The sequence below is a fragment of the Dermacentor silvarum genome, chromosome 9 (assembly GCF_013339745.2).
Source record: "Dermacentor silvarum isolate Dsil-2018 chromosome 9, BIME_Dsil_1.4, whole genome shotgun sequence".
NCBI classification, from domain to species: domain Eukaryota; kingdom Metazoa; phylum Arthropoda; class Arachnida; order Ixodida; family Ixodidae; genus Dermacentor; species Dermacentor silvarum.
Genome location: NC_051162.1, coordinates 132,089,375 through 132,233,553, shown reverse-complemented (window position 1 = coordinate 132,233,553; position 144,179 = coordinate 132,089,375). Strand labels below are relative to the sequence as shown.

General features: G+C 45.5%; 5 protein-coding genes across 6 annotated transcripts in view; 3 read left to right on the top strand and 2 right to left on the bottom strand.

Moving 5' to 3' along the window:
* The window catches only part of LOC119465001 (uncharacterized), an 8,264-nt gene extending 3,319 nt beyond the window's left edge, over positions 1-4,945 (bottom strand). Inside the window, exons 1-2 of the mRNA XM_037725848.2 lie at positions 4,805-4,945; positions 4,401-4,433 (exon numbers count right to left, since the gene is read on the bottom strand). Of these exons, the coding sequence (XP_037581776.1) occupies positions 4,401-4,433; positions 4,805-4,900 (129 nt within the window). The 5' untranslated portion in view covers positions 4,901-4,945. The remainder of the gene's footprint in view (positions 1-4,400; positions 4,434-4,804) is intronic.
* Positions 4,946-16,203: 11,258 nt separating this feature from the next.
* Positions 16,204-43,023, top strand: LOC119464370 (coatomer subunit beta-like). The gene is given in 14 exon segments (XM_049656493.1): positions 16,204-16,275; positions 16,561-16,653; positions 17,019-17,293; positions 17,295-17,627; positions 19,694-19,831; positions 22,889-23,669; positions 26,426-26,553; positions 29,601-29,828; positions 31,738-31,827; positions 32,344-32,689; positions 34,552-34,697; positions 38,800-38,889; positions 40,555-40,707; positions 42,661-43,023. Coding segments are annotated over 13 exon segments (2,868 nt in total). The 5' UTR covers positions 16,204-16,275; positions 16,561-16,562; the 3' UTR covers positions 42,730-43,023.
* A 4,270-nt stretch (positions 43,024-47,293) lies between these two features.
* Positions 47,294-51,982, bottom strand: LOC119464373 (probable methyltransferase-like protein 25). Its single transcript, XM_037725312.2, has 2 exons — positions 51,507-51,982; positions 47,294-50,032 (listed from the first exon to the last, which is right to left on the bottom strand). The coding sequence occupies exons 1-2, from the start codon at positions 51,728-51,730 to the stop codon at positions 48,949-48,951; spliced, it is 1,308 nt and encodes a 435-aa protein (XP_037581240.1). The 5' UTR covers positions 51,731-51,982; the 3' UTR covers positions 47,294-48,948.
* A 251-nt stretch (positions 51,983-52,233) lies between these two features.
* On the top strand, positions 52,234-108,963 carry LOC119464371 (serine/threonine-protein kinase D3-like). Of its 2 annotated transcripts, XM_037725311.2 has the most exons (16): positions 52,428-52,566; positions 58,844-58,990; positions 64,655-64,793; positions 65,680-65,811; positions 66,943-67,106; positions 68,087-68,387; positions 70,461-70,608; positions 86,545-86,947; positions 88,412-88,484; positions 89,626-89,894; positions 91,297-91,395; positions 92,940-93,024; positions 95,020-95,095; positions 95,960-96,066; positions 98,207-98,292; positions 99,717-108,963. In XM_037725311.2, the coding sequence occupies exons 2-16, from the start codon at positions 58,847-58,849 to the stop codon at positions 99,987-99,989; spliced, it is 2,499 nt and encodes an 832-aa protein (XP_037581239.1). In that variant the 5' UTR covers positions 52,428-52,566; positions 58,844-58,846; the 3' UTR covers positions 99,990-108,963. The 2 variants fall into 2 exon arrangements, with proteins under 2 accessions (XP_037581237.1, XP_037581239.1); XM_037725309.2 differs by lacking the exon at positions 64,655-64,793 and having other exon boundaries at positions 52,234-52,566.
* An 8,576-nt stretch (positions 108,964-117,539) lies between these two features.
* Positions 117,540-144,179, top strand: part of LOC119464369 (zinc finger protein 263) — a 31,792-nt gene continuing 5,152 nt past the window's right edge. Inside the window, exons 1-12 of the mRNA XM_049655214.1 lie at positions 117,540-117,618; positions 124,379-124,580; positions 127,258-127,356; positions 128,409-128,649; positions 130,606-130,739; positions 131,819-131,875; positions 131,988-132,107; positions 134,254-134,456; positions 135,624-136,148; positions 138,412-138,505; positions 139,262-139,485; positions 141,331-141,578. Coding sequence (XP_049511171.1) covers positions 117,592-117,618; positions 124,379-124,580; positions 127,258-127,356; positions 128,409-128,649; positions 130,606-130,739; positions 131,819-131,875; positions 131,988-132,107; positions 134,254-134,456; positions 135,624-136,148; positions 138,412-138,505; positions 139,262-139,485; positions 141,331-141,578 — 2,174 coding nt within the window. The 5' untranslated portion in view covers positions 117,540-117,591. The remainder of the gene's footprint in view (positions 117,619-124,378; positions 124,581-127,257; positions 127,357-128,408; positions 128,650-130,605; positions 130,740-131,818; positions 131,876-131,987; positions 132,108-134,253; positions 134,457-135,623; positions 136,149-138,411; positions 138,506-139,261; positions 139,486-141,330; positions 141,579-144,179) is intronic.

Genomic DNA, 144,179 nt, shown 5'->3' with positions numbered 1-144,179 from the left:
GACGAAAAATGGTGGACGCCGCAAAGAGTAAAAACACGTCTAGAAATGCTCGGATTGACGTCACATTTCTCAGGGAGGTTCGCGTAAGCAAAGTAAATTAGCGGCTTTCAAATGAACATTTGGTACATTTCAGTCTGGGTGGGAATCGAACACGGGCCTCCGCGGCGCGAGACTCTTCCCTGAAGCCACGGTTGCTCCATGGCTAACTAAAGGTGTACCTAGTGCGTGCCTAATTGAACACGTCACGTGGTCACAGAAACGCCCTCGTGCGTTCGTCGCGCGTTCATCGTCGTATTCTTCCACAGCCGGCAGGCTTTCGCCTTCACGTTTTACAAACGTGTAACACTTGCTTATTATGTATGAACTTATACAGGGTGTTTCAGTCAACCTGGTCCAAACTTTAAAAATATGCAAATGGGTACGTAGCTGGTCAGAACCAAGTTAATTTTGTTTGCCGTTGCTAGGAGATACTCAGATAATTTTTTTTTTCATTCCGCCTAGTTAGATAATTAGTCTTCAATATCTACCTTCAATATCTAATATCGCTTTTACGCTCAAAAAAACACTTTTATGTATCCCGTACTGAGCAACAGAAAGCTGTATCGGTAGTTTTTCATGTTGCTCTACAATTTTCTCATTGACACAGTTAGTCTAATTATAATATTTGAGAAGTTGACTATTTATTAGGACTAATTATCTAATTAGGCGTAATTAAAGAAAATAATCTGAGTATCTCCAAGCGAGGACAAACAACATTACCTTGGTTCTGACCAGCTACGTACCAACTGCATATTTTTAAAGTTTGGCCCAAGTTAACTGAAACACCCTGTATATATGAACGAGAAGAAAGAAAACGAGGGGCCCGATTTTTATTATTTTTTTGGTCAGATCATCGGAAGCCAACAAACAGTGACACCAAGGACAGCATATGGAAAATTACTTGCAGTTCTTAACTTAATTAAAGCAATAATAAATAAATAAAAATGAAAGTAGGCTGAAAAAAACAACAGGACGCAGGTGAAATACGAACCCGGCGTCTTCGTATTGCGCGTGCGATGCTCAATTGGTGGGAGCATCGGACACGTAATGCGAAGACGAGGGTTCGTATCCCACCTGCGGCCAGTTGTTCTTTCATCCACTTTCATTTCCATGTATTATTGCGATAGCAATTATATGGAAACTCAAGGCGCATTTCTGCCATCGTCGTCGGCGTCGCCGTGATGTTCCAAATAAAGTCCAAGGGCGATAACATCGGCGCCGCGCCGTATGCTGCATGTACGAGTGAAAGCTTGCGAGGGCGAGCTGGCGATGGTGGCGCGGCCTCGCGCGCGCAAGGGAGGAAAACGTGGAGGAAGAGCGCCGTCTTCCGACGCAGCGGGTGTGTATGGCGCGGCCGCTGCCGTGTTTGCGACATGCTTTCTTTTGCATTTCAGTTCGAATGTTTAGTCCATTCGCTTTAAAAATGTGCTTCTGACAGTGATGCTGCCAGTTTCCCCACATATACGGATAACAGACAATGGAGCAATACGAAGTACACAGGCGTGCCCCACTCACAGGCACAGGATGTTGCCTCGCTTATGTACAACCAAATAACAAATGTTTTTCTGGGCTTAGAAGATATCCTATGTGGCGCTAAACAGTGGATTGCGTCGGCATTCAAAGGTTTGGTTCGCGCACAGCAAAAAAGCTTCGCAAACAAGTGAAATGGGTGTTTTCGAGGGCGGCCTACAATCATCGCGTATAAATTGGGGTCATAAAGGCACTATTTAAAATGTGGTAATTAATCACTTCTGTTAACTCAATAAGCGCTTCGGTATAATGAGAAAGACACCTAATCTGAAATACCAGTTGATTCATTTGACTGCGCCTTGGAACAACGTGTACAAAACATTTAATACATTTCCTATACCTCGTAAAACGGGCGTCATTCCCGGCTTTCCCCTGTGGCATTGACAACGAGGGTGTTCGCCATCTACTCATCGATTGCCCCAGACAGGCTACGTATAGACGGCAGTTAGAAAAAGAACTACACGCAAGTGATCCCCGCAAACCTTTCTCAATCGTAAAATTGTTCGGCCATTGGCCAGCCGAAACAGCACCGTGAAAAGCATTGAATGTACTCGAACACTTTTTTGAGAAAAGAAAGAAAAAAAACGTGTACTAAGTGCCGCAGTGGGTAGTTACGTAAGCGCAACCCAATTTCATCATTTGTATTTATGTGCACTTAATTGCTGTCTAATATGTGTGTCATATGCACTAATTGTACACTTCAGGTACAGAAGGTACCTTTGTCTCCTATTCCTTTCTTGAGATGTATCAAGAAAACTTAATAAATCAAATTAAATCAAATCCCTGTGCGTCTTGTGTGATGAAGCCCACTTTTGACTGTTGTGTACCTGTACGCGTAATATGTCATTTGTCTATATTCATCATCGGTGCACCTGTTAATCTTCAACCGCATAGGCTCGTGTGCATGTTCAGAATTCAGTACACGCGTATATGTCGACACTCAGTATACCGTGTGATGCAACTCGTCCTCGCCTTTTATCTCTCTATGCTGCAGGACTATAGGATATATGCCTGCTTCAGTTACGCTCTCTTTATCTAACTATGCTGTAGATTTCCCAAACCTGTGACGTTTCTTCTTATCTTAGAATATTCCATTATTATGTTATTAACCATTGTGTGAAAAGGAGTAGCTACCAAAATTATAGTCAAGTAAATATTCTTATTTTATTGTCATCTCCCAAAAACGTGATGGACGACATTTGGCGACAAATCCTCAATATTCTCGAAGTAGCCGCTTTTCATATCACATTTGACACAACTTGCTAGTTAGTAGCCTAATTATTCTAAAATAATTTTATTAATGTCGAAAATGAAAGATAAATTTTGTCTAGCAACATTCACTATACTTTGTCGCAAGACGGCCGCTAAATTTTTTCCGTCATGTAATGAACGTCATAATTGCTGCCATGGTTTGGCAAGTTCGGCCTTCAGTTGCGATTTTGTCCGCGTACAATTAATCTTTTCCCTCTGATCAAACACCACGGCTATAGAGAAGAGTGATTCTCACAACCGCAGCAATTTGAGCCTGTTGGTCTACCTGTGGTAAAATATTTGGAATTGCGCAAGCATGAGGGAAGAAAAACAACGAAAGACAGAGCGCTAACTGAAGAGTGATTCAAGTGTTTCGTTTAATTAAAACTCGGACTGGGCGAGTAGGTCGCACTTCTGGAACTTCGTTAGCGTGCGTTAGCCGGAAAAGAAAAATTAATTAGCAGAGAAACCCACCCACTGAACAACGTCAAACTTCCTTTTCCAAATTTCTCGCGGACGCAAACGACACCAGTAGCTCGGTCGTTGCTGTAACGTACCGCTCAAAACGCGGTACTCGGCCCATCAAAATGCAAGTGATTATCAGCACCGGTAGAGAACAAAAGAAACCGAAGGACCAGCGTTCACGAGGAGCTGTTGCATGAATGAAACGGTAGTGTCACTACCTGTTCTTTCTTATGTGCTGCCTCTAGATCTGACGAATGTAAGAGCGACGCATTTATCGTGTAGGATGGAATAACCGACAAAAATTACGGACACTCACTACGTCCCGTGACAGCGGCCCCTTCCCACTCTGTATATGCTTAACCGCATAGCGAGGGTGTACAAAGGCGAAGCTGACTTAAAAGAACCGGTCATTGTGCCTATTCATGGACCTTTGCCTCCCGCGCAATCCTCAAGAGGAGGCGCTGCCTCAACGCATGTCTTGATCTCAAGCGAACCGAGTTAGGCTAGCTAGGCCTACACACAAATCGCTTGGATTTAAATCTGACTTCGGCTAGCTACCTAGCGCATAACGGCGCAGTTACGATGCGGCTGTGTTGCATGACGCGTTTGTTTGTTTGTTTGTTTGTTTGTTTGTTTGTTTGTTTTTCGCTGGAGGGAAGAGGGACAGTTTTTCGAGAGATTTATGACCGTGTCCGTACAATCGTGAGGGTTGGTCGTAATTCGGTAGTCGGGAGAGTTGGCAGGTATGCCTATGTTATGCAACCCGTGTGCCTGTGACGCCATGTAAGACTACTCTAAAACATTAGGAACGAATAAGGCCAAGCAAATTGCGTTTGTGGATTCACTGTTGATGTCAGTCCACTGTGCGCCTTCAGCTGTGAAAAAAATCGAACGGCATCGCGACTTGGCAGCTTTGAAGTATGGCGACGCGGTAGAACCATCAAAGGCGATGCAAGTAAATGGACCGCCTGTCTATGATGAAGTCACAACTGAATAATGCGTTTAATAGGGCTGTTAGTTATGACGTCACTGTCGCCTCGCGCTTGCGTGACGTCCGCCGTGGCAGTATCCGGGGAGACCAAGATGGCGCGCGTGACAAGGAGAGCTTAACTCACCATCATGAGGCCGTACTGGAGCCTCTGCTTGTCCTGCGTGAGGAAATACAAAAACAAAGAAATAAGGTTCCTCGAATACGGTTCTAGATCTTGCACATTCCTCTTGAGATTGTCGTACATCGGGGATGGCTTTTCTAACAGTGACAGCGTGTACATCTAAGGCGTTACGGACAGTTTGACACTCGGCTCCTTGAGTGTAGAAGTTCGAAAGGTCAATGCAATAACTCCTCAGTGAGACTAACATCACTGTCCAAACGTCACCATGCAAATCGAGGCTTCTTGTCCCTCGATGACCTTGAGTACTCACTTCCTATACATGGCCTGATGACGATTGTAGTTTGCGACACAGTAGCAAAACCAGACATGGCACGTGCACATATGGCCACAAACGCGCACACACTTACCGCCATCTGCTCATTCCAGCAGCCCGGCGCTTGCGCCCGGCTGCCGAGCGCGGCAAAGGCCAGCAGGACAGCGACGACTACGACGACTGGTGCCATGGCGCGACTGGAGGCGTCCGGGCCCCGGGTCCTAGTCTATATACGAGGCGCCTTTCTTCGCGGCGTCGGGGAGGGGCCTTTTGAACCCCTCCTTTTTTTCGCGCAGTCCCGTGAAAGGGCCTTTGAGCGGGGCTGCAGCCAGCTGAGGCACCCATTCGCGGACGGTCACGACCGCGGCCCGCGGCCTCACAAAGACTCGAGGTGTCCACAGATCCGCGCTTTCACGGCCACTGCAGAAATCGCGAGCGGTTTGATCGCCGCCGGGGCCTGCTCGGCCCTGCCATTGGCTACTGTTTCCTCTTTCACGCGCGTCCCGACAAACGAGCGCGATGCGTGTAGAGAAAATGTTGCCCTCGGCACCCACGCTCGGCCGCGGCAGCTGCACGTCGTCCAAGGGCCAACGAGCGCTCGTTCGAAACACCCTTCCTCCGCAAATGGCTTAAGCATGGCCCACCAACCGAAATATCTATCGCGTCGTGAAAAGGGGCGCCGCTACTACTCGTTTGCGTCGGCGCCGCCAACGGTCGAGGTATTTGTCCAACCCCGCGGTAAAACGGCTGACCGATCCTCGGCGGTGTTTGCCTCGCCGCAGAGACACACAGCCAGGGGCTTGCTCTGTCCTTGTTTGCCCGCGGCAAACAGCGGTTTATTGCCCGCGCGCTTTTGCTGCATGGTCAATGTCGACCGAGGAGCTCCTGTGCGCATCTTAGTGGCCCACAGTCGCACGCGTGATTTCGTTCAGCGACGATGTCTGTCCGGCTCCGCGTTTAGGTCTAAAAGAGACGCAACATTCACCTGACTTTGTTCCCCGGCGCCTCCGGGGGCAGCGCGTCTCTCTTTAAAGAGGCTCAGTCCAGTTCAAATGAGGCGCATTGCTAAAGAGTGCATGCATAGCGAAAAATGCTGGTCTGTACCGGCCTTTAGAAAAGTCACCGACGAGTCATGTGCCGTCAAGGTATATATATAACCAGCACAGTAGGACGAGCCGGCAGGAAACAGGAGGAGGCCGAGATTTTAATGAAGATAAAGGAGGAGAACTCGGCTTGGAGAGCGTGTCTCTTGCCTGCTATACACTTCGCAGGGATAAGGGGCCGAAACAAGAAGGGGCAGATGGCAGCTGACTGTGGCTATAATACAATGAGCTACAATACACACGTTGTCCAATACGCGAATGTACACTGTAGGTGCACTACTCGCAGGAGTAATGTGTCCACACAAAACGTCCTCGCGCAAGCACATTTCACAAAGTCTTCCCACCCCACATGTTCTAGGGACGAGCGTCTATAAGCCCGTCTCACATATAGAAAGATCAGCGGAAAATTTATGACATGCACGTTGGGCGTAATCAAATCGCCTCAATGCGTTCGAAATCTTATCTTCTGAAAAGAGCCGGGAGTCCAGATGGTCAGCAGTAAATTTTAGTGCGTGCCCCGCAAAGTATCTGGTATATGGTCTGGAGTGCGACAGGCGCAACAGTCAGGGTGCCGTCCGTTACCGTTTGATCTTGAGAAGGTATCGGCGAGTGTACGCAATGCCGAGCCGTAATCGATGGAGTAGTGTTTCCTGGCCTCTCCGCAGTCGAAGTGGAAGGCGTAAGCGCAAACCCGCGTCAAGTAAGGTACTCATGCTGATGGTCGCGGGGTCATCCCATTGCCGCGCCATAGAGGCTTTTATGGTGTTAGAGAGCAAGGCGTTGATTTCATAGCGAGAATAGTCATCTGTTATATTGTCCCCGTCAGTCTGCGCAATTTTTGCATCTGCGTCAGCCTGTTCATTTCTAGGTATTCCAAAATGTCTAGGAATCCACTGTAGCCCGGTAATATGCCTATATTCCTCACTAAGCAGAGTCATAATGTTGTAAACCACTGCAAATGATGGTGCGCTATATTCGTTGCTTCACATAATTGCTTATCAGTTGCGGTGCCGGCTTGGAATAACAATATACTGTCCATGTTATGAGGACTTGCTTTAGTATGCAGCGAATTGCTTCTCGAACACCGGACAGCTCAGCACATGGGTACCATGGGGTGCACTTGGCCAACAAAAAATCGGGTATAGCCTGTATCAGGGACGCAACCGCAGTGGGAACGTGAATCATCTTGTAAGTGCTGCAGACGGTGTATGGGCGCTATATAGGGTACATAAATGGCGTAAGCAAATGCACAAGTTACGCGCCCACTAACTGTGACATGAGTTGAAATGTAAGCTTTATTAAGAAAGAACTCTTAATAAAGCCTACATTTCAACTCATGTCACAGTTAGTGGGCGCCTTACGGTCTAATCTTGCAATCGTGCTCGCTCCCTGTTCTTATAGTTGGTTCGCCGTGGTACAGGAGGATGGACGCGAATTGGTGTCCCTCTGTGTTGCTGCCTGAGTATCTTCACACGAATTCTGGATCCTGCATATCGAACGCAGGGGTGCCATTGCCGAGTAAGTGTGAAATTTCTGCAACAAACTGCGTACTTGTAGTCAATATAACTCCTAATGAGTATCAGTATGAGTTTGAAAAGTTATACCTACTATGGCATAGTGAGCTCTCTCAAACGCGATTACTCCCGTTCGGATCGACAACGGTACTGTCGAGATACAGTGGACTCTCACTTGAGTGAACTTCAAAGGACATAAGGAAATAGTTTACTTAACTGAAAGTCTGACCTGAAATAAAGTCTTTTCTCTCTCCTCTTCTGAACTTCTGACCATACAGCTACGTTCTACCGCCAGATATAGCCTTGGTACGCTGTAATCTTGCCATGACTACCACCTATCAGCCTTGACTGCTGAAACAACGTCGTCTCGAAATGACTCTTCCCCTTCTTCACCACTTGCCTTATCCGACTTCCCAAACATGATCTCTCCTGATCTTCGACTCAGCACGCCGACCAGTTACGTCATTTTCTCGCCTCGTTAAGCAGCATTTTTGACATGAACGGTCGCCCTTTAGGGCAGACCTCCGTTGCGAAACAGATAGGGCACAGCAGACATCGAGTCAAAGGTGGGAAATGCAATTTACGGAGTTATGGTTCATAGAGCGTAGCAGTTACGTTGCTGCCTATCTCATCGTTAAAAATATCTCATTTTCATTTACACTGGTGCTCTTAAAGCGCAAGAAGTAACAAAGTAGTCCAGAGAGTCTATGTATTCGTGCACTTCCTCTGGCACAGCTTGTTGTTGAGACACGAAGTCTTGCAACTTTCCAAGGCATTCTACAGCCTCAGCTAGAATTGCAAGATTTGAATCAGCCTCTGCCATTGCATCTTTCTCACCGCACTCTTCTTCGGGAAGAACACTGGAAACAATTTCCAGATCTGCTAGTTCAGAACGCGAAACTTCGTTAAACATATTTCAAAAATGAGCCCGAGTCCACTGATTAAGTTCGTTCAACTGAAATACTAGCTATTCACAAATTCGTTTAACTGAAAAATTTTTGCATAGAATGCATAGCAAAACCCCCGGAGATTTTGTAAAAGTTCGTTATTCTGAAATATTCGTTAAACTGATGTTCGTAGAACTGAGAGTTTACTGTATACACCTCTCTGAACGCCTCACGCATGGCTAAATCTACCTCCGATTAAGTCATGTCTGGCTCGACAATGGCACCATCTGTGCAAGTGATACATTCATGATCGAGTAATGGTTCCTGTAATTCCTCTACACAACGATACCAAAGTAAGGCACGTATGCAGTACGGTTGCAAATATTTGAGCGGTATTGCTGTAACATGTTTTCGTTACTTGCGGTTTTAGCAAGCGACACCCTCTGACTTTTTCGCGTCAAAATAATTCCCCTACTCATGTGGCAGCGGCTGAATAAGTTGACGTACTACATAAAAAAAAAAACATCCTGTTACCGAAAAACACCGTTCCTTGGTGTTTTTTTCTGATGCTTCTGTAAAAGTTTTGTTTGAATCATACTCTAAACGCTTTCAGCGTCGCACTGCGTAATGACTGCGTTTTATGGCTGCTTGTCTGCGTGGCGTTAACTTATAAACACTTTTTGAAATCGTTTAGCTTTCTTTGGGAACTATAACCGGCGACTTCTTCGTGTCTAACCGTTTTCTTAAGCCAATCCCGCAGATAGTGCAGTCTAACACAGAGGTGAAAACTGCACAGGGTGGTAAGGGGACCGTTCTCGCATTCTTTTCTCGTGACAGCTATAGCGTTTTGAGACTTGAAGATGGATACGATGTCGTTGTAGGCGACGCGCCCCTGGTTGCAGACGCAGAACGGGGGGGTAGAGCGCTCGCATCAGCTGCGGGAGGTTATCGTGAGATCTGTTTGTTCCCTGTGTGCGCGCGTGACACCATGCTTTTAACAGCGAAGCTGTTTAAGTCAGCCGTAATTTGTGGTTCGTATCAAGAAACTGCTGCGCCGTAGCCATGGCAACCAGGAGAGCGGAGGAGGGCGGCGCGGCGCACGCGGTCTCCTCCTCGCCAGATCCCTACCTTCCCGACCCCCACCTCTCTTCTCTCCGCGGCGCGCTAAGCCAGGAGAAAAAAAAAGGCGAAAGCTTGCACTAGGCCGCGCAAAGCTCAAGACACAGCGAAGCTGGCCGATGATATCGAGCGGCTAGTCTCCAGCGCGTTAGGCGTCGGCAAGCAACAGCGTTCTTGGAACTGTGCCAACCTTGGTTATCCTGCCTGCGTTTGCGGCATGCCAGGTACGCTGTCGCTCGTAGGCGCCGACGCGTTCAGCGCTATAGTCACGCGAAATGTCGCCAACGCGTTCGGCGTCGGCAAGCAACAGCGTTCTTGGCACTGTGCCAACCTTGGTTAGCCTGCCTGCGTTTTTGGCATGCCAGGAACGCTGTCACTCGTAGGTGCCGACGCATCCAGCGCTACTCACGCGAAATGTTGCGAAAGGAAAGGTACCTCTGAAAATGATCGCACGAGAATACCTTCCAACATGCGTAGCCAAGTTAAACCAAGTTAACAACTAGCAGCTACCAAGTTAATACCTAGCAGTAAGGGCCAGTAAGACTTGAGGATCGACAGTTTCGCTGTGCCTAAGCTTTGCACGACCGAGTGCAAACTTGCCCGTGTCACAAAAGAGCGCGTAATCCAAGCGCGCGCCGAGTGTCACGCAAGCCAGCGAAAGAACACGCCGGCCCCGCGGCAACTTCAGAGGGGGAGAGCGCATACGCCTCAAACAACAACGCTAACAACGGCGCCGAAACGTCTGGAAGAGACTCGAAGAAGCGACGTTAACCGGAGAGAGAGAGAGAGAGAGCACACGCGCGCGCCGAGACACCTTCTCACCCGGCGAGTCGACAGACATTACTACCACGTGAGCATACACCAACAGGATGAGTCATCATCCCCCCCCCCCCTCGAGAATGCTCCGACAGCGGCGGTCGAAGGTACGAGAAAAGACTCGAAGCTTTGGCCATGCTACGAGATCACGACACCGATAGGAAAGTTCGAGAACGCTTGTGGAAGCTATATAACCGCCGTGCGAGAATCAGAGGGTGAAATTCAGGGAGTTCAGGAGTTCAGTCCGCACCGGTGAAGTGATGTAACTTGAAGAGCGCGCGTCTGCGGAAGAAGGGGATTCCCCGGCAAGCTATAGTCGACGGGTTCATCAAGCGTCTGCATTTCCAGAAGAAGTTCTTTCTTCGAGATTTGCCCCGAGTTACGCCGAGCTAGATCGTCCGACTTCAAGACCAACACTGGTGAATACGATTGGACACTTAGTGTTCCTTTTTTATTTTGTGCTTTACGTGTTGGACTCTTAGTGTTTGTCGTTAATTATTTTGAATACCCATCTGATTTGTATTGTGTTGTGTCTAGCCTAAGTGTGCAAGTGTGTGTGTGTGTGTAACTGCCTTGTGTGAAGAATATTTTGTTGTGTTTTGACAACTCTGGGCTCTGACTTGGTCTTTGGACAGCAACCGGCGTTCGCTGGCGCACCAGAGGGCCCATTCTTAATTGTCCTTGCTTTCGTGGGATTATTTTCGGAAGCTGATAATTCGGCTTTGGAATTTGGTCCGGCGTCTGCACCTCGTTCACGGGGTCTGTGACAGCCCGTGTTTCTTAAATTTAATTATTAGCGAATGCCTACTGCAATATATATTTATACGGCCGATAAAACTACGAACCTTGCTTCGTCTTTCGGTCGGGACTGTGACATTTTATAGTATATTTACGAAATGGATCGGTGTCGATTATACCAACGACAGATTTCGCCAGACGATTCCAGTCGCGACAAGTCTGTGGGGAAAATGAGGTGCTATATGTATTCGTATTGTGGGAGGGAACGGGGTGCTTAATTTATGACGATGGTCCACTCAGGCAGTGCATATTAGGTACGTTTCCGGCGCTGGGCGGAATCGAACCTGCGTCGTATATATTCAGACAATGACCTCCGAAATTTGCAAGCGCTGGCAGGTCTTGCTCTGGCCATCCCATTCGCAAGGAGAGAGCATAAGTGCAGTGGTGGACGTGGTTGACTCCTGCGCACTGCCGCGCTGGCACCCAAGGGCTCATGGCACTCATTGGACAAAATAGGTAGGACAGTAGGCAAAATAATAACAAGAGATTGGTGGCGCCTCCCACAACCCCGTTTCAAAGGGGACGCTCATAGTATCCATCCATCCATCTTCTATCCATTTTATCGAGAAGGCTTTCCCGCGCTCCGGTACTGTTGCTGCGGCTTGGATGAGGCATGAAAAATATGGCTCTGCGCTTCATGATACCTTAATGATTAGAAAATTATGACTCAATGTGTACCAAGGGCAAAGCGCTTGTTGGCGTTCCTATTAATTCTCAAATGACGTTTATTTTTTAACAGCGGAGCTGTTTAAGCTGGAGGTTGGCCCGTATAGCGTAGACCAGAAACTGCGCCTGGCGATAACGTCACTGCGCGTTGCCTAGCAACCACTTGGCACAGATGCGCCTCGCTTCTCCGCCGCTCCGCACCGCCGCGCCAAGCTGCTACGACCGCGCACCTGCTCCGTCTAGCCATGACGTCACTTCGCGTCGCCTAGCAACCACATGTGCCTCGCTTCGCCTAGACATGTCAACGCTTCGCCAGGCCGCGTCTTGAAGCGCGTCGTGCGGACAAGAGAGAATCTGCGCGTCGGCGGCGAGCCGATCCGGAATACCGTGCCGAAGCTGCAGTCGAGAAGAGGCGTCGTCGAGTCGAAGATCCCGAGTTTCGATAAAGAGAACGCGAGAGTGCGTTTGAGTATCCAGCGCGTCGTCGGGATAGCGACCCTGGCTGTAGCTTGGTCGATCACAAGCTCCGCTGTTTGCTCCAGCCTTGCACCCCTAGTGCAAGCTGCGCTCATATGTTTCTGCACACATACTCACATTACATTCGCGTGGGTATGTAGAAGTGGTATATCTCTGCAAGAGTTCGTCATGAGACGGGTAGAAAGTATGATACAGCCATCAACTATGCCCTTTCATCGCCCTTCTGAAATATACGTATCTAGTGTTGGCTTTGTTAGCGAACGAGCAAGCCTAACTCGCAGGATTATGTGCGCCAGTCGATCCAAAGGCAAATAGTCAAGGTGAAGTGTTACTGAAAGTGCAAACACGCAAAGAATGCTTCAGCTAAGGTGCAGGAAGCTTTACGAAAGGTATCATCCGTGTGTTGTGCGTGCGTTTGCGTGCCAATGCCTGCTGTAGTTTCAAGGCTAAATGGAGCGAGAAATTGGGTGCGAAACGAGAAATGATAAATTATGCAATTATTTACTTATTTATGAGCATATTATAGTGGCCGCCCAAGGAGGTATTGTCATAATTATGAGCGGTATGACTCGAATGGTAATTACACCGAACCAGAAAGTCAATTTCACCCGGAAGACGAAGCATTGATTAGGTTAGTCGTTTTATCAGCTGCATAAACTGCTGTAAACATTCGCTTACTAACTAAAGTAACTACAAGCACGTTGTCACGCTTGCGCGGGGAATCTCACAGGGAATCTCACTCGATGACCGCGGACATTCGCTGTCGGAATGATAGCGCGGGGAAGGGCAGCAGCAGCAGCGAGCGAATTGCCCTTCCTGCTGCAACTCGCTTCAACGCGAACTAAAGCGGCGAGAACACGGCGCACACGAAGCCATCAGCCCTCGGCGCACCTATTAACCCTCTTCGCGGAGCAGTTTGTTCTCGAGAAACGAGATGGAGCTTTCGGCGGCGCGCCGCACGTTGCCTCAGCGGTAGCGCACGAATGCGAAGCCATTACTTCTTCTACCCTGTTTATGTGCGATCAGGTGTCAGAAATGCAACTGGGTTTTCGCGCACGCACCGTGCTTCATTCAGGCTTCAAAATGTGGAGTAGTGTATTGAAGACGTGGGCAGTAGTTGGCTGCAGAAATAATCACTGGTATATTAAGGAATGGAATGAATATGTGTGACCAAGTTCACGGACCCTCGCTACATACGGACAGCCTTTGTTGCCGGCCCTTCTCGATGCACGATTTTCCTCCTGGATTAAGCATTTCACTCATCCACCTGATTTGTGTCGCTAACCTCCAAAGAAAATACTTCAACCCTGGAACGTCGGAAAGAGTGAGTATACCGCTCGTTAAACAATAACAAAGTGAGTAGCGCCGCTTCCTGGCATAGTAAGTTTCGCGCACGTTATCTTCACACATTGCCCCAACTCGCACGCAAACTTACACCCACTATATTGCCAACGTATAAGAATGTGTGAATGGGTGCACACTTGAATCAATGAACCAAAGCATGTGGGACAGCCTCTACACCGACAGCACACGAATGGTCGAAGCTGAATGTTTCATGACGGTCCAAAGGGGTAAGCGAGTTACCATAGCGTTAATACATCTTTGCTACAAGCTATTACGAAGTACAGAACAGCTACGTTCCAAGACTTGTGTGCAGCAAGAACAAATCTATTGCAAATGAGCACACCCACGAGCGATTATACGGAAAATAATCAGATTGTGACCGCACCGACGAACTTCACAGAGTCAGAAACGTGACAAGCCGCTGCATCAAAGTATTTGCCAAATAAAGAACGAAGATCAAAACACACCGATCCTGATTCATTTCATAAGCGGAATGGTTGGATAGCTCTGAATAAATCTTTAGCCTCGATTTTAGAACAAGCACCATATACGCTGCTCGCGCCGTTTGCACAAAGCTTAATGAGCTCCGAAAGCGCTTTTACATGTCCTCTGAAGATGTGGCTTCGTGTCGTGCACCCAGTTAGCGTCTACGATATCTCCTGAAATAGAGTTTCCTGAGCCGCAACGGGTGTCATGTACATCCATTGTAAACACGGAGGCAACGGAGGCAGTTGAGGCAAGCAATAGACGCGTCACCACGTGATCAAACATGGCAGCGCCCACGGGATCGCCGCGAAAAGGGTCAATACGGCACATATGTAACCAGCGCAGATTGCTGTCAATATAGCGCCGGCGCGGCCGCGCTCAACCGCGCCTATGTAACCGCGGAATACAACCCCTCCCCTGCTGCCTTATGGAAGACGGCCGCTTCCTCCCCTCCTTCCTCTCTTGCGCGCTCGGCGAGATCGAGCCACCATCCCTCTCCGCTCACCCTCGCAAGCTTTCTCTCGCACCTACAGCATAGAGCACACAGACGCGATTTTATTGCACTTTACACGGAACATCACGGCGACGGCAGAAATTCGCCTGGAATGTCCATATAATTGATATCGCAATAAAATACTAGTCGCTCTTCCGCGACCGGGTCTGCTTAAGGCATGTTTATTTTATTGATTAAAAATATATGTTTATTTATTGATGTCTTACAGGCCATCAGGAAGGCATTGGGTAAGGGGAAAGCTACGTATACATACGGATACATCGATACAAGCGTTATTCAACAAGGCAAAAAAAAAAAGCATGAGTGTACTCCTTATTCGCACGACGTAATGGTGTGCAACATCAATACAGTTGATACAAAAAGTACAATTGAAATGAAAACTAAGAACAAGAAAAAAATACGCACTGTAAGATAATAGTGAATATTACGTACGCGAAGATCGCCACATCACAAAGTATACGGATTCCACTGACTTCTTTGCTGGGGAGCGTGTCGAACGGGACGGCCGTAGCAAAACCTGCCAGCGCGTGCAATCTTCAAGGCCATGGCGTCATGCGCGAACTTCGTCGCTGAGCAGGCTGGCAGGGTGCAGCGTGCCCAGTAAGAAGCACATGAGAGGATCCACGGTACAGCTCACTGTATCCACGGTGGGTCGCTACACTGCTTTAATGATAATCGCATTAACGTCGACTTTTATCCTAAAATGAGTTCTGCCGTTTTTCTTTTGATGCAATGCATCAAAGGGACCATTGAGCGAAAAAGCCGGCGTCGTCTGTAGCAGCGAAGCGGCTCTGAATTACATCGGCTGCGACGCCACGTCACGAGCGCGCCTATTCGACGGAGCAGAGCGGGCGAATCGGAACACCTGCTGGACGATAGCGCGCCAGGTGTTGTGTGAGGGGAGAGGGCATCGCCGCGACGCCACGTCACCAGCGCGCCTCTTCGGAGCAGATACGGTGACGCGACGCAAAACGTCTTCGATATGCAGTGATGCGGCTCAGAACGCGAGCGCATGGTGGCTCGAAAACGCGAAACGGGGCGGCGTCGAATGCCGGCGATGAGCCCCGAGGAACGTAGTGAACATTTAGCCGCACAGGCCAGTGGAGCCCTGGACTAGGGGACCCGCCCATCCTTGCCCGACTACACCAAGGTAAAATAAAATTTCTACTGCTACTAGCACAGCAACGCGAAGTGCGGATGCGTCGATCCGATGCAGTGAGACAGGAGCGGATCTGCAAAGCTCGATAACATGCGCAGTAAAACTCGCAAACAATACTCGCAGCTCAAAACTCGAAGGACTGCTCAAGGGCGTTATTAATGATTTCGCATTCACAACTCATAAGTGCTTAGGTGTACTCAGATTTGTTCTTTTGTCGTTGCCTCCTGCCCATCTGCGCGTTGTCTGCTGTACCGTGCTGAAATGTGCTGTGGCTAGCAATGCCTAGCATAGAATAAAGACCCAACTTGGGGCTAGCTGGGGCGAAGCAGGCTGATCGTGGCGCGACGCGGCAAGGTGCGCCGGTGCGCCCTTTGTAGAACGGCGCCCGTTGTAGGCGGCCGCTGGTTTCGCTTACTGCACGAAACGCCCTTGGGGCACTATGGAGTAGCGGCCGAGTAAGTTGCTTATCTAAAAGAAACATCCCATTACGGAAATAAAGTAAAAATTTATGAAGAACCAAGCCAGGCTCATATCAATGGTGGCGACGCGGGTGACGCTCTGGATAGTGTTGGCTATTGCAAAAGCGCAGCGATCGTAGCGTGGCGTAGCCAGTAGCCAATCGTCGAGCCGGTGTCGTGTTGGCGTGTCGGGAGCTCATCGTTAGCCAGCCTAAATCATACGAGTAAGTTCATGTTTTCTGTGGTGGTTTCTAAAATAACGGGCAATGGTTCAGTATATTGCTGAGAATTAAAAACACAAAGACCGCTCATTTGTCTAATAAGGCACTTTGCGCTTTCAGTGTTCCATTACGAGCCTGATTCCGTGTTTCGACCCGACCTGCTGTCGCTGTTTAGCACTTTTGCTCATTTCTTCCCGAAACGACACTGTTCGTGGTGCCGCGTCTCAAGTCACGTTTGTTGTAGCGGATGGCCGACAGTACGGCTGTTTTCTGTTTCTGACATTTCAGCCATGGCGGTCGCTGACCAGCCCTGTTACACTCTGCTCAACATACCGACAGACTCGGAGCCTCCCAATGAGATGCAACTGCGAAACGACCTGGGTAAGACGACACATTCATTTCATTCGTTTATCTGTCACATGTAGAGAAGTCAGCGCATCAACAACAAAAGTTGTATATTCTGCGAACATAAATAAGTGATAACTTATTTTCTGTTTCCCACAAGAAGACTGGGAACGGCTGTCACTGACTGCAAGCTCGCATAAAGTTGCAGTTTGATTTTCTAACTACGCCAGCGCCAATAACATGCTGCGTCACGCTGGCAGAAAGCTTAGGTTCCTGACACACACCCAGCGGGGTCTCCTATGCCCTGTTGTCGCGTCATCTCCTTCCTGTCTCTATTTTTCTTTCCTTTAACACTGGCGATGCGGTATTCAGTTGGTGGCAATGTAATCGTGCACACGCAGAGAAGGGAGACATGAAGACCAAGGCGGAGGCTCTGCGCAAGACGATCCAGCTGATGCTGAACGGCGAGAAGTACCCGTCTTTACTGATGACCATCATCCGCTTCGTGCTGCCCTTACAAGACCACACCCTCAAGAAGCTGCTGCTCATCTTCTGGGAGATCGTCCCCAAGACGAGTCCCGACGGCAAGCTGCTGCAGGAGATGATTCTGGTTTGCGACGCCTACCGCAAGGACCTTCAGCACCCCAACGAGTTCATCCGCGGCTCCACGCTGCGCTTTCCTCTGCAAGCTGCGCGAGGCCGAGCTCCTCGAGCCGCTCATGCCGGCCATCCGCGCCTGCCTCGAGCACCGCCACTCCTATGTGCGGCGCAACGCGGTCCTCGCCGTGTTCACCATCTACAAGAGCTTCGACTTCCTCATCCCCGATGCGCCCGAACTGGTCGCCAACTTTCTGGAAGCCGAGCAGGACATGTCCTGCAAACGCAATGCGTTCATGATGCTCGTGCACGTGGACCAGGAGCGAGCTCTTGCCTACCTCGACTCCTGCCTTGATCAAGTGCAGTCCTTTGGTGATATCCTGCAGCTGGTCATCGTGGAGCTCATCTACAAGGTAATCGATTGTCTAATGCAACATGTAAATGCCTGTTAAAATGCCTTTCAGAGATGTCAAATCAAACGAACACTTGCTTTACATTTGGAGAATCCTTGGTTGGAGCCAGAGTTTGTCAATTGTAACATTTATTTAATTTGGCTCAATCCAATCACAGAGAAATGCATTACACCATTCATTTCAAAATGTGACACTTGCAGGTGTTCAATTTTTCTGTCATCTGTCAAATTGAGGAAATGGCTGCAATTGATACTATACTTTTGATACTATACTTTTGTATTTTGCATGAAGCCCCTCCTGCTCGAGCCTAATCATTGGCTTGCAGTATTTCAAATAAATAAATAAAGCGCTGACTAACAGTGTCGACGAGTTTGTGACAAGTGTGAAAGCAATGTTCTTTCAGTTCTACTAAGAAATGCTGCAAATTATGATGCCTGTGGCTTTTCATTGTTGTTTATAGCTTGTGTGATACAGTGTCATGTGTCATGTGTCGTGGCATATGGGCTGTTCTTGTTGGATGCTGTTTTGAATACTGTAATTATGATTCCATATTTGCTTGTTTTTTCACACATCCACACACACATACACACATATATGACGAAATATAATCAAGTTGTTCCATAATATATCTGTATTCAATTGCCTCTCCTGTATAAGCCTCAAAAAGGCTTACGGTAGGCTTAAATTTTAAAGATAAGCTGAAACTTTGCTTTCAATGTGTTCTCTATCGCCTGATAAAAATCACTCAATATGACAAGTCCGACTAGAACAAAGTATGTTGACTGGAAGTTCTGTTTATTCGGTTTTGCCGACAGTGTACTTGTATATTTACATTTTCTCTTGTTGTGTTCTGGAAAGTGGTGTTTTATACTTAGCTTTGTTGTCTTTAGGTGACATGACACTTAGGACAGAAACTTGAGCTAGTTGGTAGGGATCAGTGTATTGAAACAGCAGGTTATAGGGAGTTTCACAACTCGTGTATTTAAAGAACTCTGGGTCACAACCTTGTAAAAGCAAAGGCTGGCAAGGTTGCATGGGTTTACAACCTTGTGCACAAGGGTATGTGACATAACCATAAAGTTTGTTCAAAACTCTTATTAAAAAAATTGTGAATGAGTGTTCACCCGACCACAAAAGTTTATGGACTGGCATTTGAGAAAAGCTGAATACCTCTGCAGCCTCAGAATTTTGGATTTGCAGCCTGTACAAGTATATGCAAAGCACATAGTTTACGGTTTTAATGGCTACAATCAGAAACTGCTTGGAAATTCAATCTTTTCTCAGATCTAATGGTCATAAAGCTTTTGTGGTTGACTGCACCTTATCCCCTTCAGTCACAAATTATGTTCGACTCTTGATAAATGAATGAAATTTACATAATTTTATGCCAAGGTGCTGCATACTCCATTAAAAGCAAGTCAAGGTGGTAGAATAGCTCTTTCTGCATTTTAGGATGAGTCACCATAATTAGAGCGATTAAGTATCTAATTATTGTGCACTCTGTAATGATATGTTTCTTCATAAAAAGGACTGAATCACTAGTCTGAATTACCTGCACAAGTTAATTATTGGTTGCTTTACTAGAAAGAAAAACCTTATTTCGCAATTGCTACAGAAATGTTCCCTTCACACCTCCCATCAAACACTGTAGTGCCTTCTCCAAAGCGATCTGTGGTAGCGGTAGATTTCCCTCAGAAGTAAAATAGAGGTACTTGAGGTTAGCAAAATGTTTCATTTACCCTAAGATAAGTTTTTGGGGTCTATTCCTTTCCACAACTACACAGAAATGGCAAAAGTAAGTCGCGTATGCAAATGTGTACGCTGTGACAGAAGGGGTTATGGAAGCTTAATTATCTCCAACATGCATTTATTAACTTAGTCATGGACTATTGTTGACAAGATTGTGAGCAGGTGTCTTGCATAAAATGTGAAACTTGTTTATCTTGATTTGACGAGTGACCCATGTTTCAAAGATCACGGATAAGAATTCTATATGGAAGTTGAAATATTAAACATGTCGTCTTCGACACGATCAGTGACACAGTTTCTTGCTTATCATTGCAAAGGTATGTCATGCCAACCCGGCCGAAAGGTCACGCTTCATCCGCTGCATCTACAACCTGCTCAACTCCAGCAGCCCTGCTGTGCGGTACGAGGCTGCCGGAACCCTTGTCACTCTCTCGGCCGCACCCACCGCTATCAAGGTAAGCCAGTCCCTTTGAGCATATCAAGCAGGCACTAAAGTTGAGCTGTATCAGTAAATTGCCCTCCTACTACAGTGGAATCTCGTTGATACGATCTTCACGGGAACTGGAAAATAAAGCGTATCATCCAACTAAATCATATTATCGGGAAAAGAAAAAAAAATTATAATCCCGAAAAACGTATTATGCAGAATCGTATCAATGAAGTTCCGCTGTATACGAGAAAAGCATACATGTCTGCTAGAACCTATCACTGTTACAAAGTAGGCTTACCATCTCGTCGCACAAATTTGGGTGATGATTCTTTTGTCCCTAGAACAAGCGTCACATGGAACCACCTTCCCGCCACCATTGCTGCTATAACTGATGCTCAACAATTCAAGATCACCTTGCAAAAATGCCTTGTGATTTTTTATATTGCTATTGCTAGCTGCACGTCTTTTTTTTTTTTCTTTTGTACTTTCTGCACTCTTTTCTATAGTGCTTTTGGGCCCTGTCAGTATTTTTAATTAAAAAATAAATAGAAAATCACTCTTTCCTTTGAGAGGAGTCTTGTTAAGTTCCCGCACCAGCTCGCCGGGACATCATTTATTTTGAGGGCGTCTGCTCAGGCCTAGTTAATTAATGTAGTTAATGTAGTCTATCAGTAAAGACAGACAACATTTTTTTTAGAGCCACAGACTGTTCTCGGCAAGTTTTGAGAACTTCTACTGCAGCACAACGGCCCAGCCACAAGAAAATAAGTTTGGCGTTCATTTTGTCTAGTAGTTAGTATCATGCTGCGAAATTAGCAAAATATATTTTTCAATAATTTATCGGTCTGATGTAGTGTTTCTCTTTGGTGTCCTTTTAAGGTAGTCAACGAGGCACTGTATCTTTATTTTTTGACTTTCTTACCAAAATTTTCAAAAGGTAACCTCCCCCTGAGGCCAACTTAACCCCCCCTTTTGTTCAACCCCTTTTCTTTCCTTGCGCATTTGAGTACTGCAACTAAGATGTAAGATGCGCAGCCGTCTGCGCACTCGCAAAAAGCACATTTTTTGACAATTTTCCACGAAGAAATCAAAATTAGTGCTGTTTAGATGGTATTGGCAAACTGTCAACACCCCCCTGGCAGAGTTCCTGGGTGCGCTACTGTATGTAAGGTTGAGATGGGGCGTAAATGACAATCTTGAATTCTGATGCATTGGGAATAGCAGCAATGGATCCAGGAATGTGGTTCTAGTCTATGCACGTGCAGGGCAAAAAAACAAGAGGCCTTGTACATATTGGTAGTCTACAAGATGACATGGTAACTTTGTGCATGTATCAGTCCAGGGTTAAATGTAAGGAGGAGGCACAAATGTTTCTTGTTTTAGCACAAGCTTGTAGTTTTTCAAACCTTGTGAAGAAGGCAAGGATAACTCGACTTGCCCTGTTTGGCTTACTTGCGAGGAATTGTCTTGCTGTGTTCCATCGTTGTTAACATTCTCTTGCTATGAGTAGGCTGTTGGCAGTGGCAAATAAACTAAATTTATTGTTTCTTAGTGCGTGGTCACAACCACATTTTCAACAATGTCAAGAACATTTATATAATGATTTATTGGATATAATAAAGTATGTAAGAGGTTTGTTGCCAATGTGAGCATGTAATGGATGTACAAACCTGCCAACTCTCCCGAATTCATCGTAAAGTTTTAAAATTTGTGCTTGTTCTACGATTTTACTAATGTTGCATCAAGTTTTACAAGTAGTTTCTCTTCGCAAAAACGACTTCAAGGTGTTGAAGCGCGAGCAAGATTTAAGAAAAAAATGCACAAGAAATTGCGATGGTACCTGCCTCCCTTTTGTTGAATGCAAGATGCTAAACAGAGGGCTAATTTGCCTTGAGCAAATTTATTCAGACAACTTCCTGAAGCAGGGTAAATCAGCAAAAGCAATGTTCCTGAAATAGTGATTTATCTAAAAAGACTGCATTGCTTTTAAGTCTCTGCTGTGCCTAGCTTGCTGTTTCTTTTGTGCTGTGTCTAGATGTAAACAATCTTAAATAATGTGCATGCGTATCCCACAAAAGGTGTGTGCTCAGGGAAAACAAACAAAAGTGTGTGCTGCTCGCTTGCCCCCCTCCATTTGTCATTTCCATGAGTATTCTTATAAACTTTATAGTTCACAGGTTGGCAAGTATAAATATATGCTTACAACAAATATTGGATATAGGAAAGGATTTTCGTGGTGTTGGATTTATTATAATGAGGTTCTCTTGCATTATCTATATTCTGGTGAGTATAGCCGGCAAGTGTATGCCCAATTGAATGCCGCTGAGCGGTTCAAGTTATGAGCTCCTCGCAGGCAAGCGAGCGCGTTGAGACGCTCTTGAGCGTTTTGGTTTGGCTTTAACCGAGGCGCAGTTGAGAACTTGCGCGGACAACTAACGCGTGGATGACACAGGCTTCCGAGAGCAATCGTGACGTGGCATCACAGCAATGTACTCTACCGCGGTAGCAGGTGTTCCCGTTCGCCCGCTCTGCTTTGTCGAGGCACACTCGTTTCGTGGCGTCACAGCCAATTGAAATTTACGTGCCGTTTTGCTGTTGCAGACGACAGACGTCGGCTTTTTCGCTCATGGGCCATTTGACACTTTCGTATCAAAATCAGTTTCAAGGGCTATTTCTTTAAACAACCACTTGTCTTCACTGTAGTGAACATTATGGCTGCTGAACCCTTCCCTAGTTGCAGCTTTCCAGGGATAGAAGGCAGCTTAGTTATATATTGGCCATCTCTTTGATGATCCCTGTGATTGAAGCTATGCAAAATGGATGTAAAATGCAGCGCCCTTCTTTTTTCTCTTGAGCAGAAACCAATCCCGATGTGTTCTGCTGCTGAGAGTGATGCCTGGCTACAGTGGTCACATTTTAATTGGAGCAGATTGCAAGAAGTGCATTATAGGCAGCCTGATTTTGTCAAAATTGATCGGAATTCCCTCTGCTGTGATGTCCCGCGTAGCCTAGTGTGCAGCTGTAAGAGATATTAGACCTGATTGTGTAAGTGTGTGTTATATGTTGTTGGTGCTCTGTGCAGGCAGCAGCTACCTGCTACATTGAACTGATTGTCAAGGAGAGTGACAACAATGTCAAGCTGATTGTGCTGGACAGGCTGATAGCACTACGAGAGACGCAGGAGCGCATCCTGCAGGAGCTGGCCATGGACGTACTCAGAGTTCTCGCCGCCTCTGACCTGGAAGTTCGCCGCAAAACGCTCGCCTTGGCCCTGGACCTTGTGTCATCACGGAATGTTGAAGAGATGGTGCTGGTTCTGCGAAAGGAAGTTGCTAAGACGCACAATACAGCCGAGCACGAGGACACCGGTCGTTACCGGCAGCTCCTCGTTCGAACCCTGCACTCTTGCTGTGTCCGTTTCCCCGATGCTGCCCCCACTGTCATTCCTGTGCTCATGGAGTTCCTGTCAGATAACAATGAACAGGCAGCAGCCGACGTGCTTGCATTCGTGCGCGAAGCCGTGCAGCGCTTTGAGCAGCTGCGGCCCCTTGTGGTGGCGAGGCTGCTCGAGGTGTTTAGCTCCATCAAGTCGTCGCGTATCCACCGTGGCGCCCTCTGGCTCCTGGGCGAGTATTGTGCAAGTGTCGATGACATCCGCGCCTGCCTCGATGAGGTGCGGCAGGCATTGGGAGAGCTGCCGCTTGTCGAGTCGGAGCTCCGCAAGTCGACACCCGATGCCTCTGCTTCGGAACCGTCCCAGGCGGCTCCACCAACCACGGGCGGTTCGCAGCGGCTGGTGACAGCTGATGGCACCTACGCCACCCAGAGCGCCTTCAGCACTGCACCTACAACCGCCACCCAAGGTATGTGCACATGCTTGTCGTATTAAAGATGGTTTCAAGGATCACGTGGTATCTCTATGTATGTGTGCTTCTGCTTCTGCCAGTGCTACTGTTGTCGTGAAGGAGCCATAGCTTATAGTGCTTTCTTTATATGCATTCTTAATTCTTTATGTCCCTGTCCTTTTCACACTCTTTCTCGTTGCAACAATCCTTTGCAAAAGATCTTTGCAATTTCAGATCTGTCGGCCTTTAAACCTGTCTGCTGGCACATCTCCGTAGATCCGCAGAACTTGTCTTGGGGCTAGTTGGTTCGTACTTGAAGCAATAACAGTAGTGTTAACATGACGGCCTCGAGAAAGATGACAGAACGAACGCTACAATCGCGTCTGGTTTACTTCAGGGAGGAAGACAGCAATATAAGTGCATGTATGAAGGATAATGCGCCAATTTAATGGCAGTTTATCAATTCCACTTGCAATATAAGAATCGGTCATAATTTGCTGAAATGAATTTATTTGATAACAAATGACAGTGTTTGTCCAGTCACCTTTCTTGTGTCTATTGTGCTAATCCTACAGTTATTGCTGTGTTGTTGTCTGTGTGTCATGCGTGGAGTATTTTAAAGGAAGGGGGACGGGACAGAAATAGGAATGATGGACTGCCGCAAGTTAATTACGTTAAGTGGCTGTTGTTAAGCTAACATTACGCAATACAGCAACAGACTCATCCACTTGTCTGTGTAGCAGGCTTGCTTGGACAAATGTAGATGTATTGTGATAATCTGTCTTGTCAAAAAGCTGAGCTTAAAGACTAACTGCATCGAAATTTTACTTTGGCTAAATTTGTTATAAATGAGTAGTATATACTGTCAAAGCAACCTTGATAGAGCCATAGCCTCCAGTATTTTTTTCAGTTCCAGCCCAGTGATGCGAAAGCCGGGACTCACTGAGAGACCAGTTTCCCAGTAGTTGGTCGCAGTTTATGAGGGCATTGTTAGAGTCATGTCAACTATTCCATCACACGTGGTCGCACGTCATGCAGAAGGTAAGGAGCAGGCGCAAACTGGCATGGAGTGGCAGCAGCACCCCCTAAAGTTGTCGATGCTTCCTCAGTGGACCGCTGGTTCCTATGCATTGCGGAGTGACTGGGCTGGCATTGAAAAATATCGGGGGCTATGGTAGAGCTTAAAGGGACACTAAAGAGAAAAGTAATTTGCACGGTATTAGCAAACGGTCCTTCTACCAATACCAAGAAGGCCACGCTTACCATGAGAGCAGGCTTGATAAGCCAGAAAACATGCAAGAACAAAAGACAGGTCACGACACTGCCTTAAAATTCCCACAACAGCTTGCCATGATGGTTTTGACACCGTCTGATCGGGCCTAGTTAATGTTTATTATGAGTTAGCATTCTTAGAGTACTTCACACACTTTCGGGAGGCAATCTATGCATCTAAGTAAGTTTGTATCTAACCGTTTTCCTGCCTACCTGGGTCACTGGGTAGTCATGGGTGGAATGGGCACCACATAGGGCTGCTGTGCAGAAGCAACAAGGTTCAGAACCAACCATAGGACCAACTTGGGTCCCTGAGTATGTGGCAATGTGTTCATAAATGCTGCTCTTCAACAAACTTCTTTTATGCCGACATCGGTCACTGTAGATCGAGACTGGGTAGAGGCACCGCTGTTCGAATAAACTTGACGCCAACATGGAGTACTGAGTATGTGCCACTCGCTCTGTGCTGGTCTCCAATGAACCCCTTCGATGCCTTCTTGGGTCACTGGGTATGTGCCAGTAGGTGTGTGCCACTCTTCAATGAACGTCTTTGACACCAACTTGGGTAACTAGATATGCGCCACTGGAATGTGCCGCTCTACAATGACGTAAAAGATCCCTTAAATTTCTGCACTGCCAAGCGGAATCGAACCCCTTCACGCGGGTTCCTCAAGGACAGCAACCCGACGCATTAGCATGCGGCACCACAAATGCACTGGGTATGTGCCGCTCTTCAATGAACGTCTCGCCAACTTAGTGTGTGGCAACAAGAGAACATTTCTCAGTGTTTGCAGGCACCGGCGCGCCACCCTTTTCGTCTCGGAGGCCACGTGCGACCTTCTCGGCAGCGCCACTAGATGGTGCAGCTTGTCTAGAAAGAAGTGCCAGAGAACCCTGGTTGTCGTATGACGCGGTTCTCGGTGTTCACATGCGCCGGTGCGCCATGCATTTCAGATGCCACCCCAGGCATTGCAGTGGCAGCGCTAGATGGCACCGAGTGTTAATAAGGAAGGGCGACAGAGGAGTCCTGCTGCAGTACATGCCTTGCACATTTTCGTTTCGACTGTGGTAACACGTTCAGTGGCTATATCGATTCAATGCTATTATTCAATTCAATTTTACAGAACTGTGATAGCTGTTTTTGGTGGATAGTTGTGGATTTGGGAACTTCGTGCTTCAATTTTTTCGTAAATTTTCAGCAATTTTTGTAAAAAATATGTAATCCTCAGTCAAAGTTCTGCTTCCTATTGTTGCTATATAATTTAACTTTCTCTCAAATACAACAGATTCCATTGAAATTGATCTGATGGTTGTCTCATGAGAGCATTTATGCTTGTTAGGTGTACTTGAATAGGGAAATCGGGGTTGGCCCCGAGCTAAAGCTTCCCCTTAAATGCCATAAGTTCGTCATGCAGGCAATCTGTCGATCACTCACTCAGGCACACAGTCAATGTGTCGGGCAGTTAATCAAATTAATCAGGCGTCATGGTCCAACTGTGCAGCGTCATGCCCACCACTGCGAGGCTACCTCATGGAAGGTGAATTCTTTGTCGGGGCAGCCATGGCATCCGACCTGACCAAGCTTGCTGTCCGCTACCTCAGTCTTGTCAAGGAGCCACGCAAACAAAATGTGAGTGCAGACCCCATTGCCTTGAACTATACTTGGGTGTGCACTTATCTTGTGGGCATTGTTGCTGGAGTGCTCAGTCAGCATCAGATGTTAGCTCTCATTAGGAGTGGAAATGATAGTGTGAATTGCTGCAGGCGGTGGTAGCCATAGTGGCAAACAGTTCAGCGTACTCTAAACAGCATAGAAAGCTTTGCCAAACGTGTTTCTGTACAACTTAAGGTGCCCAATGCAGTTTAACATTGTTTGATGGAGGGCTCCTTTCAATCAAACAGCTGAGCGTTGTTGAGAATATGAAATCAGGGCATCACCATGGCATGGGCATACAAGGGCACTGGACATGACTGCGTGATAACCATTTAACCTGAGCCGTCATGGTTGTTTAGTGGCTATGGTGTTGGGCTGCTAAGCACGAGCTCGCGAGATCGAATCCCGGCCGCAGGCATGCAAGCTCATTACGTTGGATTACATGACAGCAAAAAGCATCTTTCCTCGTGAAGTAACTGTTTTAAAAAAGAAAAAAAAAAGTCCCTCAAAAGTCACGTGGCTCTTGTTGACAAATAGCTGAAAACTTTTATATGAAAATACTTGCAATATTAAGCTCGGTGGCACTTCTTTGTAAGTTTGATATAAACAACTTTGACTAATACATTTCTAAGTTGGCAGCCAATGCTAAAATGGCAGTGCGTGTACATGGCTGTTCTGCGAGCAAGAATGCTTTGACCTCTTCAGTGCTGAAAAAGTGATATTGGCTATATGGTACAGAAATTATATGATAGGAGAAGAGAGCTTATTTGGGCCAGTTGGTGACTCGCCGCAGTGGCTGATTCAGCTAAGGCATTGTTCTGCTGAGCACGAGATCGCAGGATCGAATCCTGCCCGCAGCAACCACATTTCGATGGAGGCGAAATGCAAAAACGCCCGTGTGCTTGCGTTGTAGTGCACATTAAAGAACACGATGTGGTCAAAATTAATCCGGAGCCCTCCACTGTGGCGTGCCTCATAATCAGAAATGGTTTTGGCACGTGAAATGCCAGAAAGAAAAAGAATGGGCCAGTTGGTGCATACCTGGGTAAATTAATGGTGCTTTAGAATGGGACAAGTATCGACGAGCAAGCCCATTGTTTATAAACATTGCTAGTCAGTGCAGGTGTCTATCATCGCTTGTCCCATTGTAAAACACTGTTTCTTCGCCTTCATTTCATAAGGCTTATGAGCTTTAAAAAATGGCCTTAAGCCAATCGGGGCTTGGAAATTTGTTATATAAGCAGCATCTGTATGCTAATCTGCAATGAATGTGCTGCTGCTAATGCAAGAACTTCCAAACACTGCATAATATCAGCTGCAGGCATTTAATGAACTTATACGCAGCCACTGTGGCTTCTAGATTACTCTCACTGTACTCCCTCACTGACATTTCCTCCTCCACACTGCAGTTGACCCATAGAGATACGGGGACACCACATCAGGAGCGTACATTGCTTTGGAGTGCTCTTGTTTCTAATCTCGGCTAAAACACATCTGCTTTCAGTTACTCTGGCTGTTTGCTCTTTGGTTGCTTTTGCCATGGCGCTACTGGCAAGTTGCTGCTGTGCTGCGTTTAGTGCCCATTTCAAGATGCTCACCAGGATAATGTACGCGTATGGCAACATGCTGTGCCGACGCAGTGCAGTAAGCACTGCGACGATATACAAGCTCGTGCAACTATATAGCAAATAAGCACTGGCAGATGTAGGGAAACTGATGTCACTGATAGACTAATCAACAACTGTCACCCTCCTAATGTTACGCCTGACCCTGATTGTGTGATTACATTTGGACAAAAGGATTGGAAGGACCATGGAGGCATGAGTAGGATTGAGTTTTTAATTAGTTGGTTCCCCATATTCAATAACACATTTATTTGTTAGGTGTGATCATTGCAGCATCCTGTACACAATGCATGTGTTTATATACGTATATATGTTTAAAAAGCCCGAGGTGGCTTGGGGCTCTTTTAAAGGTACCCTAAAATGATTTGGACGATTTTGTACAAACATAATAGTACAGTACGTCCTTCTAATCATTAATTGACGCATCTAAATGCTCCACATAAAGCATGTTATTTATTATAAGGTATTAAAGGGGTACATCGCTACCGATCGCAGCATGCCAATCGGCTGGTGATGCGATTTCACCATATGACGTCAGAGCTATCCGATTGGCTGCCCAGGGCGCGTCATTGATAATTTTTCCAACATTATGGTCAACAAATGTTCGTAATAGGTGAGATGATAGGTAATTTGTTTCTATAAAAAGAAAGTAAACAGAAAGAGAATGCACACGTACAATGTATCACTACACTAAAAGCACTTCCGGCACACAGCTATTGTCGTCTGCTTGTGTTACAACGTTATCCGTGTTGACGAGAGCTGCTCGGTCAGTATTGGTCTCGTTCTTTCTTTTCGCGAGCACCACCTTGTTGTTGCACTGCTGAGCACGAGATCGCGGTATCAAATCCCGGCGCGGTGGCCGCATTTCGATGGAGGGTAAATGCAAAAATGCCCATGTGCTTGCGTTTAGTGCACGTTAAAGAACCCCAGGTTGTCAAAATTATTCCGGAGCCCTCCACTACGGCGTGCCTCATAATCAAAACTGGTTTTGGCACTTAAAACCCTAGAAAGAAGATGACTAGTTGTGATTTCACTAGGGGTGCCCAGGTCAGGTGACAATGAGCTCCATGTACAAAGCTTGGTAACCTGCTGCAATAGCTTAGTGGCTATGGCGGTGCGTTGCTGAGCTTGAGGTCACAGGTTGAATCTCGGCGGCAGCAGCTGCATTTTGATTGGGGCAAAATTCGAAAACGCCTATGTACTCAAGTTCAAGTGCACATTTAAGAACTCCAGGCGGTCAAAATCAATTTGGAGTTGGCCACTGTAGTGAGGTCTCATAATCCGAGTGTGGTTCTGGCTTGTAATACACAAGAATTAAATTTAATAAAGCTTGATAGGTTGGGCTGTGTTTGTGTATCAATCTTGAGAATACTAATAGTGTGGGCTTCTTGTGGGCAGGCCTTTGTTGCAGAATGCATGCTGGTCATGACGTCGGTGCTGCACCTGGGCCGTTCAGGGCTACCCTCAAAGGCGATAAACGATGACGACGCAGACCGCATCTGCCTCTGCCTGAAGATGCTGTCTGACCGATCGCCCACACTGCGATCTGTCTTTGGCCACGAGTGTCGCCAGGCCCTGTCTGCTATGCTGGCCGCCAAGGCTGAGGAAGAAGCCGAGACCCAGAAGGTGACCAGTGGGGAGGGCGCTATTCCCTTGAGCAGTGGAGTAATTGGATGCAAACTTTACTTAAGGGCGAGTTGCAACAAAAAGTTTGCACTGCATAAGAATATGGTGTGGATATAGAGCAGCTGTTGCTCAAAATTTGTTTGAAATACAAGTGGATGTGGCACAACAAAGCTGGAAAAAGTAGACGTTCTTGTGAATCAGGACTGAAACAAATAACATTACTTGCTGGAAATGATCCAGAACCCAGAAGGTTGAAAACCGGCGTTGCTCCTCAACATAGGCCTCTGAGACTAGGGGCATTCATGATACGCGGGAAATCTCGGAGGCCATGAGAGGACTTCTGTGTTTCATTCACATGTATTTGAATAGGGAAAGCATAGTTGGCTTGGAGCTAAAGCTTCCTCTTGGGGTTAAGTAGCTACTTATGTCTGTGGGGGCTGCCAACATTGAGTAGTACAGTACACTTCTGTTAATTCGACTGTTAATTTGATATTTCGGTTAAGTCGATCCCAAATTAAGGTCCCGGGTAGCGCACATGCATTTCTGTGGGCCCAAACTTTTTTTTCGATCCTAAAATTACCTTCGTCAGATAAACCAAAGTTTACCTGTCAGCACGCACGTGCCTGACCTTTTGGTGACCCCAGTAGCAAATCCTTTAGCAGCAGTGTCTGTCTCGGCAGGAGCTTAGGCCGTCAGTGCATTGAACACACATCTCCTGTCAAAACCGCTTATTTTTCAGCCTGCCTTGGGAAGGTGTTCAAGAAAAAAAACCATAGCTCACAATGTCTGACTACGGTATTTATTCTATTCTAATGCATTCCTTTCTTTTTTTTTTTCCTTTGAAAAACGTTATGCCGAAAATTGCCTGGCGTGGTGCAGTCGGATTCAAAACCAAAATTGCCTTCACAGCGTTTGCATGCTTTACCGCATAACACAAACGTATTGTGGAGAAGCTGGCTTTAGGAAATTGGCCGCCTGATTTTCTGTGCCAATTTTTCTTGCTAAAAAATTGTGTGCGCATTACATTTCTACTTTGTTTAGAAGCTTTAATGTAATTTTTACATTAGTTTTCTACTTTAAACACATAGAAAGTTAGCGCGTGTGTTAGTCGGCAGTGTGTTAGCATCAGCCAAATACTGGAAAATGAATCAGCATTGTGTTTTGACGTTTGTTCTGCATCTTGTTTTATTCAACACGCCCGATAGTTCGATCACTTTGGTCAGTCTCGTCGTGGTTGAATTACCGAAAGTCGACTGTATACATGGGTTTTCTGTTTTGTCTTTGCACATCTTTATGATTGCTTGTTAACCTTGTTTAAGAAAATTTTCTATATCAAGTTTATTATACAGCAACATTAGCAACATTTAGATTAATTTCTCTACCATGTGCTTCAGTGCAATTGTTCTAGTTACTTGAGAATAGATACGCAAGTCACCCATGGTGATTGCTACTGCTCGATTGTTGAGCAGAGTTAGTGGCACATACACAATAAACAATTTTTTACCTAGTTAGCTTAAGCCACAAAGTAACTAAAGAAGCATTGAATGCAGGTGTATTGTACCATAACTTCTAAACACCAACATTAAAGAAAAATGGCTGAAGTTTTCTTGAAAAAAAAAATCAATGTTTCAGCCCACTTAGTGCAATTGCTGCCGTGATTTTATGAAACTTTCAATTTAAGAAGGCTACTTGACATTTCCACAGACATGGTAAATTTACATTTCAGCTTTACATATATTTTTCCATCTAATTTTGCAAAAAGAAAAGGAGGTCTATCTTGGGCTCTGATTAGTGGAGTACTTGCAGTCGACAAAAGTATAAAGATGTAAATCCAGGAAAGACCTGTTTTTCTTGTTAAAAGCCTTGAAATTGGAGCACTGACTTGTCCTTCTGTCCTACTCCCTCAAAGGCCAAGCAAACCAAGGGCATCACAGTCCACGCAGACGACCCAATTTGCTTCGGGCAGCTGGCTGCTAAAGGAAGTCTGGCTGGCACAGAGGTGGGTCTTACATTACGACTTTATTTCACACAGACACAAATATAAAAATAGCCTTGATGACAGTGTAATCGCTCATGTGCTGACATAATACTGTTACGTGTCATCGTTTCGGTTTTTGCTGGTGTTTGCTTTCACTGTTATCAAGTTGTCACTCAGTGCAAGGCATGTCACCTACAGTATCTGAAGCTTTTTGAAGGTTGTCGCAACTTCTGTAGGGAATATGGCATGTCTGATCTGATTGCATGCACATTGCAAATAGTATTGTACATTTCGAATGTATGTGTGCGAAATTTACCGTGACTAGTGCTGGATGGCATCAGCTTCCATGGATGACAGTAGTGATGGTTCTGTGATAAGATAGCACGCTTTGCACTATTATAAACCTCGTTGCATATTATACATCCTATGGCTATTGGATAGTATGCATTGTGGCACACCTGTGCATCTTGGATTGTGTATCGGTGCCGTGCCAGCTTCTTGTGTCTAAGCTGACCGCTGTAATTTCGTCTGCTGCAGAACATGTTTGAGGTCAGCCTGCATGCAGCAGTGGCCAGCAGCCGGAACGAAGACCTGCTTTCGGCCTCCAAGCTGTCCAAGGTGACCCAGCTGACGGGCTTCTCGGACCCAGTGTACGCCGAGGCATATGTGCACGTCAATCAGTACGACATTGCGCTCGACGTGCTTGTGGTCAACCAAACAGCCGACACCCTGCAGAGCTGCACTCTCGAGCTGGCCACATTGGGCGACCTGCGCCTCGTCGAGAAGCCAACACCTGTTGTGCTGGCACCCCATGACTTCTGCAACATCCGCGCCACTGTCAAGGTGGCCTCCACCGAAAATGGCATCATCTTCGGTAACATTGGTAAGTCCTTTCTGTGTAACCAAAATTTTTGCACCCGGCTGAGCTTGTGGCGTCAGCTTAACTTTGGGTCCGAAATCAAGTTTCCCGTCTAAATGCACAGAAAATGCATGCCTTTTTGAAGGTGACTACTGTATTTCAAGGTTGCTCAGGTTTACCAGTCCCTTGTCCCTTGCAGAGATAAACAAGGAATGTCATTATTTTCCTATTGGGCAACCACTGCACCTGTATGGCTGATTCTGCTGCATTTAAGAGGGCAATTACGTTAACTGGTGAATGTAGTCTTCCTTTTTTTTTTTTTTGATGATTGCCTGAGGCAAAATTTAAACATGCTAAATGTCTGCAACCTTGTAGCTCATAATGAAAACAGGTGTCCAGATTTGCCATTTCTGTAAGTTGCACAGCATTTGAAGCAGACAGAATTATTTGTGCCACTCACTAACTTAATCTGAGTCACTTATCAAACTTAACTTTTCCTTTCATGTACAAAAAAATGTTATCTAAGGCTACATAGTGGTCTTTCATTGGGAGTACAGTTAAACCTAATATATAACGAAATTGACAAATTCCCGAAAAACTTCGTTATAAAGAGGATTTCGTTATATGCAGGTTCGGCACGAAAATTCGAAAAAGAAATGCTTACCGTATTTACTCGATTGTAACACACACCTGTTTTTCGTGACCAAAAGACTCAAGAGTCAATATCTTGAGTTTCTTCGTCGAAGCATTCATCCTTGGAATGTCACACCAGGTACTGGATGCGTGGACGCGTGTCGTTTCGCACAAGTGCAAGGCGTCGGAAACGAAGAGCAAGTGACACGATGGCGTCGTAGCGTCGTATAGTGTCACCTAGTGTCAAGTTAGTGAAGTGAACCAAAGAGTGGCGCTGCCCGCGTGTTGAAAAAAAAAAAAACATTTTTTTTCCCTTCGGCAACATCAACTGGAAAAGGAGAGTGCCGGCTTGGCGGGCTAGGCCAGCTGCAGCAAGTGGCGGGATCAGGTTTGAATGAAGAGAGGGGGAAAGGTCACGCCCGCGGCGACAAGATCGCCGGGTCGAGGCATGCAGGCCTGCCTCTTGCACGTACGCACACATGCTCTCGCCTCGCAGTCGCGTTGAATTCGATCGCTCCAAGCGCGCCGCTTCGCATTCAGTAGTGGGGGAGAAGGTGCTTCCGGTTAATGCTCGTGCAAGAATGACAAAATTTGGGGCGAAATCTCTAGGTTGCTGGCGGGGAAAATTCGTTATTTGTAGGGTGTCTCCCGCGGCCACTTCATTACGTAGAGGTCTCAAATACATGTGCTTCTATGGAGCAATGGCGAGGAATAGAAAAACTTTATTATATCCAGGTTCATTGTAAGCAGGTTTAACTGTATTTCTCCACTCTCGCACTGGATTAGAGAAAATAAGTCCGGCTTGGTGCGATGTAAACATTCTCTTGCTACTTACAGTACAGAGCATTTCCAAGGCTCTAAGCAAAAATGTATTTTCTTTTTTCTGTCCAAGTTTTGTGTATGGGAAGATTGCTGCTGTCAAGTAGATTTTGTTTGTGGCTCTGGGTTTTCACATATGATTTATCTTCTATTGATTGGTCAGGTTTTAGTTTGGTTGCTTCATGGTTGAGTTGCCAAGCACCTTGTGAAAGTCAGGCCAGCGCTCTTTTTCTAACGTAGACCTTCTTTATGCCTAGATGATTGGGCTGGTACCTTTCGTGACAATTATTGGCCTTATCATGTTGCCTTATACATTTGCCACCAAGAAAGTGAAGTCCAGCATAGATTCCTTGACGCAGATGCGTTGGCAGCATATATGTGGTCTAGGCTGACCAGCAGTTCAGCGATTCTCATTCGTCTTTTGGCCTGTGCAGTGTACGACGTAAGTGGGTCCGCAAGCGACCGCAATGTTGTGGTCCTGAACGACATCCACATTGACATCATGGACTACATCGTGCCGGCCTCATGCACAGATACCGAGTTCCGCCAGATGTGGGCTGAGTTTGAGTGGGAGAACAAGGTGAGTGTTAAATGCGACGATGTCATAAAAAAAAAAAATACGGAAAATTTCTGGTAATTTTGCGCCTGCTAGTACTGGGCAGAAAGGTTGATGAATTGGCACAGTCATCAGTGATGTGGCTGAAATCTTGACCTCGCTATATTTTGGGAGGGGCTCTGGGGGGTTAAATTGTAATTGGTAACTTGAAAGAGCGTAAGATTGGGCGAGTTGGTATTCCATGTCTTATACTTAATAGCGCATGAAAAGGGACGAGGCACAGATGGACGACGCGGACACAGCGCTAGTGCTGTGTCCGCGCTGTTAGCGCTGTGTCCGCGTCGTCCATCTGTGCCTCGTCCCTTTTCATGCGCTATTAAGTATAAGACATGTAATTGGTAACTTCTTCCTTGAAAGAAGCTTTTGCATTGCCTCAATCTGAAAAGTTGTGTTGTGGCCTGTGTTTATTGATGACGCTTAGGCTGAGTAACTTCATTGCAGTTAGTGGTAGGTTCGACAGTAACACGAACAGTCTCTAGTAAAGTGGCTAACATGAGGACAACAATCCGTTGCCTTAAGAGGGTACCAACACAAAAATTCCAACTCTAAATTTGTAACTAATAAATTTTCTTGCTGCGAGCTCATAGGTATCATCTGTAAAGTATCAATAGAAAATGCAGCTTAGAAGACATTTTAATTTAATATTGAAGTTCGTGCAAGCGACGAATCAGAAAGTGCAGTACCTATCAATTTAGTCATCAGCATAAGTCCTATTCGTGAACAATGTTACGTCGCAAGTTTCGGTGATTGATTTCAGTGACGTGCAACGTCATTGACTTGTCTCGGTGTGCAGAAGACGTTTTAGCACTGTTTGCTTTGTCTTGCACTGGCCACACACAAAGCGTACATGCAAGCTTCTTACCGTTTACTGATTACCAGGTTTTACTCGAGCCATGGCCGGCAGTAGTGAAGCTGATGGCGATATCTTGTGGTGATTTGTTCAGCTACAATGTGCTCAAAAAATGTTTTTGTCACGTCGGTGTTGTTGTTGAAGGGAAATAGTAGAGGTATGGTATGTTAATGATTATGTTGCTACCAATGCTTTACACCAGCAGTTATGTAGAATGTGTAAGTTGTGGTATTACTTTTTCGTGCTCTCTGGTTAGACACTGCATCACCAGATGTCACTACTGGCGTTGTTGCTGCTGTGCACCTGTCCGGTTACCCAGTAACCCGCAAACAGTATGAAGTTTGCGGATGTGCTAAAACTCTCTAATGCCGTATCACACTGCGTAGTGGACTTCTTCCCAAATAAGCATTACGATAGTGTAGCAATGCACAGGTTTCCCACTGAACTAGCAGATAAAATAGGTGCAGGATGGCATGGTAGGTGGTGTGGCAGCATGCGCCATAGGTATGCGTGCTCATGTGATCATCACTGTTTCCAAGGATGCCTCTTATGTCATGGGGTGCCAAGTGCTCTTTGAAATCGAAACCACGAGTGGTTGTATATAACTAAACAATTGTCAAACGCTAGAGCAAATTAATTTCTTAACATTATTACTGGGTCAATAGCTACTAATTAAGCGCAAAGAACAGCCTCAAAAAATGTTTGGTCAGTACAAGGGAGATAGTAGGCATGTACGGTTACGTCAATGATTTTGGAGATTTTCTCAACTTTCTCTCAATAAAATGTTCTTAAAATTCACCTACTATTAGTAATGGCATTTTCTTAATTATTCATACCAAAGTTATTTTAAGATATTGAGAATTGTAAGCTTTTATAGCTGTCTTTGTACTTTAGTCAAGGAACATTTAAAGCAATTAGTCAACATCTGATTTTTCCGACTCTCTAGGGGTCGCGAAAACATCCGAAAGATGGAGCAATCCAAAAAAATTAATACATGCTTTTTATTGCCTCCAAGGGCTCAAATCGCCACAGGCATGTCTGAAATAGCGCTGAACGCCTGCCAGTGCACTTACTAGGCGTATCGGTGCTCATACTGTGACAGGAGATAGTGCGTGCATGCATGTATAATTAAGGAACCCATAGTGTCCCATGACAGTTGCCCCTTTCCACTCTTAGCATGCTTCACCGCGTAACACGCCTGCATTGCGGCGAAGTTGACTTTTGGGAACCGGAATTATGCAACGTTCGATTCTTTGCCATGCTTTCCACACTTTGAAGTCAGCGGCGAAGAGGACAAAAACGAAGTCGGCGGTGTCCCTGTCTCTTGTGTGTAGCATGACAATACTGTTCGTATTCAAAAATTTTGGGAACTTCAACTATATATGAACAAACTAGCTGATGTACAAACAAATGCACTGCTGCCAATAGTCAGCTATGCAATTTTTAGTGAGTATTCAAAATTTTGAAAAGATAAATTTACGTATGTAGCCATAACGTAAATTGTAAATGCAGAAAAAAAATTCTTTCATGTTTTTAGCTCTTTTGAAAAAGTTGTGTCAAAATTGATATGAAGCCAAGCCAGTTTTTATAGGTGGAAGGTAACTTTAAAGCCACTTTTTAAGCACTTATTGTGCTCATTTCTGCATGCCATTTGGGGGATCTACTGTGTAAACCGGATTATAGATCGAGTGGAAATATAGGTCGACCCCCTAAGTTTAGGTGAAAAAAAAAGAGGGGAAAAATAAAGAAAGCAACCAAAAAGCGCCGAAACGCATTTATTTTCAAAACAGCACCACTCACCCACCACCGGAGCTGTAGTCTCGTTCGTCAGAAGTAGCAGCACTGTCCTCTGAAGAAGGCCGTTTGTCGCAGCCTGCTTCGAGTCTAGCTTCTCGCACGAGATCCACGGCTTTGCAGCGCATTGTAGGCACAGTCACCGACAGTGAGCGCGCACGATGTTCCCGCACAAAGTCCGAGAGTGTGTCCTCAAGCTGCGGATGAACCGCACCACGCCGACGAAATGGCGTTTTGCACGGGTTGCACTTGAGCAACTTTCCTTTCTGCACTCTCTAATACAACACGCTTTTTTCCGAAATGCCAAACTGGCGCTGAGTAGCAATGTTGCCGCTTCGCTTTGGCAGGGTTGCTACAGGTTGCTAGACGACCGCTATATAAAACGAGGGGTGACTTTGGCTTGTGTTTCTCATGAAAAAATCTCGACTTATATTCCGGTTTATACGGTATGCACCGTAAGTGCAGTATTTATTGAACAAAATTGGAAAAACCACATTTTTTAAAGATGTTACCTACCATCCTAAAGGTATTACCTACTATTAGACCCGCCGCGGTGGCTCAGTCAGCAGTCAGCTAAGGCGTTGCGCTGCCGAGCACGAGATCGAATCCCGGCCGTGGCAGCCACATTTCGATAGGAGGCGAAATGCAAAAACGCCCATGTTCTTACGTTGTAGTGCACGTTAAAGAACCCCAGGTGGTCAAAATTAATCTGCAGCTCTCCACTACAGCATGCCTCATAATCAACTGGTTTTGGCACGTCAAACCCCAGGAAGATGAGCCTACTATTAGGATATTACGTACTATTACATACCTACCAAAGAATATTAGCTACCATGTCGCAAGAATCCTGCCTACTTGAGGGCTAGCTGTAGTGCCTTTAATGCGGATGCACCCGACACATAGAAGTACCTTGCAACAATATTGTGGCCAGCACATGTGGGAAATCATTAAGCCAGTGTCCTTTCACTAAAACAAGGAAGCTTGCGTCCGCGCACCCTTGGTTAGTATGCTGGACAGCAAAGGTTTCCGGTACGTCATTGTGGCTTAGTTCCCTTCTCTAAGCATTGCAGGTACTGTGAAACAAATGAATTGTGGCGCGAGAAGAAGAAGAAAACCAAGGGGAGACAGGATAGGGCGCCAAACTTTCAACTAGTTTTATTTCCAGCACATCAATAAAACTAGTTGAAAATATGGCGCACTATCTCGCCCAACGCACTACCTTGCTAAAGCAGGTAGTGTGCTTTTTTTTTAGGCATTGTTTTGTGCAAAAATAAGTTGCCTTCCAAAATAAAACTCCTTGTCATGTCCTGCGTGTGTTGTCCTCAAAAGCGCCCTTCCCCACATGGGTTACACTCCCTACCTGCACACGTTTTCATTTTCGGAGTCTGCATGAGCCCACAATGTGTGAATTTGCACCAACAGGTGTCCGTGAATACGACGCTGTGTGACCTGCCTGCCTATCTGCAGCACCTCATCCGGTCAACTAACATGAAGTGCCTGACGCCAGAGAAAGTGAGTATCTTTGAACCGTGGAGGTCTGAGGATCTAGGACTGTTGATTCCTGCCATTTTTAACAGCTCTTCGTTAAGGTATCTTGGTATTTGGTGGCAATGATGGAGAGCTGCAATTATGGCATTATGGAAATACGGGTGTATGTTGTGTTAGCTTTTAGGGCTTCTTAAATTAATACCCCATGTGACTCGAGAAGTGGGGCCCAGTAAGTCTCTCCAGGGTCACATGTGGCTATGTCAGCTTGCATTCCACGCTTCTTTTGGGATCCTTTATAGAAGTGCAGGTGTTACTTTTTTTTCTAAATGCTAACAGAGAAGTTGGGTCCTAGAACAACAAATTAAAAAAAAATCTTTATTCAAGCCATGGTGCTGAAAAACTTGTAGATATGTATAACTTTATGTGCTCATTTTGAATATGAGGCCCATGTTTGCTTATCTCATTTGGTTCTAATTTTATCTTAGTTTTCTCTACTTTCCTGTGGTTAAGATTGGGTAGATTGGTCTGCTTAGGGGTTATTTAAAGTCTGCTAATAAAAAACTAGGCAATTGCCAACCCTTCAGCTTTTCCAAGATTGTCTAAACAATATACTATACCACTCATTTGTAACCAATTTAGCTAAACTTAAATTTTGTTACAGTTGGCTCTTAAAGGGGCACTAAAGCAAATCACTTTAGACGATAATGTATTATTTGAAAACTCTGTTTTCGTTAATTTCAAAATAATACGTTGATTATATTAGAAGAAAAAATGAAGGTCAGAGTTTTAGTTTTTGAATTTTGCGCCAAATCCCCAACGCCGATAGGTCACTGTGCCATCACAGGTTCCAAAGTACTTTTTCGTATTTAGGCCACGTTTGGTTTGGACATGGCTGGTTTAATCTTTGGCTCCTTTAGAACACAATGTAGTGTATATTTACAGCTAAAGGATTAACTAGGTCCTAAAAGACACTGTCAAAATCCATGACGTCACAGCAAGCTGCTTCAAGAAGACGTCTCCACCCTCTTTCGTTATTACACTTTTTCTGGCTTACCAAGCCTCTTATTTTGATAGCAGTGGTATTTTTGATATTGTAGACAGGTAATTTACTGATAAGAAAGAAATCATTTTTCTCTTTAGTGTCCCGTTAAGCGCCTCATTGCTTCTCATGCAGAGGATGCTAGTCATGGTGGTCTCACTGTGCTAGCAAGAAGATATCCCTTTTCTCATTGACACACGACTTGCGTATTCCAAGAATGTATCAGGAGGAAACCATACACATCTGCCAGTATGTCTGAAAATATGCATGCACTAGTGAGAGAAAGTTCAGTGACAACTGGAGAGGTTATCCAAGTGAAAGGCTCAACATGTGACTACAAGTTTTATATAGAAGAGATGAAAGAGAGAAAAGAAAACCACATACTTGCACTGGCACACAAACCCGTAAATGTAGGCAAGTGTGAGCAGCATCAAATGAACAAAGTGGAAAGTGGAGCTACATAGCACTGGCAGTAAACAGTGTTTTCTATCTCTGCCCCCCTGGCAGTAACAATGCACTTCCTGTATGAGACTGCAAAAAGAAAGATGGCAATTAATAGCTTAGAAACATAGGTAAGAATTTCTTTCCAGGAAACCACAGTATTGTATTTTTTTTTTTTTTTCAACTTCTGTATATGCTCTTATGTGCAGGCATTGTCGGGTGAGTGTGGTTTCATGGCAGCCAACCTGTACGCACGGTCCATCTTTGGTGAGGATGCTCTGGCTAATGTGAGCATCGAAAAGAACCCAAACACCGCTGAGGCACCTGTCGTGGGACACATTCGCATCCGTGCAAAGAGCCAGGTATTCTGTTTTCTCTCTTTCGAAGTACAGTAGACTTCTGTAATTTGCATTTCTGTTGATAAAACTTTCTGTATGCATTAGATTTTCACTTTGTTTAGGAGCTTTAATGCCATTTTTACGTTAGTTTCTACTTGGAACCCATTAAAAGTGAATGTGCATTCAATTCGGGAGAGTGTTAGAATCGGAGCAAGTACTGCCAAATGAATTGTCAGTGTTATTTGGTGTTTTTTCAGCCTGTTGTTTAATTCGACCCGCCGGATAATTTGACCAATTTCGTCAGTCCCATCAGCGTCAAATTAACGAAGCTCGACTGTACTAGAGTAATTGTCGAGCTGTTGGCATTATGCTGGCTAAGTGGCTGTGGCATTGCGCTGCTGAATAGGAGGTCGCTGGATCGATTCCTGAACATGGCGGCCGCATTTTGATAGTGGTGGAATGCAAGAATGCTTGTGTATTGTAATTTGGGTGCATGTTAAAACCTCAGGTGGTTTAAATTATTCTGACACCTTCTACGGTGTCCCTCATAAACCACTGTGCAGTTTCAAGATGTTACCGTAAGCCCCGTAAATTAATTTTTAACAACTCATTAAATGGTGCTTTTGCTCCTTCGAGTATTTGTTACGCATCACATTCTGTCATAACCAGCGTGCATGTAGGCGTGCTTGTCCACAGTACCCTCAGCCAGCCTGATAATTTCGTAGAATGCTGCGTCGGGTAGCACAGAGCACTTGTCTCTGTTTGAGCTGTCCGTGAAAAAGGCCTGGTGGTTTAAGCAAGTGAATTTTATGTTCGAAAGAAAACCCAGACCGAATTTTCATTCTTTACTGCAGACATAACAGCTTGTGTCACATTGAAAAATCGTCCATTACACAATGGGTAATGTCAAGGGCTGGTTTGCTTCAGTCTGGGCTCTGTTCCTAAAGCTATCGACTATGGTGCAGTTTTACAGCAGAAGACATCTTTACACAAGTGCTGGAATGTTTAGGAACCAATGAAGAATGCACTCCTTGAATAACTAAGGCCAACTGGATGTACTGGTGCTGACCTCAGCCATGCTCATGTAGAGATAGTAACTTAGCAAGAAAGTTTCCAAGTTTAATGAGTTTTCAGTCACCTTAATGACAATTGCATTTTTGGAGACTTAGTGACCTTGTAATGGTTCAAATAGCCAGTAAATTGCCCTTGTAAAGCTCCTCAACAGACTTTGGCTAAAGTCTGTTGAGCTGTTGAGGGCAAAGGCCTTGCCCCCATTTTATCCCAGGGGGATTTATGCACCTCCATTTGTCGCTGCTTCTAGAGACATACTGAAGATATTATTAGTGAGCTCTCTGTGTGCATCAAGACTGCTTTTCTGGTGAAGCACCATCGTGAGGTGCGATATTGTTTTAGAAAACGCAATGCTGTGTTACCGTTTTACATCCTAACCATTAACTATCTAAAGGTTTAGTTTAAAATAATAAGGAAGATGTCTAGCAACAAATAAAACACAAAATTCTAAGCAAAGTACAGTCAGACCTCGATATAACGAAGTGTACTTGCATCGAAATCTTTGTTATATAGAAAATTTCATTATATTGAGGGTTCGTTAATTCAATAGAACTAAGATGGGGAAATAAAAATAGTTTGTTACATCGCGAATTTCAGTTAAATCGAGGTTCATTATATCGAGGTTTGACTATTATTATCATTCATACTTAGTGACATTTTTTTTTAAATGGAGTGTTCTTTTTATTGTACCCTCAAGATCATATGCATTACAGAGGGTATTCCATACAGAAAAATGCATGTGTAAAAACACAGCAGGAACAAAAAAAAAAAAAACTTAATTTCATGCTCATGCTAATGTGATGATATCTTGTACGGCGTTACAAAATTTGCCGTTCTGGTTGCAACCTGGCAAACTTATCCCCAAAAAATTTATCAAGATTGATTTGTTTATCTCTCTCCCTGCAGGGTATGGCACTAAGTCTGGGCGACAAGATCAACAGCACCCAGAAGTCGTCGCCCAAAGTTGGTGCCTGAACCAATTAAAACTGGCCTGCCAATCTCGTGGCCCGGTTGTCTTGTGGCACAGACGCGTGCCAGCCCTAGAGCCTGCTTGAAAAACCCAGAGCCAATCACTGCCTCCAGTCGACCGGAGGTGGACTGATCCATTTCAAGCATGTTTCAGGCATTGACTTCAGAGTCTAGCCGACTTTACACTTTACCGGTAACAGCCGTGCTTAGAGAAAGTCACCTGTACACACCGTTATCTCTCTGTGGGATGTAATTTTTTCAAGGAACCCAGGTGTATCATTAAAAAGCTTTGCTAGTGCATATTGGTTGCTCAGGAATGTCCTGCATCTCATACTTTCAAGTTCATCTTGCAGCAACAGTCATTATGAACTCAGCGCAGCACTTATAAATGTTGGCTTTGTTCATCTGTTGTCACAATTACAAGTTAAGAAAAAGAAAGAGATTCCTTGCTTATTAGTGTATATGAGACATAGTAGTAATAGCTGAAGGGAACTTGTGTTCTCCATTACAGTCGAACCCGGGTATATCGAACTCACCAAAAAACGTTTATTAGTTCGATATATGGCATAATTCGATATAGGCCCGCTATAGGATTTGATGACGCAAAGGCACATACCAATAAGAAAAGTACTTTATTAATATGGTGGCTTACTTGCGTGCCCTACTTTGGAACAAAATAGTCCTGGATTTTCTTCTGTTTCAACGACTTCGCTGCCTGCGACAGCACGCACGCCTCCACGTTGTCCAACGAGTCGGAGCAGCTGAGGCCGCAACCTTCTATATTCACGCAATAGCGCCAGACCAACGCAAGTGCACTAATCACTTCGGAGGATGTAGGCAACGGGCCATCGTCAATTTCCTTATTGCTGTCGCTTTGGCTCATGGTCGGCACGATGTCTGCAACGTAGTCCTCATCTTGTAGCTGGCCCATGATGGTGACATCATCGTCCGCACTGACGAACTCGTCGAATGTCGATCCGTCGATAGCACCCGGGAACTCTGCCAGCTCGCTCCAAACTTCGGCGGAAACACCTGCGGTGTCTTCAGTGCTGTCATCGGAATTGGGGTGTCATCACCAGGCATGCGGAAGCCGGCATGCCTAAAGCAGTTCTGGATTGTCTACTTCGTGACATCTGCTCACGCCAACAGGCAACACCACCAGCACGGACCATGCTGAATGAGGACTCAAGGAAAAGAGGCAGCAGCAGGCACACAAGCATAATGAAAGAAAAAATGGCGCTCACTTGTACCGCCTCTGAGAAAGCACGACGGCCTCTGATTGGCTGTAAGCGCTGCGAGCAGGCCAGGATCATTTTTTGCAGGGGGGTGTTCGCCCGTGCACAGGCAGGTCTAAACCACTTTTTCTAGGGTGGCGCCGGCAGTTTTCCCCGCCACCGCGAGGGAAAGCCAACTTGCTGGGGCACTTTTGAGGCACATGAGTTTGATATATTGGTTGTCGTTGCTATTTTCGTTCAATGTAACAGTAACTTTTGCTATATATTCTCAATGTAAATTTACCGTGTTTAGAAATTGTTCGATATATGGGATAATTTGATATAAACAGGTTCGATATAGTCGGGCTCGACTGTATAAATGTGATTACCCAAGCATTTCACAAAGAGTTTGTCACTTACATTGTGCTCACACCATATTACGATGCGTAAACTGCCGATTCACTGAACCGACATTCCGTCTCGCAAGTGCAGCTAGTTTACTCACGACACAAGGAAACTTGCCACACGTATTTTTCAGGCCACAACAGGCACATACTGTACCAGACAAGGATGACATTGCGTAGTGACGTTTCAATTTCAAAGTAATTAAACTATGAAACCCAGTAGTTGCTGACAAGACAGCAGTGTTCACTAGGAGAGCTTGCTGCTGTCACTGTAAATGAGTTCAGAGCTGGAAGAATTGCTGAAGTCTGCTGATTGTCTTCTGAAGTTCCAAGTCCGCACACTATACAACCCGGCCTGAGCAGCTGTTTAGTGATAACTAGAATAGCGACTGCCTTTAGTAATTCTTAAACAATATCGTTGGGTCCCAGAAGCTGATCATTTATGTTGTACATTGTACAAACTTAGGCCCACTGTGCTGTAGCCAAGGACACTGCCGCAGAGCTGTGTCTGATTCTACAGACACGCTCACTTGAACCACTTGTATTGTGTGCCACTTGGCTGCATGTTGCCACAAGCCAAAGCTGCTCCAACTGCACTAGATAGAACTAGGTGTACGAAGTGTGGTGCATGCTTTTTACTTTGCACCGACTAGAGGCCACCTGCAGCTCTCTGACAGGGTTTTGCTTGATGCCTCTGCAAGCTGCGAGATGTCTCCTCCATGCAAGATGCTCATCGCAGAAAATGTCTTTCCATTGTTTCTATTGAGATGCATTGCTTGCCAAAGTGCTATCCACACCATGCATCTAGCTCTCCCACTGACCAAACTATCCTCATGTAGACAATTGTGATTGTCTTTAAGTCAATGTTTGAAGACATGTTCAAGCTTAAGGCCCTAGCTACCACTGGGAATCGTATAGTGGATTGTGCGGACCTAGTGGAGCTATTTTATGCATGTTGCAGAATTTTTTCACCATCTCTAATGCTCATTTAATGTATGCAGGAGCTCGTGTGACCAGTGCCAGAACGGCAGAGTGCCTAGAATAGCTGCAGTCTTTTTTGCAGTGTTCTTAAAGCACACAACTTTCACTCTAGCAAACTGAAGAACAAAATGCACCAGAGCTGCTCTGGGTGCCTTATCTGTGACCAGTATTGGTGCAAAACTAGCACAAGGTCACTTGTGTTAGACAGCACAACCTGAAGGCACCATGTAAGGCACATGTGGCCAACCGTAAACTAGCAGCTCTGCACTCTTGGCTCAGCCATATGACATTGTCAGCTAGAGCTTCATTTCATGCTTGGGTGTGGCCTGTATGTACAGTTGTCCACAAGAGTACTATACAGGATACAGGATTTGTGAAAAGGCTAAATTCCTGCGAAGCCTGGGCACACAGCCTCAAATACAATTTTTCAGTCTGTAGAGTTCTTATGACCAACACAGTTTATAAATTCAAATTGAAAGTATCGTACCTTAACATGGATGGCACCTGTGTCCTGTAAACTTTCATTGATGACTGCGCACTCAAAAAAATATATTGCATTGCACAGAAACACTGGTTAGAATGCACTGCGTGCCTTCAGGCTAAGCGAATATAGGGTAAGCAAATATAGTGAAAAAAACTTTTTTTTTGTTTTTTTTTTAATATGAAAGTACATTTTTTCTGCATCTTTTTCAGTATCACACTTCATTTTGCGCAATTTACATCAACCCAAAAATGCGTTCTGAAAGCAAAGCGACCAATGATGCCCTTTTACGCACGCTGTGCTTTCGTAGCTTTGTTTCAGCGTTATTCTGCAAGAAAAACCTAGTTTTCCTAATTTTAGCTGAAAGAAAAAGCTTTCAGGCAACAGTATTCAAGTTGTTAGCCAAGAGAAGCCTGAGACACTGTTTCCCGCTTTTGTTTTGTTTCCTTTAAACTCAGTTTTCTCAAAACAAGTTTTTGTTATGTCGGTACCATTGTTTTCAATATGCCAAAAGCTAGCATGCTGATTTCTTGTGTGCATACTAAATGCTTATGTGGCAACTACTTCTTCTATCTTCTATCTGAACCAAAATTAAGGCTGTACAATGAATTGTTTTTGTGAAATAAGAAGAAAATTGACAAAAATTGGTCTAAAAGCATGTCTGGGAAGAAAAAAAATCCTTTAAATTCGCTTTTTTGTATAATGACTTTTTGTGATCCAGTAGACAGAAGTACTGAACAAAATGACATCAACCTCTGGACGATATCTCTACTAGTTGCTGAAAAAAGTGCACCACAATATGCCCAAAAATACATGGGGAGTATAGGCTTACCCTGTCCCTTTAAGTCATTCTTGTGTTTTGCATCCCATCTTGCTTGCATCCATGCCCATTTTATCACTGCCAACAAGCCAGGCACTTTAGCACCCTGTGTTTTGGTGCCACACAAAAAATGGCAAATGTTTGTGGCAGCTTCATAATTCATCTAATGGTAGCACTGTTGAACCATGGATCAGGAATGTTGAAGTAAAGGTAAATTCGCTAATTTGTTTCCATTGATATCAGCGTGTATGTTTGTAATGAATATCAGATGTTTTTTTTTTTTTTTTTTTTTTCATATCAAATGCAACTTCATTATGAGGTTCGACTGTAGAACCTCGCTTACCTATTCTGCTGCAAAAGTCTTGTGCAAGACTGCCCTGCTCTTGAATGGAGGGCAATAAATTTTGGCAGGAACTTTGACTCTGAAATGGAGGACTGACATAAAGGGTCGTGATGATGAAACAAATGTGGAACGGCACTTGTGGCCAACTCTTGTCCCCCCACCTGGATCGTAGAGGTCGCTCTGTGAAGTAAAATTTGCGTATTTTCTATGCTACTGTTCATCCTATAAAGTTTATCGATCAGCTAAAGAAAATACGATGCAGCCTTGGTTCATCCTTGTAACACCTACCCTCCCGTCTGGGCACAAGTGATCCTCAGAGCAAAATGCTACAATGAAAACATCTTTATTGTTTCATTCCAAGGGCAAGGGAAAATGAGTATCATGAGATAAGGGGCTACGCCACTAATAAATATGAGACTAGATCCTCTACTTCTCTGTTAAGTAGAGCTGATGGAATGGAGGAAGTTTCTTGTGCGAGTGCAATTCATGGCCTCAGCTCACCACTGGTGGGATTGCTAAACTGGAGGACTCTTTTGACTAGGCATTTCATCTTTGCAACTCCACAGGAAGTACTGTAGGTCTTGTTTCTTCTCAAAGGACATCAAAACACCACAAATGTCTGAGGCATCTTTACAGACAAAAACACTCACATAATATGGCTTCACATTAGGTGGTGTGGAATGTAGGAACTGTGTAGTGCATACCCAGCAACGGGCAATATTGTATTTTGCAATATTAGTCTGGGAAGTGTAAATGCATAAGCGAAGATATATTGTAGATGCCAGAAAACTGCAAACAAGCAATTCACTTGCAATAATTTCGCACACTACCGTTCCTCTTCAGCTTATCCATACTGTCCACGTTCCTGGTTCCGAGGCCGAAGTGAGGGCATTTATTGACTTTTACGAATAAGGCTGAGAGCACACCTATTTTTTCAAACGAGGCATTTTTTTATACTGAAACAGTTGTGTAGTTCGTCCAAATGATGTTGCCAGCTAGTGTTGAATGGGCGAGTTGGTACTGCATTGCAAATGCAGTACCAACAGCAAGGAATTAAGAGATACGGCCAAGGGGCCAGAAAAGAAGGAAAACGTGCTGTTGCCTGGTCTTCCCTTGTGGCATTTTAGGCTCAATCAATTAAATTACCATTGTGGCTGTGTTAATTTTATGCATTATCTGGTGGGGGGCATCGCGAGTAGGGAATAAGGAAGTTGGGGGAGGGCGTCGGGGTCTCGGATATTTTTTTGTAGGTCCCATGTGAACACCCTCCTAAGAAATGAAAGCAGGGTGGAAAGCACCCCAAGGTAATGTCTGGCTACCGTTACTGTTGAAGGCATTCTAATGTTCTTGTACTGATTCTGAAGCCACAGGTTCAAGGGAGACCTGTATTTGAGCATAATTTCAAGAACATTTCGCTGACTTTATTTTGCAGCATGCATATTCCAGGTGGCCTAAATCTAATCCTTGGAATTCACTGCCTGTTGTCATGTCATTGTGCTTATTTGAGGTGCGCAGTCTAACAAACTGATCAGCTCGTTTCTTCTCAAGTTATAGCAATGGCCACATGCTTAGAAAAGGACCAAGTTTGTGATAGCCGTGAGAAATGTGCACAACTCTGTCTTCCCAGTAATGAACTGAAGGCTGGGTTCATGCAAATGTGCATGTAAGAAATGCTTTGACATAGTCCTCAACATATGGCTCAAATATTGAGGCTTTATGCTAGAACCCCGATGACTTTTGTATTCTGTGCATGTTACAGCCTGCCATTGTGCTTTAAGATTCCTCCAGCAAAAACTGCCTGTATTTCATCTCAGAACATTAGCTGACATGGTGACGTTATTTTTCCAGCTATGGAGAACCTTGAACAATAGTGTTGTCCACCGATCCACCAAAAATCCATGTAGTAACCAGCATCTTTCAGACAGCTTGCACAATTACCTCGACTCCACAAGCACATCAAAGCTACTGAAGGAATGCTTGCTTCAATCCTGTCCAACATGTTGCATGAGTGCCACGAGAGCGTGGCAACGTGGCGACAGCGTTGGGTCGAACAGCCTCACTATGTGCGCCTCCTCCACCGTCGGCCACTGTTCAAGCAGGAACACGAGCCTGTCCAGGAGCAAAAGGGCCTCGATGCAGCCGGCCCAGGCGACGCGCAGCCGGTGGAAAGCCGAAAGCCGGCGTCGTTGTTCCCCCGCGTATTCGCATTCCAGGCACTCGGCTTGCGCTCGCAACGCCGACTCGTCAACGACATCGCGGCCGAGCCTCCGCAGTGCCCGCAGCGCATAATCTGCGAACGATCCCGACACGGTCAGGCGACCCACACGCTTCCCCGACTCTCGTTCCTCGTCCGTCAGCATCAGCTGGAGCAGCGCCCGCCAGAAGAGCGTGTCGCCGGTCTCCTGGCGCCGGTCAGCGCACTGGGCCGCGAGCATGCGCGCGTTGCGGCCCGGGTCCCGACACCCGCGAGCCCCGAGCTCTTTGGACATGGGGAAGCCGCGCTCCAGCAGGTGGTAGCAGCAGCCGACCAGGCACAGTCCTCGCACCCTGGGTGCCCCGCGCACCGCCAGCCTCAGGGCGCTGGGTCCCAGCTCGCCGCACGTGTGCAGGCCGCACACGAGTAGGCGCCCGTCGCTGCCGTCCAGCGCGGCATCCACGTCAAACCGATCGTCCACGCTGGCCGTGAGTGTCTGCAGGCGCTCGGCGCAGAGCATCTTGGCGGCACGCTCGCGGGCGCTGAGGTTCCGCGCTTCCGAGCTGTCGACGGCCAGAACCCGCAACGCGTGCGGCGGCCCGCACAGTCGCGCGGCCAGGTAACCCTTGCCACTGCCTAGGTCCAGCAGCTGCCGGACGTCCAGGCGCTGCGCGAGCGAGCCCACCAGCTCGGCCATGGCATCCACCTCGTGCTCCTTCTTGGGGCTCATGCCGCGCGCCGCAAAGCTGCTGCTCTCGCTGTAGGCCGCCGGGTGTGCGAGCCGGTCGCCGCTGCTGAGAGCCCCGAGCGCGGACAGTGTGTGTCGCTCCAGTTCGAGCGCCAAGGAATGCAGCGCTGGCACGCGGCCGGCCCTGCGCACGTAGTACAGACTCGCTCAAGAGGCCGGCAGTCGTGCTTCGGCACTCCGCAGAAGACGATGCCGAGGGACACAAGACTGCATGCATCGCGCTCCTAATTGGCTAATCTCATTATCGTGCTCGATTGAATGGGCGCAAGTTAGTGCAATTTTAGAGGAGGCATTGGTCAGCGCACCTCGAGAGTACACCTCAAAGACGCCTGAAAGGGCATGAAAGCTTTAACACTTTTTTGAAATAGTCTCAAATACGTTTGCACCCTTCGGGGCTTTGTCCCACAACGATAATCATCTGCCTTGCTTGCGTTTCCTTTCTTGAAAACTCTGCACGCGCTACTTTCCTGTCGAGAATGCTATATCACATTGATAATGTGCATGCCGTTTATGACATGACCCAAGGAAGTATACTGAACGCGCAGCCTCAAAAGAAAGGAAATGCGGGCGAGACAGGTGACAATTATTGTTGTGAGGCAAGATAAGCGCCAAAAGATGCAAGCTTTTTAAGAGTACATGTATGGTCTTTCTTGCGTTTCCTTTCTTGAAAACTCTGCGCTCGCTACTTTCCTGTCATTCATGCTATATATGTCACGCTGATAAACACGCTTAAGAGTGTATATAAATTATTCATTTTTCAATATATTGGGCGGCAATGAAGGTATGCGTGTGGCGCTAGATGGAACATGGCTCCGTCACGAAACTTCGTGAAAGGAAATGTCGTGTTCTGCTGGTTTCGTTCTACTAGTACACTGAGGCCGTATTCTGAAACGTTCGCCTAGGCGAAATTTCTTTTTTCGCTTTCAGGCGTGCGCCGATTGGCTGTTTTAGCAAAATTGGATGAGCTGATTGGGTGGTTGAGCCCGACGTCATTCAGTTTGCTCAACCAGCCAATCAGCGCGCATGCTGATTTCGCCTAGGCGAACGTTTCAGAATACGGCCCCTGTAGTTCTACTTCGGCGATAGTTCGCCTAGGCGGCAATTTAGCCTTCAGCTGCGCGCTGATTGGCTGGTTGAGCAAAATTGAGTGACGTCGGGCTCAACCAGCCAATCAGCTCATCCGATTTTGCTCAACCAGCCAATCAGCGCGCGCCTGATGGCGAAATTGTCGCCTAGGCGAACTATCGCCGACGTGGAACGTTTCAGAATATATCCCCAGGTCACTTTAACCTTCTGTTGCTTAGCTAAAGCTAACGGTACATAACGAGCAAACCAACCTTATTAAGGTACGCAACGCTACGCATGCAAAGCAAAAAAAAAAAAAAAAAGACTTGCGCGGCGTCTTTGTTGTCACGACGACGTGTAGATTGCCTACAAAATACATAGTAGGTTACGTGCTACCGATACACTAGTGATACTACCAAAGCTTTTGCAAATCGCAACGTGATACTGGTACACATTTGTGATACCACCAAAACTTATGCAAATCGCAAGGTAGCCCGCACAGCCAGCAGCGCGTCACATGGTGGCCTTCCTACCTCACGCATTCAAGATTCATGAACTGCCCAGTTCCCAAGCACAAAAGTTCTTGTTCAGTCAAGCTGAGCAGGTCCCTGCCGACATCGGCGTCCACGAGGTGCTCCCAGTGTTGGTTTGTGTAGAAGTCCACCATGTGGGCATTGATGAATGAGTTGTGCACCTCTGTGAAATCGGCCACTCTACTTAGTGCGCGCCGTAATTCATCCAGTCGCGAACTCGACATTGCGGGGCGGGAAGCACTGTGGACGCTCACTCATGTAATTAGGGGCTTCTAATGTCGGCTGGCGCTATGCTACGTTGTCGCCGATTAACAACTAGCACATTTCGGCGATTAACCTGGCTTGCGGCGTTCGAGACGTCGAGCGGTCCAGCAGTTTTTGCGTTGGCTTCAAAAACGTACAGTGGTGCCTTGCTTCTTTAAACGTTAATTTGCCACAGCGGCGCTGCCACTGAGAATGTACGTCAGCGGTGAGAACAAAATTTTTAGTGTAACAAAAATTATGGGTAAAACTTGACTTTTGCACAAGCACACATATTTTCAGACTAAAACTTGTGCGTAAAAGGTATTCGTTAAAATTAACATCATGTGTAATGCATCGTAATTGATTTTTCGCCCCCGTGCGACCAAAGATGTGAGCTACAGATGTTGCGATTGTACGGCCACCTTACGGCAACGTTTTAAAGCTGCAAAACGAACTAGTATAAACGCTATAAAAACGTTGACGTCGCTTTCACAAGATGGCAGGCAAAGCGTACGTTCTCTTTGTTCTGCAATGCGCCTGCGTATTGTCGAACTTTTGCTAAACTCACTGGAAGCTCTCAGGATTCTAAGGTGTTCAGCAAGTGGTTGTTCGCTCGGTGGCGAGAGCGGTGTTTACAGTGCGTGTGCTCCTTGTGGCGGTGCGTCCGCGCGATCCGCAGCTGTCCGCTGTGTTTTCGGTGGGCTTTCACCCGTGGCGTTTTTGCTCACGGTGCGGGATGCATCTTCTCCCTGCTTGACCGGCGGCTGCACGCCCGCAACGAAGAACCCTGGAGGGGACATCGGCCACCCGCCGTTCGGTAAGGGCCTCCCCCCAATTTCAGCGCTCGCCAGTCGTCGGGTGATTTTCGCCTGCCAGGAAACCGGATCTTCATCGCGGCCGTGCTCTTGAACGCACTCCCCTGTCGCGTTGGCAGTCCGTCTGGGGCAGTCACTGGTTTTGCGTTCGTCGTCCCCTGCGCACCTCCAAAACCAGCAGTGCCAGCGCGACCTTCGGGGAAAAAAAAGTAAAAAAGAAAGGCCGAAAAAGTGCGGCTAGGAATGGTAAATTACCGGCTCGCTCGCACACGACCTCAACGCGCACTTGGCGCTCCTCCCGTCGCTGATCGAGCTTTATTTTATTTTCTTTCCATCGCGAGCCACGCGTCTATACTTTGCGGGCTGCGGACGTTAATTCGCGGTCGTAGTACTGCATGATTCGCGGACGCACAATCCGTACGCAGGGCACGATCGAGCGCGCTCTGAGGAAAACACAGGAGCGCGGGCAATTTTCGTTGCGCGATTTCCCGCAGTTTACGACGTCGCTCGGTGGCTAGCTGCCCATAGTCAAGTCGTATTTAGTTAGACGGCAAAGCTTAATTCCAAAGCGGGTAATTTATTATTATTATTATTATTTTTTTTTTTTTGCTTTGACCCATGCCCGCATCTCCCCGTGACCTCCGTCACAGATACACATAGCGGAGCGCCCCAAAAGCTGAGACGCGTGTCGGCCGGACAAAAAACAGCTGGCAAAACCGGACCTTGCGTCGAGCTTTCGGAGGTCCTTCAGCGTTCGTTCACATCTGCCACTATGTTAAGCTTGCTCCCTGAGGTATGTGTATTTTATGTTCAAGTTTGTCCTCTCCTAAATCGGTGGCGGGCCTTTGACGTATGCACATGCGGACGTATGGAGAGGAGTTTGAGCGTCGCGTCTTTCATGTGCCGCACAGATCGTGCAAGTCTCTGCTGTCTTCTACGATGTGTTCTTGCATAGCTTAATTCACTGTCAGTGAAACGAATTCAACGTAGCAAGCGCGATTGAGCGGCTTGAGGACAGAGACAGGTGAATGCAAAACATAACAAATATATCTTGGACAAATAAAAAATTAAATATCTTGGCGCCTGCGGTATTACCAGTTTCGCGAAGTGTCGTCTAGATACACGCCCGCGTCTTGTCCTTGAGTGCCGTTTAGTTTTGGTTGCGCAAACTGGCGCACGCAATTCGCTGCCGTAATTGTCATACTCACCGTCGTGGTAACTCTTTTTCGCTTTTTTTTTTTTTTTTTTTATCTCCGCGCAACTTGACCGGAAGTCGTGCTAGGGGTGCCCGCTTCCTCCTCCAATCCCTCCTTTCGTAACAACGATAGCCACAGCGCAACTTAAAAGGAGAGAACGGACACGCGACTCCCTGAACTTTCGAATATTTGGTCTACGGAGCAGGCGCGGTTCCGGCGGCCTGCAAAACCACTTCGCCCTCAAAAGGCCGTCCCGGTCAGTTGGGCCTGGCGTGCGGCGGCGGCGACGGTTCGGCACGCCGGCTTGGAACGCATACTACAGAGGGGGGTCGCGTGACAACAGCACCGCAGCTGTCTCCGTTCTCAGGAGCGGGCCGCCCGTCTTCTCGTGCTAAGATTTCTTTGCCGCTTCGAACTCGCCGCCTGCGGTCAGTGCGTGCGTACGCGGCAAATCGCGCCATCTGCCGCGTGAGCGCTGTGGGGAGGCGCTATTTTCAGTTTCTCGGCAATGTCATTTCGTCGCCTCGCCTTGTTTTCGGCTATCGTGGGAGCGGCGCGCGCAGACGGGACGAATGAATGATAGTGCGTTGACCGACGACCGTGGGTTTTATTGCGCGGAAATGTGCGCCTGCATTCGCCTGGGCTGCAAGATGCAGCAGAAAAAAGACGCGAGGGTATGCAAGCTAGACGAATGAGCGTAAAAAAGCTTTATGTTAAGTGGGACATCTAATTTGCAAAGAGATAAAGTGCTGCACTCTACCTCTCGTACGTGCCCTGCTGGAGATTGTGCCCGTTGATCTCAGTAATGCAGTAACATTTTGGGACCAGAAGTTGTGTAGATGACCTTGTGTAAATATGCACATGGAAAACAGGGACGTTGAATACAGCTTGAATAAAAATATCTGTTGTACATTGAATGCCAAATCTGCAAATGAATCTGCTGTACGTTGAATACTAAGCACTGCTGCCAAAACTCATTTGTCACATCTACGGTGTTAGAACCGTGGTCACATCTATACCTTGGATGTCCACACTGAAGTTATAATCAGCATTCAGCATGTTCGTATAGCACATACTGTGTTATGAGCTGTCTACCAACCTTAGCGTAGTTCATGCTATTGTGCCACCATCTACACCTGCAGTTCTGCTTTGTTTTTTGACACTACACTACATGACAAGAGAAATGTGATTTGTGGGTCATGATGTGTCTGAAGCAAATAGACTGTTAAGCCATTTTACAGTAACAATTTAAATAATACTGGTGCAGTGAATTGTTACAAATTCTAAAGCTTTGGTTAATGAACTTGACATTCCGCAACCGATTGTTTTAGAAGCCATTAGAGATCTCTGCTCTTAACAAGCAACACACAAATGGCCATTTGTAACCAGCATTTGACAACTACTTTGGTGGCAGTCATTTCTTCGTGTGATTGTCTCAGTCGTATTTAATGCCCCAGCCACACGGTGCGCATTTGATCATGATCAAACTTGATAGGTATTGAATCTCATGACCGCAATTGGCTCCCTTATGCAGATATTGCAAATCAACCAATTGCAATCAATAATTCAATCCTGATAGAGCTCGGTTGCAATCGAAAGTGCCCCTTTGTGGCTGGGGTATTAAAAACTTGCATCATGAAGAAAGCAGCATAAAGGTGCAACATCAAGTGAAGAAGAACAATATGACAGGTGCTGATGTCTTTTTACTCACAAATAAGCTTTTATTTTATGCATACGCAAAGAAATCACGAAAGAACGCATGGCAAAAACACCTCAACTCGTTGCTTTCTTCACGATGCAAGTGTATCAGCTTGCCCAGTTGTCAGTCTTGCTGTTATTCAGTGGCATAGCCAGAAATTTTTTCTCTAGAGTGGCATGTACTTGATTGGCGCCAGGGATAGTGGTAGGGCTGGGTGGGTCACATACCAGTGGCGCACCGACAGGGGGGGGGGGGGGGATTTGGGGGTTGTAACCCCCCCCCCCCTGAGGCCGACTTAAACCCCCCTTTTGTTTAACCCCTTTTCTTTCCTTAGGCATTTGAGTACTGCAACTAAGATGTAAGACGCGCAATCGTCTGCACACTCGCAAAAAGTGCATTTTTTTACAATTTCCCGTGAAGAAATCGAAATTAGTGCTGTTTAGATGGCATTGGCAAACTGTTAACCCCCCCCCCTGGCAGAGATCCTGGGTGCGCTACTGTCGCATACTAACACGGTTGTAAAGAAAATTGCGAAGACATTCGTCGTGCCGCGCGATGATTGGTTGTCGTGCCGCGCGATGAGGAAAAGGACGCAGGAAAAGCAGTCGAAAACGTGATGCAGAGTGCAAACTACATTTATAACAAAAGCCAAACTACACCCGGACAGAACGTTAATACACATGACATAACAAACATAATGTGCTAAAAGAACTAAGGCTGATGGGAGTCCAAAAAAACCAACAGTGCGAAATAGCTCACAGTACGTGGACGTTGTTACCCCTAGTTACCCCACACTATCATCTGGAATCCCTTAAGTTATAAAAAATGCAAATGATTGCCAAGAACCACATGGAAGGTGACTAAGAACTTCGTTACCAATATCAGCAGAGCTTATCTTGCAAGTTTGCTAAGGTACCCACTGTTAAGAGAAGGGGAAAACATTCCATCGGTGTTCTTGCACCTACATCAGCCTAATTACGGCATGATTGCCTGAAGACTCATCTTGCAGATGCACCTAAACCATCATTTTGTTTGCTTCCTCCCCTGAGGTTGAGTGAACCAAGTGCAAACCTGACAGCTCTGTGGTAGCTTAATGGCTGTGACATCATTATGCTGAGCTTGAGGTCATGGATTCGACCCCTGCCGCGGCGGCTGCATTTCAATGGGGCGAAATGCAAAGACTTAAATTTGGGTGCACGTAAAGAACCCCGGGTGCTCAAAATTAGTCTGGAGTTCGCCACTACTGCGGCATGCCCCGCAATCATATCGTGGTTTTGGCACGTAAAGCCCCAGAATGACATTTTTTTAACACCTCCTTCTTCCCCACATGTCCTCAATATTCTAAAGGCCAACATCAAATTCTCGCACGAGAGTGGCCTGGATTTGAGACTTTGAAGTATTTGTGTCTTCGCTGATGGTTCCTGCCATTTTAGTGATGAACACTTCTTTCTCTTTCCCTTTTCACGCATATTTCCCTTGCCCAATGCTGAGAAGCAGGTCAGAACTTTGATGCAAGCTGATATCTCAGCTTTTATATCACAGTAAATGTAATCTCCCCCCCCCCCCCCTTTAACGGTAAAGGGCCTTTAGCCCCACATGTTATTTGAGTTACAATACAATTAGTATAGTACTTATTTATTATAATTGGTTTTTTCAACTATCCACAGCTTTGGGGGGTGGAGGGGCTTCACTCCAGCATATCAAACACGCTACTATTGGCTCTGCGTTAAGTTTACCATGCCTAGATCAGAATTTTGAGGTATGAACTCGGTGTATCATACATTGGGCTTTGTGTGGTTAATTAGTTGACTAGGATAAATTGTCGCTTACCAACTGGGTATTCACACAATAGCGGATGGCCCTGTCAATAGTTGCCACAATTTGCCATGGTAATTATAGCATTCTTTGAAGGGGACACTAAAGCAGTTTAGACTGATGAAGTCACGGTAATCAAGCTGTTGAAGATTCTGTCAAAACTCTATTTTAGTTAGTCCCACGCAACAGGTTGTTTAATAGAAGAGAAAATTAATGTCCAGTTCTATTTTGTTTCTTTATATATTTTGCGCTGAAACCCAATCACCAGTATGTCAGTGTGATGAGGTTTATTTCACAGCAGTTCTCAGTTTTCACATCATTGTGGCTCTGTAAAAGTACTTGAAAGTTTTGTCATTGGCTGTTTTAGAATGCAGAAGCCCGCAAAGACACGCAAAGTGCCTCGAGCTGCCAGTCGCATGGCAATTTTGCTTGTATTCGCGGGCTTCTTTCACGCTTGGAAAAACACTGTTATGTAGCACGTATTGAGCAACAGAAAGCTATATCGGGAGTTTTTCATGCTGCTCTACAATTTTCTCATGAACTCTTTTCACCTAATTATATATAATATTTGAGAAGTTAATTAAGACTAATTAAGTAATTAGGCGGAATGCAAAAAAATAATCCGAGTATCTCCAAGCGACGGCAAACACCATTACCTTGGTTCTGCCCAGTTACATGGCATTTGCATAATTTTAAATCTTGCTGCATGATAGTTGAGACACCCTGTATAGAGCAGAATGCCAGTTCAGAGTACCCCTACACATCAAAGGCTATGAAATGTTTAATAGACAGTCAAATGTCAGTATTTGTCAGCTTTGACTGTAGTATTTTTCATGGTATAAGCTTAAGGTTTACAGCTCTTGCATTACAATAAGAGGCTCCTGTGTAGTGTTTCAGTATGCGACAGTGGCGCACCGACAGGGGGGGATTTTGGGTGTTGCAACGTGTACCTTCAGTGCTCTGTTCACATTGCCAGGTCGAATTTTCCTGATTAACAAAACACTCTATCACTGTCTTGTATTTATTCATTCATTCTTAAATTACTTTGAGTAAAATGCTGAAGAAATAAACATCGTCATCATCCTTGGTGTCATTATTATTATAAATATTAGGCATTTTATTTGCTGTTGGATTCCTCTGGCTAAAGCAAGGAAACTGCATATTATGCAAAGTGCTTGCTCCCCCCCACCGCCACATAAATTCAACCACCCCTGGGAGAGATTCTGGGTGCGCTACTGGTATGGGAGCTCATTATGTATGCTTGCTGCTTCGTGCTGAGTTTTCTTATGGTACTGATAAAAAAAACCAGCTTAGGGCACACGCAGCAGCACCCAACTCTCACATGACAAACTGGAAGACAGAGGGGTAATCTTATGAATACGAAAAGATTCAGACAAAGTAGTACGAAAACATGAAAGACAATAGGGTGGGGTCCTATCGTCGTCTTTGTTTTCATACTGCCTTGTGCTTGGTCGTTTCGTATTCACGTACGCGCACCAACTCACCCAACAACTTACTCTGCAGATGATGAAGTATGCAGCTGACACTTTGCGGGGTTTGTTGATGCAGGCAATGGAGCTGCCGGTGCTGAACGTGGGCGGGGAGGTAACCTTCCTGATGCAGTCGGGGGTAGTCCGCGACACGGTCACCATAGATGCCACCGAGATGAACCTCAAGTCGCTCAAGGACACTGCATGCAACTTCGTCCACAAAAGGGTATGCACTTCTGTGTCACTTCTTTCTTCCTATTTTGTTCTGGAATCAAATAAACGAACAGCTAAATAAAAATCAACGCAAACCATCACTGCTTCATTATTTTAGTAATGTACTCAGTGTGAACCACTGGATCATTTTCCAGTTACTCAGTCAACTATGGTTTCTTGTTAACACGGTATTTTGCTGTGCTAATTGGTGTGTATCGACTGGCTTGGCCAGCATAACATTACACAGGGACTGACATAAATGACAGGGACAACAACAGGGTTCTTGTTTTCTTTCTGTTGGCTCTGTGTAATGTTAATCTGGACAAATCAGTCAGTATTGTTTCTCAGAAAGATAGTTCCACAGATTAAGAGAAATAATCATACTGGACTGGGGATTTAACCTGCGACCAATGCCTTTTTTGGGGCCACCGCTGTACCATCCGACTTAACCAAAAGGCTAACAGATTTGCGAAGCCAGATCAAATAATCAACAACTCCAAGCGCAAGGACACTGAACATGGCAAATCAATTCTACGTAAATCTGCAAGGGGAAGCACAAAGTTTGGCCATCAAATAATTAAGTATGCACAACTAAGTAGGACAAATGGTTTAGGAGCATGATATCACCTTTGCAATTTCTTTTGAAGCACTAGTAATGCCTTTTTTATTGTATCACTGGTCAGAACTTAACAACTGTTAGGGAAGGGTTTTTGTAAGTTTTAAAATGTTGCATGCTGTACACATTTATTTCATACTGCTGCAGATTTTGCAAACAGAGGTTGTATTTTGATTCCTTTCCTTCGCATACAATCTTGTAAGAGTGCGGTTTGATTGGCCGAAGTGGCAGAAAAGGGCTAGGCTGGTACAGTTGTGCTAAGCATTAGTGCAGTCAATGACAGCAGCACATTGACACAATTAATGGGCATGGAATTCACTTGACCGACTACTGTCACTGCAGGCTCAAATGACAGATGGCTGTTACTTCTGCATAACTTGTGCAAAAGAATACAAAGCAGAAAAATGGGCTCGCCATAGTAGTGCAAGAGCTGCTGTCATAAAAATGATTTAAAAATTGGGCTTGGTTGCTTGCTTGCGAGCAGTAGACATTTGTGAAACTAATCCTGTATAGAATTCTTATTCTGTTTGCCACGTTTCATTGTTTTACTTTATGCCAGTGTTCATTTTCACAGGGTAATCACTGTTACCAAGCGCAAGATGCGCCTTCAGTCTCTCGAATTTCTTGACTGTAGTTACCAGTACTATAGCAAAGGAAGCATGTCTGATATATTGCATATGCTTCACAAATAGTGTTGTACATTCTCCATTGCACATGAGCATCAATAATTAATCTGCTATGTATGGTAAGACATGTATAAATAGAGGAAGGACTTGACCGTGCGAGATTAGATTCGATGAGTGACGAGAGCGCTCGCCACTACCGTTGCTATTCGAATGTCCTTTGGGGCACAACATCACCCGTGAGATTTCTCACTGACACTTATGGCGGTGTTTGGTTCTTCACCATCACCACAATGTGACAATAACGCTCGAGCATAGTGACCTTAATGCAAGGTAGTTTGCTGCACAGCTGTCATCAGAAGGAAGTTCGTGTAGACAGATGGGGATGGTAAGCACGATAAGAGACCATCGTAGTATAAGTGTATCACTAACTAGCTCAAACTACAGTCATCTGCTAGGGCAAGAGAGCGCACTGTTGATGTTGATGTGCTTGCTGTTCTTGTCATACATAAATTGGCACTTCTGCCTTTGCTACATAATCAGACCATGCTCTTGAGGACAATACAGTTTCATGGTTTAGACAGCATCATGTCTCTGAGTGTTTGTGTGTGCACGCTTGGTAGAAAGAGCCCTTGATCGTTCAAATCATCATTGCCATTTTTCAGTCCTTACCTTCCCTTTCTCCTCTGGGCAGAACATTATTTTTGTTTGCTTATTTATTATACATACCTACATAGTTCATAAGGCATTACTGTAGTGGGAATTGCATTAAAATTTAACAATTTGCATCTTGAGAAACAGTTATACAAACAGGCATAAACATTAAACAGTCATAAAACAATAAGAGCAAACACTCACAAAGTGAAACATTAGCTGCAAACAGTTGAGTACTGCAAATGACAAATTTTACACAATCGGCACGCGACAAGCAGCTAAGGTGATTAGAAGACATATTCAACAAATTTAGGAAATCTTGCTATAACTTCACTTGGCAGCTTATTCCAATCTTTGATCGTATTGGACAAAAAAGAGTAGTTAAAAAGAACAGGCCAATTTCTCAGCATTCTCTCTGTGGTAGTACCCATTCTCCCTACGATATTGTGATAACAAAATCAACTTTTGCCTTATCAGTAGGAAAGAGTAGCACAAGTGCATGAAGTTTGGTTGTTGATTTGAGTTCAATGTTGTACTAATAACAGCATAACAGATGGAACAGAGCAAGGTAGACGACACAAGTTCCAACTATCAACTGGCATCTGGCATGTGTTCAAACATACCAGAATATATAGAACACCAAGCCACCAGCATGATAGCACAATCGGTGTGAAAACACTATATGATATGCCTTGTCAGAATGTTGAAAACTTGGGTGGCTGGGGGAAAATAATCAGGTTGACATCCATAGTAAAAGGAATGTACGAGGGTCAGTCGAGAAATAAGGTTCGCAAAGAGCTCCAGCCACACTGGAAGGTGCGGGGCGAAATCTGGCAACACCGCTGTGCGCGGCTGTTCCCCCACTCTCGATTCTGCTCGGCTGCGCTTCGCTGCACTGCTCAGTCTTTTCTCAGCAGCCGTCCGAGATGGAGGTGCCCATTGTTGCTCCCGCCAAGTGCAAGATTCGTTCCGTAATTCGCTTTTTGCACGCCAAAGGGACTTCACGCGTGGATATTCATCGTCAGTTGACAGAGGTGTATGGCGGCAAGTGTATGTCCATTCAACACGTCCGAAAGTGGTACAGGGAGTTTAGTGCCAGTCAGAACGACTTCCACGATGAAGTGGAAGACCGTCAGTTTCGGAGGCGATTATCGAGATGGTCCAACGCGAAGTGCTTCAAAACAGGAGGATCACCGTCGTGAACTTGTTGCTCAGATTCCTGGGAGTTCTTACGGTACAGTGGAAAGAGCTTTGGACTGAAAAATTGGGGTATCACAAGTGTTGTGCTCGATGGGTACTGCATCTGTTGACAGCAGAACACAAGGAGAAACGCCTTGCCTGTGCTCGCCAGTTTCTTCAACCGTGTCAAGAAGATAAGGAAGGATTGTTGGACTCCATTGTTATGGGAGACGAAATGTGGGTGTTTCATTTCACTCCCAAAACGAAACGAAAGTCCAAACAATGGCGTCTCTCAGGGTCACCAGTCGCAAGGAAATTCAAACAAACTCCTTCTGCTGGCAAAGTCATGGCCAGTGTGTCTTGAGATCGTAAGGGGATACTGCTGATCGATTTCATGGAACCTGGGACAACAATCAACTCAGACAGTTATTGTGCAGCACTAAGAAAACTCAGGCGAGCTATCCATAACCGCCGGCGAGGAGGACTGACAGCCGGTGTAACGCTGCTTCACGACAACGACCGACCTCACGTCTCCCGTCAAGCCCAGGACCTTTTGACAAACTTTGGGCGGACTGTCATGCCCCACCCACTGTACTGTCCGGACCTTGCGCCTAGCGATTATCACTTGTTCCCCAAGGTAAAGGAACACTTGAGTGGCCAACGCTTCCTCAATGGGTTGGCGACAGAGTTCTACGACATTGGGATACTGAAATTGGAGCACTGTCTACAAAATTGGCGATTATTTCGAAAAATAGAGCAAAGTGTCTTCTTTCCAACGATGTACATTGCTATGAGAATAAACAATCTTGTCTATTTGTAACATTGATGGTAACCTTATTTCTGGACCAACACTCGTATATTATTGTCGGCTGCCTTGTAGCACTTGCCAAGGCAAGAATAGTTACGTGAGGATGCCTGATTGCGTCCCAAGATTGTGCACAGTCATTCTTTACTTTATTATTTTATTAGGACCTGGTAACACCTGTATTCATACTTTTAAGAAACTGTATGGCATTTTATTAAGCTTTTGTATATCTAAATAGGCCCTGTGCACTTTTTATAACCCCCATGTCTGTTTGATGTAGTTCACATAAAACTCTTCATTTAATCTAACCTCGTTCAACAGTCAACACAAAATCTCTGGCACTCTTTGACCTAGGTGCCTTTGCCAAAAAACATCGCTCATCATCATCATCACGTAGCAAAAAGGTACATGTAAGGACTCGGGCAAATTGTTCAATGTACACGTTCACTGCAGTATTCACATACCGGTACACTTTTAGCTAGGCCATGGTTGCACCATCATCCGTCATGCGTGTAGCTGTTTGGGATGTGTCCTGGCTAATTACTGGTTTCCTTGCAGCCATATTTGGCAGCAGTCTCCAGGCCATTGTAACAGCACAGTTGCCTTGACAGGCCACTTATCATCTGTACTGCATGTGCAAGCAAAAGTATGTCAGGCTGTTGCACGGGCTGGCTCATTTTAACTGCTGGCTGTCTAGCCTCAGTGCCTCCAGCTTTTAGCTGCCCTATATTTGCATTTGTCCTTGTTTTATGAAATCTATCACAGTAAAACTGGTATTTAAAAAAAAGTACATACAGGAACTTGCACATGTATCTTCCCTCTTCTTTAAATCACTCTTTAAAAAGTGCACTCTTAAATGGGCCCTTAAGCAGTTTGGACTGACAAGGTATTCTTTCAAAACTCTTATTTTCATTAATTTCATGGTAAGAGTTTCTGTAATAGAACATAAAGTAAAGGCCAAAGTTGTCATAGTGGCACCGATAATGTTACTATTTTTATTGCATCCAGTTTAGGACAAAACTGATTTCAAAAGAATGTGAATGCAGTCGCCTGCCAACATTTTTTTCAAGGCCCGATTTTTCGGGTCCGCTCAGTTATTCGCACCCACTCACTGCAACACCACCCACTCATGGAATTAAAGCATAGCAGTAATCGAAATTTCAGCCGCTGTGACTTCATTAGCTTCATGACGATTTCGGTTTGTCTGTGGCATAAATCATTCTTACTGTGACTGTAGAGCAGAGTGACTGTTCACAGCAAGCCTACAGAACTGTCTCCAAATTTTTAATAAACAATCAACATCTTGAATAATGAAGCTGTTCTAAATACTTTTCACCAAATTCTAGTAACTTTCATTATCTTTTTTTTGTACCTGCCATGACATTGCACTGTTGAGTGCAAGGTTGGGGGTTCAAATCTTGGCTGCTGGCACCACATTCCAATGGGGCAGTGCTTTAGGCGCGCATTAAAGACCCCCAGAAGGTCCAGAATTATTCTAGAGCTCCTTTCTATGGCATTTCTCCTAGCCCACACTTGCAGCTTCGAGACATTACAACTACACAATTTATTTATTTATTTATTTATTTATTTATTTATTTATTTATTTATTTATTTATTTATTTATTTATTTATTTATTTATTTATTTATTTATTTATTTATTTATTTATTTATTTATTTATTGTCTGCAGCTATGATATTCTTTAGTGTTCAGGGTTGGCAGGTCTGCATCTGCACTAGCACTGTTGCATGTTCAAGCCGGCTTTGTTTTACTCCCTGTTGGCCCGCACTGGATTGTCCAGCTGCCGGAGCACGGCCTGAACAGGCTGAGTGAGCGGCTGCTCCTGTTCCGGCACGACTACAACAGTGAGAACATTCTGCTGCCCATCAATGCTGCTTCTGATGTGGCCGAGGGCACCCTGGTGGAGATTGTCGTTTCAGGCAAGTAGCAGGGAGCTGGACTATCCCCGTCCCAAGAGCCACTGCGTGTGCAAAAAATTTGTTGGTCAGGCAACGTAACTGCAGGACCAAGCAGGAAAGGCAATCATTTTTTGCATCGACACAAGCAGTGGCTCATTCAGTTAACATCACACTGAATTGTCATTTTGATTGCACAGAACACACCAGAAAATTTATACGTCAGAGAATAAAAGCTCATAAATGTAGGAATTAAGCTGTTGATAACAATGCAAGAACTGATTAGGATTCAATAGATTCATTGCTAGTTAACTTTTCTATTGTACTAGGAAAGAATTAATATTTAATCACACTTTTTTTTTTCTGGTGTTATGAAGGGCAAACACCAGGGAATGACAATTTATAGTTTATCTCTCAAAGCAGCCTGTAAGGTAATGTTCCTAAGTCGTTGGGCTTGAAAACTCGAACCAATTTGCTTTCAGTACTGTATGTGTTATTTCTACATGCAGACATTAATTAATTTCATTGTCAAGTCTAAAGGTGATGTTTAGAAAATATATACAAATTTGCTTTTTGTAAAATTATCTCCATGTGTTTTAGTTCCAAGTACCCTACCTTGACATCTCTGTCTACCTGCAGATATCTGCATGGTTTTGCATAAAACCAAAATAAGAAAATCCTGCATCTGTAGTCAGGGAGCCCCTGTAGCCCACCTCACTTACATGACGCAGGGCTGTGGGGGTAAAGTAAACAGGAAAATACATTCTTCAGCGGTTTTGAATTCTGAAAAGATCCTATTCAGTTGCCCTGAAGGTTTCCTAGTAAATTGGTTGTTTGTTGTGATATGACATTTCTCTTAGACCACTGCTTGTGTTCTCTTATGTTTCTGAGCCTGTCTTGCCTGGTGCAGCCCAAAACCCGAGTGACGATGTCCAGATCCGGCCGCACTCGCTAACAGTGCACTCGTACAAGACGCCCACCTTCTGCGACTTCTGTGGCGAGATGCTCTTCGGCCTAGTCCGGCAAGGCCTGAAGTGCGAGGGTGAGTATGGGTCGTCTGTGAATCAAATATTGAAGTAAAGTTCTCGAATGTATGCGGGCACAAGCAGTTAATTTGGAAAATATCTTGAGACATGTATTAAATAGCAGACAAACTCGACTCATTGAGATTAGATTTGACAGCCGACAACTATGCTTGCTGCTATCATTGTTATTTGAGTTTGACTTGTCTTTCTGGGCACAAGTTCGCCCAATAAGGAGTTAATTGCCCTTTGCATAATACCGGGTTATCGGCAACATTCATGTGAGCAGCCATGCTGGTGACACAGATCAGAGACAACATGGAGCTTTTAATGCAGCAACCAACCATATTCTATTTAGCTGCTGGTGTGAAGTGTCAGCAGTCATGTAATCGTTAACGTGATATGTTTAAAATTTTTTTTTAGACAAGAATGCCCATGCAGCACAAGAAAACAGTGTCTAGTACATTGTTGTTAGACAAAATCATCACACGATATCACTACTAGTATTGTTGCTACAATGCACATCTCCAGTAATCCAGTATTGTGTGAAGGTTAATACATGTTACAGACAAGCTAAAGCTCTTCATTAATGGAAGTAGAAAACAGGAGGCAACACCACTTCCAGGACTAACTGGAGGAAATAAACCAGAAGGCGAGTTGCTTCTTTCTGCATTTTCCAGTCTTGGCAACAGGTGCTTAGTTTTGAGGCGGGAGCACACTTAGCACTGATGGGAGGTTTGGTGGTAGAAAAGTATGGAGACCATAAACAATGGAGGCGTACAGAAACTGTTTCCAATGGTGGTTCAGAAAGCTTGATGCTGGGAATTTTTTGTTTTTAGAATAGGGAGGACATTTGGCAAAATAAAAACAAGAGCTTCGTGGTGCAACCCACCGCTTCACTTCAAAGGGAACGCTCATAGCATCCATCCATCCATCCAATCGCTGCATTTCCAGAGGGATTGCAATTTTGGTTAATCATAACTTTAAGTGGTGTTCTACTTCATTTCCTTTCACTTGTATTCCGTTCTTGCTTGGCCGTACATAATGGCACGCAACAGTGCTGCCACTGGCTTAACCTGTGCCGTGCCGTTGCCAATGGCAACCCCGTGAGCGTAAGCTCTCAGGTGCATCTGCTCATTTTTGTGACACAGGCTGTGGGCTCAACTTTCACAAGCGGTGCGCATACAAGATCCCAAACAACTGCAGCCACACACGGCGGCGGCGGTCCTCCACCTCGATGTACCCTCGGAGCCCAACGGAAGCAGTCCAACGGACTGCATCCAGCGCAGCTACTTTCAATGATGACCATAATGTGGTGAGTTGGGCCAAGATACATGGCTTGCTATTTATTTCAAATGTTAACAAGCACTTCTTTGCAAATTTGATGACTAAAACACAACACTTACGACATCTTCTGTTATCTTCTCTGTAGCTGACGTTTGTTAATATGTCGTTTTTTTTTTTTTTTCTTCTCTTTTTGACCTATCAGTGACCTATTCACATCGTGGTCTATTCACTGAACTGAGTGATTACAAGAGAAGCTGTGTTACGACATCCAGGGACTTGAAACACCTACATTTGAGGCCACGTGTCACTGCATGCTTACAGATATATTTTGCAAGGTCGTCTACACACCTGTATTCTCACTGGGGAAAAAAGAAGATGCACGCTATTTTGATCCAAATGGTGCTGCTTCTAAAGTGCTTAGTGAAGCTTATTGCTTCACTGTGGTGACAATGTCTAGGCAGTAACTGCATTACACAAATTTTAAGGTTTTCCTCATTTGTGGTTACACTTCCGTGTGTCATAGCTAAGTTTGTTTTAATATGTCGGTGCTTCTACAAGAAATGAATACTTTTAAAAAAAGTGTGCATATCCCGCATAGTGTAGGAGTTGGTCTAAGCACAACAGTGGGTCCACTTGGCTTCATCGTAGTTTTGCAGCCAAGCCGACTGCACGTCCCTCGCATTTCTGGCAGGCACTCGTGAAAAATGTAAAACCAAACAGCTGTACCGCTTTTTCCCTGGGCAACATTAGCATGAATGGATATTATCTGGAAGCGGCTCACACCACCATTTCTGGAGCTGTGATCACACCTACAGAAATATACTCTTAGACCATTGCTTGCATCAACACAGGAAGTATGCAAAACACAAGACACTCATTTATTGTCTCATGGTTTGTGCTCTTTGTATGTGTCGTTCTTAATGAATATGTACTATGCAGTAGTAGTACCAGTTAGTACACGTCCCTGTGAGTCTTATGCTTGATAGCAATTCCACTTGTTGTGTGCAGTTGCTCTGCAGTGGGAGCAACTTGTCGTCGAATTCGCGGGAGAAGCGGTCCCCGTCGTTGAACATGGGGCGCCCCGCATGGGTGGAGCGGGAGCTGGCGGGCCGCATCTGCATCCCGCACACGTTTGTGGTGCACTCGTACGCCAAGCCAACGGTGTGCCAACACTGCAAACGACTGCTCAAGGGTCTCTTCCGCCAAGGGCTGCAGTGCAAGGACTGCAAGTTCAATGTGCACAAGCGCTGCATGGACAAGATCCCCATGGACTGCACTGGCGAGGCACCCCGCGAGTGGGCTGACGCCTGTGAGTGGGCTGCAATCACTGAAACTTTGCATACTTAATGCAGTAACACAACATACAGTGTAGTGGTTGAGGAAGTGCATTTCCTAAGTAATACTTCACATTGATGATAACCACCTGTCAGTGCTTCTTTTGAGACAGAAATGTGTGTTCTTTAAAGGCACATCTGTGGCTGATTAAGGAAAGCAGTACAAGGGTGGAAGCTTGGGCAAGTTGGCAATTGTTCATGGCGGTGTTTTGCGTAGTGCATGAACAACTCTAGAAAAATTATGTAGGAGAAACAGCGCTCTTCCTTCTCTGTACTTTTTTTTTTTTTTTAAGCCATTCATGCGCTGCGGAGAACACCTCCATAAAGAAAGCAGCCCCATAGAATGGAACATGCAGCAGACACATACACAAGCGCTGATTAGCAACCATAGTGTGAATTCGTATTGTTTCTGTGGACAGCCTAAGACTTGGCCTACAAAGCTCACTAGGAAATGGGCCACACACTTACTTGTTAGGAATGCCATCTCATTTCTTTCCGAGTCAAGCAGCCGGCATCAGTCTGTTCAGTTTGGTCTTGTGGCGATGTTGAGAAGGCATCATGATCACAGTGATAGCAGTCAGCAACAGAGGGTGTCACCATTACTCATGTTACTGAAGTCTGTGGCATTTCTGTTAGCAGGCATTTCCGCACAGCCAATTTGTCATGTCGAAAAACAAGACGCAAGCAGCGCTGACAGGTACCTACCTACAGATAAACTTTGTCACGCCATCTGTGTGTGAAAATGAAACCTACCTTGCAGTTTTAGTTTAATCAGCTTCTGTGTAGATGGTACCACTAATCTATGGACGTTTCACACTCGCAATTTATCTTGGGATAGGCAGAGTGTGTGCAGAAAATGTGACGCAACTTTACTCGGGCACGGGCTTAAGGGGTATAATTGCTCGTAAACAGCGCCCAAATTGACACTTAGGCTGTGCAAATTTAGTACCGTATGAACCAGGACATAGGTACATAGGTACCTTGAAGGAGAAAAAATAAGAGAGAAAACAATAAAATCACCAAAACGGGTTTATCTTCACAACGGCACTGTCACCTGTAGTGAGCGCACTGCACGAAGCTCCAGCACCAAGTCCACAAGTGATCCTCAAGCTGTGGATGCACTGCACAGTGCCCGCTAAATGACGTTTTACATGGGTTGCATGTCAACCATTTTTCTTTTTGTGCCCGACAATATCACAGGCTTTACTCAAACATGCCAAGCTGGCGCTGAGTGACCATGTTGCCGTTCGCTTTGGCAAAGGCTACTACTTTTTTCTTGAACACGGCTGAAAACTGTTTCTGCATGCCGCTGCTCATCATTCACCAGACAAAAAAATTAAGAAGTAAATCACACTCAAGGTCGATCGTAAGAGCGCACACAAGACAGCAACAAAAAAAAAATAAAAAATCCAGCAATCACATTTTGACATGACTTTCGCCATGCGTTCCCAACATGCACGCCATAGATTGACAGATGTGACTCATGTTCTGCTAAAGATTGCTATATAAGGCGAAGGGTGACTTTAGCATGCTTAAAAAAAAAATGTCTACTTATATTCCAGTTTATATTGAATTTGATGCTTCAAGTTGCAGAACACAGTTGCCAACTAGGAACCTGCCATTTGTCTTCATCATTTCTTCTTTCCCAGGTTTTGCCCATTTTCACTGCTAGGAATGTGTGAATAATTACTTTTGAAACCAAATTGAATATGGATCTCGTCTTTATTAATGGCACTAAATCAGAATATTTTAAAAATAGTTCTGAGCACTATGCAAGCCTTTAGGATTGTTTTACCATTACACTGACTTTATGTTTATGATCAACCGATTTCAATTTCGGCAAGAACATATTGCTTGTTTGTTTCAAACACTTGTCATTCGTCACCATGACAGTGCAGATTATTCATACAAAATAAGACTCCAAATAGCAGCCATTTGACTCTGCGTGTTGTGAAATAAATAAACCGAATAGTTGCTGTTTGAATTCGCTTCGCTATTTGAGGTTTTGACACACCTTTACATGTGATAAATGTGTTTCATGCGTGCAGCTCAGGACAACTCGGAAAGCAGCTCCGAGCTGGAGAACAATGGGGAACGGGACAACGTGGAGGATGACTCGGATACGGAGAGTGAACAGCACGAGTCACGGCCGCCAGCGGACAACCGTGAGGATGAGCTTCCCAAGACCAACCTGGAGTAAGTATAGGGCCTTCGGGCCATGTTATATTTATTTATGCAAATAAGCTGCTGTGACTATTGAAAGGCATTATTGCCGGGGCATACAAATACAGTCGACGACCAATAATTTGGATTTCACATACAACGTAAATAAGTCCGAACTATCGAATGTCCGAAAAAATGAATGTGCCCCAAAAATATAATTTTATTTATGTTTTAATGCCCCTGTGCAAGGAAAAAGTGCTCGATTGTTGCTACGCAAACTTCCGCTTACATGCAACCACGTACGCCTATATTTCTGCCGGTTTTCTGTTGTCGCTGTACGTCGATACAAGGACTGCAAAGGCTCGAGTCAGACCTGCATGGCACATCACCGTCGGAGTTAGAGTCGCTGTTTAACGGTGGGGGAACTTGCTCAATTATTTCGTCATCGTTCAGTTCGGCACGCAACACCACGCTGTCGACGTCTGCAAAGTCTTCAAAATGTAACGGCCTGCAGGAATCGGCACACCGCAGCGTAGCAGGTCATCAATGATGTCCGCATTTGAGCTCGTTGTGGTAGGCGGCAGTTCAGGCTCTGCAGTTGCAGATTTGGGGTCATTCGGACTGCGACTTAAGACTCATTCAGAGTCAGACTGTGAGGGGACCGTTACTGCCATTTGACGTAGCCTGTTGATAACTTCTCGAGAAAGACTTCTTGGAGCCAGCAGAGCGCTGTCTGGAACACCAACTAAACAAACAGAATGGCGAGAGCGGGCCATGCGCTGGGATGCCGGAATAGGATGTGATGATCGCAATGTTGATGCGACCTCACAATTCAGGCAATGCCTCCAAAATCAGCATTTGTGATTTAATTTGAGGCTTAGTGCTGCGACCGAGACAAGGCCTCGGGGATTGCTATTTTACATGTAATCTCTGAGGCAATACTTGATGTCTTGTATCTCGGAGGCCATACTTCATGTCTCATTGAGGTTGCCAGAGGAGATAATGGCGGCAAAGTCATGGACGGAGTCCGGATAATCGAATGGAGAGCTGGCAGCTGTCCGAAATATTGGTCGTCTTTACACATTTAGTCTATGGGGTGCGGTGCCGCGAAGCTGTCCGAATTACCGAGCATGTCGGGATTATCGGTGTCAGATTTATCGGGGTCGGCGACTGTACGTGACAAGAAACCATGTGCAAGGACAGGATAATGGGAGGGAGTGGGCAAAGGCCAACTGGAACGAAATTTCACTGTGGCTAAATTGGTTATAGATGAGTAGTATATACTATTGAAAATTGGTTATAGATGAGTAGCATATACTATTGAAGCATTCCCGGCAAAGCAGCAGGGCTGGTAATTGTCTAATTCCCTTATGAACAGCCTTTTAATAGCACCTAGGTAGATGATGTGTGCGCCTGGTGGCTTGTGGATATGATGCAGGTCCCAGATCACGGCCCCAGAGATTTTTGGCACACCGTGGGTGCTGACCAGTTTCAGAGGTCATGCTGAAAAGATGCGTTGACTCTCAACATTCTGAGTTCTGTGTCATTTTTGGCAAATGGTAATGGCAGTGCTTTTTTCAGTTTCTGTATACATCGATTTTTAACTTTTCGTGGCACATCTACTAGTGTTCAAAGTGTAAAATTTTGCGTGAAGACTGGCCTATATGTACACTGTCTGAAGCTAAGCCGTTTATGCATTCTGAGATTTCATTCTGTTGGCCTTAAAGGCATAATAAGTAGGCATCCAAAGTATTCCGGAAGTTTGATTGACACAACACTTTGATTTGAATGTCTTATGCCAATCCCTTCGCTAGATGGTGCAGCCAACGGTCTGTCAGCAGCGTGCACCAAAGGAACTCTCCACATCTCGGTCATTTCTACTTGTTGTTGCTTCTTCCTCACGAACCCAGAAAACTACACAAGCTCTTCTGCAATGTTTGAAGACGACAGATTTGAGTATCCGGCTGTACTGAGAAGATTTGAGTATCCAGAGTATCCAGTGCATGCGCATTTCACTTTCTTTCACTGCACCCCTCACATGTGGGGTAGCAAACTGGACAAAGTCTAGTTAGCCTTTCCTCTCTTCCCCCCCCCCTCTCTCTCACTTTACTTGTCACGCCAGTTTGTGACATGAAAGTTTTTCCACTTAGGCCACTACTCTCTTTATGCATGTTCAGATAACGACCATCAGAGGGAGGTCTCGACTGTTTTCTCTTATTTCAAAAATTTTTATTTGACATAGCACAATCCGTCCACAGATCGGAACCAAGCTCATTTTTCAGCGTGTGCTGTTGTTTCAGCATGAGAAAAATATTGGCTGAGACAAGGTGGGAAATGCAGCTTACGCAGTTGCACAATGTTCCAATTTTGAGAGAGTTAAAAAAAATATTTTCTATACTTTCACGTTTCTTATGCCTAGTTTAAACAACTTTGTTAATGAAAATAAAATCAACTCAGTTGTCTGCACAAGCCACAACACAAGCAAACTTGGCTTTTGAACAAGAAGCTAAAGAAACTTTTTTTTATTCTTGGCAGTTCCTTAATGTGTCTGCAAATTTGTTACTGCAAATTTTTTTTTTAGATTTTTTCTGTCCATACTTTGCTACATGCTAAATGTATGGCAAAGTGTATTTAGTCTCTCTTACTGATATTTTTAATTATAGCGGCAAATTTTGAAAACCGCAAGACATCAACATTTCTACTGTTTTCGTGTGAAATTTAAAAACAACAATTATCTCCAGTTTCAATCAAATTTCCCCAGGATTATCTACTCTCATCAGTATAACCTCATTGATATGAACCCGTTACGTACCCATTACGTACGATTTCCCGGCGCCAATGTTCACGATCGAGAACACACAAAATGACCCCATATGAGTTACGCTTATTTTTTACCGGTTCGTACATTCCAGGAAAACACGATTTGTTGGCACCAACATTCAGTACATCGCCAAACTACAAGCGTATATGTTTTCCAGCTGCTAGATCCCATGCAAACAAGACAATGCGCGAGGCGCGCACGATTGAGAAAAGTGTATAGCTGCCCTCTGTGGCAGCTTCACTGCAACACTCGCCAGTCCATCTCACGTGAAAAACATCAGCACGCACCTGCTTTCTTATTGCAGTACCAGCAAATCACCTCCAGGGTCGTCACACACCGCACTCACAGCTATCGCCGCCAATGCTATTGCAATAAGCATCTTCGTCTATCTGTTTCACAGTGCGGGGTACCGTTGGAAGCGTTCTTCACGCTTTTAATAGGCAATAACCCAAATGTGCTACCGTTCCCTGCTGCAGACTGCAATCATATATGTTTTCCAGCCGCTAGACCGTTAGATCGTTTTATCGGGCTGTAGATGTCGGCATCCCATGCAGGGAAATGCATAATTTATTACATTGTGGCGCTGAAATAAATTCATGTAGAGCTGAAATTTTGGGAGTGGCCATGCTGAAACAAGATAACTCTAAACAAGAGAACTTGGAATATCTGACGAGCTTCACATCATTCTGCCTTCTTTTTGTCCAAACAACGCATCTTCGTAGCCCGAGTGACTTTCAAGCAAGCAGCACAGTGCTTGTATATTTTGGCAGCTTGATGTCATGGTGCTGGTTTGACCTGGCAACACCATCTCTTCGCTGAAAAGCACCAGCCAACTCCTCTTCGAACATACCACCTTCTTGCGAGGGTGAGGTGACCGGTGCAAATCAGGGAGTGAAGAGGACGAAGCTGCTCTGTCACGTGACACTGATGTAATCGCCTGTGCCATCCTTCTCCTCACCGCTTGACTTTTTCTTCTTAACATTCTCACTAAACTCCCTCTCTCCCAGCTGTTCTGGATAGCCCAAAACACCACAAAAACATTTCAGATCCTATAATTTTGCCACAAGAAAAAAAGTGCAATGCTTTGACAGCACCAAAGCAAAAGTCTTTACAGAATTGAAAAGAAAAAAAAATATTTCAGTGAGAGCTTACAGTTTTTCTTTTTTTTGCAGTTTTGACAATAGATGCACCGCAATCAATATCAGCCGAAATAAAACATTCAGTTGTTTCGCCCAAGGCCGCATTGAGGAATTTTAGAGGAGGATATTGCAGGTACAGCAATGGCCATTTTGTAGGACTTGACTCTTTCATGTAAATCAAGCGCATCCCTGTCTCAATTAGAGGGGTACATTTAAATTACTAGTCTTACTTCAGCAAAAATAAAGCCTGGTGAATGAGTTTAGGTTATAAGTTGGGTTATACAGTAGACTTCTGTTAATTCGACTCTGGTTAATTCAATTTTTAAGCCAATTCAATCCTGACCAAAGATATCGGCCGGCGCCCATGCATTTCTAGAGTCCCAAGCTTTCATTATTTCGAACCTAAAGTTGGCCTTCGCCGGAGAATTCGAACTTAACACATGTGCCTGACCCCTATAGGGAACCCGAAAACGACCCCTCTAGTGGCAGTGTCTGTCTTAGTGGAGCTTAGGGGGCAGTGAATGTGTTGAACATGCGTAATCTCTCGTCGAAAAAGCTTATTTTCGGCCCACCTTAGGCAGATTTTCAAGCAATAACGGTAGCTCACAATGTCTGATTATGGTATTTACCCGATTCTAACGCGCCTTTCTTTAAGAATATTGAGCCGAGAATTGCTTGCACGGTGCAATCGGACACGAAACCAAAACCCCCTTCTGAATGGTCGTATGTTTTACGACATAACACAGATCTATTCGCGACTCCAGCAATTCATGCGACACCTAGTGGCGACACTGGAAACCTCGTACGGAGGTCGGAGCGTCAGAGCAGATGCTCCGTCCGTAGCCTTCGCACTGCGATCGGGTGCGCGCCACCATTAACAAAACTCTGCACGGCCGTGGAATTATGCTGCGTTTTGCAGTTTTGCGGTGCCTAAGAGCCACATGGATTGCAAATCGTATCATAAGCTGTGGCAACGGAAATTGTTGTGTTCCCAACATCTTGCTTGAGGAAGTTCTCTTCTTTTTTTCAGGCGAGGGTCGGTTTGTCGTTTGTGTGAAGAGAACACGATCCTGTTGCTTGTACTATATGTTTGCAGTAAAGCACTACAGTAAACGTCAGGAAGTTTGCGTTGAGGTTGTTACTGCCATCGTGATAACGTTCAGCGTATGCGTGCTGCAATATGCAGTTTCATGTGATAGCCGGCGTGGTAATGCAGTTTAGGATGCAAATGTCGCCGCAGTACTCAAGCTTTCCATCATTAAAGCTGTTATATTGGATACATGCGGCACACAACGTGGAACTATCGAGTATGGTACATCAGCGAAAATCGGTACATTGGAGTTTCAGGTACTCCCGGGTAATGTCGGTAAATCGTTCTATGTAAGCACAGCATGTACGCGCCAGCATGCAAAATAACTATGGGTGGGGTGGCATAGCGGTACGCCTTCCTTGCAACCTGGACACGCTACCCGTGTAACTAGTGCAAATTAGTAGGCGCTCATTTGAAAATGCGTAAATATCAAAGCAATTGTATCTCTTATCAGTGTCTGAAGGAAATTGGCAGTTCAGAGGCGAACACAGTTTTGGCCACTTAAAGTGAAGGATACGTAAATTATAGAATAACATGGAAAATTAATTAGATTCATAATGCAGTAGCTTAGTTAATATTAATTTACACAGAAACATTTGTTTTATTTTATTTGTTTACACAGCTGCCATAAGCGACATGTTCGTAGACAGCGGAGAGTAATCAGTCAGGCCCGATGGCCGGGGAGAGATAGGCGGCTGCCACGCATGACTGTGCGTGTGTGTGCCCGCTCTCCGACTGCGGCGCATGCGCCCTGCCGGCCGCCTGTGCCGCCGGCGGTCTCCGGGCTGCAGCCTGTGTACGAAAAAAGTAGGTCAACGGAGGAGTGGGGTATGAGAGGAGTTTGCGTTAGCGTTGGTTGTATATAGCTTTGGTCAAGGGCTCTTGTCTGGGAACGTGGTACAAAAGAGTGAGGAACGCGCTACGAACGCCGTCGCCCGTGGACGCGCCGAGCCAGTTCTTTCATAGCCGGGCATTGTATAGCCATCGTCTAAGTGTTAAAAAATACCGGATTGTGCTACTCGGAGGCGGCACCGAAGCCTCTTTCCTGAGTACGTAGCGAAGGGGTCGGTTTACCGTTTTGTAGCCAAATTCAACATAGCAAATCCCCAATATAGCTAAACCCGAACATAGCAAATCCCACCAGAGCGCCAACTTCGCCAGACTTCCCTCTTCACAGGGTGGAAGGACTCTGGCTTTTTTTTTCTTTTTTCTGCATCTTGTGTAATTTGACCCGCCGGCTAATTCGATCAATTTCTTCGGTCCCGTCAAGGTCGTTTTAACGGCCGTCGGCTGTATAACATTTGAGCCAGGCTGGGCTACATAAATGTTTGGGTTGGGTTAGTTGCATACCTACCAACTCTCCCGAATTGTTGTCGCATCTTCTGATTGTACGGAAGAAAAGTCCGTACTCCCGAATCTCCCGAAAAGTAGTCTCCACAGCACCGCGGTTTTTTTTTTTTTTTTCTTTTTTTTTTTTTTTTTACGCCTTGGATTTTCCGGATGGGCTCGTCTCAGGCTGGGTCGCGCGTTTTATTGCAATAGCAATTAGATGGACACTTCAACCGGATTTCTGCCGTCGCCGTCGCCGTGAGGTTCCCTATAGATAAAATCTTCGCCGCGCGCCGTATGCCCGAGCGGAAGCGTGCGGGGACGCGCGCTATCACGGAGAGCGAACGCACTCAATCACCCACGCGCAAGCAAGGAAGCGGGAAGCCAGCGCCGGAGGGAGCGCGGGGGGGGGCGCACTTCTACGCTGTCAACAACCGCGCTCGTCGCTCGCTCGCACCGTCTCTTATCTCCACACGGCTCTGACCTTTATGCGCCGTGCATTCGCCGCTCAGTTTTCGTTGAAGCGATAGACCGCACGTACCTTCGCCCGCTGCGGCGTATGGGCTCGCTGCCAGCGTTTTGACAGCCGTTGTCTGCAGTCATTCAGTGTGATCTCTTTATGTTTATTTGTGCGCGCTCACACCACGCTTGTTCATTCAGTTAGTAATAGTCGGGCCACATTTTCCAACGCACGCTACACATGCAATGCTGCCCGGATCGGCAGTGCAGCACTACAGGTGTGTCCCTTCGCACGCGCTGCCCACGGGAAGCGCTTCTCATCAACACCACCGTTTCACACTCGCCTTCTCGTGGTCATCGAGTCTCTCTTCATGTCGGTCTACTTACGCCGCAGCACACCTGCTTACTTAATCAGCTCATGTTTACTACAATTCATATTGCTACCAAAGCCGCTCACCTTACTTCGTATGACATTGCTGTGTTGCTATCGCATTCATTGCTTCGCCCTTAGGGCGAAACTGTGACATTTTTTTTATGTGTACATGTGTCATTGCTCAGGACGAATTGGTGGGCTAGTTGGTTGTGCATGTCTACTTGACCACAGAGCAAAATAAATTGACAGATTAGACAAAGCGTGTCTACTCTGTCGGTCCCTGTCAATGTATTGTGCTCTGGGATACATGTGTTATGTTCGATGAAGCCCAACACGACGCTACGCTCGCGTGTGGCAGCCGCAGCAGCGATCACATGCAGGACGAATCGATTTTTCATCACGTCACGACACCTCCTGGGTCTGACTCGTAGAAACAAGTGTTACGGTAAGTTATTCAAGGCACTCTGGCGCTTGGTCGTCCTTATGCTAGGGTTTGTACCTGAATATACGTAAAAGAAAGGACAATTTGAGAGTATCACGTCACTACTCCTTTGGCTCCTCGGTATATGCGCGGGCATTACCCTCGGAAGGCAGCCGCCACGGCCGAGACTACTATTCTTAACATGCGTATACTAAATGACTCGCTATATTTAACGTGTGTAAAATAGACTTTTGCCCAAGGTCATGTCATCGAGAGGCCAATTTGTGGCCCACATGTAAATGAGTGCCCGTGAGTGATGAGAGGCTAGCGTGCCTGGGGCGAACAACGCCTTAGCAGGCAGGCACACAAGTTGGCGAGTGGTCCGAAACACTTCAAGGGCACGAATGTGCTTTCGCATTTCTTATATGCACAGAGGGGGCGTTTTCCGTTTGTTTCCCAACTGCTTTTAAGTACCACTGCAACGGGGCCCTTTCACTGCGTCTTTTGCTGAACAACGACGTCGCACACCGGCAAACTCTAAGGATCAGCTTCAAGATAAGCGTCAGTCGGAAGTATGGCTTAAAAGCTTGCCGAGGCAAACGAAATCGTGATTAAATAATATCTGCGAAGCTTTAGTGAAGCGGCTCATTGAATTCTATACAACCAGCGGTTATGTGTATGGTTTTTATCCTATATGCAGCATGTCATATCATGTGCTTTTTGGGTTTATGCACCGCAAAGTCCTCAAGTTTAACGTTAGGCATTTGTTATGTTTATGCGTTACACCGTTCACGAACTATTTAGCAATCCAGTCGTTATATGACCGTGAGTGCGTTAGGCTTCAATTGGCTTTGTCAGGTTGTCGAGTGCAGTGCGAATGCCGAACTACACTTTGTTTCCCCGAGTTTATCGTATTTTCTGATCTTTAACTTGCAACTTTGTATAAGACGCACCCCCCTCAAAACGGCAGTTTTTCCGGAAAAAAAAAAAACGTATACAAGTCGCCGGTGTATAAGACGCACCTGTTCGTTCGCTAAGCGATTAAAAAAAAATTGTGAAGTTTCATTTCACTCTGTGACTATTTCCACTCCAGGCGCATTTCTGCCGTCGTGTTTGCCGCGATGTTCCGTATAAAGTCCAAAGGCGATCCCCGCGTGCCGTATGCTTTATGTGCGAGTGAAAGCGTCCGACAGTGAGCCGAATCGCGCACAAGGGAAGGAAGCGCGAAGGCAACGCGGGAGGGAGGGAGGGGGGGGGGAGGGGGGGGGGGGGGGGGCTTGTACTCTGGTAGCAACTGCGTAGTTTGCGCAGCGGCGCGCGCCTTATCTTGACAGCGATCTGCAGATGCGACGAATTCGCGGTCGGCCGACTCGCGGTCAGCCTGCCGCCGCTTGCGGTGCTGCTCCGTCCTTCTGGCACGGCGCTCGGGAACCCGATCATGAGAAGAACGTACCCGGTACCCCGATAGCGGGCACAGAACCCGTAGCAATTAAGTCAACCAGCGCGCTCCGCATGGCCATAACATCGAATCCGATTTTGACGGCAGTTTTTCCGGGAAAAAGCTTACATAAGTCCCACCGTTCTGTAAGACGCACCGACGAAAGATTCAGAAAAAAAAAGCGCGTATTATACATCGTAAAGTACGGTAGTTGGAACGATTGATGGCACTTTCAGAAGCCATGAATAAGTACTTGCAAGTATTTCTGAGATCATACACGACTGAGTTTCTGTGCTTTGTCACTTCACGGAGTCGTGGCAAGTATAGACTCTGTACCACGTGCGCACGGCGGCAACATTTCGTTTTGCCCCCCTCCCCTGCGCGGCGGTCTCCCGAATTTTTACGTTGCTAGGTTGGCAGGTATGTAGTTGAGAAGTCGATATATTTCTGAGAGGGGTAACTTTACCCTCCCCTCCTCCCCGGCGGGTTAGAAGAGTGGTGACAGCAACCGATGTAAAGTGCTTCTTCGTGAATATGCGACAACCGGCGCACATAGTTTGTTGTGTTTTTCCGTTCGAGATTCACCGCCTCCACAGCTGTCTATCAGAGCTAACTTGTTTTTCGCGTCTGCCGGTTTTAAAGCGAAGCTTTCCTTGCCTATACCTACCTGCGATTTCGAGTGTCTTCGTCGGTTGTCTCGCCGAGTAGAAGTTATCGCTATCAGGGATACTATTGCTTTCGCGAGGTTTCGTGACTTGGCGCCGGACGCGTTGGCGTACGCGCATGACAGCGTTTCAGGCACTGTGCCAAGCTCGCTATCTTCACACATTGTCAGGAACGCTTTCGGCCGTGCGTCGAGTCACGTGAAATCTCGGGAAGTCACGTGATAGTATATATATCATCGAAGCGATCGCTTGAGAATATCGTCCTTAAATGATATGGGTCAGCTTTATTAAGAGGGATGGCTCATCGGCCTATTAAGGGTAATGGAGTTGGGGAATTGGGAGATGAGGGATAGGGCCAGCCACCGAGGAATACTTCACCGCATGGTTACACCATGTGGAGAATTCCCGATTCCGCGGCAAAGGCGAATAGCGCTCGCAGGACACTGTAGGCCTCCGCTGAGGGACAGATCCACCTATCGAAGCTGGCCACTTGCCCCCGGCGCTTTCTTCGGAGGTCTGCATACTTAGGGCACTCCCACAACAAGTGCCTGATCGTTGGCGCAGCTGCCGTTCTGCACGCATAGGCAACCTGTTTGTATTGGTGGCAGCTCTTCCGCCGGTGTCGCCTGGAAGACGTTTTCTTTCCTTGTGTGCACGCCAGCGTGAGTACTCGACAAGCCTTCGGCGTATGTTGTAGGCGTTCGCGGAGATGTCGTCGCCTTTGTCGTTGTTCTAGGAAGGATGTCTCTTCATTTCCGTCGTTTTGCAGAGGCACAACATTTGCTACGTCGCCGAGGCGGTTTAAGGTACTAGTATCGCGCTCGCAGCGGCGTGAGCTGCTTCGTTCCCTGGTACTCCGCAGTGGCCGGGAACCCACGATACCCGAGTTCCGACTGCGTGCACCGTGCGCAGCCTCCTGCTTGCCTCTGCTATCTTTCTTGCGATGGGGTCAGTGTGGTAAACCTTACCTTTGCCCGGTAAGGTAAGGTAGGAGGCTGTGACCTCACATGGTAAGGTACGCCAAGGCGGCTGATCACCGTCAGAGAACGCGTTCGACGCCGAAATCTAAGCTCCCTAAATAAAATTTAAATTAGCGACATTTAATTCTTTATCTTGTTAGGGCAGGCAAGGTGGTCCAGGGCTTATCCGCGCCTCCACGTTGGTGGAGCGGAGTCACGTGGTTGTGCTCGCGCCGTTTCCGCGGTAACAAGCGCGCTGCCTGCTGCGCCTTTTGTTTTACCTTTTCGCGGCTATCTCGTGCGCGCTGCCATGTTTGATCATGTGGTGACGCGTCCATTGGTTGCCTCAACTGCCTTCGTTGCCTCCGTGTTTACAATGGATGTGTATGACGCCGGTGCGGCTCAGCAAACCTCTGTTTCGGGAGATATCGTATAGACGGTGACTGGGTGGAGGACACGAAGCTTTGGCCACGGCGTCAGAGAACATGCAAAGCGCTTTCGGATCTTATTAAGCTATGTCCAAACGGAGCGAGCAGCGTACATGGTGCTTGCTCTAAAAACGGGTCTAAATATGTATTCCAAGCTATCCAATCATTCCGCTCATGAATTGAATCAGGATTAGCGTGTTTTGCTCTTCATTCTTTATTTGGCAAATAATTTGAAGCCGCGGCTCGTCATGTTTTTAACTCAGTAAAGTTCCTCGGTGCGGTCACTATATGATTATTTTCTGCCTAATCGCTCGCGGGTGTGCTCAGTTCAGTTGGCTTTGTTCTTGCTGCGCACAAGGCTTAAAACGTAGCTGTTCTGTACATTGTAATACCTTGTAGCAAAGACTTATCGCCACTACTAACTCGAGTACTCTTGTGGATCGTCACAAAACATTGATCAGCTTCGACCATTCATGTGCTATCAGTGTAGTACCGCCATATATTGTGCGTATATACTGCACATATATTCAAGCGTGCGCCCACTCACTTATTCTTAACACGTTGGCGAAAGAGTGGGCGTAAGTTTCCGTGCCAGTTGGGGTAGATGTACAGTACGTGTGCAGATACTGTGCGCGAAATTTACTGTATATTACAGGAAGCGGCATTGCTCCCTTTAGTCATTGTTTAACGAGCGGTACTCACTCTTGCCGAAGTTCCGGGGCTGAAGCCTTCCTTGTAGGCTATAGCGATACGACGCTGGCGGATTAGCAAATTTCTGTATCCTCGAGGAAAGCCGCACATCCCGAAGTGCGGAAAACACGTACGGACAGTTGGCAGCAGCGGTCCGCGAACTTGGACGCACATACTTATTACATTCCTTAATATTCCAATCACTATTTTTGCAGCCAACTACTGCACACGTCTTCAATCCACATGATTCAATCCAGCATGATTGGAGCACAGTGCGTTAGCGAAAACTCAGTTGCATTGCCGACAGCTGATCGCACAGAAGCAAGGTAGAAGCGGTAATGGTTTCGTATTCGTGCGCGGTCGCTGAGGCGACGTATGGCGCGCTGCCGAAAGCGCCATCTCGTTTCTCTAGAACAAGTTGCTCCGCGAAAAGGGTCAGTAGCGAATAAGCAAATCGCACTGGGGCGACGATGATTGTATGAAACGGCGCATCAGGGCGCTCCGGTGCGATTTGCCGAATTCGACATTAGTTTTTTTACTTGTGCCGGCGCCTTGACAGTTGCTCTTCAGCCCCGCGATCGCAGTGATAGTGGATCTTGCGACCGATCAGCGCGATCAAACTGAGAGGGTGAGCGAAGGCGCGTGCGGTGAGAAGGAGAGGAGCAATGGCGCTACCTTTAATTTATTTAGGGGGCTCACCGAAATCCGCTGCGCGTTTCTTATCGTGATAAGCCGTTCACCCTTGCCGGCTCGTCCTTCGCATATTAAACCGATACCCACAGTAGGTGGAACCTGCATGCCTCTTTGGTTGGAGCAGGCTGCAGAGACCCCCCCCCCCGCTGTGCTGTTTACTGCGATGCCGTTTTCTTGCGTTGCGTACGCCGGTGGTCTTAACGATGTCGTCGTGTTCGGTCATTGCGCGAAATAAAAGAATTTCTTGCGGCGCTGTGGGTCGCGGCTGCGCACAGAAAGAATTTCAAGTCTAACAGCGGCACCATACGCTTCTCGGGATTCTGTGGCACCGACTATTACAGGATTCTGTAAGTGAGTTTTAGCGTAGCACTACCGCTCTTCCGCCTTGGCGAGTGCTGACAAGTCGCTCTGCTCGCCTGCTGGTCAGAATGAAACCGTCACTGGCGAATCAAGGGCGACTTTTTCCTCTAATGTGCATGGCATAGCGTGCGCAGGTTGAGGCGTTCCGGGTTGTAATGATAGCGATCGGCAAGACAGACTTCAGCCGTCCAACTTACAGTACAGTTACTGCGTGATATGTTAGACCGCGATAGCTGTGGTGCGTAAAAAATATATATAGTGTTGTTGTGTTTTGATTGACTATATAGGTGGCGCAGACTCCCAGACAGCAGCATCAGTGCTATATTGTCACACTAAAAATTAAATTATGGCGTTTTACGTGCCAAAACCACGATCTGATTATGAGACACGCCGTAGCGGCGGACTCCGGAATAATTTGGACCACCGGGTTTTTTTAACTGGCATATAAATCTAAGTACACGGGTGTTTTCGCATTAATTGTCATATAACTAGATCGCGGATGAACATGTCACGTGGAAAGCGACAGATAATCTTCGAATCATGGGACCTTACAATGCTATGGCATTTAGTGTCACCTGGTTGAAGCCACGAGGACCTGAGAGCTTTTCTTCTTTCATCTATTAAGCAGGCGTCTACAGCGGTCTTTCTTTTCTCTCTTTTTTTTTTTTTTAACTTTAGAGCGACTGCCGCCGCTCCTAGCTTTCCTTCGCCGTCGACGAAAGGGGCCTCTATTTTACGCGGGAACGAAGCGCGGAGGGGACTGCATTGTCCGTTTCTCCTCTTCGAGAAGGGGGGTTTCGTGCTGCCGGACCTCAACAATTAGTTTTGATGTGGGGGCGAAGTGTACACCTTCACGCTTTCCAACGCGGGATGTGCTCGCTTCTTGTGACGCTTTTTGGACGGCGGTCAACGCTTGCGCAAAGGTTCGGGAGCTCATGGGTTGTGGCCGATATTTATCGGGAGAGTGCGTTGGTGTGTGCGTTTCGGCCACGAGACAGCTGCGCCGACTGCCTGCCGCCCTACGTTCATCCGGCGCCGTGGACAATGTGTTCGGGCGGGTCACTAGTCCAGCACTGACGTCAGGCAGCATGGCCTGGTGCTTTCCCGCGCGGCTCCTGTGATCAACGTCCAAGCTCTTCACGAGTCTCTCCATACTTCGGGCGGTATTCTCACGCGAGCAGCAACGGATCCTTTGTTTATGATTTTATTCTTATCGCAGTTCTCGTTTCCTTGTCGTCTACAGGGTTGCGAATTTAGTGGAGAGTAGAACTTTGGGCAGTGGCATAGGCAGACATTTTTTCGAAGGGAGGAACCAGGGGAGGGGAGACACCCCCTTTCTGCTACGTCACTGGCACGCCTTGCTCCGTGGCCATCGCGCGGTTGTCGCGTGGCACCTGTTGCTCCTCCTTCGAGCCCTTTCTTCCCGAGGCGGGACAGGGTGTCGCTGCGCCCCGGAAGGACAAATGGGCGAGGGATGCGAGCCCTCGCCCGTTTGGTAGCGCGCTGCACGTCTCCTCTACGGTGCCTTCCCGTTCACCGACGGCAAGGCGTATCTTGCGTTGCTCCTTTCCCGCAATACGCTGAGCCGGAACGCGGTGTTAAGCTCGTGCGTTGTCATACTACGCCGAAATCCGCTGCGGTCCAGCGGGAAACATTCTCCTCCCGCAGCGACGCGCTAGTGGGGCTGGCGGCACTCGTTATGTGCCGTCAACTATATTCGCCCTTGATGCGGGAGCATTTACTTCCCGATGAGCCGCCCGGGATTGGCAATTTGTGAAGTACAAATTGGGTGTTGCCGCAGGTTGAATGCAAATAACGCTATCCTTCCCGAGCGCGCGCAGCGGCTCAACAGGATTCGCCAGGCGACTTTGAACCTGCGGTGGTTGTTACATGCAGTGGATGCAGTGGATACTGTAGAGCGGGCCATCACAGCAATTATTAATTTACACACCTCAAAAAAAAAAAAAATATTGCCCTTTGGAGCTTGTTCCGAAACAATAATCTGCATCTACTCAGTGTGCATTTCTTAACACTGTATTCCTAGTACTTTGTAATCGAACGGAACGTGCACATTAGCGTGGTATAGCACACGTGAAGTGACAGTAGTGCATTGTGTAATGGAAGTCCATACAAGATTGATTGTTAGGTGACAAAATTAGCTCTAAAAGGTGTAAACATGTCTTAATGTACAGTCAGCCACTATCCAATTGCTGCCAGGCCAACCTGACAGTCATTATATAGATCGAGGCCCTTCAGTCAGCAGTTTGAACACTTCATCCAGTTCAAACCATGTTTTTTACTGGCACATAGGTTAGCGTAAGTATGAAGAACCATCCAGCTTATCAGATAATTCAACTTGGTAGATCTTTTCTTTAAGGTAGTGTACCTGAATCAAATTTTATCTGCAAATTGCTGCTCAAGCATGTCTGCTGCCTTCCTTACGTGTTGGTTTTTATGTTATTATTGTATTGGAGCAACACTGAAAATGGTAATCACTATTTTGTGGGGTGGCAGTGGTAGTCCTTGGGCAAGAGCAGTGAGGGGCTTGATATCTTAATTTCAACCACGTAAAGCCAACACACAATGAACCCAGGAAGGAAAACTGTTCTATTTAGTTGGGATGTGTAAACAATAATGAGATAGGAAATTAAAGTTGATAAGAGACAAACTTGCCCCAGGTAGAAGCAGAATTCACAACTTCTGCATTAGGTGTGCTTTGCTTTACTAATCAAGCTACCACTGTACAGTAGCCATCCTTCGTGCGCTTTCATGGGTATTTGCACATGTGTACTAGCCGTTAGTTTTTGAGCATATGGTAGCTGGGGCCTTTCGCTGCCTTTTTGGCGAAAGAGTTTTGATTGCATAAAGCATTAATGTTCATCTTGGAATGTGCTGATTACAACTGAGTAAAACTAACAACACGATGGGACACACCAGGCAAGGACGACTTGCACTTGGTTGTCCTTGTCTGGTGTGTCCTATCGTGTTATTAGTTTTACTTAGTTGTACTCGCCACAATACAAGATGAACATACACCAACTAGCCAAATTCTTGATTTACTCAGCAGCGATGTCCCTTGTGCTCCCTACTCTGTGTTGGTGCAGTGAGTCTGGCAGCAACAACATCCCGCTGATGCGGATCGTCCAGAGCGTGCGGCACACGAAACGCAAAGGGGGTGCCAAGCTCTTCAAAGAGGGATGGCTGGTGCACTGCACGGATCGGGACCCCGTGCGGCGGCGCCACTATTGGCGCCTGGACAGCAAGGCCCTGACCCTGTTCCATTCGGACACAGGCTCCAAGTACTACCGTGAAATCCCCTTATCCGAGGTTCTGTCAGTGGACCCTCCAAGAAGGCCCGACATTGGCTTCGAGCTGCGCACAGCTGCTGGCGCCACCTATCTGGTGGGCGACGACCGCGACCAGGCGCGCCCCTGGGAGCTGGCCCTGCGGCAGGCACTCATGCCGGTGTCCCGACAGGAGGATGAAGGCAATGGACAGCACAACACGGTAAGTTGTCGCAAGGGCACCTTGCAGCGTTTCTGCCAGTCCCCACCACTTCCCTTGACACCCACCAACTTTCCTGTTTGTGAACTAAGATTAAAGGAATACTGACACACATTATCATACTTGTCAAGTATGAAGGTCGGGAAACATAATATATTTTTAACTTCATGCTAAAGTGGGTCTCGAAATGCCGAACTTGGGCATCATGAACATTATCGTGACGTCATGACACAGAGCATAATTTGCTGATGTTGTGTAGCAGTAAGGCTAGGTACTACAGGGATGTTGCTCATGAGAAAATAAGAGTTCTGCATGCGTTTCTTCTGTTGGCATTTGCATATAGCACTTGCAGCAATCACGCCAATGCTTAATAGTAGTAGTAATACTTTTTTTATCATGACATCATGATGCAACCATCTTGCGTGTGCCGTAATTGAAACTGGTTCGTAGAAACAAGTACTATATGTAGTTAATTATTTAGGGCACTCTACCATTTTTTCATATTTCGGTTAGAATTTAGACTGCTTGGAATTTTATTTAAAGCAAGAAAATTACATTGAAAATGGGATGTCGATGCTCTTTTAAGGTTAAAAAGCTGCCTGTTCAATGCAAATGACAATAATGCAAGTGAAAATGCAGGAAGTGGTCGACATCCTCACCAATCGCAAATTCTTGGTTGTATGAGAAAATCGGCAGGTAATTTGTGACCAATGAATACTTGTAGGTGAGAACTATATAATCCTAATGCAATGGCTACCATTAGGCCAAGGATAATTTTCTTTACAAAGTATGTTGTGAGCCGTTAAAATTTTGTATTACATCCCATCTAAGCCTGCAATTAAGTGGTTAATCATCTCTGCCATTTGAGATCGTCTGGCTTGTTCCTTATTCCTCAGGGAGCTTTTGTTTTTCACCTGATAGGAATAGACTACAGATATGTCATGTTTGGAGCAGTGTATGATGTGGTGTTTCATGGCCCCTGCTTTACCCATCAAGCTCAAGTTATACAGGTCTGAAAGTATTTAATCTTGTCTTATCCAGCATGTGTGCTGGATTTTGTAGGACTCCGCTCAGATGGACACAGTCCATGCTGGCATTAGTGGCTGCATGTTCTTGTTATGTATGGCACAGATATCTTATGGAAAATCAGTTCTGTGGAAGCCCACAAGGTGCACGAACGAACGTTTATGGGAGGGAAATATAGTCATCCACCTTTTACTGTAGCACGAAGCTGCAAAGCTTCCCCAGACTAGGATGAATTTTTCTTCAACTGCAAAGCTTTCTGTCCGAGAAACCCATATGTGTTTCCTTTTGGAGATTTGTGCTACAGTCAGTTGGATGACAATATTTGCCTTTCATAGACGTAGATAGCTGTGTGTAGCAAAATGCCATTAAAACAGAGAAAGCAAAAAAAAATTTTTTGATGTGTCTTCATTGACTTGCATGCTTCTTATTCTGTGGCTACAGGACATCAGCCTACGGTACCAGATCTTCCCAGATGAAGTTCTGGGATCGGGCCAATTTGGCATCGTCTACGGAGGTAGGTGGTACTCTTGAATAAACTGGCTGAACTGTTCAAGCCATATGAGTTGTGGTGCCGTGTGATGCGTGCTTTTGAAATACAAGCTTGCAAGTGTTCGAGTTTCAGATTTACCAGATAACTGTGTTTGACTTTTAAGTTCTCAGTATTCATATTGCAAATAATTTTGACCATCAAATACTTAGGCCCATTAGTATGGCCTTGAAGGTTCACATATGACCACATTGTGGATTTTGGAATCTGAGCACAATGCTGATGTTTAGCTTAATTCAGGGGTGACTCTTAGGGGACTTGCTGCTGAATGGGCAACCTTTCTATCTTATGTAAGTACATGCAAGTTTGTGTGTGCCTGCCTCTTTTCTGGAACAATACTATGATGTCGTGATGCACCCACCTCCTTGTGTACCCAAACGGAAACTAGTTCGTAGGTATACATATTGTTGTCAATTATTTGGGATGAACCAATATTTTTTTCTAGGATTTAGAATTGATGAACCTTCTGTTAACGCAAGACAAGGACAAATCAAGGATGTCATATTTAAGGTAAAATTAGAACAGTGCGAGAGACAGGGACGAACGAAGAATGACACTCGCAGCACTGTCATATTTAACGTAAAATCTTTCTGCACATGTGTCACTATTGGCCACAGTGCTTGCGTTCCAAAATTGGCTGACGGCCAAAATGCTAGTGGGCGGGAAATATGGACGGCACGGTGCTTTGGGTGCACATTAAAGAACCCCATGTGGTCAAAGTTAGTTCGGAGCCCTCCATTGCAGTGTGCTCAGTTGTAAGCCCCGGTGTTGCTTTGCGACATTAAGTCCACTAAAAAATGAAAAAATGAATGATAACTTTATTTATAATCCGGCGAGTTATTCGGGGATTTGGGCGAATACCCCTGCCTAGGTGTCGGCCAGGCGCCCTTGAGCTCTGGCGGCTTCCTCGGCCCGCTGGACGGCCCAGAGTTGGTCTTCGAGGGCGGAGCTGAGCAGCGTAGTCTCCCAGCGCGTTCGGCTCGAGGCTACGTCCCCGTCTGGAACCTCCCCTTGTTTGCACTCCCATAACATGTGTTCCAGGGTTGCCCTGGATCCACTAAATGAATAAGAAAATAAAGCAATCAATTAATCAATCACTCTGGTGCAGGTGTCCATAGGACGAGCGCCCGTGCAGTGGCCATCAAGGTGATCGACAAGCTGCGCTTCCCAACCAAGCAGGAGGCACAGCTGAAGAATGAGGTGGCCATCCTGCAGAACATCCACCATCCAGGTGTCGTTGACCTGGAGAAGATGTTTGAGACGGCTGAGCGCATCTTTGTCGTCATGGAGAAGCTCAAGGGTGACATGCTTGAGATGATCCTCTCCTCGGAGAAAGGGCGGCTCTCCGAGCGCACCACCCGTTTTCTCATCTACCAGGTGGGCTCTTCATCGCTTCCGTCACATCCTTATTGCGGCCATTGCCATTCTATAATGGTGGCCACATGTGCCTATTTCTTTGTATCAAATGGGAAATGTAGTTTTATTAAAGCTATGGTAATGTGCTGTGTGCATGGTTGCAGTCGGAACAGTGATGGTGTGCATACAGTGAACTGGTGCTAACCACACAGAGCTGTGACAGAGCTGCGTGTTGCCATGTGCCAGCGTGTGTCTTTTCTCTCACTTCTTTTCTTTCATCCCTCACCAACTCACTTGATGTAGCGTTTTAAGTCTGTCACTAGGCTAACCTCTCCAGATTCCATTAAACTTTGTTTCTGTGTGTGTTGCCATGAGTTGCAGACACTGGCCTACTGGGTGTGTTCAGCGTTTGTCTAATTTCTGGGCATGTTAAGGGTAGTGTTTGTACTGGTGTGTTGATGGAGCATCAGTGTCGACTCAGGCAAATCAGAGCTCCGAGTTGTTTACAGAAACGCATTGTATCATGACCTGTGATACAGTCAGAACCATCTAGTGATAACTACTTAAGTATTTGGCAGTATCACTCTCACATGTAGTGTTAGTGAGCCAGCAGTGATGCTCTAAAGCAAGGATACCTAACAAGATAGAGGTAGTATGCAAGAAGATGCACTCTTGTAGTGATCAGCGGGGGTCGAACAAGGGATGTCGTTGGAGTCAATGTTTTGATTGACAACGCCTGCTTACATGTGAAGATTCTTTTAATTAGAATGTCTTGAGGGGCTAGTTGGTTCATTCTAATGTCTGATTGCAAAATGCGCAAAATTGGGAAACATGACACCACACAAGAAGTCTCACACAGAAAGAACGAGCGCAATTCTAAAAATGTGCAAAATTGGGAAACAGGACACCACACAAGAAGAGACACACGGAAAGAATGAGCAGAGTTCTTCGCTCTGCACTCGTTCTTTCCATGTGTCTCTTCTTGTGTGATGTCCTGTTTCCCAATTATGCGCATTTAGCAATCAGGCATTCGAAGATACTTTTCTATTGTTGTCACACCCTACTCCTCATGACTGGCAGAACTACACAAGTAAACGTGCCATCAAAACTAAATGCACCCCTTTTTGAACATTACGACCTCCCTCACCCTTTTCTATGCACCTGCTTTTTTTCCTCCCCATTGGGGATGAGGGAGAGAGAGATCTATGTAAATGCTGCCAAGCAAAGGAGTTGTCCTGATGAAGACAAGTCCCCTTGTCGTATCATTGACTCCAGAGACTTGTGTTCAACCAGGAAGTGGTTGAACTCGCTTATTATAGTTACCTTTCATGCTTATTATAGTTACCTGCTCGCTTTTTTAAGTTAGTGAATTCCACCACTTGTTTTTATTGTATTAATGCCTTTCCTTTGCTGTGATGGTCAGATCCTGATTGCCCTGAAGCATCTGCACTCCAAGAACATCGTGCACTGCGACCTCAAGCCTGAGAATGTGCTGCTGTCCTCAGACTCTGAATTACCTCAGGCAAGTCACCTTTCTCTAGTTGTCAGGTAGCGCTTCTCTGGTTAGAGCATCTGCACACAGTGGTCTCTGCCTTGAATTCTCTCCCACTTGGCTTGAATGTAACTGGGCATATGTTCCCCTTTCTGGTGAGAAAATGTTTATTCCTGACAAAAAAAAATAAAAAATTGCCTCGCAGCATGAAAACTGTTCCTTTAGTGTCTGCTGTCTTGTCAATCAGACACAAGCCCATTACCTGCACTCATTACTACTCATTACCGCACTAGCCACTAAGCCATTGCCCTTTAAGCCACTACCAACTTGTCTTGCCTCTGTGCAATGCCAGGGCCCCATCGATGGTGCCGCAATGCTGTCACTGCTTTGTTTCTTGCGGCATGGTGCAAACGTAGGCAAGAACTGAAGAAGTCAGCAACAGAGAAGTGAAGTGAAATGACAAGTATGTATTGCTACCACTGGAGCAACAATTATGGGACACAAGGGGATTATAGCATAGCATAGATCCTAGACTGTCATTAGTGTCACATTTGCATAGACATTGTATCGAATATTCGTCATTAGCATATTTGTATAAAATTTGCATAAACATAAAAAAATGACCTTTGCTTTGTTCTCACGTATGTGTGAGAACTGCCAAACTTTTTTTTTATTGCATCAAGCTTGACTGCTAATCATCTAAGTTTGGAAAAAACATAACTTAGACTAAAATACTAAATTACTGCCAGTTTTCAAATCACACCAGATGCTCTTGCATGGAGATGATGTTCTTTCCCTGTTTGCCATGCCTGCCCAGCAGACTGTTGTGTATGTGACCATATGGCTATAGCCGTGGCAGAGCAGTGCTCAGAGGTGACAGTGGCAGCTGCACACTTCGCTACATTCTATAAAAAAATCATCCCTGAGCTACAAAACCTGGATGTTATATTCACGCAAGCATGGTATTCATGTTGTCAGAAATAGCACTGACTCCTGTTCACAGTGAACGTCCTTCAGGAGTCAGTTCAACTGCGCTGCCTTTGAGGATGTGCTCGACTCTCTCATGCCCCCTGATGTTTGTATTTCCTGCACGGCATTTGTGTCTCCTGACATTCGGCTTCCCAGCTTGACACATGCGCGATAATAAGAGTCGGTATTGAAGTATGCAGCTACAACAATAAATGGCGTGAGTGGACCAGTGCAAGCGCAACCTGATGGCATAATAACTCAGGAACTAGAGGAACTTGCTTCTTTGTCTTCAGCTGGGAGATAGCGGTGCGTACATTTGTCCATGCGCTTTGCAGGACTGTTTTCAATAGGCTTTCCATTTGGCTTCAGAGTGTGGTATTGGCATGAACGATCACGATCGCTCTGAATGTTGGGCGTTGTCGAACATTCACTCGGTAACTTAGTGCGGCGATCGAGTCTAACTTTATCTATGCTTCCGCATATTCCAGCTGGGAGCTATTCCTTGTATGCATTTTAACTGCCTAGCACTCTTCGTAATTTATAATTTCTACATTTCAATTGGTGAGCAAACACCACTGACAATTGCTTCTTTTTTTTGCATGCAGGTCAAGCTGTGTGACTTCGGCTTTGCCCGCATCATTGGCGAGAAGTCATTTCGGCGGTCCGTTGTCGGCACCCCCGCATACCTAGGTACTGGTTTCATGTGATCTTCAGGCCTATGGCTCAGAGCTGTAGAGTATCTGTTAGTGAAGTTGATGCCGTGTAAAAGTCGCCACCCTAATTCTCAAGAACATAGGGTTGCTGACCTTCACATGGACATGAGGATGCAGTTAAACTTCGATATACTATAATAAACTTCAACAAAACTAAATTCTTGTTATAATGAAGTATTTAACTTTTTATAATTTCTAGTCAATAGAACACCATGTATGTTGACCCGAAACATAACAAAATTTGTTTATACGGAATTTCAGTATAACGCAATTTCACTGCCGCCACGAAGGAATACCGAAACAATAAATGGAGGCCAGCTGAATGGTCATATGATTGAATTACATGTGGTTTGCTTGCGAACGTACCTCTCAAATTGTGTGCCACATGCGGCCACCAAAGCAGAACAGGGTCTGACAAGCATAAGTAGCTATACTACAGTACTAAATGCGAGACCCTCTCACTGTCATGTTTCGCATGAAGGGCTAGTGTGATAAGATCCTACCGCGCACTGTGCGACTTGTGCTGTGGGTATGAGGGAAAGTATGGAAGGGGTGAGCCAAGAAATATGGTGGTTTGATGCACATGCTAGAGGGGAGGGGCGTCACAATAACGTGGTCAAGTGTGCGCTTTGGTGGGGAGGAGGAGCAGGTGAGTGCGTGTCATTCTCGTCTAGCTGCACATGGTTGTCAGTGTTGATACGCGAACCGCGCACCCTTTTTGGAGGTCATCTGTGGGGAATGCAAAGGGTGGGGAAGCCTAGATGGCTGGCAGCTGCATGTGCGATGTCTTCGTGCGTGCCTAGTGCTGGAGGTCGCATAATCTTGCATTTGAGAGACGAGTTGAAGGTTGGCAGCCTGAAGCGTTCGCTCTCCACTGCCTGCCCTCTTCATCATGCCAGCGTTCTGGCAGTGAGCATTCACGGTCGTCAAGTTAGATCTAATCATGTCTGCCTGTGCATGCGGGACACCATGCGTGTTAATTTTAATAAGTGAATGTTTACTGCAACTTGAAGGCTCGATAAAACTACAAACCTCTAAAACTTTGCTATCGCTATCAACGCTTCACCTTTGGCCGAACGTGCAGCTTTTACTCATAGAACCAATGCTAGAAACGATGCATTATGGCTACCAAACTTTTTAATGGCCTATCCAGATCTTGCTTAATTTCTTGGACATGATACACACACAATGCCACAAATTTACAACAGACGGTGCCGCCATGAACAACAGGTTGTCACGCGTCACCTCACTTGCATGCGATTTTAAAGTGAAGCTTTCTTTGTGGCTTCTTATGGGTTTTTATGCTATTATTGGTCGGACTGTGTGAAGAGTGGACCACTGATAGCGTTGTCCCACTATGGATGGCACTATCAGCCACAGCAGTGGAGTGGAAGTGAAAGCCTCACAGTTGTCGCATCGTATCGCCGATGCGAAAATAACGTTGATACGGCGTAAAACCATACCATTGGTCACTGACTCTCAAATTCAACAAAATTAAAAAATTTTTTCTAATTGAAATTCATTTTTTCTGTTTGCCCGATAAGTCGGAAATCTTTACAGCCCCTTCATTTTGTCGACATTTTATACAAGTAATTACATTCGCCGACTGATATTTGCACAAAAGTTCGAATTTCAATGTAGCGAAATTTTCATACACCAACGTAAAGTGCAGGTTTTACCAACCTTGTTATATCGAGGTTGAACTGTTCTATTATTAGGTTTATAGATGTACAAACAGGGAAGCTACAGGCTAGCAACTGCCACTGGAAGGGGCACAGTGCCTGCCTGCTGTTCAGGGAAGAGGAGATAGAAGCATTAAAAGCCCAAGATGGGAAGGTTAGAAAGCAGAAAGTGGTGAATCCCCAGCTGTGTTCTGCACTCATTGACTGGAATGGTGGGAACATTTGGAAACTGTATAGCAAATGCTCCTGCTGCACAAGGTGTCCATCGCCTTCCTTTTTTCTCTTTGCAGCGCCCGAGGTGCTTCGGAACAAAGGCTACAATCGGTCACTCGATATGTGGTCCGTCGGCGTTATCATCTACGTCAGGTAATGTTACCCTCAGGCAGTGAAGTTGCATGATAATGCAGTGTGTACCTGCGGTGGTTCGTAACATTTGTGCTGCCATGAAGTGTCTGCTTCCTGAAATGTAGTTGCATGGTAAACATGTGTAGGCTGCTTGAACAGGATTTGAGCAACTTTTGATGGTCGAATGTAAAAAAAAAAACTGAGCACTCTAGTGACTATAACTAACCTCGTTAAATGAAGTTGCATCAGGTGTGAAATACCTTCGTGGTATTCGATATTTATTATGAGCATATATTCGTTACATGCTTAGAAACAGTTCAGGCTTTCTCGGGGCTACATCAAGTTGTCCTGCAAGGAGCTTTCTGCCCCAGACCTTTTTATCTATGAGAAAAAAAAGTCACAGTTTCACCCAGAAGGCAAAGCATTAATAGCAATAACAAAGCATTAGACAACTACACAAAAAAAGGCTGTTTTATTGGCCGTATAAATTAACAAGCACAATGTCATGTGTGCACAAGCACTCTTGAACAGATCTCACTCGACCACACACGATAGCTGTCCTAACGCTGGCATGATGAAGAGAGGAGTTCTTGGGCAGCGAATGCGTTCGGCTTCCTCTCACTTCAACATGTGTCCGACACTTGAGATTACGCCACCTCCAGTATGCGGCGCACCATTACCTCCAAGATATGGCACATGGCCTGCGTGTGTGCTCAGTCACATGAACAGCCATGTGCAGCCACTGCCCGAGTAGAGGAGACATGCACCCCCCCAACCCTAATGCTCAATTGATCAAATGACTGCATTTTCCTGATGAGTGCTGCATACTCTTTGTGTCATGAGCAGCCAAGCGCCCTTATAAAGGACCTGCTTTTCCTGGTGCAGTTTAAGTGGGACATTCCCATTCAACGAGGAAGAAGACATCAACGATCAAATCCAGAACGCGGACTTCATGTACCCCCCCAACCCGTGGAAGGACATATCCCCAGAAGGTATGCCACAACACACTTCAAGCACCAAGTGCCTTGTACTAGTGCATTGTTTTTTTTAGTAGCTTATTAATCCTTTGTGGTTGTGACCATTTAACAGATTGCACTCGTTCTGGTCAGGAACTATTCTGCATATTTGGGATGCTGCGCAGAAAGAATTCTCATGTGAGCACATGTGTAGTGAGTGAATTATTTAAGAAAATTTTCTTTGTTCATAAGGCTTTCATATAATGCACACTCTGCAGCCATCATCACACAGTGAGTATCGCCACAGGAACTGTTTTCTCTAGGATCCTAATCATCACTCTCTTCTTCAGTGCTCTCGTCCGAGGCTGTCTGCTGGTCATCTGAATGTGAAATGTATTCCTGTGTAGCACTAAAATAACCTTCAGATTTACGAAGCTCATGCAATTTCTTTTTGCGATATGTGCATAAAAAAACATTGCCTTCCTTGGTGCTCCGCACTCTGAAAAGTGTGTAAGAGTTTCTTCAAGTGTGCTGCTAAACAGTGCCGCCGTCATATGCAGAGGCTGCGAAGTGCAGTTCTCAACAGTAGTCCAAAAAGTTTCCAAAAGGTGCTGCGGGAAAAAAAAAAAGAAATAAAAAAAACTGCACAAACAAGCGTACGCATGCCAGGCGCTTCCCAACGTCTGACCTGAACCAAGATGTTTGTGTGTTGGAAGGGGCCCAGCACATGACTACAAAGGGTTAAGTTAAAAGGTGCCTTCTCAAATTTGAATTTAGTTTGCTCCCTCGCAACTCCGTTGGACATGCAGAGGTGCAAGAAAGGGTGCTAATCATCGTATCACTAACTTTTCTTGGCAATTTCTCAAGAATTGCATGACAAGGCACTTTCAGTGTGTACTGAAAGGCATGAGAGTCGAGGTGTGTTGCTCGAGCAGTTCTTCATTGCAGGAATTGCTCAAAAGTGTTACTTAAGGACGGTGTCTGTTTCACTTGAGTGATGGCACCCCCCATGCTTGATGGCATCAGAGAGCTAATTGGTGAATACTCCAACTTCACCCAAGTGTCACTTGGCATTATGGTCATTTGCAGGAATTTGCAGATGCATTAACTTAAGTTAGGAGATAGTAAAGTGTTTGTCTCTATTAGATTGTACACCTACGTGCACCATGAGAACACCAATTTCTAATGAAGATTCACACTTGCTTGCTTTCGGCACCACCAGTCTCTTCATCATGGCTCCACAATCACTTCCCGCGCATGCACTTAGAAAAAGCATGGCCCACAAGATATGGTTCTGTTGCGCAGAGACACCTGTCTCTAGTGCGTGACTTTTTACACCACCTATTATGTGAACGATTTGATATCCCCCTCAGATCTGGATAGAGCTCAGGCATAATCGCTTTGGAAGTTGGTTATTATTACTGAGTGGCATGTCATCAACGTGAAAACCCGTTTTTTGTTCAAGTACCCTGGTTAGATGCTGAAGGCAGCATCTCCGTAAACATGTAAAAAGTAAGTCTGCTCATGTGTTTTGTCATCAAAACCTCTTTGGCATAAACACAATGATGAAAGTGTAACATAGTGCAGTAGGTTGATGTGTTGAAGCTGCATCTTGGATTTTCTTGTTAACTTTCCATGTTCAATACACACTGCATCTGCACTTTTTGTTGCCCACAATGACACAACGGTCTAGATAAAATTTGTGTCAATTTTCAAGGGAGCTGATGGCATGAATATGTATAACCACTTCTATATGATTCCACATGCATCCAACTTTATATCTAAGATGAATATTTACGTAATTGCTTTCAAGTTGATATTGAAAAGGATTTCAGGCATTGTGCATTTTAATGTATAAGGGGATACATTCTCTGCTATGTAACGGATCTGCTCTGACATGTGGTCATGAAAGGTTCCAACAGGGACACTGTGTGCATGTGGAGGGTACGCCCCTGCATCATGCGACCTAGGCAGTAGGTCGACTTCCTACTTCTTAGATTATGGGATCATCATAAGCAGGTTCGAATGTGTCCGGTTATTCATACAATGCCATTGTTGCTATCTGATATTCTTGGCACTGATTGTTCGTTTTTGAATTCTGAGAATGACTATGCTCAAAGGGTGTGTAATGTATAGAGCTTAGTGCAGACTGTGTTGTCCATTGGTGCTGTTCCAGCGGTTGACCTTATCAACAACTTGCTCCAAGTGAAGACAAGGAAGCGCTACACGGTGGACAAGTCCCTGGTCCACACCTGGCTACAGGTGAGCTGCTGCCAGTTGGTTGGCATTGCCTTCTGTAATCCTGCAACTCTTCGTTTTGCACAGAATGGTCAGGGCCTGTTTACAATGGGACAACTATACTCGCGGACAACTTTCTGTGGCAATGAAGGGAAAGCTGCGGACGCGTGGCTGCTGCACATGTGTTACCGCGCCAAGTAGTCCGGCAGCGTTTCACACTGCTTTTGGTTGCTCGGAGCAGACGCTGAATCGACGCAGCTTCCACGTGCGACGGTTTCGCGTTTGCCCAGGCGTGGAAGGGAAAACCCACAAAATGAGTAAACTTTTACACTCGGTGGTGCATTCTGTCATATTTAACTGTTGCTAATAAGGTGTTTATGTTTTTTCTTCCCCAGCCTAAAATAACGTGGATTAAAATGCGGGACTCTTTTCAGAAGCGCTCTCACTTGTGCGCGCTTTGGCTACGTAGCTTTCCCTTCATTGCCACAGAAAGTTGTCCGCGAGTATAGGCCTCTAGGCACTTCAACGGGAATGTACACGCTCTAGTCGACATGTCGGCAACTTTTGTTCGGAACTGCAATGATTTGTGACATCGCGCACATGGGTCGCATCCAAAAAATTTATGGCACACCGTGTGGTATCTCAGATTTTGGTTACCTTATCACTAGGGTAGGTAGCAATGCTGCAGGGAAGTCAAACAATTGTGCAACTCATAAAAATAAAGCATCCGAAAAATCTTTTGGTTTGACATTTTTCTGCCAGAATGCATATTTTGAGCCACATGCAAACAAAATTTTTCACTATTTGAGCCATGTGCAAACAAAATTTTTCACTATAATCGATACTATGTTGGGTACAATATTTTCAGTTTCATTATAGTAGCAAGAAAATATTCATTGAAATGGTGCATGACGAAGCAACATTTATATTTACTTCATTATATCCATGCACACTGTATCCGGGTTCAGCTCTATGTGCATGCGAGACAGGTAAATTGAGTAAAGCATGACGACATCAGTGTGCATCTCTTGCACCGTGTGTGAAGTGTTGCTCATGAATGCTGCTTGTGTTTGTCCTAAAGCGTAGCCGTGTGTGTGCCTTAGCCCCTCCAAATGATAAAACTGTCCCTATGGGAAAGACAACTAATCTCGATTAAGTCCGAGTGAAGGCACAAGCATTCAGGCACTCCAGCTATTGCTACAAATGTACTGCAAATTGTGCAGGAATAAGGGCGATCACTATGCAGGAATCGGGGAGTAGTGCGGTGGATGTGGAACATCTTTGCAGGCAGGTAGTTACAAAAAAACTCATGTTTAAATTTATGCAAGTACACTGCACCAGGTTTGTGTGGGCCACACATTGCTTGTGCATGGTTGTAGCAAACACTGTAAATTTTGTAAGCTTGGCAGAGTTTGTCGTCGAACTGTGGTGTTTGTGTGTGTGTGCAGGATTACCAGACGTGGTGCGACATTCGCGAGCTGGAGAGCCAGGTCGGGGTGCGGTACCTGAGCCACGAGTCGGACGACACCCGCTGGGAGACATACCGGCGCGAGCGAGGGCTGCAGCCGCCAGCACCCGCGCCCCCTACCGCTCAGACGCAGCAGCAGTCTCAACAGCAGTCCCAGCAGCAGCAGAACCTTCATCACACGCCTGCGCGGTCACGACTCTCGGTTCAGCGCGAAGAGGAATCGTCTCCCACCTGCGGTCGTGTCCGCCTCTGACCCTTTGCCGACATGAGCCACCGTGGCACGCAGTTTCCTACGTTTTCCCTGGGGCAGGGTGCTAGCGTAGGCGGGGTCCTGGTATGCGTTTGGAGGTGGCACCATTTCCTGCTTCATTTGATTTGTTTTTCCTTCAACTCCCTCACTATCTCGTCACTATTGTTGGCAGTAGCATCGCTGAGAAAAGATCCAAACTTGCTCCATCGCAATTTTTGGACCCTTTTATCAGCCAGCCTCTGTGCGAAAGAGGAGTTGAGAGGGAAGACCTGAGAAAGGGGTAAGGGCAGCAGCAATGTAAAACGCTATCTTCAGGTTTTACGGGGACCTTGAGTGTAGATGCGTTTGCTGTGTAGGGAAGCATGCAGCAGTGGTGTGTCTCGGCCAGTCACGAAGTCTGGGAGGGGCTGTATGGTCTCAGTCGGTCACCTTCAGCAGCGCTTCCACATGGCGCTACACGAGGCATGAGACCTCAGTGGTAGCGCTGATCATTCATAGGCACCGTGATATTTTGCCTGCCCGTCCTGTATTCAGAGCACTTGACAACTGCACAGTGGTCTGGCGTGGGTATAGCAGTCGACATACTGGGTGTTGCAGGTGTGCATGATTTTTCCTGCTAAACAGCCGGCCGATCTGTACTCAAATTTCGCACAAGGTTAGAATTTTGCAGTTGATTTAGTTTAATACCACATTTGTGAGCACTACTTGCCCATTTCCGTAACAACAGAACTAAAGAGCAGATTGTCTGCAGTAAAGCCGCTTTAAAAATTCCGACTTTGCTGCAACGAAACGTGAGCACCATCTTTAATCCACTACAGTGAACGGTGCACTCACCTTTCACCAATAAAACAGGCAAGTAATGCAGGCAAACATCGTAATAAACCAAACCCATTTCAAAATGCTACCTCTGTGTGAAATTTTAGTGGAAATACATCAGCAGTTTAGCTAGAAAAGTCATGTAAACATTGTGCACCCCTGTTCATGCAATATTCTGTATTGTCATTTTGCAATATGTTTGCTGACTGGTTTCCTCCCGTCACATCTGCTGCCTCTTGATAGTCAAGTAGTGCACAGTGAAAGTAGTATTCCTAATGAAAAGTGATCAGATGTTCCAGTTTGAGCCATGCATGCCCTGCTTTACACACGCACTGGACCACAGTTTCCAGGGTGCTGTATTTTGTCTTGTTTCTGCGTGCCTGGCCACAGCTGAACCTGTAACGTAGCTAGTACAATGCAAGACACATGGTATCTCGTAAGGCACGTGGTAGCATGTAAGGCACATAGCTTGCTGCCAGGGCTACAGACTTCACACATTCATATGTTGAATCTGCTTGGCAGCATTTTGTGTAAAAAGGCAATGACACCAAGCACAAGAACTAGACTAAATGGAAGACTTACTGAACACGAAGTAATCTGCCTATAACCCTGCAGCCTTCATTTCTTATTTCTCTGCGACACTCCCCCTTCCTGCCCTATTCTGTGAGGTTGTTATCAGATAGAAATCTGGCACTGCAGTAGGTCAAGTAGCCCGCGAATCATGGACGGTACACAAATGTTTTTTCGATTGGTACAACTTCATTGGCGAAGCAAATTTTCACTCCTTTTACTGTTCTATGAGCTTCAGTTGTTTAGTGCCTACCTTGCAACATTTCTTTGGGTTCGTTAATTATTAAGGTTTCAGAGTTGATTCATTCTATCCGTTGAATAGGAATGCTTACTATCAGAAAATATAAAATCAGTTTTTTTCTTAGCAATGAAAGGCTTAGTGAGGCTAACCATTGTCATGTAAAGAACTTGTGGCTTCAAGTTGGTCCAAGATAAATAGCCACAAGGTTGAACCGTAGATAAATCCATGTAGTGCCTATTATTCTCATGCTGGTTGAACTGTCTGTGCTTGTTTGTGCTGGTTAAGCTGGCAATTGTGAACTGGCACTGCACATAGGCACTAGCACCGTGGTTCTTTGTAGTAATCTTAAGGGTTCACTAAAAAGAGAAATAACTTGAGCTGTATTACCCACCCACAGTGGCAAAAGAAAGCCACTGTGAACATGGAAGGAGGCCTGATAAGCCAGAAAAGATTGTAAAAATTGGCAGTTTCGCTTAAGGGCGAAGCAATGACAGTGATAGCAAGGTTTAGCATTGCACTTGAACTCTTTGGACGCTGTTCTTAACGATGCACAGGTGCGACTACACGCGGATGGCGACAAATGCGGATGCAACAAATGTGGTGCCAAGATTTCTGGCACCGTTAAAAAACTTCAACACACCGTGTAGGGCCTGTAATGGCATTGCACAGGCACTATTGCGCTGCCCGTCAAGACCAGTGCCAGTGTAATTACATAACTTTCAGATTGTGAGTGCTAACTTTTTTTTTTGCACTTTTTGATATTCAGATAAGATTTGGGTTTAAAGGCGTACACTGCGAATGGAACTTTTCACGACTTTTGAATATGGCAAATAGTGCTGCGAAATTCCGCAAGGTGAATGAAGGTTCATGGGGGAAAGGAAAAATTTACAGCCACCTGTGTGTAGCACGAAGCTACAAAGGAAACCCACATAGGTAACTCGGAAACAAAGCTTTGTAGCGCGCTGCGATTCTAAAAAATTCTTAGGAATAATTCAATCAAGGATGTAGACCTGGTCTTGGCGACATTGGCAGGTTGAATAATATAGCATCTCCCTTGCATATACAGCATAGGCAGAGATATAGCATTCTAATACATAAATACATGTGGAACATTACGACTACACTGACGGCAAAAATTTACCTGTAGTGTCCATATAAATGCTATCTCGATAAAATGAAAGACGTGTGGTGACGCCGCCTTTAGAGTTCTCGCACAAGCTCGTCATGATGTCATGAAATTTCATGGCACCTGCTTGGGCCTAGTTAGTTTTTTATTGATAGAGATAGAGTACTTCGTATTCTAAGAGAGCCAAAGACTGAGCTTAGGAATTTTCAAGAACTTCTGCTAAGCCAGAATTGACCAAACACAAAAAAAAGAACTGTGACATCACACTGACATACTGGCACGGGGGTTTCCATGCGAAATTCAAAAAGTGCAACTTTGACCTTCATTTTCTCTTCTAATAGTTAACCTATTAATGCGAAAGTAATGAAAATAGTTTTGAAGGATTACTTTGCCAGTCTAAACTGATTTCGTACTTGTCTTTTTTTAGCATTCCTTTAAGATGACATCTATGCACTTCGTCATACGAAAAATCTGGTCACTTTGCCAAAAAGGGATCCATCAGGCACACAGCAGCAGGATCTATAAGTATGCACGTATCCATTGGACATAATATGAGCAATTAACAAGAGGAAAGCAATAGAAACAACACAGGTTTCAATGCCATATGTACAGGCCGATAACCTCCATTCCGTCGAGTTTCCTACAATACTTACTACAGGCAACTCTAGGCTTGTGCATTATAAATGCAACAGATAGCAATGATGTGGACATGCTCAGAAAGCTACCGCCGTTGTGCATTTAGGAAGATATGATTCCTTGGAAATTTTGACCAATAAAGAGTAAAGAAAACTACAAAAATGTCTGAAGCAACAAACATGGAGATTGTAAACAAATGCATGTGCTGTACTCATCATTCCCATGGTAGCTGCATGATCACAGGGCCAGAGTTCCCTTTAGTAATTTTAACATGAAACTCTGTGAACCACACGACTTGCACATGAGTTGTTCATTGTATTTATAGCTTAGAATGCAACATTCCTGGGCCAAACAAGCTTTTCATTAGAACTGATTGTGATTATGTCAAGTGGGTTCGATTGACTGGTAACAAGATAACAGAAACCAACTGGATACTCAAATGCTGTTCAGCTGACAGCACTTTTAACATTTGGAGGTGCATACAGGGTTTGACACTGGCAGCGGCCATTTTGAACTGTCTCTGTGCAGTGTCAATGTCTCGCAGAAGTACCGTTGCCTCATCAGATCCGAACTGATCACTCTGGCTGCGTCTACCGATACGCTCAATTCTGTGTCAACATTTGTTTCCTTTCCTTTTCTCTTTCTGCTGTGCCTCTGGCACCATGACTGCTGGCGTTCTTTTTGACCTGCATTCATTAATGTGCTCACAGGGTTTCATAGTGTTCAGTGCCATATGACAAATCTTTCCACTAAGGGTACTGGCAAATACTGCAGTACCAGGCGTAAAGCAACAAAGGGCAGCCAAGTGTCTCTCAAACTGGTCCGCAAACCCTGGGGAACTGCTGTTGCTAAGCGTCGTCTCTCGGAAAACACGAGCGAGTCTTGCCGGGGAGGCATTTGTGATGACCTATCTCTGGGAAGCTGCATGCTCCACAGTTTACCATGTCAAAAGCTAGTGGAGTTAATAATAATTGAAAATGCAACTTGAACTATCTTATCCTTTCTGGCATGCAGCAATGCGTTTCTTGCTACTTGTAGACTGAGTGACACGAATAATTAAAATGCAATCCAGGCAGTGGTAAAAATAGTAGCGCAGCTTTATTTGTTCCAATAACTTGGTGCCTATCCTTCTCTGCTTGATTTTTTGCAGAGAAGAAAGAAATTTGCCAGTCTTTTAAAAAAGCCATATACAATGATATTTCACTTTGGCTGAATTAGTTATAAAGGAGTAGTATACAATATACTATCGAAGCGATCTTTGCAAGGCTGCATGGCTGTTGTCTTCTTATTAACAGCCTTTAAATAACATCTAAGCAGACGACATGTGCACCTATTGGTTTGTGGGTATGACACAAATCACAGCACTTTGCCTCCGAGATTTCCGGTGCGCCACTGGTGCTGCCTGATCTCTGACATCATGCAAGGTGCTGCACTAGTACTCAACATTCTTGGTACTGCATTATTTCTCGTGAGCAGTAATGGCAGCATTTTTCATACGTTTCGATAGCTAAAACGTCTATTTTTGCTAACTTTTTGTGGCACGTCCACTCGTATCCTAAACGTAAAATTTTTCACATAGGCTGTACTATATCGACTATGTGAAGCTAGGTTTTTTACATTGGGTTGCAGTTGGTCTTTGACAAGCAGCAAGCAGGTTAAGGCCTCTGTGACAAAAGCTTTGAGAACTTCTCTGCCGTGCCAAAGCCAAGTTGTCATTGTTTCACTCAGTTTTCACCAATTGGCTCTGTGCATGTCCACTCAATGCAAGTATACGCTGCACTAAGCTGTGACTTGAGTATGCCATGGTGTTCAGAATTTGTGACATGCAGGTTAGCTGTCGGAAGTGGTCACTGTTTTACTAATGGAAAGCAGATTCACTCAGGATTGTGCAGCAGACTGTTTTAATTCATCTAACTGATAGGTCCAATGTTTTGAGCATGTTTGTGCCATTCACATATGATGTGGTGGCCAGGCAGCATTAGAGACCTGTTGCACACACCTGCCAAATATTTGTTCATAAAACAACACAGTAGAAATGGCACTTTCACCTATTTGGCTGGCTAGCTTACATTAAGAGTTCACCGTGCATTGTGTCTAAAGGGACTCTGAAAAGAAAAATAACTTGAGCTGTGCTAGTAAATTACCCTTATGCAATACGAGAAAAGCCTCCCTTAACATAAGAACAGGTTTGGCAAGCAAGCAAGGACGCAAAAAAACAGACGGGTGGCGGCACACCAGTAGCGCACCCAGGATCTTGCCAGGGGGGGGTTGACAGTTTGCCAGCACCATTTCAATAGCACTAATTTCGGTTTCTTCACGGGAAATTGTCAAAAAAATGCACTTTTTGCGAGTGTGCAGACAATTGCGCGTGTTACATCTTAGTTGCAGTACTCAAATGCGTAAGGAAAGAAAAGGGGTTAAATAAAAGGGGGAGTTAAGTCGGCCTCAGGGGGAGGTTACAACCCCTGAATCCCCCCCCGTCGGTGCGCCACTGCGACACACCACCTTGATATTCTTCGCACCAGCTTGGCGTGATTTGATGAATATTCATGGTTTTGCTCAGGCCTAGTAAATTTCTAACAAGAAATGTGCTAAATTGTGTGCTAATGCAGCCAAAGACAGAACTTGGCAAGTTTTGAGCAATTTCCATGCACCACCGCGGCTTAAATACAGGAAAAATACATTGGCAAATCAGTTCTGCAGTAGCCCACAAGGCAGAGAAAGGTTCATAAAAGGGAGAATTGTCATCCATCCTACTATAGCATGAAGCTACAAAGGAAACCCTATTGGGTTTCGCAAAAATAAAGCTTCGCAATCGAAGAAAAAATTTGTCCTGGTTTAGGAAAATACTTTGAAATCTGTGACGTCACACTGACGTACCGGAACTGCGATTTCAACACAAAATTCAAGAATTGAAAGTTTGACCTTCAGTTTCTATTTCGGAATGAAGCTGTTACCTTGACACTAAGGATACTTTAATAGTCTAAACTGATTGAATGTTTCTCTTTAATGCCTGTTTAAGAGTGCTCTGCCCTAGCCGTTGCATTATTTCTGTGTGCGAGAGCTGTTGCTGCGTGTGAATGACTGATTGAAGTGTGAAATGCACAGGTAGAACAGTTAGCTAGCAAGTGACTTCGTGACTGGTTGCGGGCCACCAATGGGCTCCCTTTTGGGCCTCCTGACTGTCTGTGAATAATGAAAGAACAACAACACAAAGACTGATGCGCGCGACACGCGTGGCTGCCAACAACAAAACTGTAGGTTTGGGCTACATGCACATCTTTGCTGGTTGCGCCCCCTACATGTGCTCAGTGCACCAGCTTAATGAGCAGTTGTCTGTCTAGGGTGTTGCACAAGAGTCCCCAGCCGTCCGTCCCTCTTTCTGGTTGTGCCGGTAGTGCTGTTTGCTCTTCAGCTGTGGTTGTGGTTGAAGAGGTGTCTTTTTGCATCACAGCAGAGACGGCTGTTATGTTTGGATGTGCTCACTTGCAAATTGCAGATACTGGCTTATGCAGAATAGCTTGGCAATGAAAGACTTCACAAGTTCCAAGCCCACAGCTCTTCATTTTTGTTATTATGTGCAATGCGAACGAGCTCTTGCCTTTAGCAGTTATTTCTGACTTTTCTACTTAGAGGGTTCACCATTTTGTCTGATGTCACTCACTGCTATAAGGGCTTACTTTGTTTGAACATAGTAACAAATCAGCTCAGCATTCATGGCTTCAAGCTGCATCAACAAAATACTTAATGGACTGAATTTGTTATTAGGCAGTTTCAGCTGAGCATCGCTTACAGTCCACTCTGCTTGCATTTCATGCACTCGGGCAGTGAAGAGTACCGTGCTGAATTCACATTTTTGTTAAGCACCTCTCGCAGAAGCGCGAGGGACACGCAGTCGGCTTGGCTGCAAAATTACGAGGAAGCCAAATAAACACTGCATCACAGTCCATTCAGTGGGCTCGGCAGCAGAGCAAGGGCAGCATTTTGTCTTCTGCTCCTGGCATGACCATTGTTCCCGCTTAGCAGCTGAGCGCAGTGGACTGTAAATGTCAAGCTAAAACTGTCGACTGACTGGCCAAAGCTCGGCAAAGTGCAAATGGAAGGGGGCTAACAAGTAATGGCCTCCATGCAGAGCCGAGCCCGTTGCCATTCACTGACGAGTTTGATTGGCAAGTGTTTTAAATTTCACGTTGTTGTGGCAGCTGTTGACAGAAGTGCTATCTCTGCATGAGCCAATTGCAAATGTGAGATGTGCCTGGCAGTGGATGAGTTAGATGTGCAATCAACCAACTGAATCCAACGAAGATGACCTTGGAGAAGGGGCGGGGCTTTGTAGATTGAACATTTTTGTAGTTGTTTAGTAATAAGACTACGACTTTCATTTACCACTGAACTATACGTGCTGCACGGAAGTGAAGAATAGGGAGCAATTTAAACTCTATACGTAGGTTAGATTGCATCTTTTTCGTCAAAGTTTTACTCTTGGTTTGCCGCTTTTTTGGCTGCAGGCCGCTGCGGGGGTCAGTGTCTTGCACTGTAAAGTGAGGCCTAGAAATGGGGTAGGGTTTCACATTGGGCGAGGGGAACACGGGCGGCCAGAGAAAAACTGCAGTGAAGGAGCATTTTGAAACAGCTGCAATCTAAGTGAACAACGAACAAACACAACTCAAGCGCGAATTGCTCCCTGTTCAGCCTTCCCACAAATGTTCAGTCATCCTGGCACCAGGTGTTGTCCCCCTGGATAATTGTATGAAACTCTATAATAAGCAGCATTTTTGACAATGCACCCTTTTGCATCTTAACTACTGCATTCCGTAATTGTAAATGGCGCAAAGGGCACAGGACAACAAAAGGATGGGATACACAAATGTGCTCTCCCAGCTGAAAGTTTTAACTGAAGTAACATACCCTCTTCTATAGGAGGTAATGGTCACGTGATTTCGCAGCATGCAAACCCTGTAAGATGACCACCAAACAAAAGAATGTGAATGAACAAGGCAACATAACTAGTATATAGAAGGCAGATTACTGCAGTCTCCTAATCCCACGATCTTAAGCAAAAATAAAGGTCACTTTTGTAGGGTGATGGGGATAGCACTAACCCTTTTGACTGTCCCGTGTCTTTTTTGCCATTTGCAATTGTGCATCGAAACCAACTCGCCCATTTCTCTGTCTTATTACTGCATTCCACGTTGCAGATGTGATTTCTTTCCTGCAATGCAGCTCTGACCCCTTTTGGCATTTCTTAACGTAGTTGACGTGGTAGAGCGTCGCTCCGGTGAACAGCGGGCGTCAGTGAGACTATTAACTCCACATTCCTTACTCTTTATATAAGTGGCATGGAGCGGCTAAGGACAATCCAGAAAAGGCACTCGAGGGCACAACTTCCCGCGTCTCCCGACAGCCACGGCTTTTCACATGTCCCTGTGCTGTGCATTTTCAGCCATGGCATTTTAGTAAATCTTGTTAGAGAGTATGTGTGTTAGAATGAGATGTGTTCCATAACCTCTCGCCTGTATTTTTTTTTTTCTGTATTCTTTTGATACATCATACAAGCACGTTGCATAAAGGTCTCTACACAAATTGCACTTGTGGTCTGTTCATTCTGAAGCAGTGTGACACGCCAAGCATTTTTTTTTTCTTGCTGAAATTACTTCTTTTATTTCAATTTATGTATTTCAGTTACCCTCAAGGCCCAGATGCACTAAAAATGGTAGTGGGTACAGTTTGCAAGTACAAATCAAGTACGAGATAGACGAATGCCAAGACCGTAGTTTGATTAAAATTAGTTGTGACGTTCCTGCTGATACACTGTTAGGTACACAATATTGGCGGCGAGGTGGTTCCACTATTGCGAAGTCCAGGACAGGTATGACTGAAAAGACCTCTTGAATGTATCTATGCATACGATATGACCGCAATCAATGGTGAGATATAGTGCAGCGGAGGGATGTGATCATAGCAAGGCATTGAATGGTGAAACAACTTGTAAAACATGGTTAAATGTGCAATTTGCCTACAAAAATTGAAAGTTATGTATGTTATTTATTTCGCATTGATATTGTTGCATACAAAAATATAGAGGAGGTCCCATAGCTCATGGTTGCATGAGGACCTTTTATAGATAACTGCATTTGGTAAGTTTAAAGTTATAACACCGAAAGCTTCATTAAAGTATTTACAAAAACAAGTAGCCGTCAAACACAGAAATTGAGAAAACTTTTGAATAATTGATAATTTGTATCCTATTACAAGCAATGCCGTATACTAAGGGACCCAGTTCCAAGACTGCTGGCGTACTTATCCAGGCACTTGATGTTGTCTACCAGGTAGCGTTGCTGTGCTGAAATCATGGTGTCAAAAATATTGTAAAGAATCCAATAATGAAAACTATGCAATTGAAACCTTTCGGAAGGTTATCAACGTGTGTGTATTAAAAGCGAGATGAAATGGTTTCTGAAAACAGGTGAAGATTACTTTATTTCTAAGTGGTACTCCTTACCACTGGTATGGTATTTGTATGGTATTCCTTACCATTGCTTACTGTTTAACAAAACAGACTTTGCAATAAATGTTGCATCTTCATGTAGATATTGTATAATGCTATTAAAGTTGCAGCTGCCCATTTGGCAAAACAAACTGTGTCAGTATAAGGGTATATAATGCAAGTAGTGCCTTGTTTCCATTTTGCAAATGGATCACTAAGCACAGTGCTTTCATATTTGAGTGGCTAACAATTTGTATTTGTGAATTCATCAGTATTTTAGCCTTCTAAGAAAATGCTAAAACATTCAATAAACGGTGAATGTAGCAGTAATAAGTTTTGAAGAGTAGCATAGCTTTTAAAGGCCCCAAAAGAATTATTCATGGGATAGCTGTAGTACTTCGTTCTTGAAAACCGATCATTTGCAGCATGAATAGACGGCATGAACGCATACAACCTGTGCCCATGTACGTCGCTTGCGTGCCTTCATGTTTTGTCTTTGTGCTGCAAATAGTTGGTTTACAAGAACTTCCTAAGGCTGATAAAGTAATTAAAAAGTGGAGCATATTGATGTCACATCAGGCAATGTGACATCAAATAGTATCTGCTGTAATGATGGCAAGAAAAGGCTGCATGGTGTTTGAAGTTGATGTGTGTAGCAACATAGTTATGAAGTTCTACAGATAGGTTGCCTTGGCCTATGTGAACCGACAAATGATGCCTGTTACCTTGCCAATGTAATTCTGTGGGATAGTTGTCCCTTTATATTGTGGCACTATACTAATGCAAAATTTGAAGACTAACTAAAGAAGACAAGGTTGCCCATGCACAAGATGTGTGGATCAAGACTGCAGAGGATCAGTGAGTGAGTGACCTTGAGCTTCATAGGTCTCGCACTAGGTCATTTGTCTTGGGAGCCGCTAGGAGTTGAACACTGCTTCAACAACCATAATTTCCTGGAATTGCCAGAGGCAAGAGACAACTGACAACTTTTGTTGAAAGCCAAGCAATTTCATTCGGCATATCCTCAGTATTTACTAAAAGAGTAAGTAAAGTGTCGTTTTTCTGTATAACCAGTGTGCACATCGCACCTACCACGCCAATCAGACTCCCTCGGAGTAATCGAAGCCAATGGATCATACCAAGAGGGAAAAAGAAATTTAGTAAGAACAGATGTCTGTGTTGGCGTCATTTTTGCTATCATTTGGGTAGCAGAAACAGGTTTGAAAGGAGCACGCAAGTATTATATTACAGCGATAGCTGTTATGGCTCATTCTTCTAGGTTATGTCCGCTGGGGTCCATCTCGGGAATCCCAACATGCTCTGCGCAAATTTCAGAAAGTCGCAGTACCCTTTAATGATTTCAATTGTGGACCGGCAGATTATCAGTCGAAGATTCTGCACTCGAAGAAAAATGTGCACCATTTGGGGCGTAGCTTGTCCCAAATAATTATAATCAAATTATCTTGCGTGCATTCTTTAACTATGCATACTCGGTATTTCCAGGCCACAATCAGTTCAATCTTTTCAATGCTTCAAGTAACCGCAATAATCTCTAATCAGACGCAACCAGTGCCCTCTACACTTCCTTTTCGTCGCACTTTTTGATTCCAGGTAGCTGCACTGGCTGTTATGTCTCAGATTTGGAAAAGTTTCACCTGATAGGTGAAGCTTTGATAGCAATAGCAAAGTAATAAACTACACTAAGGTTTGTAGTTTTATCAGCTGTATAAATTGCCGTAAACATTTGCTTACTAATTAACAAGTAGGGTGTCACGCACTTACAGGCAAACATGAACAGGGGTGATATTCTGTAACTGTCCAACTAGTGGGCATGTCCATTTCGTCTGCTGCTGAAGTGCTGATTGGCTGGGGGCACCTGTCTCCCCTTCACGCATACCCCAGCCCCGTTAATCAGAACTAGACGAAATGGGCATGTCCACTAGGTGTACACTTAGCCCCTCTGATCTCACTTGATGACCGCTAACAGTCACTGAAACAATGCTGGCATGATGAAGAGCGCAAACGGATGCTTCCAAAGCATGATTATGTGACCTCCAGCACTAGGTGTGCGAGAAGGAAGCGCACATGAAGCCACTACACAATACAACCCAGATATATTGAACCCACATATAACGAATTATTGTGTATAACAAACAGCAGTAAAATCACCTTGAGAATTGTATACAATTTTTATTTTATTATTGAAATACTTATATATCGAACTTTTTGTGATCCCCTTCAGATTCGATATATCCGGGTTGCGACTTTACAATTGCTAGTAGGCACAGCGGAGACTTCCGCTTAACACGTATTGTCAATTATTGTCATGGCAATCGTGGAGCGGTGCCTAGGGACATAATTGCTTAGGGACTTTTGAGGCACTGGTCTCCACTGTGCCTACTAGTCGCCTCCGGGACCGGGCGCAGCGACCTTGCCGAGCGCAGCTCCTACGTGCGTAGGGAGCGAATCGTTTAGGGCGCGTTGAATGTCTGGCGGTGTCTGGCCCACGCCGGCCGCGCTTTATTATTGTAGCGTTTGTTCTAGTGGAGGAAATCCTTGCGGTGTAGCATGACGGCTTTTGATCTCGGTGAACTGTGGTGGTGTAAACAAGCGGATACTGCTCGCGTTTGTACCCCGGTGCCGCGGCGGAAGCCGCGGTGCCGGGCGCCGACGCGAAGCGGCGGTCGTTGGGGTGTTGCGGGGCGCAGCGTAGCAACACCCCAAATAAATAAATAAATACTGCTCCAGTCAGGTATACTGCTCCCTCCCTGATAGTGAGATTATATTTGGGTCATCATAACAGTGATGCGTTTATTTAGGAATACCATCGTTTCTCGCACCCGCTTGTCCTCGCGCCAGCGAGAGGACAAGCGCCACCTATCAGACCGCTTGTGATGCCACCTCTTGGCATCTCAGGCCTTGTTAATTAATGGGGCTATTTAGGCCAAGCGAGTCCCCCGCAGGCACGGCGCTTCTCCGGCGGAGCAAGAACTCGCTCCCATTTTCACGTGGCGCTGAACACCTTCCGATTTTCAGGATTGGAATGGCCTAAACGGAGTCGTCTCGACCCGCCGTGGTCTTTTTCGGACGTTACCTGCAGCCTCAATGTACCCCGGCTACCAGCGAAACACACCATTCTAACTGCCAACGCTAAGTTCCTCGTACTGGACCACTTGAGCACAGCGTATCAAAGCCACCTACAAGCGTACACAGACAGGTCGGTGTGTGCACAAACAGATAGCTGCACAGCGGCATTCTGCATACCCTCCCTTGATGTATCATGGTCTTGCCACCTGGATCGCGTAGTTTCGTCTACAATAGCTTTTCACGATATATCATATTGCTGACTGACTCAAGTCAGCATTACAACGATTATATATATATATATATCTTGGCCTACCTCGAGAGAAGTTCACAAGACAATCTCTAGTATACTGATCAAAGATCTAATGAGCAAGGAATTTAACGTAAAATTCTATTGGATCCCATCCCACGTAGGAATTGAAGGAAACAAAAAAAAGCTGACGCTCTTGCACGCCTAGCGCTGACATGTGTCCCAAAAGTGAGAGCGCCAAGCATTTCTCAGAACTCCAAGGATGCAATCTGTAATCACTTTAGGGCGATCCACAAGACTCCGCACCAAACCTGTGTGATCCATGGACTTACTCGCGAGGAAGCGACGCTGATGTACCACATCAGAACCGACTCCGCGTACACCGCGGCTTGGTCATTCAATGAAGACTGGACGTTGCGCTTCCCCGCTCTGCCTTCTGTGGTAATATCGGCGACATTGAACATTTCATTTGGCTATGCCCACAGTTCGACACAGAAAGAAACGCGATGGTCGACAGCCTGCAAAAGAGTGGTCTTTTGAACTGGACCTTTAAAGCACGTCGTTTTCCCCGGAGGGCCCGCGGCAATCAGGAAGAGAGTGCAACGAGTGTTGATTGCTTTCCTGTGAGACACGGGGCTCATCGACACCTCGTGACACACCCCTGATCTCAACTCATAGGAGGCTCGGGCGGAAGCAATTGCCGGCTATGTATGCCAGGCTAACCCCACCTGCTGCAAAAACACCACCACCACCCCAAAAACCATGGTTCAAGATTTTAAGCCACGTGCTCTTTTCTACAGAGCGAAGGAATGTCAATTGGCTGGGATGTTCGAGTGAAACCAACACCTTCTTTGAATGGCCACACAACCAGCGTGCCAGAATAGACGCTCGGAAGCTGCAGATTTGCTGGAATCGACGTGAACTTCATCGTTATGGCGCACATGCTGTGCCTGCATGTGCGCCGACACAGCATGTGCGTTTTCACGGATGCTGCTGCCTCCTGTTTTTTCTTTATTTTTATTTTTTTTTTAATTTTGCGTTTGCGTACGTCTTAGTTCAACAGAAATTCGCAAGAGCGACACTTACTTTACGGGCCGAACCGCGACGATCCACTTCAGCCGCCGGGTTCTCCCCACAGTCGATCTTGAAGGGAAGCGGCACAATTTGAATTGAATTGAATTGAATCTTTATTTTCATGTATCATACATGAAGGATAGCGGGAGTAAAAGCTGCATAATAGCAGCTTGACTAGCTCCCACTACCTGCAAAAGGGCTGCAAAGCAGTGACATCAAATAGTAAACAAAACATATTATACCAGACAGGAGATATGCAAACTTTTACAATAACAATAATTCAGAATTATTACAAAAAGTTTTGATGATTACAAAAAAAGTTTTTTTGATGCCGACATCCCCTACGCGGTTGTGAAAATACCTAAAGCAGCAGTATATGCGCATGTTCTTTTTGTTCACGCTTCTCACGGAGGAGCTGCCGAGAGGTCGCGGTGAATCCATTAAAAAATTGGAAAAGGAAGCTTTCAGGCGCGCCTGAGCGCAGTAGGGACCATGCAAGGTGAAATGGGGGTGAGGGTATAGTGTACTAGAATAGTATATTCTAGTACACTATACCCTCACCTAGAATAGTATATTCTAGTACACTGTAGTGAGGGCCTACTACGGAAGCGGAAGAGCTGGCCATCGCGTTAGCCATCCGCGAAGGGTCAACACGCAAACACACCACTGACGATCCTCACGGACTCCCAGCAGGCCTGCCGCAACTTCCTACAGGGAAGAATCGCAAGACCTGTGGCACAAGTCCTAACCGAAATACCCAAGGAGGACACTGATGACAACAGCACCCAAACCATCATTTGGATACCGGGTCACGCTGCCATCACGGGTAACCTGTATGCCGACAGAGCAGCTCGAGAATTTGCACATAACCGAGCACTCATCACGCCGACTGCAGATGACCCTGACCCAGTTGACCCCGAGTATTCAGCAATCCTGAACTACCACAGAGGGAGTCGCTTGCGATATCCCTCACCCCATCGAATACTAAAGACGGAGGATGCCGCTGCCTGGCGTAGGCTCCAGACAGGCACTTATACGAACCTACACATATTACATCGCATGCACCCCACAGCCTACAGGGCCGGACGAATGCCCGTGGTGTGGGGCCACACCAACCCTATATATACCACATTACGTGGGAGTGCACGCTACACAACATAGAACACCATGACACGAACACCGCGAGGGAGCAATGGGAGGCACTGCTGTCCAGCTCGGTCCTCGACGACCAGCTCAAGCTGATCCAGAGAGCAGAGAAGATGGCAAGAGCCAGCGGAGCCCTGGACTCCCTTAGGGGCCCCGACCATTAGCGATGCCCCACTGGGGCAAGACAAAACTATCTTTGGATTAAAGTTTATCTATCTGTCTGTCTGTCTGTCTGTCTGTCTGTCTGTCTGTCTGTCTGTCTGTCTGTCTGTCTGTCTGTCTGTCTGTCTGTCTGTCTGTCTGTCCGTCCGTCTGTCTGTCTGTCTGTCTGTCCGTCCGTCCGTCCGTCCGTCCGTCCGTCCGTCCGTCTGTCTGTCTGTCTGTCTGTCTGTCTGTCCGTCCGTCCGTCTGGTGCCTTCTCGCGGGTGCTCACCGCCACTGCTAGGTGGCGCGACATGTACAGCCAAACTGGGAAAGATGAAACAATCACCTCGCAAAGAACGACGTGCTTAGAAGGGGCGAAATATTTTCTCCCGATGTTATGGAGCCACTGCTTCCGGCGCACGACATTCCGTTCTTCCCGGGTGATATAAAATAATGCTAGCCCTTTCTCTGACTTGCTGCTGCATTGAAACGAGCAGCAGCAAGGCATTTCCACGGAGAACGAAGCCCAGATTCCTACGGAAACACGGGGAAACTTGGGAAACGCACGGTCGGAGCGGCAGGGCGACCACCGCTTGGAAAGCACATGGCGGGCGGGAGGAACTAAAAGCGCGCGAAAGAAAGTTTCGCGCGGTTTTCATGACGTCAGGGTCACCTGGCAGGGTCGTATCGCGTGCCGCAGCCATTCAGCGTGGTAAGTGGTTCTTGAGGGAAAGGGAAAGGTTGGCGCTATCTTCTGCAGCCCTTGAGGGAGCACGGCTCAGCGCCATTCAGCGTGGCAGATGCGCTGGCTCCGCGAAAGAGGGCCGAGCCGCGGATCACTCCACCCTAACGGAGCCCCCCACACCCGGCACGCCCCGAGAAATACTGGAGCTGCAAAGACTCGGCCGACAAACAAAGGCTCCTCCCCATCCCAAGCTCAACAGGGTGCAGGCAAGGGACTGGCGCCGCCTACAGACGAACACCTTTCCTCACTTGCACAGGCTACACAAGATATACCCCGACAGACACAAAGACAAATGTCCCTGGTGTGAAGACACCCCGACACTCCAGCACATCACATACGAATGCCCGAGGCGCCCGGCACATGGCCGTCTCGCCGCTAGTCAGGAACTCACTCGTTAATGGTCGTGGGAGGCGCGACTCACGAACTGGACTTGGGAAGCCAGCTGGCGACCCTCGACCAGGCCGGCGAGCCGCGGAAGCCAGTGGGGCCCTGGGAATAGGGGCTCCACCCATAGACACCAGTAAGATTTTTGTTTCAATAAAGTTGTTCTTCTTCTTCTTCTTCCGCGAAAGAGGGGGAGAAAAAGAGGAGGCTAACAGCACCGGCAAGGGTGTTGCGGCTTAGATCAAAGAGTGCCGCTACTTTCCAACATCAAGGGGTTTTAGGCGCCTCAGCTATAAGTTATTAATCACCTATTATTCACTCTACCTCAGTGGAAGAGCGCCGTTCGGTTATGTAGTTCGGTAGTGCGGCCCACTCGACCAGTGCGCCGTGTGACTAGAGTGTACTAGTGTGACACCATAGAATATGACACCCGTGATGATGATGATTATGAATTAGGCGTGAGATCAGTGGGCGTGACCCTTTGGAACGGGCGTGCTCATATCAGAATTAGTGAAATTCAAGTACACAGATGTATTGCACCATAAAGTAACACATTGCAGGAGCCCAAACAAGGCTAGATAGCCAGCATCGTGAGCACTGATTCCCACAATAAGTGGATCTGCTTTTAGAAGCAGAAAAGCACATGTTATTGATCGAATGAGTCCTTTTGTCAGACTTACTTAGCAAAGATACATTTGCACAATTTACCTAAAGACGTAACGCATCTTGTTTACCGCATTCAAATGACTTAAACAAATGACACATATTTTGACCTTTTAACACTCTACTTCAAGGCTATATCTCAAGGTTGCTTGTTTTATTTATCCACTGAACAACGGTTATATCATATCTCTAGTTTGCATTGTTTATCCCGAAGCGAATTTCACGATGGACCAACTAAAATGCGCCAGGAAGTTACCAACGTAGACGTGAGTTACGTTTTACTATTTCTAATTTCCGATTGCCATTTCTTGTAATTTTGTACAAGTTGTGTGGAGGAAAGGTTGCCGTGTCCGAGCGTGCTGGATCACATTTCGAGGCGCGGTCCTGTTCTGCGCCATTTTTGTTTGCGTTGTGTTGTTTCTTGACGAGTAGTAGACGCTTCTGAGTACTATTTAATTCCGCGCTGCAGTTATTGACCGGCATGTGTGTGTTTTGCCGTGTTGATCAACCTTTCTTGTGTATGCTTTATTTTCTTCGAATCGCACATTGCGATGTCTGCGGCCCGCAGGTATCGGGTGTGCTACTGAACGCCGCGTACGAGATTGTGGAAATGTTTCACCGCTGCGTTGCTCCTCTTCAGAGAACGCTCCCCGTAACAACATTTGTCGCTTACACCTCACGCTTTCCCGTGAAGGCGAACTTTTGTGGGACAAAGTTGTCTGCGTGTTCTCAAACGCCGGTGTGCGCTTACAGGTCGTGCGGTAGTGCGCGTCGGACGCCGGCAATAAACGTGTAAAAGCAGACGAGATCGATCTCTTCTCTCACAGGACTGAGTATGTTTTCTCATAGCGTTGTGTCCTACAACTAGCTTGTGAACTACAAGGTCGCATTCGACAGCTGACTGACGCACCTTGCGCTACTTCATAGAGCTCATACAAGGACGCGAGGGTAGGTAGCCGGCGGCTGGAACCTTCCGTGCAGCGTCAACGCCGCTCGTGCCTTGTTCCAAGCCGTAGGGCACGTGCGGAGGCAATCTGCAGGTTTTGAGGTTCTGTGTATTACACGTGTGGGCGCTCAGGTGAAACGAATATTTGCAATTTTACCTACCAGTGAGCTTCCCGTTGCACTGCTGCAGAATGTAAAAGCGCGCGCTAATTTCAAGTGTTGAAAATGTTGTGAGACGGGTGAGGTTTCTTGCTTTCTTGTGAGATAGGTGAGGTTTCTGGCAATGGTATGCTACTGGGGAGACAGTTGACAAAATGGCTTGCTGGCCTGTAGTTCATGTGTTAAAGTGGCAGTGTTCACGTGTACCTTTCATGTTATCATTTTGGAGTATTTGCTATGCGAACGTGCAAAGGAAAGTCATTGGCGTAATTTGCAAAGCTTCTTTTCTGTAAGAACTACATGCCATCAGGTGAAATGTATGTAGCTACCATCGGTCAGTGCCTGTTCTTAGTGATCACGCTGGCGTTCAAACTGTTTTGCGATGTGAGCCCAGCTTTCTGGAGGTTACTTTGATGGGTGTTCGTTTTTGTAAGTTGGAAGCTTATGCAAAACACAGAACACAACAATCTAGGTAAATTGCTTTATAGCCTGTAGTAAAACGGGTAAAACGTTGAGAGAGATTTAGCAGAGTTTGCACATCTATGGTGGTTCCAAAAGACTTACAGGCACATACGTACACATGACGGTGGGCATATTTTCACTGATTTACTATCGGAGATCCAAACAATGCAGAGGTTCACAGGAAGATTGAGATGGAAGTGATCCACAGTGGTCATACAGGTGATGTTGCTCGCTGCCAACATGTTGGCAAGAAGGCTTCTGTTCGTCTGGGTGAAGTCACGTCCTCATGTTGAAACTGTTGGTTGCAACAGCATCTCTTGTTCAGCCACTGTTGATTACTGTCAGCAGTGGCGCATCGACGGGGGGTGGGGGGTTAGGGTGTTGTACTTCCCCCACGCATGCAGCCCCACCAGTCCAACGTGTATCTTCAGTGCTCTGTTCACATTGTCATTATCATTCAGGAGGTGGCTTGAGGTCGAATTTTCCTGATTAACAAAAACCCTCTATCAATGTCTTGTATTTAGTCATTCACTCTTAAATTACTTTGAGTAAAACACTGATGAAATAAACAATGTCATCATTCTTGGTGTCATTATTAGTAGAATTATTAGGCATATTCTTTGCTGTTGGATTCCTCTGGCTAAAGCAAGGACATTACATATTATGCAAAGTGCTTGCTCCCCCCCCCCCCTCCCCCTTACACACACACACACTCACCACAAAAATTCAACCCCCCCTGGCAGAAACCCTGGGTGCACTACTGACTGTCTGAGAGGCTTTTACTCTCATGTTAAGTGTAGTTAGTGTAGCTCATTACTGGGTCTAAGTGTCCATCTAGTGGACATGCCCATTTTGCCTGCTGCTGATGTTTTAATTGGCTGGGCTGAGGTATGTGTAAGAAAAAAAGGTGCCCCCAGCCAATAAGCACTTCAGCAGCAGGCGAAATGGATGTGTCTGCTAGGTGGACAGTTGCAGAATGCACCCACCCCCTGGTCAGACGAACATCCTCTCAATGTGCTCGCAAACTATGCAGTGGGAGAAGGCTGACAAGGTGTGTGCCATTTCCTTTGTCACATCCGCCTCTGCTTAGCCAGTCAATGACAACTGTAAGCAACGCTCACAAAAGTGATCTATTAGAAGATGCTAGATCCCTAATAGATCACGAGCCTTTAGAGATCAATTTTGCTTTGATCACTATAGGCCACTATAAAGAATCTAGATCATTATACTGCCACAGTATCTTGTATAGTGTTGCAGTATACTGCCACGTGTCAGTTTCGATTTTCAGTAGATAAGTGGTACTCTCCTGGAGATGTCTTGACTTCTCTCTGCTAAGACGCTTCTTTGACCTAGTTGGTGTGACATGGCAAGTACCTAGAGCGTGAGCAGATGAAAACAGATCAAGGAACAAGTGCACCATCCGGTCTTGTTCCTTGCTCTGTCTCCATCTGCTCGTGCTGTAACTGCTGGACTGTTGTAGTGGCTAATGTGTTATGCTACTAAGCTCTAGGGCGCAGGAACGAATCCCGGTCGCGGTGACCGCATTTTGATAGGGGTGAAATGCAAAAACGCCTGTGTACCGTGCATTGGGTGCACGTTAAAAGAACCCCAGATGGTCAAAATTATTCCGGAGTTCCTCACTACAACGTGCCTCACAATCAAATCGTGGTTTTGGCATTTAAAATCCCAGACTTCAATTTTGTTAATTTGCTCATGCTGTACATACTTGCATTCTCTCTCCTATTCCATACACCCAGCAGTTAGTGCCTGCCAGGAACGTTATTAGGGGAACTTTGCTTACATTGTTATGGATGATGCCAGCAACCCACAAGTCCACCTTTTACGAGGAACGCTTGTCCCTTTTTAGTCACACCACAAGAAGCCAGGCGCTGTGAGGTGTTTCGTGCCACCCTGGCTAATGTGTCCAAACATCCCATCTTTACTGCAATGGGCCTGCTGTCTTGATGGCAACAGAGCGGTAGGGGATGTTTTGTCCTGCTTTCGTGCCCTCTGCCAGCACCAAGCCGGAATGCAGCTTGATGCAAACAAGACAGGACTGCACCTATGGCCCTTCAGAACACATTCATGTATACTAACACGAAATGCTGCTGAGAAGTGTGATGTACTGCTCAGTTCCAAATCCCCATGGTCACAGCAAAAGTTCAAGGCAATGCTTCAGTGCCTCATAAATACCCTTTGCATAATCTTAAGCAACTTGCGTACTCTGTCAGCACAAAGTGCAGTACAAGTGCTGGATGCTCTTAATCCAGTGCTCGCAAGTGTCGAGTAAGCTCCATAGCTCACCCGAAGCCTCCTACTCGTGCAACAACCACTGGCCGTGGGTCATCCCAGATGTCTTCAACGCACATCACCAGCTATGGGCTTGACTTTGGTGTCGCAGTGCTTCGCTGCACACACAGTGCTCACTCTTTCTATTCCCCCTTTCCCTTACCCCCAGTGTAGGGTAGCAAACCGGACACTCGTCTGGTTGACCTCCCTGCCTTTCCTCTCATTGCCATCTCTCTTTGAAGATGGGCTAGTTGGCTGATGTTCATTATTGGTGGGAAAGTGTGACAAAAGAACAGCAGATGACGCTACTACACTGGAAAAGTAGTGAGGTAATTGCTGTCAGCTGTTCTTTTGCTGCTCTCCTTTAACCTCAAAGGGAAGTTCCCATGGTCAGGTTGCAGTCTTTGAGAAAACATGTTTGCCAGCTTGCCACAAAAGAGGGTTGATAGCCTGCTGTCCCAGCCATGGTTGGAGGATCAAAGAGTGCAGTAGTATCGGATTATGTCAAATAAACTTCAGGAGAGTTGCAACTTGGGCTGGTTGATGTGGCATTCCTGGAAACAGAACTAGCACAGTGTGAAAACACACGTAATAAGGGGACAGGACTGTTTTTCCATACATGCTGAGCAAATGTGATATTTGCTCCCCGACACAAAGTTAGGAAATTTGCAGGTGCAAGTTGGAATCAACTAGCGCAAGACTGGGGCAATTGGAGATCGCTGGGAGAGGCCTTCGTCGTGCAGTGGACATAAAAATAGGCTGATGATGAAGATGATGGCAAAAACACAGGTCTTTGAATATGCTCCGGAATCCACACATTTGATTGTTCTCAACGCAGAATCTGACCAAGAAGCGTTACATATGATGAGGAAATATCAATAATCACTGAAGTGGAAATAGAGATTAAACTTAATGCACACTATTACATCACTCTTTTTTCAATCTATTTTTTTTTTCTCTTTGTCAACATAGAGTCATACCAACTAGGCCAGATTAGGTGTTATATATCTGTAAAATAACCTCTGAACCCCCCTTCCTTCCTTTATACTCACTTTGCATAGTACTGTTCATTTAGCCGAACCTGGCCCCTTCAACGTTGGTCCCTTCCCATGTGCATGTGACAGGTGTATGAAAACCAATGGAGAGTGGCTGCCAGCATTCATTTTTATGAACTTCAGTCAGTAGGTCAAAGGGCTAGGAATTCAGAAAACATTTGTCTTTAATTCACACCTACAAAAAAAGCCTGGTGGACTGTGGTATTTTTGGGTGTGCATTCCCTACCAATCATTCATGAGGGTATCACTTTCACTGCGCACTAGTTTTCGAAAAGAGCAGAAACAAGCATGAAGGAAGAAAATCTCAGGCAGGCGTTTATGCAGCATTTATGTCTACAGGCTGGGCAGTAGAAGCAAGACAGAGATTTACAGGAATGTGGAGACGAAGTGATAAACAGTGGTCGAACAAGAAATGTCTCCGGAGCCAAGTTTAGACAAGGCGACTTGTCTTGTACCCTGATTTGGACAAGTAAGTACCCTTGTCGAAATGCTGGCTCCCGAGACAACTGTTCTTTGACAGCTGTCAACCAAATGTGCCTTTTATATTGCTAGGCATCACATCATATGTTGCATAAAATGAAATGGCAACCTAAAATGGTCAATTGAAGATATGGTCCCTGCTTTACAGTTCAGGTGATCACCAGTGGGAATGCGTTGTTACCGATTGCACAAAATGTGTTCCAAGGGAATGAAACTGCTTTCTGGGGTGGCAGCGGATTAGATTAGGTTAGGAGACGCCTGCATATAGCATGGGCTTGGTTCATGCAGAATAGGGATTACCAAACCTATGACCTGCAGTAGGGATTAACACCTTCCATGTGGCAAAATGTTATCAGCGATTCTGAATACGAAATGCCATGCTACAAAATTTTCTAGCATGGCCTCATGAAGTGGCAGAAATATAATTCACTGAGCAAATATTACGACTACAGCCTCTTGCATGTATGCATAATCAATACATGCGCTGGCTACGATTTGCTATTGGCAGGAGTGGTTGTTACTGTAAGAGCAGAACTGCAGTTCACCACAAATGCAGTGGCAGCTAGCCCTGGCACACGTTGCACCCATGTGCCATGCCATGTTGATGGACTTCCAACTTGAAGCAACCATGCGTTGCTAAAGTCTTCTTCGGAATTGTTCTATACTGCTGCAGAATGATCCTGTCATCTATGATCACTGTTTGTGTCAAACTGATAGGACAAGCACTACACGTCTGACACCCTGCAAAGTGGTTATAATTATGATACTCGTTGAAAGCAGTTATATTTGGGATAATATAGCTTCATGCTACATTTACATGACACTTTTTTATCATACTGGTTGCGTAACCCCCCTTAAGTCGTGTTTCAGCATTTAGAGAGTGACAGGTTAAATTAACTAAACAAACTGTAAAGCAACACTTTCCTTGGCACTTTAACAATAAATAAAAATATCTCTATGAATACACTCTGAGCAAAACCAAATTAAAGGCATTTCCAATCAGCGCATTTTGTTTTCCAGCCAAGCGAGCATTTTTTAGCAAGTTTAGATAGGCTAGTTGCTTGCTAAAATTGTGAAATATATTACCAGCACAATTGAACAGGGCACAAGTAGTAGGCACAGACACTGCAAACCCTCACCAGCTCTTGTTACCAGCATTCCTGGTGTCTGTCTACTGCTTTGTGTCCTCTTTAATTGCACTGGTAACATGTTCCACATGGTGGAGAAACGGAAAGGGCGTTGGCTAAAAGATGCAAGATATAGCGCTGAGAACGGCCTGATGGTTTATTACAGGGATGATGATATTTACGCCACTCAACACGCAAGAAAATGTAACAGTGCAACAGACCCCACTAGAGTTAATGAACTAGAGCATGAATAATGAGTGTACAAAATAACAATGTATCAAAATGTCAACACTCTTGAATGTAAAAATTTTTTTGCCTTGCTGAAACAAGAGAAGTACTATTAAATTTTCATTTACTGAAATAGGAACAAAAATTTCCAGGCTTCTTTTCCCATAGTTAGTGTAAACACACGGTGTGACAACTATGTAGTGAAAAGGGAGAATTTTCCCCCCTTTAGTAATTGACGATTGTTGATTGGTTGCTTCCATGATGATTGTTTGCACTATCAGGTGTGGGCAAGGCCCACGTTGCCCATGGAGGAGCCCACAACACTGGAACTGCTGGCTTTGCAGCCACAGCAGCCTGGTGTAGAAGAGGAGGAAGGGGCTACACTGCCCCCGGGCACACTGCTGCACATTGATGGCGACACCCTGGTGGCAGTGGTTGAGGAAGGACAGGCAATCGCTGCTGCTGCAGAGGAGACAGCGCCACGTGAGTACGCCTCACACTGCTTCACTGTATGTCGTAACGCCGGAATGGAAAAGGCAATGCAAGAAAGAATACAGACAGGGTGAAGGGGAAGCAGGGAAAAGGACTAGACATGTTGCCTGACAACTGAAGTTTATGAAAGTGACACAAGATAAATACACAGAAAGATAATATCACATCGGCGTGTATACTGTGCGAACTCCATGCAACTGGGGAAAAAAAAACACAGAAAGCAAAATGCTTACCAGCTGAAGTACTAATATATAACCCATACTGCATGATAAAATTTGTTTCGTAGTGCCTGGCTGATGTAGACATCATTGCGGGTGGCATTTGCGTTATTTTTTGCAGTGCTTTTTCTGTTCTGACCACAAATCTGTACCAACTTGCTCAACTTTTTGTGCTTTTGATCACTATGTCAGCAGAGTAGGCAACTAGGCCACTGTGAAATACATTGAAAATCTTGGAGCAGACACGGTACAGTTAAACCTCGAAATAACAAATTATCAGATATAATCAAATAAATCTAAAATGTGTCTCACCAGTATCAGCGTTTAACAAATAGGGTAAAACCTCGTAATAACAAAGTTGAAGGGCGAGCCAGAATTACTTCGTTATATGCATTATTGAATGTACTGGAATAGGAATCCCTTTGAGGATTTCAAGGGAAATTTCACTTACTTTGTTATATCGATTATTTCGTTATCTCATTTTGTTATAACGAGGTTCGGCTGTATATAATTATCACACATATTGGATAAAGCAAAGGAACCTTGGTGTTGGATGTAATTTCATTACGAAAAAGTTCAACTTTATTCAGGAAAACACTGGGCACCAGTTGACTTTACCGTGTGCCTGATAAAAAAATTTTCTTAGGGCCTGGCTGATGCAGACACCATTGTGAGTGGAAAGTGTATGTGCTGCTTGTAGAGCTTGTGGATCGGGCAGGCCTTCAGGTTGTCAATCTCTCTTTCAAGGAGACTGCAGCAGCAGCGGCGCTAACGCAGTTCTCTTCTGGTATTGAGGTACAGTGTGCTGCGCATAATAATCAGACTTCTTTGTCCACTATGAACATGGTCATTTGTTTTAAAGGTTGCCATACACCATTGTCTTGTGCATTGGAATCCTGTGGCAGTTGATAAACTTGTTCCGCACACTAGTGTGTTTGAAGCACTTTTTCTCTTTGATCCTATGCAAGCTCAGGTGCGCAATGGATAAAAATAGTGTTATCAAAACACAAATAATTAAACTGTGCAAAGCTACGTAGGGAAGAAAAGCTGCATATAACAAGGTCTAATGCAGTTTTAAATGCGTTAGCATTAGAGAGGGGAGAGGAGGCTGATGCAAGTGGAAAGGAAGGAAGCACCTGATGTCGCGAAAGAGGAGGGGAGCACAAATGCAGCGCGACTGGAGGCGAGAGGAGGATGAGTGCGTCATATGTCATCCGCTCCGGACTTAGGGGAGTGCCTTGCCATCTTGCATGGAGGAGAGGAGGCGGCGTGCGCTGAAATTTGGCCCTGGATGCGTGTCGTGCATTCTGATAATCGTGTTAGTGGCTGCATTTGGGTTCTGCGTGCTGTATAGTTAAAAGTAATAATAGACGCCGTGCCTTCTTTGAGTTGTTTGAGCGATCCTGTACAATTGAGTGTCGATGGAAGAATGCCGAGAGTATGCAACGAGGATGTGCAGCCGAAACAGACTAGCAAAGGCAGCACCGTTCAGCAGTGATAGCGGAGACGAGGTGTAGGCAGTGCGCAGTTGAAACGGACGAGGAGTGTCAAGAGTGTTTGGTAAGAGCAGCTGAAGCGAGGCATTTTAAGCGTACTGTGGAGTCTCAAGAAGAATGACAACATCGTTTGGCCACTGATGCCTTTAATCAGTGTTCGTCCCATCATTCCGTGCAAAACCGAAACATGTAAAAGGGGCAGAACGGGAGAAAACTAATGCTAATGCATTGCTGTCGCATGAATTCCTTTGATCACCCTCAATTTTTGTCTGAGCTTTCATCATCTTCATAGTTTTATCCAGTTTTCTTAGTTTTGAAGTTGTTCACCAGCTAGCCTTTAAAGAAGTGCTGGTGCATAGATATGTTCAAAGTTGCATATAGAATCATCACACTTGGCAAGCATTTATGTTGGGAAATACTCATAAAATATTTTAATTTGATACTATTGTTGTCTCGAAATGTTGGATTTTGCATCAACAACATTATCATGTAGTCATGATGCAGAGCAAAATTTGTTGACATCATGTAAGGCTATGTATAATGCTTTTTGTAATAAAACAATAAATGAGTGTGCTGTGCACATCTACGAACCAGTTTTGGTTTCAGTACCAGAACCAAAACTGGCTCATAGAAAGAAGTATTATAGTGAAGTGTTTGAGGCACTCCAGCACGTCCCAGCATTTTTTGTCAAGTTTTCTAAAATCGAAGGATCTTCATTCAGCACAAAAGCATGACAAGTTGAAAATGTTGAAATAGCCTCTCAGGGCACAAGTTGAAAATGTTGAAAGAGCCTCTCAGGGCGCATTATCCGTGAGTTAGGTGCAATGAATTTCACAGGGAGTGGATGGAAAAGTGATCTGGTTGATGAAAGTGGCTTGTGCTGCATGTATAAGCTGCAGACGTGCATCCTGCGGCAGGACTACACAGACAAGATGCGTATCATTTGCTGTGCAGAGCTTACAGAGCTGGACCTGTCAAGCCTGCTATCCGTGGAGGAACCCGAAGAAGATGTTCTGCAGAAGGCGTTGCTCCAGGCTGATACGGTGGTGGCAGGTGCGGTACTCTGTGGTTTAACATCTGAATGGCAACCTGTTGGTGCTGGTCCTCTGCGCATTTCTTTGAAGGGGTCCCCATTTCACGTTCAAACTAAGAGACACTAAAGGCAAATGTTGAATCAAGCTGTATTTTTAAGTTTGCCTTCTATAATACTAAGACGGCCTCTTCATTCATGAGAAGATGATTTATAAGCCAGAAAAAGATGCAAAATATGAAAGACGGGTTGGAGTTGACATCATGAATTTCGACAGTGCCTGCTCAAGCCTAGTTAATTTTATATCTGTAAAGATGGACTACAAGGCATTCTAAACGGGCTAAAGACTGAACTTAGCATGTTTTGAAAACTTTTACTGTGCCACGAAAGCTAAAATTTGAGAAAATACTTGGAAATTGGTGATGTCACATTGATGTAATGGTGCTGGGGTTTCAGCTTGAAAGTAAAAAAAAAGGGAAGTTTGACATTCATTTCCTCTTCCAGTAATCATTAATCAACCTCTTCCACTGAAACCAATGAAAGTAATGTTTTTTCAAAAAGTTTATCACTTGAAACTGATTTAGTGTTTCTCTTTAGTATCCCTTGAAACATGTGTGTTGCCTAAGAAAATTGTACGAAGAAGCTTTACACATTCTAGTTGTACTCACATAAAATCGTCAGTTTGTGTACACCCAAGGACCGGTGGTGATGTTCCTTGGGTGTGCACGATATACCTAAGTGCACATGAAATACCAGCACAGGTTGCGGTATTTATTATTATGTTTTTAATACTTTAGCATTCGGAGTGTCAGACTGTAAAAAAAGTGTATGTGTGGCAAGCCAGTCACTTGGTAGAGGTTGTGACTAACGGTGATATGCTCCGAACCACTGCCAGTTGCACTTTGCTCCTTGAAGAGGCAGGACGTGTGTCAAGTGAGCTCCTGAACGAAGTCTTTGCAATGTGGTGAATGCGGTTTAAATCATGGATCTGGGACCTCAAAGAAGTGTGACGTAATGCTAATGGCATTTCTCTCACATTTACCGCTAAATCGCCACTGATTTTTTTCCCCCACAGAGGAAGCAACCTCAGAGCAGCCAGAGCCAGACGTGCAACCAGAGGCTCAAGAGCAGCAGCAGCAGCAGCAGCAGCAGCAGCAGCAGACGGTGGTGATAGACGTGAGCAGTCCGATCGAGCTGTGCCAGAATGCACTGATCGTGGTGAACGGCCAGCGGTGCGTCCTTCAGCAGGATGCCAGCACGGGACAGGTGCTGGCCTACCCTATCAGGGAACCAAAACGCAAGCGGGGGCGACCCAGGTACATAGAATTTAATGCAGAGAGCAGGGGGGCTATTCTGTAAGAGTCCACCTAGTGGACTGTCCACTTTGGCTGTCGCCACTGGCTGCTGCTTCACGAGCGCGAAGGTGCCAGCCAGTCTCCTTCGCGCTTGTGAAGCGACAGCCGAAGTGGACAGTCCACCAGGTGGACTCTTACAGAATAGCTCCCCTGGGCTTGTTGCAACTTAGACATCTTAGATATTTCTCACGCTTGGGTGGGGGGAAAGGAGAGAAACACCTTAGAACAGACCACAGGGCAGGACTGATCTCCAACTTGCTTTACGGTAAATCAGTTCTGCTGAAATACACAAGGTGGATGAAGTTTCAAGAATGGGAAAAAATTATCATCCACCTGACCGTGGCACAAAACTACAAAGGAAACCTGAAAGGTTTCTCGGAAAGCTTTGCAGTTGGAGAAAAATTTAACCTGGTTCTGGGAATCGAACCCTGAACCAATACCTCTTCAGGGCGGTCACTCTACCATCTGAGCTAACCAGGAGGACAGCAGATTGCAGAGCGAGGTCGAATTAATTGACAATTTTAGGTGCAGGGCCACTGAACATGGCAAACTAGTTCTGCAGAAATCTGCAAGGTGAAAGAAATTGAAAGGAATTCTTCCTGGGGTTCGATCCTCAGATCAGGATGAATTTCTTTTTTAGCTTAGTGCTAGTCTCGGGTGGGGTGATGAAGTTAGGAAATTTGCAGGCGCTAGTTGGAATCATCTGGCGCAAGACAGGGGTAAGTGGAGATCACTGCTTTCGTCCTGCAGTGGACATGAATAGGCTGATGATGATGATGACTCTCAGGTAGACCACTATGTTTTTGTTTCTTTTCACCAACTACTAGTTTTACTGCCCAAAAGTCAAGCGGTAACATACTGAAATGCTTGAAACATGGTGCATATGAGTTGGACCACATGTCGCACATGTAGAATACAGCGCAGTGCTGACACAGTTGGACTAGTTTTTTAAGCTATATGCTTCACGCATCTTGTGCCATGTTTTTCAGTATGTTGCTGCATGACTTCTTGGGGTATGTTTTTTAGGGCAGTAAAACCAGTTGAAGACCAGCGTTCTTCCTAACCTAGGGGGGGGGGGGGGGGGGTCGTCGTTTCTGTGTCCTTGTAAGCTGTTTCTTTTTCCCCATAAGTGCTAGAAATGTCTCCCAGGTACATTGAGGCTTCTGGTAGCTGTTAGTTCGTCTTCGCACAGGTGACCTAGCTTGCCCACGTGAAGTTGCACGGGACCACAATTCCTCTAGCAGTCCTTGATGCTGCATCCTGTGGCATGCTGTTTTTAACTCAGCTAGTCACTGTCTGACACCAAACTAAGACACTCGCAAATAGGGTCCCATAGCTTGGTGAAGCAGAGGGTTGTGTACTTGCAAAGGGCAGGTCAAAGCTGTTGCATTCACACAATATAATTAGGACTCCTAAAGTAGGCCTAGATAACTAAACCTTTTGTTTCATTAAGTTCCAGTGTGTCTTCGACTATATGCAGGCCTTATTTGCTTATTTATTTATTTAATCCATGATGTTTCTTCTTATATATGCCTTATAATGGTGACAGCTACTTCTTTTCATAGAATCATATATATATATATATATGATGATTATGTGAGAAGTAGCTGTCACCATTGTAAGGTGATAAATATTTCTCTTATTCTCATTTTTATAAAAAATAAAAGCGGCGTCTTAAAGGTGCGCGGCAATTTCACCTGCCATGGTAGCTATGGCGATGCGCTGCTGAGTACAAGTTTGTGGGTTCGATTCCCTGCTGCAGTGGCCTTCTGATGAAGATGGAATGAAAAACTGCTTGCATTAGCATGCTTTTGGATGTGCCCTAAAGAACCCCAAGTGGCCAAAATCAATCCAGAGGCCTCCACTACGAAATCTTTGTGCTGCTTTGGGACGTTGAGCCCCCTTCCCTTGTTACAGAAAGGTGGTTCCTCCTCCCGTTGAGGAAGAGCCACCAGCTGCCCCTGCTGCGGATGAAGCTTCCATGACAGAGCCTGCTGCTGTGGAGGAAGAGGAAGAGGGCGACAAGGGCATGATGGAGATTGTTACAGAAGGTGGGTGTCTGGCCAACTGCAGCGAAATTTTGGGCCATGTAAAAGGCTTCCAGCGTCCAGACAAAACAGCGTCCGTGCAAAATTTTGTGTTTAAAAACCAAGTGGATGCATCCCTAAAGGCTTGCAAAAGTAGGCATTTTTGATAATGAAAGCGCCACCATTTTGGACCGTCAAAGTCACAGATCTGAAATTAGGTATCGCCTGCCGCTTCTCACCGCACGTAGAAAAATCTCGGGGCCGATATGCTGGCGCTCACATCATAGCCGCTAACTACCAGGTTCGCACGTCGTCTGCTTAAGCGCTATTTAAAGGCTACTAATAAAGAAATTAGACAATTACTAGCCCTGCCAAAATTGCTTCAGTAGTATTTACTCCTCATTTATTACCCATTGTATATCCAAAGTGAAATGTCGTTGCAGGTGGCTTTTAATTTCAACTTGAGAAGGGTAGAAATTTGACTTTGTTGGTTGTGCTCATTTTTCGTGCTTCGCTTGCAGTTTAATTTCAACATTTTGGTGTTCTCGCTACTGGCACTGCCCAAGAAACGTTCTCCCACAAGAACTTCACAGCTTCGAACACCTGTGGCAATAAAACTTCGCAGTGCACCCTTTTCAGTGCCTTCCTCAATATATATACTCACCCTCGTTTACCTGCAGATACCTAACTTCTGATCTCTTATTGGTGATAGCCCCTGGCCTTGATGCATTTCTTTGTGTTATTCACTCTTCTCACTCTTTGCCATCAGTTCGCTCGTCACCTGTTATGGCTGGAATTGTCCACTCATACAACATTTATCGGGTTGGTTGAGTGTCTGTTAAAACACCGTATAACATCCAGCTTTTTCTGTATTAAGTTATGTACGAACATTTTAAATTAAAAGTTAATACATAAGCACTTTTACGAGGATGTATGACTATGTTGAATGCAAGCAATGCAAGCAGCTCACTTAAGTTTGGAGGGAAGCAGGTCCGTGTTCACTGTGCATCAGTGAATATATATTTCCATTTTCTTCAGTTACTTGTTAGAAGAAACATAGAAGTATGACACGGAAGTATAAACCAGGTGTCCTGTCATTGCAGATGGTGCTCTTGTGCGTAGGAGCTGCCGGCGGCGGAAGGTGGCACGTACTATGCAGGGTAAGCACTGCTGCTTAGCCGGGTGTTGTAGCATGCATGGCTGAATGAACATGGCTTGTCGAGGCAGTGATGCGCGGAGGCATGCTTTAAAAAAAAATTTGTGCTCTTGCAGATTATCACTTGAGCGAAGGCAGCGAGAGTGAGCCAGAACAGGAGCCCGAGCCTGAGCCAGAGCCCCGGAAACGTGGTCGGCCACCCAAGAATTATCACGAGGAGGACCCATTTTGGAAGCGTATGTACATGTGAACTGTCCTACTAATTTGTCACTCAGGTACCTATAAAAAAACGTCTAACTCGAGGCTCATAGAGCATGTATAACCACGGGGCCACAATTGCAATTGCAGTTGAAACCTGTGCTTGAACGGCGGAAGGCGCTGGTCAGTGGATGCTGGAGTGATTGTGCAAAGGGGTTGAACTACACTGATAAAGATTACTTAGGGACTCTATGTTCACTGGCCTGACGCACTACAGCTATGCGTGTCCACACAAGCTCATTGCATGGGTACATCTGCTTTGATGTGTGCATAGCTGGCTACTCAGTGCAATGCATTATACTGATCTTTTACTGAGTAAGGCAAATCAGGGGAACCAAGGGGCTCAATTTTCTGTTAGTTACAACCATATGAAAATGACAAATTTGCAGTGAGGCCAGGGAAAGCACACTGCATGCTGTCAGGGGTCTTGCCAGATGCACAGCTGATCATTAATCGCATTATGCTAAAATGCTCTGTTCTACAAGTACAGTTTTATTGTGCATGATTAGTTCACATATTCATGATTATTTTTTCCAGGTTATCAGTATTCTCCTCCAGTTACCGTATTTACTCGAATGCAGGCAGATAGTTTTCTTTAGAAAATAATGTACAAAAATTGGGGACATGTTTAGGTTTGAGGATGCTGTTTGGCCGTAACCATTTTTATTTACTGACCTTCCAAATTTCAGTGGTTGGCCTAGAATTGAGGCTGCTCTAGATTCAAACAAATATGGTATGTACTTGCGAAACATTACAACAAGGTTGCATCCTGCATGAAAATATATGCCTTTATATCAGATATAGTTACGTGCAGATGTCAGCAAGATACATTATAGATTTACTTTGCTCTGTCTGATAATTCAATATCTCCGTGTTTGTTATAGTATTAAGGCTTGACTGAATTTGTCTATAATTGAGCTGTAATTCTGATTGAGTCTATAATTGAAAGTGTTGGCAAATTGTGGCGGCATTGATTACACATTAGTAAAAATAATGGTACGCATTAAAGAAAATAAACATAATTTGCATTGGAGTTCCAAATACAATGAAAGAAAGTATTTAAAGCATGGATCACTATAGTAAGATACATTTGTGATTATAAAAATATTTCTATTACAGAGGTAGCATTAAGGGTTTTGATATTGATACCTTGCTGTGCATATGTGTTTAGTGTGCCTGGTGGTGTGTGGCTTATTCGTTGTAGTCCGTAAATAGTGCGTGATAATGGAGTTTTCCAAAGGGGCCTATATTGATGACCACACGATCTCTCCTTCTGTAGTCTGTAGCACTGTCTTTCTCACTGCTATTGAACTTTATGATAAGTACTAATCATCTACCTGCATTTTCGTTTCATTGTCATGATGCTTCTTGATTGTACTATTATATGTATTGTGCACACTGAAGGCTTTCGTAGATCTCCAGTCTTGAAATTGAGGGGCTGTGATCCCTTGCTTTGCCAGCAAGGTGAGGTTCTTCTCTGCCTTGCTTTTATTATCATTTCTTTTTTGCCTGATGATCAATCATGAACAAATCTGGCCAAGACTTGCTTGGCACCACTAGTGTGCACTCCATGCCACACCTGCCAACTTTTACAATTTTATCGTAAAATGCCTGATTTATAGAGTTTTGTTAGCATGGTCGTATTGGTGCCATTAATTTTACGATTTTTTATTTGCATCCAGCTTATTAAGGCAAAACTGATTTTAAAAGAATACAAAATAAAGTCGCCAACCGAATTTGTTTAGTTTTACTTTTCAGACCCACCGAGTTATTTGTACGTTCCTGCAGCACCACCACCCATTCCACAGAACCAGTATATATAATGGCAGCCGAAATTTCGGCTGCCGTTATGTGAATATTTCTATTTGCGACGCATATAATTCTAGTCGCAATTTTAGAGCAAAGCTTGTGTTCACAGCATCCTTAGTGATAGGAGTTTTAAAATCTTTTTTACAGAATAGTTAACATTTTGAGCAACAATACACAATTTCAGCATTTATTGGCTTATACTGCACTACTTTTCCAATTTAAGGTTAGCAAGTCCGCCGTGCTTTCAAGTGCACCAACTAGTTGGAATTAGGGTTTCTCTGAATGAAGCGTCACATCACAAATGGCATTACGCAGGAAATGGTGGACGTCGACGGCCTCGCCTGCGAAAGCGGGATGGCTCATCATCGTCGCAAAGCAACCCCATGCAAGCGTTCCTGGTGCAGATGGCGGATGGGCAGACACTCATGATGCAGATCCCAGCCGCGAGCATTCCGGCAGGCATGGACCTGCACCAGGTGGCACAGAACATCGCCACGAGCCTCAATGCAGCTGCAGCAGTAAGTTGTACAGTTTGAGAAATACCGAGCGTCCCTTCTGTGTCGGTTGGGGTTGGGAGTTGCATTCATGAAAGATTATTCAGCACTGCGTAATTGGAATGACTGACAGTCCTGCATGTGATGCCTGCGGCTGCGAGGAGAACATTGACCGCCTATTGTGCCACTGTCCTCAGTTTGAAGCACAGAGGCAATCTATGTCCAAAAATGGTCTAAAAAAATTACTCTTCTCTAAAAATCACAAGGTCTAAAAAATCAGTAAAACAGATAAACGTATCAAACAAACAAATAAACATCGCGTCACCACTTCTGATATGTTTAGCTGTTTTACAGTTTTTTTAGACCATGTGATGTTTCTTTGCTTAGGTTATTGCAATCACTTATATATTGGTGATTGTTTCAATAAAGATTTAATTGAGAGGTAGCGCTCTTCCTGTCTGCTTCTAGTCTTCGTCCGTATCCCTTCGCACTATAAACCAAAAATAATTGATTGCAGATGCAAATCCATCACACGTAGATGACGGGGTAGCTGCTTGTTTGTTTGTTTGCTTACTGTTTGTTTGTCTGTCTGTCTGTTGGCTTGTTTGTTTGTTTGTTTTCAAATACTTTCAGGGCCCTTGTGGACATTGCAAAAGGGAGAGGTGCAGTGAACACCCGTATAGTGCAAATTTTAGTGCAGTGACCATTTGGAAAGAGGGGGGAAAATGTAGGAAATAGTGTAACATTGCACATCAGTATGCAAGAGAACACAATCAGACAAGAATAATGCGCACATTTAATTTTAAAGAGCGTTCATGACAGCAATTTTTAAAGTTTGTAGTGCTTTCAATGGGCAGCAATAGCAACAGGAAGATGGCTCCTGTTTGCTCGAGTTTATTAGTATATAACAATATGATACGCCTACTTTGTAGCTGCGGTCAAAGTGAAATGAAGGGGGTTAAGAAGATTACTTTTTAAGATTAGATTATGAAGATAGTTTTTGTGAAGGAGACAGACAAGCAGTTTTGCAATATTGGCATTATGTGTCACAGATTGAGGTTGTTTTTCATGGTTGTTACACTTGAATGACGAGAGTAGCTGGATAGGATAAAACGAGCGGAATGATTTTCGATGGCTTTGAAGCCTGCGTTTATGTGGAATGTGTTGTGGAACATCTGATGCAACTTGCAGCAGCAGGCCCTGTCGGGAGGCTGCCTGACGGCTGAAGGTGCAGCTGCGTCACCCGTCCTGGTGGCGTTGCAAGGTGCCATCTCAGACGAGGCACAGCCACCGCCGCCACCGCAACCACCAGCACCACCAAAACGTCGACCGGGACGGCCTCGAAAGAGGCCCCTGACACCACCACCTCCTCCTCCACCTCCACCTCTTCCACAGGCCGAAAAGCCAGAGGATTGTCCAGTAATTTCCCCGACGGATGGCCCGACAGATGGCCCGACAGATGGCCCGACGGATGGCCCAACGGATGGCCTGGCAGATGTGTCGGAAGAGGGCTTGGCCAATGAATTGTCGAGTAGTGCGTCAAATGGCCCTGCAGAAGTTTCAACAGAGTCGCCTGCTGATGATGCCTCCCGAGACAGCGCGGCCGCCCAGAATGTGTCTGCAGTGGTTGCCCAGAGTCTGGAAGATGCTGTGGCACAGGTGCTGGGCCAGGCTGTTGGACCAGTCACGGAAGGAGTTGAACTAACATCGGTACAGGTTGGTGCCCAATCAGCTTGGTTGTACGTATATGAAAAGGTGTGCAGCATAGGATTTCCTACAACACCGCCTAGGGGGAAACTTGGCGCAACTATCGACACATGTTTCATAAGACCAATTGTTCACTTGAGTTCAAAGTTTGGAGGCCACTGTGTAGCTTCTAATAAGTGCAGGAAATTTCTTCTAAAATTTCTTGTAATTCATGGACAGATTTCCCACATCCCTTCAGTTTATTCTTAGGGGAAGTTGTGGGGATTGAGGGAGGCGCTGGCGCCATTGTGCGGGCTTCATCTGTTCTGCCGTCCCTCACCATACCCGCCCGCTCCCAACCGGTTCCAGTGGTGGCGCTCCACACGCGGTGGTTTGCGGTGAGGGTGGGGCGTTGACATCACTACGCGGCCGCGTTGTCTGCTAGTTACTGAGCGTGGCTCTCTTATCTCCGGGACCGGCGCAGAGTACGTACATGCTTTCCTCACGTCCACCAACACCTTTGTGACTAGGACTTGAGCTCGTGCACGGTGCCTTTGCCCGTGCGGGGAGTGCGTACTTTGTGCTGATCCTTTCCTGACGCTAAGCCGACGAGTGGTGCCTAGTGCTCGCGCGAGGTCGTACCACGCCGAGCCGCACTTGCCGAAATCCCAAGCCGAAGAATATTGCCCGAGCTCTCGCGAGTTGACCCATTGGTTATCGCCAGAGCAAGTAGCATAGCGCCGGGACTTTTCTTAGCGGCATGTCCCAGCTTGAGCCTGTGCTCTCGCAGCAACGTGCTATACGTGCCCGTTTTCTGTATTTTCGCCCTGGTGCCCCTTTGGTTCCCCGCCGCGCGGGTGTTTATGCAGTGCTGGTGCCGACGGATTCAATAAACGGTTTCCGATATTTCAGGGCATTACTGTGTTATTGCATGTGTTGCTCGGTAGCCCCTTGCGGCCTGAGCTCGCGCGCAGCGGTGCTGGAGTCGACGGCTGATGTGGCCCTGTGGCTTGAATCCACGGTGGTTGGTCTCCTGTGAGACAATAAGAACCCACAAAGTTTATTCATGTGAGTAAAGCAGTGTTCTGCAAAGAGTGCCTGGGGTCTCTCTGTTTATTTGGGAGTACATCTTGCGGAGCCCAAATTGCTTAATCAAGGAATTTTCTTAGAGAACCTCGAAGGGCTGCAGCCAGGTGATACATATTTCTGAAACCTAATTACCCAGTGGTAGCACATTCATTTTAGGCCGCATGACAGCCACACTGTTATGAAGGTGAAATACATGCAGTGGGGTACAGTCGAGCCTTGATCTAACAAAGCCGCATTCAACACAGAAATACCTTCATTGTATTCAATGTTATAATCATGTATCCGTTACATGCTGATATTGTTGAGAAACATTTTGTATTGTAGATTATATCCAATAATTTGTCATATCCGTGTTCATTATATTGAACTACAACTGTATTTGCTTTAATTGGTAAACACGTGGACAGGGCACGCTCATCATGCAGGTAAAAAACTGGATGCATTTACCCCAGCCAATTCGACGGCAACAAGTGTATTGTAAATATGTTGCTTATGTCTGCTGCATAAAGGAGTGCTACTGACACGTATCTTTGAAGTTGTAGAAACTCTGCCACACATGTAAAATAATCACACTTAGCAAGTGTGGAGGTCAGGAAACACTTATAAGGCATTTTAATTTGATACTGAAGTTGGGTCTCTCAATGCCAGACCTGGCGTCATCGACATTATGGGTGTCATGACACAGAGCGAAATTTGCTGATGTTGTGTCGCAATAAAACTAGGTCTGACGACGTTGCTCATGAGAAAATAATTTGATGGGGCTGCGTGTGCTTTTTATGGCTGCACTCGCGTGTGGCAGCTGCAGCAATCACAGGACTAGAGCAAGTCACCGTCTCGTGATGTCATGGCACATCAACCTTCCGTGTACCAATTAGTATCGTGAGTTTGCAGCACGAACGCAAAAAAAAAGACCTAGACAGGACAAGTGCTGTCCTTGTCCTGTATATGTCCTAGTCTTGCCTTTGTGCTGTAAGCTCAGGTTAATGGATCACCAACTAGCCTACACAGTCACCCTGACGAGTACGGAAATCGAAACTGGTTTGTAGAAACAAATACTTTTATGTAGTAAACTATATGGAGCGCTCTGCCGCTTGCTAGTAGCTCATCTAGGTTTAGAGTGCTCTGACTTTCATTCGGCACAAAAAAATGACAAGTCAGAAATTTGATGTTAGAGCTCTTTTAATGTTGCCATTTCCTGCTGCAGCCTGCTGAGGAGGCCATCACCTCGAACACCACTGAGGATGCCACAGTGATTCCTGTGCCTGAGAAGCTGGTCACTCTGCTGCTTCCCAAGTTGGGTAAGTGCACCATGTCGTTTAGTGGTGATTAGTGAAATAATTTCCTTGTCCTTTATCCAATTGTTATGTCGTGCATGTGTATTTCTTCTGCAGTTTCGGTTTCAGTTGTCACTTGGCAAGTGTGTCCTTGCTAATGTATATATATTGGTAGCTCGTGGAATAAAACGGGAGTTTTTCGGCTGCCTTCAAGTGTGTCACTACAAACACTTCATTGGCAACGAGGGCAATGACACCAGTTAGCCTGTTTTATCTCATTGCTACTCCGAATTATAAAATCTGCGCTTGAGAATAGTGAGTGCAAAACTACCACTCCTTATGCACTGAAAATCTCTTATTTGGGTCATATCTGCTAACCACGAGCTGCACACATCGTCTGCTTAGGTACTATTTCTAAAGGGTGTTAAAAGAAATTTTCAAAATTACTGCCCGTATAGCTTTGCCAAGATTGCTTCAAGAGTATGCTCTACTCATTTATGACCAATTTAGCCAAAGTGAAATTTTATTGCTGGCGGCTTTTAAGTTTACTTCTCTTCCCTTTTTACTTTCTTTTATTTTTCAAGGCTCCTATGGCCTCGTGCTCACAATTGATACAGAAATTGTACTGAGAGCAGGCAGACCAGGTGAATCGATGGCTGTGTAGTATAGATTACACGGATGGATGAATGAGTGAATGGCCACATGCCTATAGCCTGTCAAATGAGAATCGGAAAGAGGGATGTCCAGAACGTTGGCACGATGATGCGTTCATGCATGCAGGTGGAAGTGTGGAAGAGCAACAACAGCTGCAGTGCCCAGCCTGCGAGTTCCAGGCGGGCTACACGCAGCAACTGCAGGAGCACCTAGTGGGTTCGCATGCGGATGCAGTGGTGCGCTGCCGCCGCTGCCCACACGCCTGCCTGTCGCGTGATGCTCTTGTCACGCACTACCGAGCGCAGCACCCACGCTGCGTCTGCCCCTACTGCGACCATATTGCAGAACAGGTGAGCACTCTCCAAGGAACCCTGTGTTGGTTGATCTTTTCCTTTGCTCATTTACCTAATGGACAAGGACCACAGTTACACCAGTTGGCCAAAAAGTACTTTGGCCTGATTTTTACAAGGCGTAACTTTTGTCATAGTTTTTGGGTACAATATTGCAACATTGTGTTCTTGCTTTTTATATTGTTTCTTTTTTTTTTTTTGTAAAGTATGATAAAGTGGTAAAGTATGATGTTGGTTACTTTTGCACTTTCAAGGTAATAACATTTAAACATGTCCAAGCCAAGATTGTTCTGCTCTTCAGGTCTGGGACCTGCGAGAAGACAATTACGGAAATCACTGGTGTTTCCCACAGGACGATCCAGTTCACACTCTGGTGCTTTCAGGACAGTCAAGCATTGAGCCAGGAGCGGAGCAGCTTGTACTGCACCATCTCCTGCGATGGTCAGAATTGTCAGACAGCGGATCAAGTAGGAAATGAAGAGAAGCTTGAGGAAATTGACAAAGGAGTCCAGCATGGAGTCGGGGTTCGGTTAGAAATATCACGAAATGTTATCTTAGCTTCAATTCGATCACACTTCAGAAAACGCATGCTTTCGATAACCTTCTAAAATCAAACCACCCTCAGAAGTGCCATACGTTTCTCAAGCATTTCTATCGGTAATGCCATCGTGCAGTGCTGTTCACTGACGAGAAACAATTCACCATTGAACAAGTTCCAGCGGCCAAAATGACAGAATTTCGGTTCTGCTTGGGCCTAGCTAACTTTTTTTATTGATTAGTATCGGCTGCATTGTCTTCTAAATGAGCCAGAGACTGAACTTAAGTTTGAAGAAATTTTGTTGCACTACAATGGCCGAAATACCAAAAAAAAAAAGTCTGAAATCTTTAACATCACACTGGCACAAAGGTTTCGGCATGAAATTTAAGAAATTGATGTTCATCTTCTAATTTCTCTTCTAGTAAAGAACCTCTTACCTCTAAATTAATGAAATAGTTTTGAAAAAATACTTTACAGGGACTGACAAACCATTTTTATGGACCCAGTTTTTATGGCACAATGAAAAGCTCACCCTCGGTAGTGTTTACACCTGCAGCGGTTACTTCCAAAAGCACGTGGATATTTTGTAAGCAGAATTTTTCGATCTGAGCAGCCTCTAAAAAAGTAAGAGTCCCTCCTCCAGCAACGCTGAGGAGGGACTATATTGATGGGACTATATTAACCACCTACATTGTTACCTTTCCAACCACATTTAAAGGTAAATAGACTGGTACAATAAGTTTGCATTGTCGTACAAACCTTTCTTATAGTTGTACCGCGTTTTTTCCCAAGTACACGCCTACGTCATGACTGGCTGGCCCCCGGCGTCGTTATTCTGTCGATAGACGAGCCAAGCCAACTCATCGAAAACGAAGGCGAAAGCAGCGCCACTTTTCTGCTTACTACAAACGAAGGATTATCTGCACATTGTAAGTTAGGAAAAACTTATAATAGAAAAAATGTTACTGCATTTCAATATTAATAAAACGACCAGGAACCGTGTACACTAGTAGAAGGTCACGTGGTAGACGCCATAAGTATGTTCCTGTTTGTGCCGCGCGGGCCGCCAAAGTTCATTTTTCGAGACTTTTAATGAAGAATTAAAAATATAAATCCGCATTTAATGAGAAAAACAGGGCCCGTTCTAGCCAATACGATAGACGATCTTTCCATCAGCGGGGTTATCTCAATTCATGTTCTGAGCGGTTGTCTGTCCCTTTAATACACAGAGTACACTTCTCACTGTTAACGGTACAATCCTAAAACGGAATGACACCATCTCTGGTTCTCGTCTTGTTCTGCGACAGGCGTACGCCATCCGGCGCCACATGGCAAGGCACACACAGCCGGGTGCCTGCACCTGCCCGGTGTGCAACAAACGCTACAAGGACCCATACATCCTCAAGATGCACCTCAAGATGGTGCACATGCCGGCCGAGGTGCTCTTCGAGTGCTCCCTGTGTGGCAAGAAGTTCAGCCGCAAGGCCCACCTCAAGCGCCACGCCCGCACCCACAACCCCGACAAGCCACTCAAGTGTCCCCTCTGTGACTACAGGTCAGTTTGTCTGCTGCTGCTGCTATAAAGGGAACAGCTTCGTGTTTGTTAACAACGGGTGCAAAAAGGCATAGCGAGGGGGGGAAGAGGGACACAGACTTAGACAACTTTTTAATACTTAAGCCTCCTACTTATGTATGTCAAGACCCTTGTACTGATCTCAGAAAATCGTTCGTCATGTTTTTATGGCCAATGATCTCATGCTTCCACATTTTGCTTGCTATTTGTGTGATAGCTGACTAAGCCACGATAGCATAAGGCTATGATATCTACCAACCAATAAGTCATCATGATAGCCGATATCTGCTAGCTAAGGATGGCAACAACAACAATGTTGTGGGTGGCTGGTTGGCAGCAATCACCACATTCCATTGTGCTGCTGTGATGCTGGAAACAAAACCTGCTTGCCTATTCCATTCGTTACATTTGTGCTCTGTGCAAAGCGCTAACTTTAGGCTGGTGCTTCATCCGGAATGCAAAATAAGATGTGGGAATACAGTTACATGGGAATCAACGAGTTTCACAACATAACTGTGCAAAATGCACCATAGTAGCCAGAAATGCATAAAAGCATGGAATCTATCATGTGTTGCCACTAGATACAGCTATTATAGTAGGATACAACTTAAACAGCAGTTGGCAACAAAGGCAGACGGACTGCGCGGGGTTGTGCTACTCTGCCAGCCAATCACAGAAGCAAACAAAACTGTCGTCATGCGACCTTTTCAAAATGGTGTCGTACTTGATACGACTGTACTTGTCGTCCTTGTGCGTTCCACTATAATAGACGAGTGAAAACATACAAAATTACATGCTTATAATTTTATTTTTGTGCTTAGCACCTTATTTAGGTAACAGGGAAAGTTTGAAGTACGAACTATTTGCAGCCTCGCAGAGGAACAGTGGCTGGTGGTTATGAGGGCGTGGGCGGGGCTTCACTGCAGACTTAAGTTGTATCCGACCATATTGCTAGATTCATTGTCATTATGAAGCTAAAAAAAACAAAACAAAGCAAATAAAAAAGCCATGACGAATTTTGCACAGTGTGGCAACATAGCACTCGTTGAAAAATTCTCTTAACACTGTAGAAATACAATGTACCCTTATATGAAAGGCTATATACAAAGTGCATATATCAACAGTAAGTTCTACAAAGTTGAAAGTTACTGCTGCATTTTTACCATAATTAGTGTTTGAGCTAAAACATTATCAGTTCAGTTTTGTAGTCTCCGGGTTCTCTCAAGCCGCCTTTGTGCGTAAGGCTTAGGCTTGACGGCCGACTCCCTTGTGCTCGCCGTACGGCCGGGCTTCGGTGGTACCAGGACAAGCAGAAACACAACACACGATAGAATAACAAGCACAGCAACCTTTACTGCTCCAGCGGATTCGTGTGGAAGCAGGTTAGGTTCAACCGCGACGCTTATCGGGGTCGATAGTGCTCGAACAATAGCAGGGCGCGACAAAGGATGGGAACAAGATGTTTACCTGAGCTCCTTCCTTCGTCCTGGCTCGCAGTCTTCTCCTGTTACCGGCGTTCGCCGACCGCGCTGATCTCGACCGCCCCGCCTTGTTCTTGGCTCGGTCCAATGAGCGCGGGGCTCCGCGTACACGTGATCGCTTCGTTTGCAACCGGTTTCCAAGAGGGTCGCGCCACCGCACAGAAAGAGGGGAAAAGGCATCTGCTCTCCTCATTTCGGCGGCACGCGTAACGACGCGGGAAATTATGAACCTTCATAATTCCCACAGTTTTCATTGCTGAGTGACATGATATTGGAGAGTAAAATCTCAAAAAGAAAGTTTAAGAGCCACAGAAAGAGCAGAGAGAAACACTCACAACTGCACTCACAACTGTCAAAAGACACAAAGCTTGCTACATATAAATTGCACACACACTCTCGACAACAAGGGGTGGCAAAGAGCAAACGACAAGGCATCTTGTTTGCGAAAATCCTAGCAATTTCATTTCCGTATCATATAACGAAACAGATGTTTGACTAACACAAGCTTGACCACTGATATATATATGATATGCCTCTAGCAGTTCCCGTGCATTTTTATCTCTACTCCTACCCAGGATCCTCACCTCAGAAAAATGTGGCTCACAGCAGCACTATCTGCAATGCGCAGAAAGATCCGCACTCATATCCTTTTTTAAATTGTTTTGGTGTTCCCTCATTCGGTCATTCACACAATTGCCGGTCTGCCTGACGTAGGTTTTTCCGCATCTTGGCGGTGCCTGGTAGACCACTGCAGTGGAACACTGCGCATAGCATCTTGCGTGCTTGACTTGGCACGTTTGCACAGCACATCCCATGATTCGGGGGCATAAAATGTGCTGTGCAAACGAGCAAAGTCAAGCACGCAACACGCTATGTGCAGTGTTCCACTGCAGTGGTCTGCCAGGAACTCTCATGCAGCCCAACCAACAGTTTAAAAAAGATGCTTGAATTGACCAGCATCTTGAGCTATCTGAGCCTGAATTACTGTAAGCAGCTTTTATACGCGCACTAAATAGAAAAGTAAGCTTAGCTGTACTAGTAAATTATCCTTCTGCAATACCAAAAATGCCCCTGTGGGAGGAGGCTTCGTAATCCAGAAAAC

Excerpts from the sequence above, each read along its gene's own strand:
- LOC119464373 (XM_037725312.2), bottom strand. The coding sequence starts at position 51,730 with ATGTCGAGTTCGCGACTGGATGAATTACGGCGCGCACTAAGTAGAGTG. Across the intron at positions 50,033-51,506 it reads ATGAATCTTGAATGCGTGAG|GGCCGGCCGCGTGCCAGCGC; the intron begins GTAGGAAGGCCA and ends CTACGTGCGCAG.
- LOC119464371 (XM_037725309.2), top strand. The coding sequence starts at position 52,281 with ATGCGCCTGCGTATTGTCGAACTTTTGCTAAACTCACTGGAAGCTCTC. Across the intron at positions 65,812-66,942 it reads GCAAGGCCTGAAGTGCGAGG|GCTGTGGGCTCAACTTTCAC; the intron begins GTGAGTATGGGT and ends TTTGTGACACAG. Across the intron at positions 93,025-95,019 it reads CGGCACCCCCGCATACCTAG|CGCCCGAGGTGCTTCGGAAC; the intron begins GTACTGGTTTCA and ends TTCTCTTTGCAG.